The 144,179-nt window shown below is 41.0% G+C and overlaps 2 protein-coding genes and 1 pseudogene across 2 annotated transcripts; 2 read left to right on the plus strand and 1 right to left on the minus strand.

The window, feature by feature from the left end:
• The first annotated feature begins 24,314 nt into the window (after window positions 1-24,314).
• Window positions 24,315-65,117, plus strand: RPP30 (ribonuclease P/MRP subunit p30). Its single transcript, XM_067465727.1, has 11 exons — window positions 24,315-24,441; window positions 30,619-30,674; window positions 34,407-34,463; window positions 37,123-37,197; window positions 38,714-38,785; window positions 41,941-42,030; window positions 46,207-46,323; window positions 54,135-54,164; window positions 54,941-54,978; window positions 59,719-59,798; window positions 64,142-65,117. Exons 1-11 carry the CDS (start codon window positions 24,360-24,362, stop codon window positions 64,246-64,248), a joined length of 804 nt encoding a protein of 267 aa, XP_067321828.1. The 5' UTR covers window positions 24,315-24,359; the 3' UTR covers window positions 64,249-65,117.
• Window positions 65,118-67,598: 2,481 nt separating this feature from the next.
• Window positions 67,599-90,713, minus strand: ANKRD1 (ankyrin repeat domain 1). Its single transcript, XM_060768748.2, has 9 exons — window positions 90,421-90,713; window positions 85,299-85,478; window positions 80,249-80,386; window positions 80,053-80,160; window positions 77,462-77,560; window positions 77,077-77,175; window positions 76,713-76,811; window positions 73,276-73,374; window positions 67,599-68,425 (listed from the first exon to the last, which is right to left on the minus strand). The coding sequence occupies exons 1-9, from the start codon at window positions 90,445-90,447 to the stop codon at window positions 68,315-68,317; spliced, it is 960 nt and encodes a 319-aa protein (XP_060624731.2). The 5' UTR covers window positions 90,448-90,713; the 3' UTR covers window positions 67,599-68,314.
• A 15,911-nt stretch (window positions 90,714-106,624) lies between these two features.
• LOC132770160 (cytochrome b-c1 complex subunit 7 pseudogene) lies at window positions 106,625-108,262 on the plus strand (annotated as a pseudogene).
• Window positions 108,263-144,179: the final 35,917 nt, after the last annotated feature.

The raw sequence follows: 144,179 nt of genomic DNA on the forward strand, positions 1-144,179 counted from the left end.
ACTGGATTACATGGCAGTGCAGACTATTATAATCCAGTACAAATCAGACAATCTGGATTTTATATGACAGTGTAGATGGGGCCTATGATTTTGTTGTGGCTACACTGTATGGAATCCTGAGACTTGTAGTTTGGCAAAGGCCTAGACGTTTTTGAAAGAGAATTCTAAGTATCGCTCTCCAGAATGTAAATCCCAGGATTCCATTGGGCAGAACCATGGCAGATCAAGTGGAGTCATAGTCCTACAGCTGTACGGAGTGACAGAGCATTTGTTCTTTTAGAACACTCCATTTCTGAACACAATGAAAAGTACTGCTACTTAAAGCCTTTTTCAATTTGAGACTCAGGTACCTGGAAGAACTTCTTGTTCAACATCAAATTGTCAAAACACTAAAATGCTCTTCAGAGGAAACATCTGATGTGAGACAAGTTGTGACTTATATTGTAGCACCTCTTACGTGGATTTTTTTTCTTCCCAGGAAGTCTTGCCTGTTATCTGTTCTTGTGTCTTTTTGATGCCACATTTAAAAATAGAGAAGAATCATAAACATATTCTTGCTGCTTTTATTGTGCATTTTATTATTGCTTTTATGTTTTATTATATTTATTATTATTATTATTATTATTATTATTATTATTATTATCTATCCCATCCTTCTCACCTCTGAAGAGGGACTCAGAGTGGCTACCAACAATAAAACAAGTATAATATGCAATTAACCTATATTAAAAACAGTAATAGATACATTAAAACAGTTCACTGTTTTTAAATAATTTAACATATAGACCTTATAACGGCAAGTACAGCACTGTGATCATTGTGTGCTTTCATGTTTTTTTCAAGTTGTTTGTGTCTTATGGCAAACCTATCACTGAGTTTACTTGGCAAGATTTGTTAAGTCGAAAGCCTTCTACTTTTTTCTGAGGTTGAAAGAGTGCTACCTATCCAAGGGCACCCAATAAGTTTCCATGTCTGAGCAGGGATTCAACACCTGATCTCCAGAGCCATAGACCAATGTTCAAACTGCCACAACATGCTATCTCTAGCCTGAGAGAGAGAGAGAGAGAGAGAGAGAATTGACATCTGAGTGTGCGAATGTTAAGAGACAACATAAGAAGGTATGAAAGGCTGCATGTTAAGAGACAATATAAGAAGGTATGAAACGTCTGTATGGGGTATCATAGCTCTATCATTCTTCCATTTCCTTCCATGCAGGACCAATTCAGAATTAACTAAGAACTCAGATGATGCTGATTCTGTCACTAGCCCTGAGTTTTCTGGTGGTCAAGGACACCGATTTTGGAAAGGCATGGCTTTTTAGTGATCATAGCTTTTTGGAAAACCAGAAATCTCCATAACCTTTGAAGCATTATCCTTTTGGAAATTAATTGGCATTCACGCTATTTGGAATAATTATAACCCTTTTGTAAAGCATGATCTTCCCGAGAAGAGTTAAATAATCATTTGAGTGAATTTTCTCCATAGTGGTAAATATCCACTAGTATTCATGCAAAGCAAATTGGGTTTCTCAATTGTTAGACTGACATACCAGGTTATCCCTCTGAAATGTTGGGAACAAAGATATGCCTATATGTTTTATACCTATTCATGTGTTATTAATTGTTTATTCCATTTTCTGTATTTTGTTGTATTGCACTTATTGTATTATTTATATACACCAAGTCCCCTGAGGAGAGGGGGCAGGATATAAATAAACATTATTATTATTATTATTATTATTATTATTATTATTATTATTTAGTATTCGTTAAAAGTAACATAGCTGATTTTCTTACAAACTTCATGTTTTCAGCATACAAGTACAATAAACAATAAGTTCTCTAAAGCATTCTGTTTTAGTCTCCTCTTTGTGGCATAATGACTAACACTCTTTTCAGTCTAATACATGGAGCCCCCGGTGGCGCAGTGGTTTAAACCTTCAGCCGGCAGGACTGAAGACTGACAGGTCGCAGGTTCAAATCCGGGGAGAGGCGGATGAGCTCCCTCTATCAGCTCCAGCTCCTCATGCAGGGACATGAGAGAAGCCTCCCACAAGGATGATAGAAACATCAAATCATCTGGACATCCCCTGGGCAACGTCCTTGCAGACGGCCAATTCTCTCACACCAGAAGCGACTTGCAGTTTCTCAAATCACTCCTGACACGACAAACAAACAAGTCTAATACATTACTGAACATTGACTCAATACAGACTGACTACACAGTGCAGCATACTGACTCTATTTCTAAACCGTAATGTACTGCTTCTGATGCAAACTCAGACATCTAAAATGGAGTCTTAGACTGAATAGTCCCAGATCTGGACACATGGTCCGTAGTCCCTCCCACAACCTCAAACAATATAGAGTTAAGGGGAAAACTGCATATCAAAATATACATATGGTAAGCAATCTGAATTATATACATAACTAATAACTAGTCTAGGAGGCTTGTAGAAAGTTGCTATTTCAACAACTGAAGGATGTTGCTAGCCTTCCTAAGATCTCCATCAAAAGGGATGCCTTACTCAAGGAGGCTGTGGCATTACAGGGGCCAAGGATCTTGATCCCTTTAGTCCAGACTCACCAGAATCACACCGAGAATTACAGTAACAGAGAGGACAACGTGCTTCCTATAGCAGCAGGATGGTGCCTGTTCAGATTCACACCAAAATATCTCTGAGCTGCTTGCGAGGAAAAAGCATCCTCTGGATCAGGGATCCTAATATCAAGCTGGAAAAGGTTGGATAAATAGCTACATATCTTAAAATGCTAAGTCAAAATCTAGGAAAATAACATCTGTTTTGCTGAACTCTGCTGGACAGCTCCCCCTACATGTGTGTTTGTGTGTGCCTTCAAGTCGCCCGTCTACTTATTTTATACATACATTTTATACAGCTTCCTTTGCAAGGTATACTAGAGGTGGTTCTGCCAGACCATTCTTCTGAAGGATAGCCTAACAACAACAACAACAACAACAACAACAACAACAACAACAACAATTTTATTACCCACCTCGCCTTGTGGCTCAAGGTGGGGTATAAATACCTAGTATTTCCTGGCAGTCTCCCATCCAAGTGCTAACAAGGACAGACTCTTTAACTTCCATAATCAGATGGGATCTGGTGCCTTAAAAGCCTTGATAATAGTACTGCCTGAGGATATGACTGGGTTAGTCTATGATAACTTTAATCATTAGCAAGAATTGAGCAGTTTCTGTTATTTAGAGCCACTAAAATGTCACACAACAAAAAAACATGAACTATCCTGTATTCTATCCCTTCATAGGTTTGGTATTAAGAGTGTCCATATTCAAAGAGCCATGGTGGTGGCGGGTTGTTGTAGGTTTGTTGTAGAACATGGCCATATAGCCTGAAAAACCTACAACAACCCAGTGATTCCGGCCATGAAAACCTTCGACAATACATGGTGGTGGTGGTGGTAGAGGTGGTGGTGGTGGAGGTGGTGGTGGTGGTGGTGGAGGTGGTGGTGGTGGTGGTGGTGGAGGTGGTGGTGGTGGAGGTGGTGGTGGTGGTGGTGGTGGGAGGGCAAACAATAGCAAGATCCAATGTAGGTTCACTGTTCTCAGATCAGCAGTCTCATCAGCCATCCCAAATAGACTACTGCAACATGCTATAGTCTTTGAAGACTTTTCGGGAGCTTCATGTGGTCCAACGGGTGGCAGCCAGATTCCTGACTGGAGCAGCGTACAGGGAGCATACAACTTCCCTGTTATGTCCACTCCACTAGCGGCCAGTCTGCTACCAAGCACAATTCAAAGTGCTTGGTAGCAGACTAGCCTATAAAGCCCTAAACAGTTCTGGCCCAGTTATCTGTCTGAACACATCTCCCTCTATGAACCATCTCCGAGGTTAAGATCATCTGGGGAGGTCCTGCTCTTAGTTCCACCTCCTTTGCAGGTGCGGTTGGTGGAGACAAGGGACAGGGCCTTCTCAGTGGTGGCCCCTTGGCTACAAAATTCCTTCCCCAGCAAAATCAGGTTAGCCCCCTCCCTCCTAACCTTCAGAAAGAAACTAAAAACATGGTTCTGGGACCAAGCCTTTGGCCATTAGTACAGTGCAATAAGTGAAGACGGAATATGTGCTAAATGACTGGAACGGCTTTGATGATGTTTACAAATTGCGTGGTTTTAATTAATGGGTTGTAATGTTTATATTGCTTTTTAATTTATGTTTTAATGTATATGTTTATTTTACTATATCTGTTTGATATGGCATCAAATTGTTGCCTATTGTAAGGCCGCTCTGAATCCCCTTCGGGGTGAAAGGGCGTAAATAAATAAATAAATTTCCATCTTGCACTATTGTCAAAGTCTGTTACTCTTATCCTTGCAAGTAGCAACCAGGCGATAACTGACATTATTACAATACAATTTTGTTTATTACAATTGCAACGACATCTATATTCCGCTCCATGCACTTTAACAATCAGTTGCAGTTCTCTTCTATTATCAACGGTATACTACAACCTATTTTTTAAACACATAAACATAATTTTTCCTTTCACAACAAACAGCCTCTTCCCCGTGTTGCCGTTTCCATCTGTTCCCCTCAAACAGCAGTCCCTGCCTGACTCTCTTGTCCTCATACCACCTCATTCCAAAAAGCTCCTCCCCATCTCATTCTTTCAACCAGTCTCAGTCCATATGCAGATGTCCACTCTCCGCCAGTCATTCCACACCTGTCAGTCACTCTTCATAAATATCTCTGGCCTTACTTGCCATCTTACATCATTTGCACAGGGACATGAACTACATTGAAACTTACATAACATTATAGAAAGCTCTATCATTAAGCAGAAAAAGTTTGCCTCAGGTGGCCAAAGCTGGAAGGTGGCAGCAAAATCTTGGAGGAGAAAGTTGTGTGCCACATCCTCAGCCCAGAATCCCATAACCCTACTGTTGGAATTTTTTTTTGGTATCCCTTCACCACCGTTGAACAAAACTGTTGACGTCAATCCAGTTGGCTTTTGTCATAGGAGGAGTGAAATCATATCTCAGGTAGCCAGATGGAGGGGAAGGTGTGTGTCATGAGTCACCTGCAACCCATAAGACTCCATTTCATGGCCCACAAAGTCCTAAGAAGAACTCCTTTCCCACTTTCAGAACACTAAAATGCATTGAAACTTTCATAACATGGTATTTTGGCTTCCTCATCATCTGAGAACTTTGCATACCATAACACCCCCAGTAAACAAAAGCTGATATTTGGTCAACAATGAAACCAGAAGTGAATACTGGTGCAGCCCACAAGAAGAGTGGGAATGGAAATGGTCACTTTCCAGTTCATAGTTGTTGTCCTGCTCTTAACTCTAAGCAGAACTGAGTTCAGAATCCAAAACACTAAGAGTATCCTATAACAAAGAGCCTGACACATCAAGAAGCCATAAATCAGAACAAAGTCCAAGTAGATGAGTCGGTAAGCAATCCAAGGTCATAAATCTAAAACCTATAATAGCAGAGTCAAGCCATCAAGAGGTGGACTGAAAACATCTTCCAGTGAATAACAAATATCTACTTACTGCTTTTAATAACGGCCAATTCAGGCAATACCCCATACTATATTGTATTCAAAACATGTGTCTTGGACCAGAACTGCAGAGTTCTTCTGCTATGTCTGCAAGAGAAAATTTGGGTCAGTCACCCAGTCTTTGTCTCTCCCATGGCCTCAGTGGTCTTCCACCTCCTCCTACTGAAAATCTGGAGAAGACCTTAGTTGAACTTGAAGCTGGACTGGCGGAGGACCATCAGATACCTGCTTAGGTCAGTGTTTCTCAACCTTCCTAAAACTATGACCCCTTAATATAGTTCTTCATGTTGTGGTGACCCCCAACCATTAAATTATTTCTGTTGCTACTTCATAACAGTAATTTTGCTACAGTTATGAATTGTAATTTAAATATCTCATAGCCAGGATGTATTTTCATTCATTGGACAAAATTTGGCACAAACATCTGATACTCCCAAATTTGAATACTGGTGGGGTTGGGGGAGGTAATTTTGTCATTTGGGAGTTACAGTTGCTGGAATTTATAGTTAACCTACAATCAAAGAGCATTCTGAACTCCACCAATGATGGAATTGAACCAAACTTAGCACACAGAACTCCCATGACCAACAGAAAATACTGGAAGGGTTTGGTGGGCATTGACCTTGAGTTTTGGAAATGTAGTTCACATATATCCAGAGAGCACTGTGGACTCAATCAATGATTGATCTGGACCAAACCTGGCACAGATACTCAATATGCCCAAATGTGAACACTGGTGGAGTTTGAGGAAAATAGACCTTGATGTTTGGGAGTTGTCATTGCTGGGATTTATAGTTCACCTACAATCACAGCAGGAGGAGGTCTTTTGGTGGGAAGATTGACCATCTGTTTCCGGAAAGGAAAAGAAGGACAGGTGAAGAGATTTTCAGCCTTCTCTGCCAAAGGGATGCCTAAGAAATCTCGGAAGCTAAGCAGGCCAGCTCGAGTCAGCCTTTGGATGGGAGATCAGCAGGCAATCCTGGGAGCAGGAGGCTCGGTTTCAGTGGAAGGAACAACCAAAGCCTCCTCTGGACCCCAACGAATTCATGAGGTCCCCCATAAGTCAACTTAGGCACACACCCAAGACCATGGGATATAAACATATATCAACTGCTGCTCTGTCCAGAGTGAAAAGAGTGGGGGGCAGAAGACAGTTCCATTTTGTCTCCTGCCTATATAATTAGTTGGGAGCCCTCCCTCTTCCCGGGCACCAACTGCTGCTCTGGGCCAGAGTGAAGAGAGAGGGAGCTACAGTTGAAGACAGTTCGTTCTTGTCTTCTGTGCTTTACAAATAATATAATATAATATATTGTATATACATATAATATTTATAATGTTATAATGTAATACAATATAATCTATATACACAAAAATGTAATGTTTGTTTGTGGGATTAACAGAACTCAAAAACCACTGGACGAATTGACACCAAATTTGAACACAAGACACCTAACAACCCAATGCATGTCCTTCACTCAAAAAATGATTTTGTCATTTGGGAGTTGCAGATGCTGGGATTTATAGTTCACCTACAATCAAAGAGCATTCTGAACCCCACCAATGATGGAAGTGAACCAAACTTGGCACACAGTTCTCCCATGACCAACAGAAAATACTGGAAGGGTTTGGTGGGTATTGATGTTGAGTTTGGGAGTTGTAGTTCACCTACATCCAGGGAGCACTGTGGACTCAAACAATGATGGATCTGGACCAAACTCTACACAAATACTCAATATGCCCAAATGTGAACACTGGTGGAGTTTGGGGAAAGTAGAATCTTGACATTTGGTAGTTGTAGTTGCTGGGATTTATAGTTCACCTACAATCACAGAGCATTCCACCAACAATAGAATTGGGCCAAACCTCCTACACAGAACCCCCATGTGGGCCACAGCAGTGCATGGCAGAGGACGGTTAGTACTACTAATAATAATACAATATTATAATTATATATTTTATATTACATGTAATATTGCTAATAATATTAGAATGCAATGGTGTAGTACTATATCGTAATATATAATACTGATATTGTACTATGCTAACAATATAATATATTGTATGTATATATATCTTGTGAGCTGCTCTGAGTCGCTTTCGGGGTGAGAAGGGCGGCATATAAGTGTCGTAAATAAATAAATAAATAAATAAATACAACCATCAGAAATATACGTTTTCTGATGGTCTTTGGCGATTCCTCTGAACCTCCTCGTGACCCACCCAGGGATCCTGACCTCCAGGTTGAGAAACACTGGCTTAGGTGGATCTGCTTCATCCTCAGACTATTACCTCTCAAGGAATGGTAGCAGTAAGACAATTGTCCTACTCTGCTTTAGATCCTGCTTTCTGCCTTTGATATTGCAGCTGCCTATCACCCCAGGCTGCTGCCCATTTCTCCGGTTTTTTGACAGCTGCACTCAAGGCCTTTGTAAATTATAATATAGATGTGGGCACCACCACCCACTACACTAACTCTAGCAAGAGAAAGAGCAAATCATGCAGGGTAGATATCTGTGGAAAAAAGCTTTAGTGTTCCTGCTTGGTATATTTCATGTGTGATCTTATCCTTTCTTGCTAAAAGCTTGTGTGACTCACCATCTTTAAAATAAACAATCGGCGGTTGGGTAGGAGGGTATGAGACACCAATTAAGGTTCATTTTTGAGGCATGGAAAGTAGGAGTCCTCGGATGAAACATAATAGAGGCAGCAGATGACGTTGTTGCCTGATGCCCATTATCATTAACAAAGGAACGGAGGGGAATCCATCTTTTTCTGGACCACACAATATTGATTCTAGAGAGAGCAGCAATTTCTTACACAGCACGATAGGAGGGCAGTTTTGTTCTCAGAGTGCTGACTTCCTGATAATCTTAGCAATGTGTTCCTCCCAGGCTTTGTCAAAAGATGGGGAACTGAAAACACAACTCAATGTGTCTCCCCAAATAGCCCTAGTGCAAATATTGGAGAGTCATTTCTAGATTCCAAAGTCATAAAAGCTTCCTCTTTGGGAACTGAAAGGAAAAGGTTATGTGTTACTTAACACAAGCAGGAACAATCTTGTTCCAGCTTTGTTGTTCCTTTCTTGTATAAGGATGAAGTGAAAATAAGTCGTCATAACTTCAGCAGCCAAAATGGTAGATATACTTTGTCTTGCAATGGGAAGTGTACTGCAGCTAAAGGCTGTAGGTACTAGTAGTGAACAAGTTTGTTGTAACAAAGGGGCCATGTGGTTTTTGTAACTAGTCCCACTTACCAGTCTGGATCATTGCGCTAACTGAATCCCCTTTCTTTTATGACATTATACACTCTTGCTCTTTCTTTCTGGGTGTATTTGCACAATGCAGTTATATCATTGGATTGCTGTGAGTTTCCAGACTGTATGGCTATGTTCCAGAAGCAGTCCCTCTTGACATTTTGCCTACATCTATGGCAGGCATCCTCAAAGGTTGTGAGGTCTGTTGGAAACTAGGCAAGTGAGGTTTATGTTGGAGCATGCAAAGAATCTGTTAATGTGTATGTGTCAACTGTAAAATAAGACACACAAAGCTGATTGGTTGGGCAATGCCCTGGGAGCAGGCTGAGCTTGGGACTTTTGGGTACAGTTACATATATATTCAGGCTTGAGCTATGCAGATGCTCAGTGAGAAGCAGAGAGAGACAGAGTTTGGAGTGTGCTCTTGCTTCATGCACTCCTCTTCTGAGGAGAAGGAGGTAGAACAGGTGGCTGAAAATGTAGGATTTGGGGCCAAGTATTGAGGAGGAAGAAGAGGGTGAGGAAAACATACTGCTAGTTCCTACCTTTCAGGAACACCAAAGGGCAAAAGAAGAAAGGAGAAAGTCAGCTAGAATTGCTGCAAGGATGCTGAGCCATCCGACCTCACCCTAGAAACACCTGTGCTGGCAGCTGAGAGCTATAAATCAGCAGTAAAAGAAGTGGTCAATGCTGGCAGCAACTATTCTACTCAGTGCTTCTGTGCTCCGATTTCCTTGCTTGCAGCTCCAGCAAGTGCCAAAGACTCTGGTTCATGACTGATGTAAGACTTTTGCTTTACTTTTGGGATTTTCCGTCTGTTCCTTTGCTGCTGTTTGTTAGAGTAATATCATTTTTGCTGAAGTAAAGCTTTTTTAGTTGTTTTAACCAATGTTGTAAGGCTGTTTCTGGGGCAAAACAAAACAATGAGCTGCTGAAGGAGTTTATCCACATGGACAAAGAAATTTTAAATCTCTCATAAAAGGACATTATTTGAGTTGATGCAACTGATTACATTGTATATGTTGTTCTGAATTACAAATATCTAACTACTTGTTCTTTATTGTTCATCTGTGTGGCATATTTTCTTTCTCTGGCAAGGCAGTGTGTGGGCTGATCAAACATGAACTACACATGGGTTATTTTACATTACGCCACTGTTTATACATCTGTGGAATGTCCAGGGTGGGAGAAAGAACTCGTGTCTGTTTGAGACAAGTGTGAATGTTGCAATTGGCCACCTTGATTAGCATAGAATGGCCTTGCAGCTTCAAAGTCTGTCTGCTTCCTGCCTGGGGGAATCCTTTGTTGGGAAGTGCCAGACTTTGAAACTGCAAGGACATTCAATTCTAATCAAGATGGCCAATTGCAACAGTCCCACTTGCCTCAATCAGAAAAGAGTTCTTTCTCTCACCCTGGACATTCCACAGATATATAACTCTCACTTGCCTAGTTTCCAACAGACTTCACAACCTCTGAGGATGCCTGCCATAGATGTGGGCGAAATGTCTGGAGACAATGCTTCTGGAACATGGCCAGACAGCCCAGAAAACTCACAACAACCCAGTGATTCTGGCCATGAAAGCCTTCGACAACACAGTTATGTCAGTTTTGTACCCGTTTAATTGTCGTAGTTTTATCTTCCCAAATTTTTGGACTTCGCTGGCTTCTGGCTAACAACTTAATTGACTGCTAATGAAGCAATTGGCAACTGCACCTTTTTCAACACATTGTGTATCCACACCATTTTGGCTATTTACATTATAAAAACCACTTTTCATATCATTACGGAAATGAGGGCAAGGAACAGTTCAAGCCTAGCTTATTTGCATTTACATGTCCTTTTCCTTTCTGTTCTCTACAGGATAGGTTTTGTGATTTGTAAGCCTCTGGGGAACCAAGAAATGACACTCCACCACTTGTGCCAGGACTGTTTGGAAGCACAGAGAAAGGCTACATTCAGTTTTGTTTTGAGTTCCTCATCTGTTGATAGGGCATGGAATGTAGGCATTGCTAAGGTCAACAGGAAGGTTGTAATTTGATGAGGCACATCGAATTCTGTGTAGATAGGCACTAGAGTGTTCTAGCAGAGAATTCAAAGCTATCCACCAATCTATTTCATTTCACTGAACTGAGTCACAGCAGATAAAGTGGTACAAAACTGATATTACTCTGAAGCATAGGTAGACTCTTTAAAGCAGCGTTTCTCAACCTGGAGGTCATGAGAGGGGTGTCAGAGGGGTTGCCAAAGAACAACAAAAAAACACAGTATTTTCTGTTGGTCATGGAAGTTCTGTGTGCCAAGTTTGGTTCAATTCCATCATTGGTGGGGTTCAGAATGCTCTTTGATTGTAAGTTAACTATAAATCCCAACAACTACAACTCCTAAATGACAAAATCAACACCAGAATTCAAATTTGAGCATATCTGGTATTTGTGCCAAATTTTGTCCAGTTAATGAAAATACATTCTGCATATCAGATGTATACATTACGATTCATAGGTAAAGGTAAAGGTTTTTCCCTGACTTTAAGTCCAGTCGTGTCCAACTCTGGGGGTTGGTGCTCATCTCCATTTCTAAACTGAAGAGCCAGCATTGTCCGTAGACACCTCCAAGATCATATAGCCAGCAGGGCTGCATGGAGCGCCCTTACCTTCCTGCTGGAATGGTACCTATTGATCTACTCACATTTGCATGTTTTTGAACTGATAGGTTGGTAGAAGCTGGGGCTAACAATCTGAGCTCATGCTGCTCTCCGGATTCGAACCTGTGACTTTCGGTCAGCAAGTTCAACAACTCAGCACTTTAACCCACTGCATCACTGGGGGTTACAATTCATAGCAGTAGCAAAATTACAGTTATGAAGTAGCAACGAAAATAATTGTATGGTTGGGGGTCACCAAAACATAAGGAACTCTATTAAGGAGTCGCGGAATTAGGAAGGTTGAGAACCACTGTTCTAGGGAATCGAGAAATGACACTCCATCACTTGTGCCAGGACTGTTTGGAAGCACACAGGAAAGCTACATTCAGTTCTTCATCTATTGGTAGAGCATGGAACGTAGGCATTGCTAAGATCAACAGGAAGGTTGTAATTTGATGAGGCACATCAAATTCTGTGTAGATAGACACTAGAGCACCCTAGCAGAGAATTCAAAGCTATTCACCAACCTATTTTATTTCACAGCAGATAAAGTGGTTCAAAACTGATATTACACTGAAGCATAGATAGACTCTTTAAAGCCTGCCATCTTCGATAGAACACAAAGCCTAGTACTTATGGTAAGGTCATATCTTGGGCATTGACAGAAATGAAAAAGCAGGAGAGATGAGAGTAAAGTATGAGAAACAAAAATAAAAGGGCCAGAGGTTTAGCACAGCTAGAAAATAGTCAGCAACCATAAGATCTATCAACCGAAAGGTTGCAAGTTCGGACCCCCAGGTCGGCATGAGTAGCTGACCGTCAGCCCTGCTCACTTTTTACCTAAGCAGTTCAAAAACAGCTTTAGCTTTAATTAGATAAATTGGGTATCGCTAAAGCGGGGGAGGTGTTTTACAACGCCATAAAGAAAAAGAAGATCAGAAAATGCTGGAATGAGGAAGTCCTGATGGCTCTTTGTCATAGAGGATGGAGTGACAGCACCCCCATGTGGACTCAAGCCCAACTGTCCATGGCATCGACACAACACCTCCTTCTGTTCTGTCTGTGTACTGTCTATACAAACGGCATTGAATGTTTGCTGTGTACTTGTGATCCCCCCCGAGTCCCCTTTGGGGTGAGAAGGGCAGAATATAAATAAAGTGTTGTTGTTATTGTTATTATTATTATTATTATTATTATTATTATTAGTGCTGGTACAGCTGTACCAGAAGCCTAAATTTCCTTTCTATGCATGTGTTGGTTTTGGCCATGCATTTTGCAGGCTGCAGCCATAGGGCCAGCCACCTGCCTATCATCGTTAAGTTCTTTAGTTCCACCCCTTTCCCCAGAGTTCTGGGAGGGAAAAGAAAGTTTTTAGTGCAGTCTTACAGTTTAGAAGCTCAGTTACAGGACGTGAGAGCTTTTCCCACCTGTAGAGAAGCTCCGTTTCTTACAAAGCTCTGGGGGAAATAGTCCCAAAGCTTCTGGAGAAGACAGTTCTCAAAGCTCTGGCTGGGGAACTTACAGCCTCACAGCTCTACAAGCCTCTGGGGAAGACAGCCATAAAGCTTCTGAAGAAAACAGTTTTACAGATCCAAAGGTCTCCAGCTGGAAACTCTCTAAAGTTTTGGCTGGTAAGGTTTACTCTAATACCCAAAAAGCAAATTGGAACCGGGAGTAAGGCCCCACGCCAACCAGCCTAAAGACAGATTGCCCGGGAAGGGTCAGAGGGTTTTCCTTGTAAAGGAAAGAAATAGTTCATGAAGCAAGCTGCCTGTCCTTTGTGGGCAAGTTAAGAAGAATTTGTGTGTTTTGTTGAAGATCTAAGCAATAATAAAGAACTTTGTTAAACTTTCCAAGTTTCTTAAGACTTTGTTTAGGAAAATCCATAGGGCCTTTCAGCCGAGGCACCCCGGTGCCCTGCTGGGCACAAAGAGCACGTGCTATTTTAAAGGACAATTGCTATAGGCCCAGCGCGTGTCAGCATATTATTATTATTATTATTATTATTATTATTATTAGGAGTTGGAGGTACAAAATGAGGGTTTGGTTCCTGTCCGGTGTATCTAACGATGTGCGGTCTTTGCCATTCATCCAGACTGTTTAATCGATAACACTGACATATAAAAACAGTGATTCCTTCAAGATCAAAAGCCTATGCAGAAGAGAGAGAAGAAGAAAAAACAAGAACAAGCCATTTCCCCATGGCTATTACTAATGTCTCGGCTATAGTCCCCAAGGAAATCACGATAAGTTCTGTCATCACTATTTTCAGCTCCTGCTTTTAAGATATACAATATCTGCCAAACAATTAATACATAGTTGCCTGATTAGCAATTTCCACAGTGCTAGTGGTATGACTAAGACAGAATCAGAACACAAAACTGGCTGCTCAGCTACCTTGAAATTGGAAGCCGGGCCAGAACCTATTTATGGTCTCTTAATCAGCAGCACAGGGTACTCAGATATATAAAGAAAGTGTCAGAGACAATATGGTTTGGCCAAGGAAACAGGAAAAGGTACACACTGATGACAACACCGATGGTCCTGTTTACGAAGAGCAAATTTATTCTCTGAATGATTTCATTTTGCATTGGCTACCACCTCCACACAACAGTGGTGTATCAACAGGCTGGAGAAATCCTAAGGCTTGCGGAAGTACTCTCCAAAAGAAATATGGAAATTTCCAAGGGGAGCCCAGAACAGCTTGGAGAAAATGTTCAGCCTTATAGACTACTGAGTCTCTCTGTTGGGTAAAACCGAAATACGAGGACTGGAACTGATATGGAACACCCTGTGAAAGGGTGTGCTTGTTTGTCTGAAAGTGAGAGCACTGAAATAATGTATTTAACATGTATCAGCAGGAGTAGTAAATGGTAATAAACAACCTAGCATTCATAGACTTCCCTTTGTATGTTCAAAACTATTCACGTATATCATCTACAGCAGGGGATCTCAAAATGTGCTCCGCAAAGCCCTTGGAGCTCTGCGGGTGATTGTGAGGGGCTCCATGGCACCATGCTGCTTCCCGCCTCCTCCTCTTTTCTCCTCCTGAGAAATGCTGGGAAATTAAAGTTTTTAGCTTATTTATTTATCATGTCGAGAATACAGTTATAATGTATAGAAAAGCCACAAACAAAGCTAAAAACTTAGCATTATACTAAATTTCCTTTGACCATTTCGAGTGCCTCTGGTGTCGCTGTGAGAAGGTTCCTCCATTATGCACGTGGCAGGGCTCAGACTGCATCATAGTCTGTGGTTTCCTCTTCTCCACACTCGCATGTCATGGATTCCACTTTGTAGCCCCATTTCTTAAGGTTAGCTCTGCATCTTGTGGTGCCAGAGTGCAATCTGTTCAGTGCCTTCCAAGTCACCCAGTCTTCTTTGCGCCCAGGGGGGAGTTTCTCATCTGGTATCAGCTGCTGACTGAGGTTCCAGGTTTTAACCTGCCACTTCTGGACTCTCCCTTGCTGAGGTGTTCCTACGAGTATCTTTGTAGATCTTAGGAAGCTATTTCTTGATTTAAGGTGTTGGTTTGATGGCTGGATATTCAAACAGAGGATGGGCTGGGAGATGTCAATGCCTTGGTTCTTTCATTACAAGCTGCTACTTCCCAGCGGATGTAAGGTCGTGCAATAAAGTTTGGAGCTGCCAGAAGCAGAAGCAGCAGCAGCATTGTCCTCTCGGGGCACAGACCCTTTCCCCTCGTCTTCCTCACTGCACAAACTCTTTTTCTTGAAACCCAGCCGACCCCCACTTTCTTTGTTTCCAAACCCAATTTCCTTCCCACCAGTCAGGGGGTGCTTTGATTGTGTTTATCCTGCATGGCAGAAGGGGGTTAGACTGGATGGCCTCTAGGGTTTCTGCTATTATTACTATATGAAGTATATTGGGTTTGATGTGGATGTATGGGACTGGGTCCCCCTTTTATGATCTGGTCATCATTACATGGAGAGATTAGGAATGCCCCTACACTAGAAACCTTTAAAAAAGAATCTTAAAACCTGGCTCTTCCGCTGTGCCTTTGGTGAGTAGGTATACAACCTCACACTATTGCTTAGCCTCAACATTTTGTCATTGGAGTCTACGTCCCCCTCCCCTTGTGGGAAAGTTTGATTCCACAACTCCTGTTTTAATGAGCCCCCCTCCGCAAATAACCTGCTTCCCCTTTATCTGACCCGAGTTTTTAATCAGTTTTTAATTAGTTTTTTTGATCATTACATGTAGCCTGCCCATTGTCACTGTGATTGTGTTTACTGTAATTTTATATTGTTATGCATTCATATGTTTTATGTAATTATGATGTTGTTTATTGTTCGGTTTTATTTTGCTGTAATTTGTTGTTTGGGCTTGGCCTCATGTAAGCCGCCCCGAGGAGATGGTGGTGGGGAGATGGTGGTGGGGTATAAATAAAGTTTATTATTATTTTATTTTTGACCATAATAAAGTTTACTTAGTAAAAAAGGTAAAGGTAGTCCCCTGACATTAAGTCCAGTCATGTCTGACTCTGGGGTGTGGTGCTCATCTCTATTTCTAAGCCAAAGAGCCAGTGTTTGTCCGTAGACACCTCCAAGGTCATGTGGCCTGCATGACTGCATGGAGCTCCATTAGTAAAGTTTACTTATTTACTGCTATTATTATTTGAAACACAACAAGATGAGTCCACAGCAAACAAGATCACTCTGCTGGCTGTTGTATTGGATCACACGTCGGACACTTCCCAAGTGTCTAGGACTGTGTGATGTATTAGCGAATGATGCATGCAGATCCCAGTAAGGTGGCCTTCTGCAGCTGGCAGATGGTAATTTTGTCAGCACGGATTGTGTTTAAGTGCAGGCCAAGGTCTTTAGGCACTGCAACAAGTGTGCTGATCACCACTGGGACCACCTTGACTGGCTTGTGCCAGAGTCTTTGTAGTTTGGTCTTTAAACCCTCATATCGTGTCAGCTTTTCCAGTTGTTTCTCTTTAATCTTGCTGTCACCTGGGATTGTGACACCAACAATCCATACTTTGTTTTTTTAACACGATTGTGAGGTCAGGAGTATTGTGTTCCAGAACTCTGTCAGTCTGAATTCGGAAATCCCAGAGGAGTTTAGCGTGTTCATTTTCTGTACCTTTTTCCAGCTTGTGATCCCACCAGTTCTTTGTCGCAGGCAGATGGTATTTGTGGCACAGGTTCCAATTAATCATCTGAGCAAAGGTGTTGTGCCTCTGCTTGTAGTCTGTCTGTGCGATCTTCTTGCAGCAGCTGAGGATGTGATCTATTGTTTCATCTGCTTCCTTGCAGAGTCTACATTTGGGATCTGTCATTGACTTTTCAATTCTGGCTTTGAAGGCATTGGCTCTAATGGCTTGTTGTTGTTGTTACAAAGGCTGGATGGCCACCTGTTGGTGTGTTTTGATTGTGCTTTTCCTGCATGGCAGTAGGAGGTTGGACTGGATGGCCCCTGGGGTCCCATAAAGATGGATAGCAGAGAAAAGAACCCAGTGACCTGTGAATGAGTGTATAGTGTTGGAGAAAAAGGAACAATTTTGTATCATGTTTCTGAAGTGTCATGGGAGATGTTTTCTTTGATGAAAATCATTCTCAATCATGATCAAGGATGTGCTCCAAAGAAACAAGTTGTCTGCTCTTCCCAAAGGCAAAGACACCATCTGGATTGGTTTGGGGTTTGTTTGTTTTGTTAACATGTATTGCAGCAAGTCAGAGATGAAGAGAGATACTGCTGTTCCTTTCCCCTGGAGATACAGACAGTGTGGCTAGAGGTCATAAGAAATGATTAGCGGGATGCCTGTAAACTAGGGTCGGGTTTAGAAGAGAGAAAGGTGGCCCGGTGGCAGATAATTTCAGCGAAGAAGGCACAACATCATAGTTCTAGCTTTCACAAACGGACGCAGACATTGTTTTATTGTGACATCTGGTGACTGCCAGGGGATGAGAAACCAAAGCATGACATTGCCTTTGACTCTTGAGCCACATATAGCATCCCTGCACATCAGAACTGATTCCTCTAAAGCAGCAGTTCCCAAACTTTTTTGGTAAGGAAGACTTCAGAAGATATTTCCGCCCCATGGAACCCGCACCATTGTGAACCCAGAAAGTTCTTCCTTCTTTCATCTATTCCTATTGTCTGAGTGTTTTGTATGGTGTGGAAGGTTGGGAAATATAGAATAAACATTGTAAATGTAACTGCAAACCTTTATTTTGGTACAAGAAAATATTGGATATAACAACCAACTTTCATTTTGGTACAGCAAAATATTGGATTCACACCTAAAGAGGGTTTTTTTGTTGTTGTTGTTTCAGGAGCAACTTGAGAAAATGCAAGTTGCTACTGGTGTGAGAGAATTGGCCATCTGCAAGGACGTTCCCCAGGGACAGCAGTATATTTTGATGTTTTCTCGTCCTTGTGGGAGGTTTCTCTCATGTCTCCGCATGAGGAGCTGGAGCTGATAGAGGGAGCTCATCCGCCTCTCCCCGGATTGGAACCTGCAACCTGTTGGTCTTCAGCCCTGCTGGCACAGGGGTTTAACCCACTGCACCACCGGGGGCTCCTATTTTTCCCCCCATTTTATCTTCCTGCTTATCTTGATGAATTAAACTTGCTATAATATCTGATTGGACTTGCTCAAACAAGTCATTGTTCCAATTTATCATATTCCATTTTTTCATTGGAAAGATGAAAAAATGGAATATGATAAATTGGAACAATGACTTGTTTGAGCAAGTCCAATCAAATATTATAGCAAGTTTAATTCATGAAGATAAGCAGGAAGATAAAATGGGAAAAATAAAAAAAATCTATATCTATATCTATCTATCATCTATCTATCTTTCTATCTATCTATCTATCTATCTATGGAACTGATAAAAAGTGGTGAATCCAATGTAAATGTTGTACAGAGATTGAAAAAATTATGCTCATGTATGAAGTTCAAGTTATAATGGGGTGGTGGGAGTTATAATGGAGTTATAATGGAAATCGTGGTATGGGTATGGGGTGGCATTGCTGTGGCCCAGTCTGTGTATATGTGTGATGTGTGTGCATATATGTATGTGTGTTTTTGTGCATGCCTTGTAATATATATATTTATTTATTGGCTTTTTAAGTCTCTTTTGCTGTGTTTTTCAGTGTTTTTATGAGTGACGGTCACTCGTTGGCCTGATAGGGGTACTTTGTCCAAATTTGGTGCCAATTAGTCCAGTGGTTTTTGAGTTATGTTAATCCCACAAATGTACACTACATTTTTATTTATATAGACTAGCTGTATCCACCACGCGTTGCTGTGGCCAACCTTCGCTCCCACTTTCTCTCCTTCCTTCCCTTTCCTCTTTCCTTCCTTCTCTCCCCCTTCCCTTCCTTCCCCAGCCCTTTTCTTTCCCTTCCTCTTTCTTCCTGTTCTTCCATGCCATCTCTACCTATTCTTGGACTGCAACTCCCAACAGTCCTCCTGATCGATCGATCTACCTATCTATCTCTATCTAATCTATCTATTTGGAGGATTGCTGGGAGTTGCAGTCCAGGAATATGGAGGAGATTGGGATACTCTCAAAGAAATCCAAGGAGAAGAAAGCTTGCATCTGTGAAGCAGTACATTTGTATCGTCGTCCTCTCCTAAAGAGCTTGGTCTAGAGGATGCTGGGAGCTGTAGTCTGGAAGAGAGTGTGGATATACTATTGTGTGTTTTGTTTGCTGGGGGGAGTCATTTTTACGCATGTGCTGTAGCATCTTTTTGCTTTTTTGGCTTTTTAACTCCCTTCTGTTGTGCTTTTCAGTGTTTTTATGAGTGATAGTCACTTGTTGGCCTGATAGGGGTATTGTGTCCAAATTTGGTGTCAATTTCTCCAGTGGTTTTTGAGTTATGTTAATCCCACAAACTAACATTACATTTTTATTTATATAGATTAGATAAATGACTGGTTAATATAGAAAGGAGGAAGCGTGAGAAAGATGAAGAAGATGAGGAAATGTGATAGATAAATGACGTGTATGGAAGAAATGTACAAAATCTACTCATATAATAAATTATAATAAATAATAAAATCCATTAAAAATAAAGACCTGTTCTGGATACACATCGTGTGTCACAATGAGGACATAGGTTTACAGATAAAAGGTGAACCCAACAAGGGTTTGCTTAATGCACCTTCTTCTTGGCATGCTTCCCCCTTTCTCCATTTGCACCCCTTCAAAATCTACAACGCTGTTGGTAATAACTAACGTTCCGTTAGAATACTCGAGGACCTGGGCTTTCCAGTTTCCTATGTTTATTCCACATTTTTGGTTAGCTTTAATCCCATCTTTAAATCTCTTTTGCTGTCCACCTTCATTTTGTTTTCCATTTGTGAGCTGGGAATAAACTAATTGCTTTGAGAGATGGTGAATGCTTGAGTGCTTGGATGTTTATTTCACATTTATTAAGTGTAAGCATTTTTTGTGTGCAAGCATAAGTTTAAACACTGGATTTGCATTGATAGGTAGACACAAAGGGGAACAGAGCTTGGGTAGCCATTCCAGCTCCTGAAAGGTATATGTCTATCAGTCCTACCCAAAAGTCAATCAGTGGTGCAGATTCAAATTTCATGTTGCAAATTGTTTAGTATATATTATCTCTAATCCATTCAGGAAGTTTTGTCCACATTTTCCCATTGTGACTGTTTCTTTCATGAATTCCCAATTAAAATTTTTGAATGCTTTTTCTGCATCTAAGAACAGGAGGGCTCCTTATTTTTCACTACACTTATGAAAATATTCTATCAGATTGAGTATCATTCTCGTGTTCTCTCTCATTTGTCTTCTAGGTAAGAAACCTGCTTGGTCTTCATGTATCCATCCAGTTAGCACTTTTTTTAATCCAGCAGTTCTCAAAGTGTGCTCTGCAGAGCCCTTGGGGCTCTGTCTAGCATACTGAGGGACTTCGTGGTTCCCTTCTTCTTAGTTAAAATTGTTTTCCATTTTTAATATTGTATTATTTCTTTCCTTTTCCTTTTTTCTTGCACAATGAATAAGATATGTGCAGTGTCATTGGAATTTGTTAGATTCCCATTAATTAGATTCACGTGCTTTATTTAATTATTTAAATTTATGAAGTAGTTATTGTACTTGCCTTAGATGTTTTATTCTTGGGAGTATTCGTTCATTTTGTATTGTTTTATGGCATTGACTGTTTGCCATTTTTCCTAGAAACCGCCCTGAGGGAGATAGGGTGGGTTACAAATAGAGTTTATTATCATTATGATGATTATTACTGTTTTTTTTCAAGCAGTTCACACAAACACACTCCATCCATCTGCCCCTAGCCCAGTCTGCTGTCAAATTTTAAAATGCAATGTGTCAAAAAGTTTGCCCATGCCTGATATATGTACATAAAGGTAAACGTAAAGATTTCCCCTGACATTAAGTCTAGGCATGTCTGACTCCAGGGAGTGGTGCCCATCTCCATTTCTAAACTGAAGAGCCAGTGTTGTCCAGAAACACCTCCAAGGTCATGTGGACAACATGACTGCACGGAGCACCATTACCTTCCTGCGGAGCGCCATCACCTTCCCGCAGAAGTGGTACCTATTGATCTACTCATATTTGCATGTTTCCGAACTGCTAGGTTGGCAGAAGCTGGGCCTTACAGGGGGAGCTCACCCGCTCCCCAGATTCGAACTGCCAGCAAGTTCAGCAGTTCAGTGGTTTAACCTGGTGCACCACCAGGGGGAACATATTTATTTTTTATTTATTTACGACATTTATATGCCACCCTTCTCACCCCCAACGGGACTCAGAGTGGCTTACTATATATATATATATATATATATATATATATACCCACACATACACACACACACATATATACACATACATACAATATATTATATTATTAGCATAGTGCAATATCAGTATTATATATTACTATATTGTACTATACCATTATATTGTAATATTATTAGTGATAACACATGTAATATAAAATCTATAATTATATCATATTATTATTGTTATTATATATTATCCTATATATTATACTATATATACAGTATATATAGTATAATATGTTATTAGTAATATTACATGTAATATAAAATCTATAATTATAATATCATATTATTATTGCTATTTTATATTATACTCTATATTATACTATATATACATTTTATATAGTACAATATATAGGATAATATATAAACATTCTTGGGCTCCACGTAAAAGTTTTGCTTCCAAAAGAGTTCCATGGCTGAAAATGTTTGAGAACCCCTGCTTTAATCTATTTGCCTGTATTAAAGCAAATATTGTATAATTTGTGTTTAGCAATGAAAAGGGTCTGTAATTCTGTATTTGTAGGGGATCTTGATCTTCTATTGGAATCAGTATAATATTGGCTTCTTTGCAGAACCCCTACATTGCTTTTGCAGAACCCTAGGGTTCCAAGGAACACAGTTAGGGAACTGCGGCTCTAAAGCAAAATCATGTTGCCCTTGAGATATTGTTGAACTGCAATGCCAGCATTCCTTATGGTTGGCTCTACTGACCAGGGCTGCTGAGAAGCACAGTTAAAGTACATCTGCCAAACTTTTTATGATTCCCAGCCCTGCTGTAAACTGTCATCAAGAAAGTTAGCAGGGTAATGCCTCCAAGTACAAAATGGTGTTATATCCGTTCAAAGCATGGCACAAGGCTGGCCCTAAAGTTAGTGAAAGAGAAATGATCATCTCAGGATACCTAAGATGTCAAGCAGTTGAAGGGAGAATGAGAAAATTAAGCAAAAATTAGTTTTTCTGGGGAAAATAATAAAAAGTATTTTTTTAAAAAAATGAAAAAAATTGTTTTGAATCAGGGAGCACACGACTCCTCTGTTGCGCCAGCTCCACTGGCTGCTAGTCTGCTACCGGGCACAATTTAAAGTGCTGGCTTTAGCCTATAAAGCCCTAAATGGTTCCGGTTCGGCTTACCTATCCGAACGTATCTCTCCTTATGAACCTGCTAGGACTTTAAGATCATCCGGGGAGGCCCTGCTCTCGATCCCGCCTTCCTTGCAGATGCATTTGGAGGGGACGAGAGACAAGGCCTTCTCAGTGGTGGCTCCTCGGCAATGGAACGCCCTTCCCAGGGATATAAAATTGGCTACCTCCCTTCTAGCATTCCTCAAAATTGTTAAGCCCTGGCTCTTCAAGCAAGCTTTTTCTATTGGAGCATAATTAGATGAAAACGAATATATGGACAACGAATATATAGAGCATAATTAGACAAAACGAATATATGGACAACAATTTTAGTAAGGAGACGCCGAGGACTTTGTTTTTATAGACATTATTGTTTCTTTTATATTACATACTAAATGTTGAATTGTTTTTATAATTGTTTGAACTGTATTTTGATAATTGTTATGGCATCTAATCACTGCCGACTATGAACCGCCTTGAGTCGCCTCTGGCTGAGAAAGATGGTATACAAATGCGGTAAATAAATAAATAAATAAATAAATAAAAACAACACAATGCACATTTTCCTGTATTTATTTCCAAAACTTACATTATTTCTAAAAATGATGTAACTTTTAAAAATGTAATAATAATACTTTGTTTATATATTGCAATATCTCCCCAAAGGGACTCAGGATAGTTTACAACAAAAGTAACAAAGTGGCAAGCATTCAATGCCAAAATGTATGTATTATGTCCAAACATTAAAGTTTTTGTTTTGATGCTCCTTTTCTCAGTTCTTTCAGGGTCTTTCCACATAGCCATATCATCCAGAATATCAAGGTAGATAATCCACAATACCTGCTTTGAACTGGATTATCTGAGTCCACACTGCCATACAATCCAGTTCAATATGGATTTTATACAGCTGTGTGGAAGGGGCCTTATTTATTTATTTATTTACAACATTTATATGCCAGCTTCTCACCACAAAGGGGACTCAGAGCGGCTTACAAGATATATATAGGTAAAGGTTGTCCCCGGACATTAGGTCCAGTCGTGTCCGACTCTGGGGGTTGGTGCTCATCTCCATTTCTAAGCTGACGAGCAGGCATTGTCCGTAGACACCTCCAAGGTAATGCGGCCGGCATGACAGCATGGAGCGCTATTACCTTCCTGTTACCTTCTACTCAAATTTGCATGTTTTCGAACTGCTAGATTGGTAGAAGCAGGGGCTAACAGCGGGAGCTCATCCCACTCCCCGGCGTTGTCCGTAGACACCTCCAAGGTAATGCGGCCGGCATGACCGCATGGAGCGCCCTTACCTTCCCGTTACCTTCTACTCACATTTGCATGTTTTCGAACTGCTATGTTGGCAGAAGCTGGGGCTGACAGCGGGAGCTCATCCCACTCCCCAGATTCGAACCTGCGACCTTTCAGTTTACAAGCTCAGCGGTTTAACCCAATGCGCCACCGGGGGCTCCCACAAGATATGTATGCATACAATATATTACATTATTAGCATAGTACAATATCAGTATTATATATTTCTACATTGTACAATACCATTATATTGTAATATTATTAGTAATATTACATGTCATATAAAATATATAATTATAATATCATATTAGTAGTATATATAGTCCTTATATCCCAGGATCTGATCCCAGATTATCTCCTTTGAACTGGATTATATGAGTCCCCACTGCCATATAATCCGGGATAAACAGATAATCTGGGATCACATCCTGGGATATAGGGCCTGTCTGGAAGGGCCCAGAGTTTACAGAATGGTATTGTATAGTATTAGTTGTGCCTATGTTTAGTTGCTCTTAAGCAAGCACAAACTACATTCATTTGGCATCTACTAAGGATGCTGGTGAGCTTGAGAGTCTACTGCTGGGGGAGGGAACTACAATCCCCAGCATGCAACGGGGCGCGATGTGGGCGGGGCGTGGAAGGGCTGCCTTTCTGGCCTGGCTCTAGCCCACGTGGGCGGGTGCAACATGGCGGGCTTTGTGGATCTGAACATCCCTCACTTGCCGGAGAAGGAGGCGCTTCGGAAGTTGGTGGAAACCGCGGCGCACCGTGAGTGTGTGTCAGGGGCAGGGAATCAGGCAGCCTGGGAATGCGTGGGAATGCGTGGACACGTGTTTCCCTCAGAGATCCAGACCCAGGCTGCGATAAAGGGCTGGCTGGCACTGTTTCTCCTTTCCCTTTGCTCTCTTTGGACCCTCTTCTGCCTTAACTAATTTGTCCCTTGGCTCCGTAAGAAACACCTCCTGATGCACTTTGACTTGGGTGCATCTACACTGTAGAATGAATGCGTTACAACTGCACTTTGCACTAGATCAATACTATGAGATCGTGGGAGTTGTAGTTTGATCAGGTCTTTAGCCTTCTCTACCAAAGGGCCCTTCCAGACATGCCCTGTATCTCAGGATCTGATTCCAGGTTTTCTGTTTATCCCAGATTATCTGGCAGTGTGGACTCATATAATCCAGTTTAAAGCAGACAACTTGGGATCTCTAGGTTGCTGTAGGTTTTCCGGGCTATATGGCCATGTTCTAGAAGCATTCTCTCCTGACGTTTCGCCTGCATCTATGGCAGGCATCCTAAGAGGTTATGACCTCACAACCTCTGAGAATGCCTGCCATAGATGCAGGCGAAACGTCAGGAGAGAATGCTTCTAGAGCATGGCCATACAGCCCGAAAAATCTACAGCAACCCAGTGATTCCAGAAATGAAAAGCCTTCGACAATAACTTGGGATCTGATCCTGGGATATAGGGCCTGTCTGGAAGGGCGAAACTACAACTCCCATGATCACATTGTATAGAGCCAGGGTAATAAATTCTTCAGTGTAGATGTAGCCCTTTACTGAGTCATCATATTCATCCATGTAAGGGCCCTTCCACACAAACCTATATTCCAGAATGTCAAGGCAAAAAATCCCTCAATATCTGCTTTGAACTGGGTTATCTGAGTCCACACTGCCATATAACCCAGTTCGAAGCAGATAATGTGAGATTTTATACAGCTGTGTGTAAGTGGCCTTAGCTGCCATATAAAATCCAGATGATCCGCTTTAACTGAATTATACGACAATGTAGACTCATATAATCCAGTTCAAAGCAGATAATAATTTATTTCTTACCCGCCTCTCTGCAGCCAAATAATGTTGGTTATATCTGCTTTGATAATCTGGATTATATGGCAGTGTAGAAAGGTCCCCAGTTTCTGAATACAGATTGTCTGGTTTAAACGGGATTATATGATAGTATACATCCAGGGCCCTTCTACACTACAGAATATCAAGGCAGAAAATCCCACAATATCTGCTTTGAACTGGGTTATCTGAGTCCACACTGTCATATATCCCAGATCAGCGTCAAATTATGTTATGATCTTACAAATTAATCACCAAAACATCATGTTTTACAACAAATCAACAGAAAAAGCAGTTCAGTATATGGTAACGTTATGTAGTAATTACTGTATTTATGAATTGAGCACCAAAACATTGCAATGTAGTGAAACAGGTGGGAGGCAAACTGTGTTGGATAATACAAAACACTGGATGAGCGAAGGTTGGATAAGCGAGACTCTACTGTAATAATTAGATTTCTTATCCGCCTCTCCCTGCGGCTCAGTCATGTGGATTATCTGCTTTGATAATTTGGATTATATGGCAGTGTAGAAAGGCCCCCATTTTCGGAATCCAGATTATTTGAACTGGATTAGATCGAGGTCTCTTCTACACTGCCAGTTGATCCAGAATATCAAGGCAGAAAATACCATAATGTCTGTTCTGAACTGTGTTATCTGAGTCCACACTGCCATGTATTTCAGTTCAAAGCAGAAAATGTGGGATTTTATTGAGGTGTGTAGAAGGGGGCACAGAATATCAAAGCAGACAATCCACATTATCTGATATCTCTTTCCGCTTCTATCCCCATCTACACTGCCCTATCATGCAGTATGGTCAGTGTAAATGCATTTCAAGGCATTATATGAATCTACACTAACTATACAAGTAATGTACACAACATACTTTGAATGATCACAAATTGCAAAATGAGTGATTCCTTTTCTTGCTAACATACACCGAATTGAATCAGTTTGCACCAAAATTTAATTCCTTTGTGTTTGCTTGGTATACAAGGAGCACTTCATATAATCAATGGATTGTTATTTTTATGATGATTTTTTGAAATTACTCTTCTTGTGAAAATAAAATTCAGCTTATTGGCTGAAGACCTCTGAGGTTTGGATGTGATGTTGTCTTAACTACTTTATAATGACAATAATCTATATATATAAATTTGTTAGGGGCATCCAACGAGGAAACAAAACTCAAAAACCCCCCAACGAAACTTAACCAAAATTCCCATGCCCATAACACAACCCACAAGGTACAAACATATCTACTCAAAATGAAAAACAACACAACAGCACACTCACAAAACGGCAAAACAACAAAACTCAAAAAACCCCCAATGAAACTTAACCAAAATCCCCGTGCCCATAACACAACCCACAAGGTACAAACATATCTACTCAAAATGAAAAACAACACAACAACACACTCACAAAACGGCAAAACAACAAAACTCAAACATCCCCCAACGAAACTTAACTAAAATCCCCGTGCCCATAACACAACCCACAAGGTACAAACATATCTACTCAAAATGAAAAACAACACAACAACACACTCACAAAACAGCAAAACAACAAAACTCAAAAATCCCCCAACGAAACTTAACCAAAATCCCCGTGCCCATAACACAACCCACAAGGTACAAACATATCTACTCAAAATGAAAAACAACACAACAACACACTCACAAAACGGCAAAACAACAAAACTCAAAAATCCCCCAACGAAACTTAACTAAAATCCCCGTGCCCATAACACAACCCACAAGGTACAAACATATCTACTCAAAATGAAAAACAACACAGCAACACACTCACAAAACGGCAAAAGAACAAAACTCAAAAAAACCCCAACGAAACTTAACCAAAATTCCTGTGCCCATAACACAGCCCACAAGGTACAAACATATCTACTCAAAATGAAAAACAACACAACAACACACTCACAAAACGGCAAAACAACTGAGCATGCGCATTGGCGCCCAGCCGCAAGTTCCCTGGCGCGCGCACATGGCCTTCCGGCCAACGTTCCCTCTGCGGAAACCATGCCCACTCTAAGCCCCGCCACGCCGCTTCCCGCACACACACACCCCCTGCCGCACACACACACGCAACCCCACGCTCCATCACTCCCCCCGCCGCCGCATACACACACGCAACCCCACTCCCCCCTGCGCCACACACACACACGCAACCCCACGCTCCATCACTCCCCCCACCGCCGCACACACACGCAACCCCACTCCCCCCGCTGCCGCACACACACACGCAACCCCACTCCCCCCACCATCGCACACACACACGCAACCCCACACTCCATCACTCCCCCCGCTGCCGCACACACACACGCAACCCCACGCTCCATCACTCCCCTGCCCCAATCTTACCTCCTTTTACTTCACGCCACCTCCAAACCCCACCCCGCCCCTTCCCGCCCTGTCAAAATCTAGGAAAGACAGGAAGGAAGGAAGGAAAGAAGGAAGAAAGAGAAAGGGAGGTAAAGAAAAAGGGGGAAGGAAGGAAAGTTAGAGGAAAAAGAAAAGGAAAGAAAAGGAAAGATGGAAGGAAAGAAAAGAGAGACAGCAGAAGAGAAAGAAAAAGGGGGAAGGAAGGAAAGAGATAGAGAAAGAAGAGGAGAAGGAAAGATGGGAAGGAAGGAAGGAGGGAGGGAGGGAGGGAAAGAAGGAGAGAAAGAGGGAAGATTGGCCACAGCAACACGTGGCGGGTAAAGGTTGTTATTTCTATTATTATTATTATGCTATTGTTCCTATGAGACCCTTTTAGGGGGAATGGGAGAGGTGTCAGGTCCCGGAGGCAATGCATTGCATTATTGTTATTGTTATGATGGTGGTGAAATAAAAGGAAATAAAAAGTGAAAGAAGGAAGCAAACAGGGAGGGAAGAAAGGCAAAGGAAGAAAGGGGGAGAGAATGAAGGAAAGAGAGAAGGATGAAACCAAGTAGTGAAAGAAGGAAAGAAAGAAAGAGGTAGAGAAGGAAGAAAGGAGAGAAAGGGGGAGGAAAAGGGGGAAGGAATAGGTAGGTACCTCTCTTTCATAATAGTCCAGATATCTACCTCAACTTTGATAAGTTTTACTATAGGCCACAGCAACGCGTGGCAGGGCACAGCTAGTATTGACTAACTACAGTTGGCTCTCTGTAGCCACAAATTCTGCCTCTATTGCCTCTTCTACATCGCCTTATAAAATCCAGATTATCTGCTTTGAACTGGATTATATGGCAGTGTAAATTCATATAATCCAATTTAAAGCAGATCATGCGAATTATCTCATTTGATAATCTGGATTATATGTAGAAGGGGCCTGAGGAATAAATTTGTTATAGCAAAATGGCATAAGAAGTAGTGAAAAATAGAAGTGGCTGCAGTCCAAAGTTTTTTTATTTCTATGTTGTGTTCTCAAATATATTAAGAAACTGATCTCTCCCAACCCCTTGAACCAACTCCACTGATTTCTTTGACTAGATAATCTGCAGTATTTTAGGAAGGAACAAGTTGTTATTTTCTCATCTGAGAGAGTTTTTTTCAGGCTTCTCTTCCTTGGTTACCGACAAATCCTGACATGCAAAGTATGAACTCGTTTATCTTGAGCATGCCAGAATTTCTGTTTCCAGGGAAGTAATTGAACTTAAAATTGTGTTCTGTCTCCTCCAGTATCGCAAATTAAGTTGTTACTAGCTAGCTGTTTCCCCGCTGTATATTGTGTCTAGAAATTGCATGCTGTTCATTGCATGGCAAACAAATTATGTCTACTATACATCAATATAAGGATAATTCCTGACACAACTCCTACATCAGAATGAATCTGCTCCTGGCTTGCAATTGTGTTACTGTCAGCATGAAAGATTGCAGAAGGAATCTGTCATTGCAAAGTTCATGTCTAGAATGATGCAAAATTTGGAAATGTTAGTTTTTTGTACTACACCTCCCAGAATTCATCAGGCCCCTTCTACATTGCCATATAAAATCCATATTATCTGCTCAGATAATCTGGATTATATGGCAGTGTAGAAGAGGCCCGAGGCCCCATCTACACTGTCATATAAAATCCATATTATCTGTTTTGAACTAGATTATATGGCAATATTTGTTTATTTATTTATTTGCAGTATTTATATTCCGCCCTTCTCACCCCGCAAGAGACTCAGGGCGGATTACAATGTACATAAACATGGCAAACATTCAGTGCCACAGACACACAACATATATAGACAGACACAAAGGCAGTTTAACATTCCAACTTTTCATGAGGGTATTCTGGCCACCAGGGGAGCTGTCACTTCTCTGTTCATTTGTGACACTGATGAAGTACTCCCTCATTCTTTGCATGCTTGCTGGAGATTTTTATGTCATCGTAAATTAGTTAAATTTGGACTAGTTGCGGAAGCTGCAACTAGTACCACATGCGGCAGCCAGATTACTAACAGGAGCAGGGTACAGGGAGCATACTACTCCTTTGTTGCATCAGCTCCGCTGGCTGCCAATTAGCTTCCTAGCACAATTCAAAGTGCTGGTGTTGACCTACAAAATCCTAAACAGTTCCGGCCCAGTTTACTTGTCCGAATGGATTCTCCACTATGAACCACCAAGGCTGCTAAGATCTTCTGGAGGGGCCCTGCTCTTGGTCCCACCACATTCGGAATCGCGTCTGGTGGGGACGAGAGACAGGGCCTTCTCGGTGGTGGTCCCTCGGCTGGGGAACTCTCTCCCGATGGAGATTAGATCTGCCCCTTCCCTCCTGACCTTCAGAAAGCTAGTGAAATTCTGGCTCTGAGACATAGCGGTCGGAAGCTCACTCTGCCCCGGGCTGGCTTCGAACTCATGACATTTTGGTCAGTAGTGATCTTAATGCAGCTGACGCCCAGCCAGCTGCATCACAGTCCCGGTGCAATGTGGACTCATATAATCCAGTTCAAAGCAGATAATGTTGATTTGATAATTTGGATTATATGGCAGTGTAGAAGGGGCCTCAGCTAACCTGGTCATATGAATGGTAGATTCTGGGAACCATGGATTGTGGTGTTAATTATATCTTTTTTTTAAAAAAACTGTGCTAATAATTGAATTTTGTGTTCTTTTGTTTATAGTTGGGTACTCGACTGTAGCAATCAATTACGTTGTTGATTATGAAGAAAAGAAAAAGGTAAGATTTCTATTGATGCATCTCTGTGAGGCGGCTGTTCCCAATTGGATGCCTTGCAGACGTATTGGGTCACTTTTTCCATCATCACAGTCATCATTAACTTTTCATAGGTCTGTAGTGTATTATCATATCCTGAAAGCAATAGAAGTTAACACATGTGACACTACAATGCTCTGGCTGCTGTCCTATAACTACTGGTAATTATGGCTATACAAGCCTAATGGCAAAGATAATTTTTATGGAATATGGAACCGGCTTGCGGCAGTTTATAAAGGAAATGAGATGTAGTAGTAAAAGAAAGGATTATATTGCAAATCCTTTAAAGTAAAAAAAGAAACATTGCTGCAATATGTGGCAAAGCATAGAGTTCTGCTGAATTAAGTCTCCTTTGAAACTACAGGCATCATTCTACATATGCGTGGATCAGGGTAAAGGGTCCTTGTGAAAGTGAAAAACTGTTAATTAAGGAATTAACTAAAGTGTTGAACTGTTAGCTGCCCCACGGGAAGAAAGGCAGAGTATAAATAAAGTTAATAATAATAATACTCCATCATTGAAGGAAGCTGACCATAGAGTCACATTGGAGAATTTAGGATGGATCTATACTCTCTATATCCTAGGATCTTATTCCAGCTTATCTATTTTGAACTGAGTTATATGAGTCTACACTGCCAGATAGTCTGGGATCAGATCAGAAGATCTACAAGCCACTCTAAACACTTTCACAGAATAATACGAGAAGCTCAGCCTGTCATTGAACATCGAGAAAACCAAAGTGCTGTTCCAGCAGTCACCAGCCAACCCCTTTCCAGTGCCAGAGATGCTGTAACATTAGAAAATGTTGACCTTTCCGCTACCTTGGCAGCCACCTCTCCACCAAAGTTAACATTGACACTGAAATACAACACTGCGAGTGCAGCATTTTTCCGAATGAAGCAGAGAGTGTTTGAGGACCAGGACATCCGTAGGGATACCAAGGTGCTTGTTTATAAAGCTATTGTCCTCCCAACCCTGCTATACGCCTGCAAGATGTGGACTGTCTACAGATGTCACATGCAACTCCTGGAATGATTCCATCAGCGCTGTCTCCGGAAAATCCTGCAAATCTCTTGGGAAGACAGGCGGACAAACGTCAGTGTGCTGGAAGAAGCAAAGACTACCAGCATTGAAGCGATGGTCCTCTGCCATCAACTCCACTGGACCGGCCATGTTGTCCGGATGCCCGACCATCATCTCCCAAAGCAGTTTCTCTACTCCGAACTCAAGAACGGAAAATGGAATGTTGGTGGGCAGGAAAAGAGATTTAAAGACAGGCTCAAAGCCAACCTTAAAAACTGGCATAGACACTGAACTGGGAAGCCCTGGCCCTTGAGAGCTCCAGCTGGAGGTCAGCTTTGACCAGCAGTGCTGTAGAATTTGAAGAGGCACCAATGGAGGGCGAAAGAGAGAAATCTGCCAAGAGGAAGGTACATCAAGCCAACCCCGACCGAGCCTGCCTTCCACCTGAAAACCAATGCCCTCACTGCGGGAGAAGATGCAGATCAAGAATAGGGCTCCACAGTCATCTTCGGACCCACCAGAACACTGATCCTGGAAGACTATCCTACTTGGCCAATGAGGGATCGCCTAAGGCTAAGGCCTGGGATATAGGGCAGTGTGGAAGGGGCCTTAGAGAATCCCAGATAAAGCATTTTAAATTAAATTAAACACACAAAAGTCAAAATCACAAATATGGAAGGGTGACTGTGCATTGTCATTCTAGGGTGGTCATATCTCTGCAGGGAAGTCCTAACGGTTCCCATTTGCTCTAATATACATACAGAGCTTGAAAAATGAATTCCTTTGGAGTATAACTCATAGAGCTCTTCCACACAGCCATATATTCCAGAATACCAAGGCAGAAAATCACATAATATCTGCTTTGAACTGGGTTATCTGAACCACACTGCCAAATATTCCAGCTCAAAGCAGATAATGTGGGATTTTATTCAGCTCTGTGGAAGGAGCCTTAGAATCATCCAACTCCTGGACATACTGGACAGAGGATTATTTATTTATTTATTTACTGTATTTGTATACCCCTTTTCTCAGCCCATAGGCGACTCAAGGCGGTTAACAGGGAAAAATTCAATGCTTACATCATAAATACAATTTAAAACATAACATATAATAAAAACTAAACAAATCAATCTATATAAATAAAAATGTAATGTTTGTTTGTGGGATTAACATAACTCAAAAACCACTGGATGAATTGACACCAAATTTTGACATAATACACCTTTCAGGCCAACGAGTGACGATCACTCATAGAAAAACTGAAAAACACAGCAGAAGAGACTTTAAAAGCCAAAAAAATTAAAAATTACATTACAACACATGCACAAAACCACACATATATACACAAACACACATATATACACATTTGCACAAATATATACATACACATATATATACATACACAAAACACATATAGACTGGGCCACAGCAACGCGTGGCAGGGGATGGCTAGTAAAATATAAATTCATAGTGTCTTCTTGTTAAAACGTCCGGACTCATTATCTAGTCATTCCATTTTCCTATATCAGTTACTCTGCATTTGCAAACGCTTGTTCAAAAAGCCACATCTTGACTTTTTTCCAGAATGTTAAAAGGGAGGTGGCCGATCTAATATCTATAGGGAGGGCGTTCCACAGCCGAGGGGCCACCACCAAGAAGGCCCTGTCTCTCATTTCTGCCAAACGTACTTATGACAAAGGTGGTAATGAGAGCAGGGCTTCCTCAGACAATTATGGAACATGTAGTTCAAGTAAGTTATTCCTCTAAGATCATACAACTGCAGGGGTGGCCATTTTGATCATAAACCAGGCTTCAAAGTTGACTTACCAGCAATATCTCTCCTCCCAAGATCCTCCATCAGATATTATAACCTTACCATGCCAGAGTTGTGTTACTGATGTGATACACAATCATGCTAATGAATTGTGATGATACACAGTGGGGCACCGCAGAAGATGTCCCATTGCAAAATGAGGACAAGTTGCGCATCAGGACCATTGTACAGTGGCCATGCTATTGGCTTCTCTTTTGAAATGGTCCTGATAGTGTAGCTACATCGCTGCTCCCTTCATAGCATATGAATATTATGCAACAGTGCAATTGCACAAAATTTGAAAACTATCTTCAGTTCCTGGTTTGAAAGTGTTATTTCCTGTTTAATTGTGCGGTACTTTCTTTGAAAGTAGTTGTTATACTCCAGAAGCTTCATTTTTCTGTCTGCCACAAACGGTGTTGAATTGGTTGAGACTGAATGAGATATTCATTGGAAAACTATAGCAAAATGTGCTGATGGATGTCCTGCCAAAACAAAGCTTTTGCACTTTAATAAATGACATTTATAACCCAGGAACAAACATTGCATTTCATTGTTATAAATGGGTTTATAAAATGATGTAACTTCCCAATAGGATGCAAACCACAGTTTCTTCAGCAGACAGATATTTTTTTAAAAATGCAAGGAAGAATTGGTGTAGAGGAGTGATAATGCATCTGTCATCAACATGTATGTAATAGTATATGAGAGACTATGCAGACTTATCAGTTTGCGCTTCTCAGTGGGAAGAAGAAAGAGAATAAAGGAAGAACAGCAAAATCTGGTCATGTATTTGAGGAAAAAATAAACTTACTTTTTACATTTGTTAAAGGTCCTTAATTGGGTTTTCTTGATTTTAGGAAATTGTCAAGCCAATATCTCCTGCTGAATTGTTTCCGACTTTGCCTCGTGTGCAGGTATGTCTTAGGTGCATTTTGTAACTCATTTCATAATCTAAAATATTTGTATAGTTCTGTGAACATTGTTGTGGCTGTGATCCTACATTCACTTAGAATCATAGAATCATAAAGTTAGAAGAGACCTCGTGGGCCATCCAGTTCAACCCACTGCCAAGAAGTAGGTAAATCACATTCAAAACACCCCCGATAAATGGTTATCCAGTCTCTGTTCAAAAGCCCCCAAAGAAGGCGCCTCCACCACACTCTGAGGCAGAGAGTTCCACTGCTGAACAGCTCTCACAGTCATATCTCCTCTCAGCCTTCTCTTCTTCAGGCTAAACATGCCCAGGTCTTTAAGCCGCTCCTCATAGGGCTTGTTCTCCAGGCCCTTGATCATTTTAGTCACCCTTTTCTGGATGCATTCCATGTTGTCAATATCTCTCTTTAATTGTGGTGCCCAGAACTGGACACAATATTCCAGGTGTGGTCTGACCAAGGCAGAATAGAGGGGTAGCATGACTTCCCTGGATCTAAACACTAGACTCCTATTGTTGCAGGCCAAAATCCCACTGGCTTTTTTGCCGCTGCATCACATTGTTGGCTCAAGTTCAACTTCATGTCCATGAGGACTCCAAGATCCTTTTCACATGTACTGTTCTTGAGCTAGGCATCCCCCATTCTGTATCTTTGCATTTTGTTTTTTCTGCCTAAGTGGAGTATCCTGCATTTGTCCCTGTTGAACTTCATTTTGTTAGTTTTGGCCCATCTCTGTAATCTGTTAAGATTCTTTTACAATCTTACTTAAAATAAATGTTGTACTTTTAATTTCCAAGTCATGATCTACTTACACAGCAAATGTGAAGCAGGAGAGTGAACAAAACAGTAGGATGAGCACTTTTAAAAAAGACAATCAAACTTCAACAACCTAGAGTTAGTCTCAGTGACACCATTAACTCTAGTCCATTGTGCTCCCTGATAGTATGTACTATTTTTTATTCATGTGTTGGATGTTTTGGTTTTAAACCTTTCTTTTGTAACCAATTTTTCATCAATAAACAAGGATTGCTTTTCCTACAGTCCAGAGTGGTGGATTTAATCTTATGGTCTTGTTTCTTGTACTGGGATGCAACAATAATGCTTCATCTGACTATATTTCCCATACTTGGAACTTTTATCCCCTCATTAAGCTATCCCAAGCACTCAGAAATTGGTTTTGCTTTAATTGAGATTCCCTTATCGTTTTCTATCGGATTCTGTCAGACCGCCAAAGCCACAGTTCGGTCTGCCTGTTTTGACTAATCGCCTGCCCCCTATCTATTTGCTCATTAAGTTTTGCAGCTGGGCCAGGTGCCTAGTTGTTTTCAAGCCCCAAATCCTGAGAACTCTGGTAGCAATTCAGTGAGTACACCATCATCCCCACACCCTTCAGGGACATTCTCATGGGAAACTACACTTTGCACAGGTATCTCCTGGTCCTTTTCTACATCAGTATCATTGACCAAACCGTTGTCATCTTGAAATTCATTAGCATCAGTTCCCACATCCAAAGCACCCTGATCCTGAAACACAATCACAGGCTGAATTCCAACAGCCATATAATCCAGTTCAAAGCAAATAATCTGGATTTTCTATGGCAGTGTAGAAGAGACCTTAGAGACTCCAATATTGTGTGGTGGTCTACCATCCAAGGAGACTTAAGTCTGCTTAGCGTCTGACATAGGTGCCGTCTACACTGCCATATAATTCAGTTTCTGAATCCAGATTATCTGCTTTGAACTGGCGGTATAGCTCCAGCCATAGATACGTGTATACAGGCCGATGTGGTTATGCTGTAGACCGGACACAATACTTTCCAAGTCTTTGGTATTTGGGTAGTGCTAAGGTTAAATAGCCCTGTGATCATTCTGCTTGATATGGTCAAAATTGACTAATCAATAAAGAATAGTTGTTGTTGTAAATAGCCCTGTGCCTGTGAATTGTGGGCTGACGTTGTATATATTTAGTATTTAATGTACCATAGGGCCCCCCATTCACCAGGTCAAGATAGGTCAGATTTGGAAGTTTGTAGGCATGGAAGGTTAGAGGTTAAAAAAGTAACTTTGGGATTGTAACTTTTCTAGGCAAAATTTACTTCCCTTACAGTTTGACTATCATTTTGGCTGTAGTTTCCAAAATCCCCCAACTACCCCAGAATTTCAATCCAATCTCAATATCATTATGAGCAATTAGAACAAAAACAAGGGGAAGCAGTATTATTCAGCCGCCCCCTTTCCATTCCTTTAATTTTCAATTTAGGTGTCGGAGTAGCATCCAGAAGTGGGGCCTGCCTGCAGGCAATAAATACAGGGCTTCGCTCTAGCAGTGAGAACTAATAGACTTTCTAAACCAGGAAAGAAAGCCCTTGAATTGGTGGGGACTGTTGCATAAGGGCTATTACTTGACTGTGAACAGTATGGTTCTAAACCTTTTGTCTGGCTGAAAATAGACCTCAATTGCCAGTGCCGATTATGAATTAAAGAAAGGCCAAAGATACATTGTGCTTCTGTGGCGACAAGAGGATTAGTGTGGGCACCAATTGTGAACGCAGTATCCGCTCTCGGTTTTTATACTAATGATGAGTAGGCGGCCTGTTACCTAGGTTTCGGCTTCACTCCTTTTTTTCACACTTTCTTTTCAGGGGAAATCCAAGCCAATTAAGATTTTATCAAGGCTGACGCTTGTTGTTTCTGATCCATCACACTGCAACATTTTGGTAAGTTCAGGGCTTTAAATCATCATTATTGTCTCGATCACCTATTGTTTAGAAACAGCTAATAGTTATGGATTCTTTTTTAAAAATCTGAATACATTGCTAACGTGGAGAACTCTCTTTCACCAGATATTAGGAAGGGCTCCCAATTTAATTTTTTTCAATCTAATTAAATTGTTCATAGATAAAAATAACTAAGGAAGTTTTTTTGCTTCCTGATCACTATGTCAGGTTGAGTAATACTCAATTTATTTATTTATTCTCTATATTTATACCCCGCTCTTCTCACCCCTGAGGGGGGACTCAGGGCGGCCTCACAAACACCATACGGTGTCATCATAATAAAACAATCAACAATACATTAAAATATTTAAAATGTTAAAACAATTGATTAACACACGCCTATTAAAAAGCATTGTTGGCCTAATATCAGAAGAGAATGCTTCTGGAACATGGCCATACAGCCTGGAAAACTCAATGCAACTCAATAATCTGATTTTGTGTAGAGGAGGAGACACATGCTTGGGTCTTTCAATTGTGTTATAGACAGATGAGTCGCCTGAGGGCTGAGAAAAGTGGTATACAAATACAGTAAATAAAATAAATAAATAAATATTTTGAAGTCTTTTTACAGCACATGGCCTCCATATTTTTTTCTTGGGTGAGGTATCCAGTTTTAAATCCTCAGTTAAAACTACATTTTACCACTAATTATTGTGTTTTTAATGCTATAGATACTAAGGGACCTTGAAAAAGTTATTTGTCTGAACTACAGCTACAACCCATGGGGTACAGTTGGGTTGTTCTAGGAGTTTTATATCCCACACTGACATTTCCAAGTTCTAGATCAGTGGTTCTTGACCTGTGGGCCACGGACCACCAGTGGGCCGCGCGGATGAAAATCTAGTCCATGAGCTTCCTTCTTCTTTATTTTATTTTATTTCCGCTCCTTTTGCGCCGCCTGCCACTCCTTCCCTGTCACTGACCATGGCATATGTTCTGTATCAGAAACTAGAGCTGGTGTGGTCTATCCAATACAATTTTCTGAATCGACACCCCAAACCGAATCTAAAGTTGTCCAAAAATTGATTCGTAACCCTTTTGGTACTAATGTTGGGGAGTCATCCCTGTTTTTGTTTTTGTTTTAAGTTGGGAACCACTGTTCTAGATGTTACCTTGCTTTGTGTGTATTTAAAAAAAATCACAATTAAAATAAGGATTTAATTGTCTGTTTTCAACTTAGAATTATTTATTTAGAAGTTTTCTATACCGGCCTTCTCACCTCAGCGAGGGATTCAGGTCGGTTTACAGCATATATGAAAGTACAATATCTGAAATATTGCATTTTCCACAGCTTTAGTGCTGAATAAAATAGGTTGAAAATATTGTCCATAGGAACGTGTTAACCATTCATTTGCATGACATATTGTGCTTTGTGCCTTAAATCAGAAATATTATTTTAATTGGGATAATCTGGTAAATGTTTCCTGAATTGCCTTTTATTCATTCCTTCCCCTAGAGATCATCATCTACAAACATAAAGTTCTACGACATCTTCGCTGTATTTCCTAAGAATGGGAAACTCTTCCATGTGAGTAAGAAACATCTGAACTATTTAATAACATAGAAGGAAATCATGTTTGGCTTTTATCTAAGGCCCCTTCTACACTGTCATACAACCCAGATTATCAATGCAGATAGTCCACATCTGCTTGGAACTGGATTATATGAGCCTACACTGCCTTATAATTCAGTTCAAATTAGATAATCTAAATTGTATACGGCAGGGTAGAAGGGATCTGAGATGGTAAAATATCCAGGGAATGAAACTCAGATTTCTAAGAGTTAAACTCGTGAAGCACTGGTTTTAGGCCTTTCTACACTGCCATATAATCCAGATTATCGAATCAGATAATCTGTATCATCTGCTTGAACTGGATTATATGAGTCTACACTCCCATATAATCCAGTTCAAAGTAGATAATCTGGATTTTATATGGCAGTGTAGATGGGGCTTTAGATAGACACATTTCTTAGTTTCATTTCATCCAAAACTTCTTTCATTACAGATACATATATGAATTATAGCAGACTAAGGCCCCTTCTACACTACCAGATTATTTGCTTTGAATTTGATTATATGACAGTGTAGACTCATATAATCCAGTTCAAAGCAGATACTGTGGATTGTCTGCTTTAATAATCTTGATAATATGACAGTAGAGCCAGTCTAAATTTTACCTTGGGATGGTAACTATAGGGCAATTTGACTTTTGACCTTGCATTAGTCTAAGGCCCCTTGTACACTGCCATATGATCCAGATTATTAAAGCATATAATCCACATTATCTGCTTTGAATTGGATTATATGAGTCCAAACTGCCATATAACCCAGTTCAAAGCAGATAAACTAGATTTTATATAGCAGTGTAGAAGGGACCTAAAATTCCTGTATCCACCAGGTGGCATTGTTGTCTCGATTATGGGAAATAAATTGGGCTTAATTTCCCATTCATTTCCCCTGAAAAGGTGCTACTTTCCTCTTTGAGTGCCTACTATTTTGAAAACGTAGAAGGGCATGGTAATTTTACAAAAATAGATTTTTCTGACATTGTCATGCTAAATTTGTATTTATTATTATTACACTCTCGTGAATGTAATGGCAAGATTGGGCAGCTATGGAAGGCGTGCCGTGTATGTGACTGGTGTACTGTATAATCTTGTTGTGAGGTTCAGAGTCTGTATGCAAAGCACGGAGACAACAGAGTTCTGCATAAATAAATAACTTTCAATATTTTGAGAAAGAGAGCAGGATTTCCATTTTCTCTGAAACACAGCCTGACTTATTTGTTTGTTTGTTTGTTTGTTTGTTTCAAATACTTTTACCCCAGCCTTCTCAAACCCTGGAGGGAATCAGGGCGGCTCCCAATTGGCAACAATTTGATGCCACATAATAAAATACAAAACACCAATAATTACAATAGTAAAAAACATAAAAACATTAAAGCAATATACTTACAGTCTACCGAACTATTACCAGCCATATGCTATGATTGAGTACTCCATTAAACTTCTCCACAATCCATTTCCAAGCCATTGTCATCATTGTCAATTGTCATTTCCGCCTAATTACCCGAAGGCCTGGTCCCCGGGGAGTGAATTCCACAAGCAGGGGGGGGGGGGGGGGCTGGGGGCACCACCGAGAAGGCCTTGTCCCGGTAGGCTGTGAGGAATTGTGGGAGGAATTGTGGGAGTTCAAATCCAAAACACCCGGGGGACAAAGTTTACCCATTACTGCTTTAGATGCTAGGCTCATTGAGACTGTTATGCTTTGACACACATACACTTCCCCATACATACACATGTAGACTGGCATCTTGTATGTGACATACACAAATATAGGTTGTAGAGTGCTGCACAGGGAGGAACTATGTGCAGTGGGTGCATTTGTCTATTGGAGATTGTGGTGTGTTAAAATACACAGAGGCACGTCTAAACGTACACAGCGCCTATCCCTTTCACTGGTACACATATGTTGTGTCATGTTGGTATTCAGCATGGAAATTACAAGATGTAAATCTGCTGGCTAATATCAACACTGTGCTGAAATAATGGGCCATACTAACCACCATAGAAAATCACATTAATTGATAGTAGCAGTGAAGTTTTCAAGTTATGCAGTTTAGTATACACTAGATCTCTGTTTTTTTGTTTTTTTTTTTAACAGTAGATGTGTATGCGTGTCAAAGCATTGTGGGAGTTGAAGTCCAAAACACCTTTGTGCTTTGACACCCGTACACTTCCTCATACATACATTTATTCTACAGCTGGAAAGATTCTCAAACCATCTTTAGTTTCAGGGGGGAAAAGAAGCATCTTCTTCTCAAGATTATAGAGTGAAAAAGTGGGGAATAACAGGAAAGTAGGATGCGGGAGACAAAAAAAATGGAATGCTCTCCTCTGAACAGGATTTGTATTCTATCTATGCAATGCTAACAGGAAAGCATCCAATATTATTACTAGGCTTGCTTGATAAAAAAATTGGTACAAAATTCGTTTCAGATGTAGGGAGCGCTGGTGGTTCGATTCGGAATTGAATTCCGATTTTCACAGAAAAAAAATGTTCAAAACTTCTGAGACTTCCAAATCCTTCCTTAATGGTTTGAAAGTGTTATTTCCTGTTTCGTTGGGTGGTCTTTACTTTGAAAGTAGTTGTTTCAAAGTAAAGGGAGGAAATTCATCCTTCCCAAGCTTGAGACAAAAGCGGTGGGGCGGGAGGGGGGAGGAAATGCATCCACTCTGGTTTAAAATGGCTTCCCAGGCTTGAGACACAAGCTGGGGGTGAGGAAAGGAAATTCATCCACTCTGGTTTAAAACGGCTTCCCAGGCTTGAGACACAAGGGGGAGGGGGGAGGAAAGGGAGGAGATTCATCCATTCTGGTTTAAAACGGCTTCTTTGGCTTGAGCCAAGGCCAGGGACCAGAAGCAGGGAAAAGCTGAATCATTTCCGACTCATTTACTGCTTCATAACAGAAATGGGGGGGGGGGGGAAGCTTTGGAAGAGCAAAGGAACTTCCGGTTTCCTTGAAAACTTCGAAATCGCTTCAAAAAGCAAATCTTTCCAAATTTATTCTGAATTACGAAGATTCTGACCTAACCTAACCATGCCTATTATTTCCATATGAAAGAATTTTTTTGCAGGTCTACTGCTTTATAGAGAGATAATTCTGTTTTGTTTTAATGCAGGTGGCTTGTACAACTTTAGATGTGGACCTTGTGTGTATCAGTGTAACAGAAAAGCTTCCCTTCTATATCAAGAGGCCATCTGTCAGTGTGGTAAGATAGCCAGGAAATTTAGTGCACTCACCTGACATTCCTCATCAGGAATGCCAAGCTATGTTTATTTGTGTGTGAATGTGTTATTTTCCTTCTGTCTTCTTCTTGTCTAATGTTCTGCGTTTAATTAGATTAGAAAAATACATTGAATCTGAGGTCCCTTCTACCCTGCCATATAAAATCCAGATTATCTGCTTTGAACTGGATTATATGGCATTGTAGAAGGGACCTTTGTCAACATTTCTGATCCCAGAACTGTCTAAATGTGCTAGACTACAATCCCCATGTGTAATGCTAGATGGGGATTATTTATTTATTTACTGTATTTGTATACCGCCTTAGCCCGTAGGTGACTCAAGGCAGTTAACAGGGCAAAAATCAATGCTTACATTGTCATAAATACATAACATATAATAAAACTAAACAAATCAATAAAATATACATTCATAGTGTCTCCTTGTTAAAAATGTTGTCCAGACTCATCGTAATAATAAAAAAAATAATAGCATTTATTGTCAAACACATCTAGAAGGCCCAAATGGGGAGGACTCTTTTATGTTGTGCCCAATTTGAAAATCATCTAGTTCTTTTACGGAAATCAAGTGGTCCTTCTACACTGCACTGCAATGCAGTATTATGATTCCACTTTAATTTCCATGGCAACATCCTGTAAATTCTAGAATTATATACCTTCATGTGAAGATGACTGTGTTTGTTGCTACAGTAGAATCTCGCTTATCCAATCTTTGCTCATCTAACGTTCTGTATTATCCAACGCAGTCTGCCTCCTGGCGAGATCCACAGCTGTTTCAATACATTGCAATGTTTCAGTGCTAAATTTGCAAATACAGTAATTACTACATAATGTTACCGTGCATTGAACTGCTTTTTCTGTCGGTTTGTTGAAAAACATAATGTTTTGGTTCTAAATTTGTAAAACCATAATGTAATTTGACACTTAAAAGGCTTTTCCTTAATCCCTCCTTATTATCCAATATTTTTGCTTATCTAACGTTTATGTTTGATAAGCAAGATGCTACTGTATTTGCCAACTTATGGCAACTTATCCTTGGGATCTTGACATAAGGTTGATTCAGAGGAGGAAAAGACATCTGATCATATATGATACGAGTATGTAACCAAGCCCTTGATTGGTTGCTCCCAAGTCTTGCTCTGCTGTCTTCACCCCATTAACTAGCCAACTTAAACTGCTGTAACCATCTCTTCTTTTCTGATGATGTGCATTTGCCTACCCAATCTTTCCAGCAAATCTGAGGTCCCCTTCTGCACTTCTGTGTGTATACCACACACAAACACACCAATCAACATTTGAAATGGTCTGTGGGGTAGAAAAAGATGTTCACCCTGAACTAGATTGGCTTCTCCTCTCAGAGGATTGACAAGAACTATCATATATAACCCTGTCTGTACAAGTATGACCTGCACCACTAATGTTTGTGGCTCTTCCGTGGAAGTAGCTTGATTTGATGGGACTCTTATCTAGGGAGCGCCACCACCCCCCACCCCCCCTTTGGGCTCCTGTCATTCTCATCTTGCCCTTCTCTCCCAAGATCCTTCCATAAATCTAGTGTTTGTACCTCAAGGTGAGTGCTGTTCTGGATATATTTTGAACAATAAATAAAGCATGAGCTCTTAGTTCTTAAACAGAATCAGAAACAACAACAACAACAACTTTATTTATATCCCACTTTTCTGCCTCACAGGACCCAAAGTGACTTACAACATATTAAAATCATGTAAACAACAATTCAAATAAATTGATGATCAGTATAAGACATCATAAAATAAACAGTTTAAAACAACAATAATATACATTCACATTCTCGTGGCATTAACTAAAACCATAGGTTTTATTATACAGGTTGAGACCCCTTCTACACTACCATATACATTCAAGATTATCTGCTTTGAACTGGGTTATATGGCAATGTAGACTCATATAATCTGGATATAATATATATCCATATATATAATATGGATATATATATATATATATATATATATATAGGGCTGGGCTTTAGCACAGCAGGTTAACCACCAGCTGCAGTGAATCTTGCCAACTGAAAGGTCAACAGTTCGAAGCCTGGGTCAGGGTGGGCTTCTGGTCTTTAGTCCAGCTTCTGCCTACCTAGCAGTTTTGAAATCTGCAATGTTTGTTGATAGGTACTGCATAAGTGTGGAGGTATTTAAGGCACCTATAAAGAAATGCTGGAAAAATGCCAGTGAAGCAATCAAGGAGGAAGTTTATGATCAAAGCTCTTTGGCAGAGAAAGCAGAGTGACAGCAGCCCCTGTGCCTGGAACTGAACACAGCCTCCAAGATGCCAAAGATGGGAAAGTACAGTTGTCTGTCTTGTCAGTGTATAACAGCATTGAATGTTTGCAAAACATAAATATAAATAAATACATACATACATACATACATACATTATATGACAGTGTAGAAGGGGCCTTGGTGTCCTTTACCCAGATATGGCTGGCTGAGATAATGACATCTTTGCTTCCTGGTAGTTCAGTGTGAACAAACTTTTCTCCATGCATTAAAGTATTAAAATATTGTATAAAATGACCTTCGGGCTATGGTTTTGCAGTGTATATAAAACACTAGTCATCCCCTGCCGCGCGTTGCTGTGGCCCAGTCTGTGTATATGTGTTTTGTGTATGTGTGTGTATATATTTGTGTATATATGTGTGTTTGCGTGTGTGGGTATGGGTGTATATATGTGTGTGTATATATTTGTGTATTTGTGTGTTTATATGTGTACATTCATATTGTGTATGTGTGTGTGCATGTGTATATGTATATATGTATGTGTACATGTATATATGTGTATATGTATGTGTATATTTGTTTCCCTGTCTTGGTCCCTGTGAATCGTACATGTGATATTTCCTGCACCTGCGCAGAGCAATTCAGAACCTTCTAGAAAGATAAAATGATAGATTAATCTAAGCCCCGCCCACTCCCCTCCGACCCCATAAATAGCCAGTGGGCGGGCCCTAGCCTCTTAGTTCTCTTTATCCGCTTGAGCGAGCTTAGGGAACCTTTTCTCTCTTCGTGCAATCGGTTGTTCTACTGTGTTGGACTGCCTTTTCTTTGGACTATCTCTTGTGAGTTGTTGAGTTGTGGGCTAGAGATGTCGGCCACAATGTCGTTTAAGCCCCAACAATTTTCCTGATAATGATGGGCACTCATTATGTCTCGCTTGTCTGGGGGAGGGACATCTTACGCAGGCCTGCTCTGTTTTGGGAGTGGGGTTTAAGTCTATTCTGCTGGGGTTTTGTGTGTGTGTGTGTGTGTTTATGGACACTCGTTATTTTTTTTTTTGGCTTTTTAAGTCTCTTCCGCTGTGTTTTTCAGTGTTTTTCATCAGTGATGGTCACTCGTTGGCCTGATAAGTATATTGTGTCCAAATTTCATGTCAATTCATCCAGTGGTTTTTGAGTTATGTTAATCCCACAAACGAACATTACATTTTTATTTATATAGATACATGAATTGAGTGTTTAGTCTTGAGTCTTATTTCTGAAATACCTTATTATGTACGTATATGCAAATGCAAGTATTCCAGACTTTGTAAAAAAATTAAAATACAAAACGCTTCTGATCCCAGACTTTTCAGATAAGGACTACTCAATTAGGATGAGCATGAAATCGCTAAATTTTTCCACATTCTAAGCTCCCAAAACCCTTATTCAGATCTTATTAATTCCTCTCTTCCGAACTGTTCTTCACTGTCTCTCACTTCCATAAATAATCAACTCTTCCTTGAGAAGCTTCTAGGTTATATCCCCCATAAACCCCTCCTCTTCACAGCATGCCAAAAGGCTGTGATTGACTGGCCCAAAGCAGGTTTGCCCAGTTGTTCAATTCACATTTGGGCTGTGATTTTTTGTGCATTTGGAGTTTGGTATTGCTCTTAGAGTTTGGAAATCTTAAGAGCATGAATGGGAATACGCTGCCTTTTTGTGTTACAAACGTCAAGGCTGATGCGAGTACGAATACCTGTTTTTCTAGAACGGATGCGCAATCCCTTGGGCTGGCTCTGTTTTACGGGGGAAGTGGGAGAGGAAAACACATCAATAATAAACAATAGCTGTGTGACTTGACTGCCTTACTGCCTTGAATTTATGATGATTTTCCTTTCATGTGAAGGCAATTGATCGAGGCATCTACTTTGAACTCCTTTACGTGCCTGCCATCAAAGACTCAACGATGCGAAGGTACACCGTTTCAAATGCGCTCAGCCTGATGCAAATCTGCCGGGGAAAGGTGAGATTAAAATTGGAGGCGTTCGCCCTATAATGCCACCCCCCCCCCCCCCCAATAAAAATATCAGTTGTCTTTTTTGGGCTGTGGCATCCGCTTCTTAAGCCGTTTAGTCTGCTACAATCATGATAAGTTAGTTGATTGGCAAACAGTGTCTGTTTGAAATGAATAATCTATTTCTAATGAAGATGGGAATATTTTTCTGACCTACTTTCTCAGTTTATTTCTTTAAAAACCATATCAATCCTGAATTAGGTCGCATCATTAAAACTAGGATTTATATAGCAGTTTCTCCTCCTAAAGAGGTGCTCCTACTATCATATTGGATTACCCTAGTATAGTTGGTATTGCTTTTATGTTGTGATGTGTTGTTGGACTTCGCCTCATGTAAGCCGCCCCGAGTCCCTTAGGGAGATGGTGGCGGGGTATAAAGAAAGTTTATTATTAGCCTCTCAGGGCCCTTCCACACAGCTATATAACCCAGAATATCAAGGCAGAAGGAGCCCCCGGTGGCACAATGAGTTAAAGCACTGAGCTGCTGAACTTGTTGACCGAAAGGTCGCAGGTTCGAATCCAGGGAGCGGCATGAGCTCCCGCTGTCAGCCCCAGCTTCTGCCAACCTAGCAGTGTGAAAACATGCAAATGTGAGTAGATCTATTGGTGCCACTCTGGCGGGAAGGTAACAGTGCTCCATGCAGTCATGCCGGCCGCATGACCTTGGAGGTGTCTATGGACAACGCCGTCTCTTAGGCTTAGAAATGGAGATGAGCACCAACCCCCAGAGTGGGACACGACTGGAATTAATGTCAGGGGAAGACCTTTACCTTTATCTTATCAAGGCAGAAAATCCAGAATATCTGCTTTGCACTGGATTATCTGAGTCCACATTATTATATAATCCAATGTGGATTATATACAGCTGTGTGGAAGGGACCTCAGAGGAAACAAATGCAGGGGAATATCTCCTATTTGTTGTTCCCTTATACACAATGTGTTGTCGAAGGCTTTCATGGCCAGAATCACTGGCTTGCTGTGGGCTTTCCGGGCTGAATGGCCATGTTCCAGAAACATTCTCTTCTGACATTTCGCCCACATTTGTGACCGGCATCCTCAGAGGTTGAGGGATCTGTTGGAAATTGGGCAAGTGATGTTTACATATCTGTGGAATATCCAGGGCGGGAGAAAGAACTCTTGTCTGCTCGAGGCACATGTGAATGTTGCAATTGGCCACCTTGATTAGCATTTAATGGCTGTGCAGCTTCAAAGCCTGGCTGCTTCCTGCCTGGGGGAATCCTTTGTTGGGAGGTGTTAGCTGGCCCTGATTGTTTCACATCTGGAATTCCCCAGTTTTCTGAGTGTTTTCTTTATTCACTGTCCTGATTTTAGAGTTTTTTTTTAATACTGGTAGCCAGATGTTGTTCATTTTCATGGTTTCCTCCTTTCTGTTGAAATTGTCCACAATTTTAATGGCTTCTCTGTGTAGTCTGACATGGTAGGTGTTAGAGTGGTCCAGCATTTCTGTATTCTCAAAGAATATCCTGTGTCCAGGTTGGTTCATCAGGTGCTCTGCTATGGCTGACTTCTCTGGTTAAAATAGTCTGCAGTACTTTTCATGTTCCTTGCTTCGTGTTTGGGCAATGCTTTGTTTGGTAGTCGCTATATAGACTACGTATGCCTCAAGCAGACAAGAATTCTTTCTCCCACCCTAGACATTCCACAGATATATAAACTTCACTTGCTTTGTTTCCAAAAGATCCCTCAACCTCTGGGGATGCCTGCCATAGATGTGTGTGAAACTTGAGGAGAGAATGCTTCTGGAACATGGCCATACGGCCTGTAAAACTCACAGCAACATAGCTGGGGAACATCTGTCCCTCCAGATGTTTCTGGGCTGCAATTCTTAACCCAATTTATTTATGTTTATTTATTTTATTTGCATCCCACCTTTCTCCCAGCGAGGCAACTCTTGGTTAAGACAAAAAGTACTATTAGTACAAACATTAAAACAAATTAAAGAACAATATTTTATTTGAAAATACAATATTAAAACTATGTGGAGCATATTTATACCATAATAGAAAATATCAGCATAACACCCCCATTTAAAAACTCCCTCAGCAGCCAGAAGGTACATATTATTCAGCACATCCAGTTATGAGGTGTGATGTAAGATGCAATATAACCAAATCTGGAGGATCACATTGTCCCTTAGCTGTGTTATTAAAGTTATGTTCCAGCTCTGAGTTCTAGGTGGGAGTCATAACGACTGAAGAACAATGTGAGATTGCTGTAAATTAGGGATGCATAGGGCAACTGTGAGAAAATTAAGGCTCCTTCTACACTGCCATATAATCCAGATTATTAAAGTAGATAATCCATGTTATCTGCTTTGAACTGGATTATATGAGTCTACACTACATTATAATCCAGTTCAAAGCAGGTAATCTGGATTTTATATGGCAGTGTAGAAGGGGCCTAAGTAAGATCCTTTAGTATAAAGATAGATCACTTAATAACAAAATCAGGATTGTTCATACCATAACATTGTTGATTGTTATTTGTGTGTGTGTGTGTTTGGGAAAACTAGAGAATGTAGAAAGCTGGCAGGAAGATAATCAATTCATTTGAAAGGTAGTGCTGGAGAATTGTTCTGTGGTTACTATGAACTGCTGAGAAGACAAATGAACAGACTCTAGAGGAAATCACCTGAGCTTTTGCTAGGAGTTGAAGGTGATTAAATGAAGGCTGTTGTAGTTTTGTCATATCATTAGATGACATGAGTCATTGGAAAAGGTGGTAATGCTTGGTAACGTAGGCGGCAGCAAGACCACATTATAGATGGATATTGAACAAGAAAGGCACAGCCCAGACTTTCCAAGACCTGAGTGGGACTGATGATGAGATCTCTCAATCATAGGGCCGCTATAGGTTCAAGTTGACTTGAGCCCCTTCTTGTTGAAGATAGCAAGCTTAGCAAGCCTCCTATATGTAATATTTTGTCTGTTTATAATGTGTTGTTTATTTCCTAAAGTGTATGTCTTCTTTGGGTTGCAGTTTTCCTTAGCTCTATGTACTTGAGGCAGTGGGAGGGGCTGCAGACCATGTGACTGGTTCAGTGACTGTTTAGAATGCCAATCCCAAGTTTCGGCGATGACCAGGGGAGCATTCGCATAGTTAAAGCTTGTGCCCAGCTGCGGCCGTAACTTGGGAAGTCTGACTTGGCCACGGTAGTTCACACTCTGGTTACACCCCGTATATACTACTGCAACGCTCTCTACATGGGGTTACCTTTGAAGACTGTTCGGAAGCTTCAATTGGTCTAATGGATGGCAGGCAGATTGCTAACAGGAGTGGCACTTAGGGAGCATACAACTCCTCTGTTGCGCCAGCTCCACTGGCTGTCGGTCTGCTACCGGGCACAATTCAGAGTGATGGCTTTAGCCTATAAAGCCCTAAACAGTTCTGCCCCAGCACATCTCTCTTTATGAACCTTCCAGGATTTTAAGATCATCTGGAGAGGCCCTGCTCTCGGTTCCGCCTTCATCACAAGCACGGTTGGCGGGGACGAGAGACAGGGCCTTCTCAGTGGTGGCCCCTTGGCTATGGCATGCCCTCCCTAAGGACATCAGATTGTCCCCTCTCCCTTTTAACATTTCGGAAGAGAGTTAAACCTTGGCTCTTTGAGCAGGCATTTGCAAATACAGTGTAACAGACATAGGAAAATGGAATAGTTGGACGATGTGATTGGACAATGTTTTTAGCGAGGAGACCCTAATGATACATGTTTTTATTGATTTTATTGATTCTGCTATGGTTTTACTATTCGATTGTTTTATTGTATTGAAATTGTAGTTTATGGTCTTGGTACCAACCGTAAACCGTCCCGAGTCGCCTGTGGGCTGCGAGGGACGGTATATAAATATAGTAAATAAATAAAGAAATAGCCCACATCCCAGTCCTTTCCTTGAGAATGATACAACCACTTCACTAACCTAATTTCTCCTTGAATTGACGCTTTGAATATTTTGTAGGCGGGACTCTTTGTGTCCCTTTCTTCTTCCTTTTAAGCAACAGCTCAACACATAGCAATTCTCAGAAAGATACCAGTTTCACCATAATGCATCGCTACTGATGGGTACCAGACCACTCACATTAAGTGATGAAAGGAATGGTCTTGGAAGCTACCACATCCAGAAAGGGATGGTGAAGGGCAACTCCCGTGATGTTTCACAGTTCTGGACAATCTCAGTTGTGTGGAGGAAATTGATTTTTTCTTTTCCTTGTTCTCGGGGCCAGGAATGCTGCCAGCACTCTGCTTGCATCCAGCTTTCTAAGGCCCTTCCAGTACTGTTAAAGTGAATGGTGATTTTTGTCCTGCCAGTAGTCCTGTGCAGATGGGTCACCAGCTGTACTGGCTGAAAGATTCTGGGAATTGTACGTGAAAAAAGCAACTTTGAACACAGCTTGTTCCTGCTATTCTTGGAATGGCTTCCTTATTATTAAGAGCCTCCTCCCAACTTCCTTTTTGATATGTAGTATGAGAGTTGGAAGTACTCTCAGGAGTAGATGTTGGTGCCGACTTTTGATATGTAAATGGTGTCTCAAGCAGCTGTTTCCATCTTAAGCTTCATCAGAGCCGTGTGTATGTCTGGGATTCACAAGAACAGAGAAAGGGGAAGTTCAGTGAAAAATTCAATTTCTGAAGCATCTGAGCTTTGTTGTTGCAACACACTGTTTTCTGGCTTTTCTAAATGAAAGGGAAAGATCTCTAGGATGGGGGAGCTGGGCGCAAACCATTTCCATAATTTAGCATTGAGTTTTCAAGAACTTAGAAACATCATGGGGCTACAGATCCCAGTATCCCCCAGCCAGCATGGCCATTGGTGTATAGACCAAATTTATTTATTTATTTATTTACGGCATTTGTAGCCCACCTTTTTCAGCCTTGCGGCGACTCAAGGTAGCTCGCAGAAATAGCAATTTTAGTGCCATACATTCATAAAAATACGGTTAAAACATACAGTCCAAAAATCCTAGAATTTTATATATCCATGTATGTGGTACATTTATATGGTCGGAAAGTCATGCCTTTCCAAAATATATTCCACCATTATTCCATGCTTGCAGGGTTTCCTCCTCATTCCCACTGTATTCTTAAGAATGTGATAATTCAGAAAGCAAAAGTAACTGGCTTGAGGTCTCCTAGTGACTGAATGGAGATTTGAACCCTGTTCTTCGAGGACCAGTTCAATGAGAGGGGAATTTAATAACAAAAAAACAAAAACTTTATTTATATACCACCCTATCTCCTCTAGGGGACTCAGAGCAGTTTCTACATATGCAAAATAATACAAGAGACATACAATATGAACATAAAACATAGGCATAAACTATTAACACAACATATACATTAAAACTAATTTAAGAACCAGTTCTGCTCTCTTCTTTCATGCAAGGTAAACTACCCGAGGCCAAGATTTCGATAAAGGTCCTAGACAGTTGAGCGAGCTGAGCCGAGGCTAGTGTGGAGAAAAAGGGAAGCTTTGGCCATTGGTGCTGCTAGCTGGAACAGAGGAAAAAGGTGGTTCCAAACATTCTTGGGAGGAGAGCAATGTCCAGTCTCGATAAAATAGTAAGGAGTAGAGACATCAGACTGGCAACAAAGATCCGCCTAGTCAAAGCCATGGTATTCCCTGTAGTCACCTACGGATGTGAGAGCTGGACCTTAGGGAAGGCTGAGCGAAGGAAGATAGATGCTTTTGAGCTGTGGTGTTGGAGGAAAGTTCTGAGAGTGCCTTGGACTGCGAGAAGATCCAACCAGTCCATCCTCCAGGAAATAAAGCCCGGCTGCTTATTGGAGGGAAGGATACTAGAGACAAAGTTGAAGTACTTTGGCCACATCATGAGGAGACAGCAAAGCCTAGAGAAGACAATTATGCTAGGGAAAGTAGAAGGTAAAAGGAAGAGGGGCCGACCAAGGGCAAGATGGATGGATGGATGGCATCCTTGAAGTGACTGGACTGACCTTGAAGGAGCTGCGGGTGGTGACGGCCGACAGGGAGCTCTGGCGTGGGCTGGTCCATGAGGTCACGAAGAGTCGGAGACAACTGAACGAATGAACAACAACAAACATCTACAGTGTTCCCTCACTTATTGCGATGGTTCCATTCCAGGACCACCCGCGATAAGTGAAAATCCGCAAAGTAGGGATGCCATATTAATTTTAATATTTATACATAATTTTATATATTTTATATATTATTTTCTTACCTGTGCTTCCTTATTCGCCTCCCGGCCCATCTCAAGGGCACCTGCCTGTCTCCCTGGCCTCCACAGAGCCTCCGGAGCCACGCAGGCAGCGGCAGGCCTTCCCCACCATGCCTCAGGCCGCCAGACTTCCGGGGTCTGTGAAGGCCAGGGAGGCAGGCCTTCCCCACCACGTCTCATCTGCCGCACTTCTGGGGTCCCTGACCTCCAGTGGATGTAAATATTTAATAGTTTACATTTTTAATTGATATTTTTTAAAATCCACGAAACAGTGAATCCTCTAAAAGTGAACCATGAAGTAGTGAGGGAACATTGTATATGGCTCCAAGGTGGGAAGGTTGTTCTTTGCTTACCATGGATCTATTCCAGCATCCTGAATAGTGCTCCCCAAAGGGACTTGAGGCAGCTTACAGACAGCACACAGTGCCTAAAAACAAACTTAAAAATGAAGCACAATTTAAAATACAATAAAATAAAACACATACACATATACGAGGGGTATTTTTTAAGTAAGGTCCGTTTGAACATAAGTACACAACGAAAGTTTATTTCAAAAAAGTAAATTTATTTTCACATACTTCACTCTATTTTTCGACATAGTTGCCAAGTTTGTTCAAACACTTATCATACCTCTGAACCAATTTTAAAATACCCTCTTCATAAAAACTTGCCGCCTGCTCCAATAACCAAAAGTTCACTGTAATCAAAGAAGGGCGACCGGAGCAGTCCTCATCATGGATGTTGTCACGGCCATCTTTGAATTGTCGTACCCACTTACGCACTTTGCTTTCACTCATAACAGTATCACCGTACACTTCACAAATCTGTTGATGAATTTCTGCAGCAGGCAGGTTCCTTGCTGACAAAAACCGTATCACTGAGCGAACCTCACATGCGGCGAGTGAGATGATAGTCTTACACATTTTTAAAGCACAGAACAGAACCGTACAGGTTAGCTACAGAGCGGAAACTGAGCACAGTTGTTCCCGAGGCATGCCGGTACACGACACATGCGCTCGTTGCAGTATGTGCACGAACTACTAGTGTCTACAACAAAACGGACCTTACTTTAAAAATACCCCTCGTATAAACATCAACTCAAACTCAATAAAACTGAGGTCATCAACCAGTGGCGGTAAATATGGCCAAGCTGTAAACAGTAGTAATGGAATAAGTGCATATATATGGGGTTGGAATTAATTGCACTTAATGGCAGTGTAATTAAAATACAAGTATTTGCTTGATAGGTTCTCAGAGCTTCTTCCACCCCGAAGGGACTGCAAGGATTCCTTGCATTTGCTTGTGTGGCAGATGCATGTGATGTGCTGCCCAAGGTGAACCTCGCAGATAACTGTTCACTGCAGTGTGAGAAAGAGGATGTTTCTCTGATCAAAATCATTGCTTGCCTCTTCTGTGAGCCCAAACATGCTCACATGTTTGGGCTCACAGAAGTATACTTGCATCGGAAGTATATTAAGCAACATCACACAGTCTAACTTGATTTTTTGTGTTATCTGAAATCATTAACATTTTCTTTATTTTCCTAGAATATTGTTCTATCCAGTGCAGCAGAAAGGGTAAGTGGATATGTCTGTGTGCTTGACATTTATAAGCCATTTTCAATTCATCTTTTTTGTTAACAAGACAGCATTGTCACATCTGTCTTCCTGCATACTCTGTTCTGGTAGCATTGTACTTGGTCCTTGCCTGGCACGCACAGACCATCAGTATGCCCCCATCTCCATCCCTGAATCAAGCAGCTGCTCCATCCAATGAGAAAGTTATCTCCTTTCTGCGTACCAGAAAGCCGTTCCCAGTATTCACTCCTCTGTAACTCTCATTTCACCAAACCCATCAGACACCAGACTCAAGCATCCTGTAACTACAACCAAAGGTAGTGTTGTGTTATTTGTGTCAGGACTGTCTTGATACAAATACTGTAATGTGCAATAAGTGAGTTTTTTTAGCTTACTATTCTGGGAAGTGGATTACATCCCAAGGTGTAAAATTTGGAATAGAACATCATTGTTCCATCTTTTACCCACTTCAGCACTCAGGGCAGCTTACAACGGACTGAAGAAATAGTTGAAAGTAAAATAAATAAATAAATAAACATAATAAGTGATTAAATGTTAAAAACATGAATCATAAAAACGCAATGGGAATTTAGGTATGTCAGCACCTGTGTTAAGTTCCACTGACTAAATGGGTTCATCCTACTTGGTCCAAGAGTTGGACTTAGGCTCTAGTCTCCTACATTTTGATTAGACAATGACACAATCATATATGTGTGCAATAGCATGTTTATGGTCTAGCATCTGTGCGTGAATTGTGGTTTTGTTTTCTTTTGTAGTCTTTACATCTCCGAGGTCCATATGATGTGGCAAATTTGTATCCTTTACAAGTCTAAGAATGTTTGTTTGTTTGTTTACGATATTTATAGCCGCCTTTCTTAGCCATACGGCGACTCAAGGCGGGTTACAGATTGGCACAATTCAATGCCAGGCATTCACAAAAGTGTCATTAAAAACAATTAACATTACATTATAAAACATAAATAAAACCCATTAAAGCGTATAATAGTGTCATCTTGTTACAAACGTTATCCAGTAACATTGTCTGGCCATTCCATGTTCATCATTCATAGTTCTGTGTTATCTATTCTGCTTGGGAGGGGGCCAATCTAATGTCCCTAGGAAGGGTGTTCCATAGCCAAGAGGCCACCATTGAGAAGGCCCTGTATCTTGCCCCCGCCAAACGTATTTGGGACACAGGCAGGATCGAGAGCGGGGCCTCCCTGGACGATTCTAGCAGGTTCATAAGGGGAGATGCGTCCGAACAAGTAAGTTCAAAGCAGACAGTAATCCACATTGTCTGCTTTGAACTGGATAATATGAGGCCTCGTCTACATTGCCATATAATCCAGATTATCAAATCGGTTAATCTACATTATGTGCTTTGAAATGGATTATATAAGTCTACACTACCATATAATCTAGTTCAAAGAAGATAATCTGGATTTTATCTGGCAGTGTAGATGGGGCCTTAGTCTACCTTGCCATATAATCAAGTTCAAAGCATACAATCTGGATTTTATATGACAGTGTAGAAAGGGCCTTAGTTGGTTGGGTCATTCTGCAAGACATAGTTCAAAATAATTTTTCCAAACTTAGGCCATAATTGTACTATGAGCACAGAAAATAGCCAAAAAGGAAGGAGAGGTAATATTATCAGCAATCCGAAAAGGTAGAAAGCTGTGAAGGCAATGGGGAATGTTGCTGGATTGTCCCACCCTCCTTTGGGGAAAAACACTGAATTGGACAAGGGAGACACATAGACTGGAGAGAGATCATTCTTAGCATGACTAGCATTTTAGGGCCTGGAGTACTGTAGCCCATTCAGCAAAGGTAGGTAAGTAGTTTGGGTTTAAGATACACAGGTTACCAGGAAAATGTATGTATGATCCATATATAAAAACCATCTTCTAACACATAATGGCAATGTATGGAATACATAGCTACTTGGATCTCTTAGGGCTCTTCCACATAGTCCTATATCCCATAGTATCAAGGCAGAAAATCCCACATTATCTGAGTTGTGATATCCCAGTTCAAAGCAGATATTGTGGGATTTTCTGCTTTAATATTCTGGGATATAGGGCTATGTGGAAGGGCCCTTAATCTGATCCCACAAAATCCACCTTAAAACCAGGGAGCTGTCCTAAATAAAGAAGTTCTGGAGCACTGAATAATAATAATAATAATAATAATAATAATAATAATAATAATAATAGATCTTGTTTGCTGTGACATACTGTGCTTTTGTGTCAATAATAATAATATTAATAACTTTATTTATAACCCACCATGTCCCCAAGGGGACTCGGGGCGGTTTACATGAGGCCAAGCCCAACAATGCAGCAAATCAAATATACAACATAAAAATACAATAATAAAATATAATGAAAATAAAAATGCAAAAAATACAAAATAATACAAAAAACCCACATGAGCAATATAACATCACAATAATTGATTCGGTTGAATCACAGCAATTGAACTTAGTGGGCAGGGCCAATCACAAGGTTTAAAAATTTTAAAAACACAGAGTTAGAAAGCATGTAGTGTATCTGAAAGGAGGATCAGATAGGACAAAAAAACAATGGGGTTTAATTGCGCTAGGGAATAGAATAAAGTGCTTCTGAGGACATTTTATGATGATGTGTCTAGCCCCCTCCTTCCAGCAAGTGGCCCTTGCAGATTCCTTGCAAGAGGGAGCTAAGTGTATCATCCTTTAGCAACCCACGGCCCTTCCACACAGCCATATAACCCAGAATATCACGGCAGAAAATCCCACAACTGCTATATATTCCAGTTGAAAACAGATAATGTGGGATTTTATTCAGCTGTGTGGAAGGGGCCCCAATCTTCAACATTATGGAACTTCTTTGATTGGTATAGTTGCCTGGCTTTTAAGATACATTTTAGAGACATTTGTGTATCTTACAATGGCACCATATCCATAAAACTGAATTAAGAACCAATACAAGGCTGTACCTATAGCTTACACCATTGTAACTGCCTTAGACGTTGCCGACCAGTATTTTATTTATTTATTATTTACAGTATTTATATTCCGCCCTTCTCACCCAGCAGGGAACTCAGGGCAGATTACAATGTACAAATACATGGCAAACATTTAATGCCATCGACACACAACATATATAGACAGACACACAGAGGCTATTTAACATTCCAGCTTTTTCATGAGGGTATTCTGGCCACCAGGGGAGCTGTCGCTTCACCGTCCATTTGTGATACAGATGAAGTACTTCCTCATTCTTTGCATGCTTTCTGGAGATTTTTATGGCATTGTAAATTAGCCTCCCTGCATAAGCGGTAACTAAATTTCCTACTTGGCCGATGCACATATCTTTCGGGCTGCAAAGGTCAAGCTACACAAATTGGTTGGAAGCTCACTCCGATCCGGGCTGGCTTTGAACGCATGACCTTTTGGTCAGTACTAATCTTAATGTAGCTGACTCCCAGCCAGCTGTGCCACAGTCTAATAATTGGTAAGGGCTTCCAGTTAGCATATACCATTTCAATGAGCTTTGTACCTTTTCCTTTCTACCCCACGCCTACTGATGCTGCCATACTCCTTGATGAAAGCAGTACCAGTTGATTTGCTAAAACTGTGAAGTCTTACAGCTTAGTCTACCTTTCCCCCAATTTAGGGGTTAAAATAATAATTGTGTTTATTTGTGCTTTCCCAGTACTGTGCATATAATGTCTTAGCTGCTTTCAACACGGACTGAGCTTTGATGTTGTGTGGGTGGATAAAAGTGCCAAATGGATACAAAGATCTTAACCACCTGCTGAATGTCAGGAATGAATCCCTATCAGATGCCTGGTGTCAGAGAATAAGCTGATCGGGTCCATGAGTTGCGTGGAATTCAATGCTGTGCCCACAAAACCAAAACATATTAATTTAACTGACAGTTTTGTCAGGCAAACTCTTTTGATTTGTCTCCTGCCTCTTATCTAGTAGAACTGAGGCTAAAATACAGAGCCATGGCAGAGTTAAGAATCATATGTTCCTCTTATAATAATAATAATAATAATAATAATAATAATAATAATAATACTTTATTTGTACCCCGCTCCATCTCCCCGATGGGGACTCGGTGCAGCTTACATGAGGCCAAGCCCAAAACAACAATTACATGAAATAAAACAAAACCAAAAACACAAATAATAAACAATAATAACGCAATTATATAAAACAAAGACAACATAGCAATATAAAATTGCAATAAACACAATCACAATAACATGGGCGAGCTACATGTAATGGATAACAGAAAGCTGGGTAGAAACAGATTAATCTTGGACTTGCTTTGTTTTCAGGTTCACCCCTCTAACCCTGACCTTAACAGGCTCTCTTGTTGGCTGATAAGTATATATTTTTTCTGTTTAGTTGACACCAAAGGCCCTTCACATCACAGAATTTGAGTGCCACCATTCCACTTAAATTACCATGGTTCCATCTCGTAGTATTTTAGAATTGAAAGCTTAGGGATTGGCATTTCCAATTCTTAACCAAAACCAATGTCTCACCAAACTATAAGCTCCAGAATTCCATACAACAGAACCATGGCAGTTAAAGTAGAATAATAGCATTATTATTTTGAAATGTGAACGAATCCTAGTGTTAGGGATTCCTCATCTTCTGAAGAGGAGGAAGGGGAGCAGGGAAGTGCTCAGGAATTGGAGGGAGAAGAAGAATCAGACGATGAGGTTTTGCAAGTGCCCACATTTCTAGAGAGACAAAAAGAGACAGAGCACAGACAGTGTTTAGCTAGAATAGCTGCTAGAAATGCTGAGCTAATTGGAAGACACCCTAGCACCTCCTGGGTGCGGAATTCAAGGCTACAAATCAGAAGCAATGGAACTGGACAATGCTTGAAAATAATGAGACGCTAATGTTGTTTTTATTGCTTTTGTGGTGTTTTATATTGTTTAATGTTTTAATCTGTAATATGTTTTTATATGTACTGATTTGTTGGAAACCACTTTGAGAAATAATAAATAAATAAATAAATAAGCAGGAGCAGTCAGCTTTCGCTGGTAACGACGACTCTGATGCTGATTGAACCTGTTTTGTGTCCTCTGCTAAGGACTTAGTGATCATTGACCGTTGTCTGATGTAAGACTGCTGTTCCTTTTGGGACTTTGTAAGAGACTTTAATTTGTGTCTGCATTAAGACTTCCTTGCTTTCTTTTGCATTTTTCAACTGCATTTGCTTATCCTTTGTGTTTGCTCAAGTAAAGCATTTTTCTTTTATTTTCAACATTGTATTAAGGCTGTTTTTGAAAGGCTAATCAGGACACCTAGAAAAATACCACAAATACGTCCTTTCATGGGCAAGAGGAAAAGACAATTTTGAAAGAGCTCTTTCATTATTGTTCTAATCTACCCTTGAAGAATGGCCTTTGCTTGCAACTCATGGGGACAGGAATAAATCCACTTTCTGCCTGAGTTCTATCTCGTATCCCTCCTTGATACATAAGGGACATGCCTGAAACCTGTCTGTTCTTCCACTTGATGTTCCTTAATGAAAATTACCAGAGGTTTCCTGTTTGGACTGTCAGAAAGCAATGCTAAGGCAGCCGTTTCAACAAATTGCCGAGCCGTCATTCTTCATGGAGGTGAGTTGGGTCTAACTGGGACTTGCTTTTAGCCCTTCAGGTAGATATAGATCAACATGAGTTATAGCTGAATGTCAGTGATGTGGCCAAAAGGAGAACGAAGCATCTCCTTTGAGGCAAGTACCTCACCATCTTATCCTCCCTCTCCCAGTTTGCTATAAGAGGTCCATTGGCTACCTATATGTTTCCGGTCCCGATTCAAAGTGCAGGTTATCACCTATAAAGCCTTACACAGCTCGGGTCCAGCTTATTAGCATTTTGAACCAGGCTTTCCACGCGGTTAAATTGATGCAATGTCATCATTTGGAGTTGCTGTTGTAGGAGAGAGGAGGAAATGGAGGGGAAGTCATGGGTATCAGATGATACACATTTAAGGAATATATAAAGCATCATTTAAGGTAAAGTCTATCAAGATATAAGGTAAAGTCTATCAAGATATATCAAGATGCAGACTGCAGCCAGGAAATCAGGAGACACTTACTTCTTGGGAAGAGAGCAGTGACCAATCTCGATAAAATAGTAGTAGAGACATCACACATAGTTAAAGCAATGGTATTCCCCATAGTCACCTACGGGTGTGAGAGCTGGACCATAGGGAAGGCTGAGCGAAGGAAGATAGATGCTTTTGAACTGTGGTGTTGGATGAAAGTTCTGAGTGCCTTGGACTGCGAGAAGATCCAACCAGTCCATACTTCAGGAAATAAAGCCTGACTGCTCATTGGAGGGAAGGATAGTAGAGGCAAAGATGAAGTACTTTGGCCATATCATGAGAAGACAGGAAAGCTTAGAGAAGACGATGCTGGGGAAAATGGAAGGAAAAAGTAAAAGGGGTCTGACCAAAGGCAAGATGGATGGATGGCATCCTTGAAGTGACTGGATTGACCTTGAAGGAGCTGGGGGTGGTGATGTCCGACAGGAAGCTCTGGCGTGGGCTGGTCCATGAGGTCACGAAGAGTCGGAAATGACTGAATGAATGAACAACATATCAAGATAAGACTCGTTTAGCAATTGAATGGATGTATCACTAAAAAAATTAAAATCACCTATAAAACCCTATATGGATCAGGTCAAGCCTATTTGTATGCTCGTGTCTCTCCTTATGAACCTTATGAAGAGACCTCGTGGGTCATCCAGTCCAACCCCCTGCCAAGAAGCAGGAAAATAGCATTTAAAGCACCCCCGATAGATGGCCATCCAGCCTCTTGTTTAAAAGCCTCCAAAGAAGGAGCCTCCACCAGATTCCGGGGCAGAGAGTTCCACTGCTGAACAGCTCTCACAGTCAGAAAGTTCTTCCTAATGTTCAGGTGGAATCTCATTTCCTGTAGTTTGAAGCGATTGTTTCGCGTCCTAGTCTCCAGGACAGCAGAAAACAAGCTTGCTCCCTCCTCCCTACGACTTATTTATTTATTTATTTGTTTATTTACAGTATTTATATACCACCTTTCTCACCCCTGAGGGGACTCAAAGCGGTTTACACATAAATAATGGCAAAATTCAATGCCTTACATTGGGCACCGATACAATACCAATACAAACAATTACAATAGTAAAACCACAATTATACATAAATCATAATTAAAGCAATACATCAATAAGCATTAAAACAATAAAACGTCCCATCATTCATCTTTTAGCTACTAGATATAAAACTTTGCACAGTACAAACTATATAAAATCCTTTCATTTTATATTTTTCCTTTAAACTTCAGGTGTTTCACACATTACTTGGATCAGTATTTGGAAAATGGCTGAACTGCAGTAGTAGTTGTTAGAGGATAGAATAATTTTCTTCCTTCTGCTTTTGGTTTCTTTTCCTATTTGCCTTGTCACCAACCAGACAGGAAGAGAAAATAAGCTGGCAGCCCCCATGGCTAATCCTCAGGTTCTGAAAGAGTGTTCAAATGTTATTTGCGAGATAGTGAAATGCAACAGAAAGATCTATAGCCTTGATGCATTGCGTTGCCAGAAAGGAAAATGTAATGCAAGCTATCTGAAGCAGTGACATAGTTGGGTGTTTTTGTAAAGAGAAAACCTGGCTCAGAAAAGAGTTGAACCTAAAACAAACTCCAAAGAAAGCAATATACACCAAGATATCTAGCCAATGCTTTTTAAAATGTACTGTAACTGCATGATAGAAAAGTTTGCTACCCAATCCCCCCTCCACACACACACTCACACACTTTTGTTCCTTCCCTTAATAATTTCTTCTTTTTTTTAAGAAATACTGTCTTCTGTAATTCTGAGGGTGAATAAATTTAAACCACTTGAGATGACTTGTCTCACATTTCAAGTCCATATACTGTTTTGTTGTTTATTCTTCCTGACCTCATGGACCAGCCCATGCTATAGCTCCCTATCAGCCATGGCAACCCCCATCTTCTTCAAGGTCGAGTTAGTCACTTCAAGGATACCATTCATCTTGCCCTTGGTCGGCCCCTCTTCCTTTTTTCCTTCTATTTTCCACAGCATCATTCTCTTCTCCAAGATTTCTTATCTTCTCATCATGTGGCCAAAGTACTTCATCTTTGCCTCTAATATCCTTCCCTCCAATGAGCAGTCGGGCTTTATATCCTAGAGGATGGACTGGTTTGATGATCTTGCAGTCCAAGGCACTCTCAGAACTTTCCTCCAACACCACAGTTCAAAAACATCTATCTTCCTTTGCTCAGCCTTCCTTATGGTCCAGCTCTCACATCCGTAGGTTACTACGGGGAATACCATTGCTTCAACTATGTGGATCTTCGTTGCCAATGTGATGTCGGTACTCTTCACTATTTTATTGAGATAGGTCATTGCTCTCCTCCCAAGAAGGAAACCTCTTGAAATTTGGAGAAGGGGTATATTTGAGCACTCACTTTTTTTCCTCATGGGACAAAAAAAGGCCAGCTCTAGAATACACATTTGTGTACCTTTTAATATATAAAGCATCCGTTAAGTTTTATGTCCATACATATCTTTTTTAGTATATTTTTCTTATCATTTTATTCGGCGTTTGTGCTACTACTGTGGATTTTAATGTTTTATGACATTAAGTATAATAATAATAATAATAATAATAATAATAATAATAATAATAATTTACTGTATTTGTATACTGCCTTTCTCAGCCCAAAAGGTGACCCAAGGCGATTTACAGGGCAAAATTCAATGCGCTCAGTACCATAAATACAATGAAAACATTAACATATAATAAAAACCATAACAACATCAATAAAAGCATAAGTCATGAGTGTCTCCTTGTTAAAAACATTGTCCATTCCCATCGTCAAGTCATTCCATATTCCTATATCAGTTCCTCTGCATTTGCAAACACTTGCTCATAAAGCCATGTCTTGACTTTTTTTCCAAAATGTTAAAAGAGAGGGGGCTGATCTGACATCCCTAGGAAGGGCGTTCCATAGCCGAGGGGCCACCACTGAGGAGGCCCTGTCTCTCGTCCCCGCCAGACATACTTGTGACAAAGGCAGGACTGAGAGCAGGGCCTCCCCAGACATTCTTAAGGTCCTGGATGGTTCATAAGGGGAGAAGCGTTCGGACAGGTAAGTTGGGCCAGAACCGTAAATAATCACTGATGTATTGTATATGTAGTGACTAGATGAATGAAAGCCAATTCTTTGGATTGTCCAGTTCATAGCCTTGATTGTCACCATAGTTGCAGCATTTAATTGCCCTCTCTATGGAACCCCCGGTGGCGCAGTAGGCTAAACCCCTGTGCCAGCAGGACTGAAGACCGACGGGTCGCAGGTTCGAATTCGGGGAGAAGCGGATGAGCTCCCTCTATCAGCTCCAGCTCCTCAAGCGGGGACATGAGAGAAGCCTCCCACAAGGATGATAAGAACATCAGTTCATCCGGGCGTCCCCTGCAGATGGCCAATTCTCTCACACCAGAAGCGACTTGCAGTTTCTCAAGTCGCTCCTGACACGACAAAAAAAAATTACACTGTCTACATCCAATATTTCCTCTTTGATGAAGCTTATCAGGCTATGAATGAGATTAATCACTTTCTAGATATAGTTTGGAAGCACAGGTTTTAAAGGGGAGGTGTGTAAAGTACAGTTTTTAGGCCATATGTGTTCCCCCAGTACCCCTCCAAAAATTATTTGTCACAAAATTACAAAATCGTAAATCAGAGCCGCCCCTTTGCTAAGAGTCTGGTGGTGTAACTTGCTATTTAATCATAAAATTGGCCCTTTTAGGCTTGTTTCAGGTCTTTGGTGTGCATTTTTCTGTAGGAGAAGAGATGGGGGTCCAACCCTCCGAAATACAAGAGAGAGCAGAAGTGGCTACCAAGGCCTCAGAGGTGTCTTTCCCTGTTTCAGATATTATTTTTGTTTAATTTCAGAAACCAGAAAGACTGCCTCTGGGGTGGTGTATACCAAGAAGAAACCTCGGACTCCAGAAGAAGATGAGTCCTCTCCTGTCAGCAAAAAAGCCAAGACGACTTTGTGACAAGCACATTCTCCTCTGTAGTGTCCACCAACACAGTGGCCACATTTGAATGGCTCGATGGCAGAGCCATTACATTTGTGCTTTGAAGGGAGATAATGTTTCTTGTAACAGAGCTTCAGTTGGATTCAGTTTTGACTGTGGACACTGAATACATTACTTACTTTTTGAAGGAGATATTTCTTCTAAAACTCCTGCCAGAAATGGAAATACAAAGTTTAGGGAAATAAGAGATCATGTGTATAACCATATTCTTTTAGATCCAGTCGTCATCTCCAGTACTCAACATACTACTGGGAATGGAAATTTCTCAGTGACCTTGTCAACCCGGATTACCCTGTCATCATGGCATCTGTTTATCAGGCTACGTAGTCATGCTTAAAATGATTGCCAAAATATTCTGGGTTTGTTGCCTTCAGATTTTTGTTGTTCCAGGAAGCAGAGCAATGAGTATATTGATTGTCTTTGTGTGACAACATTGGTCCCACAGCAAATTGGAGTCCGATTTGCTGTTTAAATGGGTAGTGGTCTCTCAGTCTCGCTTCAGGAGAGAGAGGTAACCACTTGGACTTTCATGTTTGTATGATGCTCACTAAAAGTAGCACATATTAGTAAGTATAGCTGCTGTTTAAGGCAATGTCATAGCTGTGTTAGTTTGCAATATCCATACGGAAGGGGATCTTGTAACCCTTGAGATCTGTTAGTTTCAAGGTTGCTACAAGATCCCTTTGCTTGCTGTATAAAGGACAGTTATGCCAGCTACTGTGTAGGCTGTGAAAAGAAATGAAAGGACACTGAATATAGGTTGTTGTAAGTTTTTTGGGCTGTATGGTCATGTTCCAGAAGCATTCTCTCCTGACTTTTCGCCTGCATCTGTGGCAAGCATCCTCAGAGGTTGTGAGGTCTAACAGCCTCTGATGATGCTTGCCATAGATGCAGGTGAAATGTCAGGAGAGAATGCTTCTAGAACATGGCCATATAGCCCGAAAAACCTACAACAACTCAGTGATCCCAGCCATGAAAGACTTTGACAATACATTGACACTGAATATGTTTTGATGGAGAAGTGGGACAACGATAAAACTGCCAGTGGTGAACTTTTGATCCTTTTCGTATTGCACAGTAATTTCACTTTAATTTTAATGCTTTGCTCCAATGGAATCTTTGGATTTGTAATTTTGAGAGAGTTATTTAGAATATCTGCCACAGAGTTGTAATGCCCCACCATCCAGCAAACTCCATAAGACGAAACTATAGCCATCAAATTGAAATAACAACACTATAATTGTTTATCATGAAAGGTTCCCAGGTGATAAATAAGGTTCCATATTGTGCCCATAGTCCAATTCCCCTAATGCATATGCAGAACCAGCTCAAAAATAAATAATAATTGGAGTTTTTTTGTTTTTGTTTTTTTGCTCCCTAGAAAGACATTACTACTGGGTTGTTATACATTTTTCCGGGCTGTATGGCCATGTTCCAAAAGCATTCTTTCCTGACGTTTCGCCTGCATCTATGGTAGGCATCCTCAGATGCAGGCCAAATGTCAGGAAAGAATGCTTCTGGAACATGGCCATATAGCCTGGAAAACTCACAGCAACCCAGTGATTCTGGCCATGAAAGCCTTTGACATCACACATTACTACTACTGTGGAGGGGGAGTTTCTAGAGCTTACCCCATCCAGTGTTCAATTGAGGTTCTATGAAGGAACAGTGGTGACAAGGCTGTGCTTCAGATCACAAGCTACTACCAAAAAAATGATATAAAGTGTGTGGTCTAGAGAGGAGGCTTTCATCTTCTGGCAGATTTCCAAGGTAAATGGTAAACTGCAGAGATTAATGGACAGGGCAAGTGGTCTTTATAGGGTGGGAATGGGGAAACTTCTGCCCCCCATTTTAGTTTAAATTGCCTTCCTTCTTTGTACATTTTCAACATACCACAGGGTGTAAGAAAAGAATCAGAAAGTGATAGCCATGCTAGTCCCCAAGGCCTGCTTATTTGTGGTCATTTATAGGAAATTGTGTTTGTGGTCTGTTGCTCTGAAACCACCAGGCCATCAACCGGAATACTAACTAATGTATTGTGACTTGAGGTGGCTTTGGATTTCAGGTTACATCTTCAGAAATACTTCAGATCTGTTTTGTAGTTTATGTACATAGCTCGAACTAGTATGGCTTGCCTTTGCTTTCTAAAAAATAAATGCAACATTTTTAAAATACTCTCTGGGGTAGTATCTAAAGTAACTGCAGGATCCTTTGCATATCTCTGAAAGATGTTTACTTTGCAATAACTTTTTTTTGTATTGGCCAGAAGTTAAGCTACCATAGCAATGTGGTTGTCTTCACTCATTTCAAGCAATTGAGAAATGTGAACTTTAAATACCTCATAATGAATTATTTGCAGCTGAAAGATTCATAATCTTCTAGCACCAACTAAGAAAGAAGTTGGAAACACATTTCATAGAGTTGGAAGAGACCTTATGGGCCATCCAGTCCAACCCCCTGCCAAGAAGCAGGAAAATTGCCTTCAAAGCTCTCCCGACAAATGGCCATCCAGCCTTTGTTTAAAAGCCTCCAAAGAAGTAGCCTACACCACACTGTTTAAAAGTCTCCAAAGAAGGAGCCTCCATCACACACACATTTCTTTTGAGTTATACACTTTTGAGTTAAGCAACTCCATCTCAAGAGGTAGTGACATCTCTGGCCCATCCCCTGTTCGGATATCAGTCAGCATGCCAATGACTTAAATCAAGAAATAGCTTCCTAAGATCTACAGAGATACTCGAAGGAACACCTCAGCAAGCAAGAGTCCAAAAGTGGCAGGCTAAAACCTTGAACCTCAATCCATGGCTGATACCGAATGAGAGACTCCTTCCTGGGGACATAGAAGACTTGGTGACTTGGAAGGCGTTGAACAGACTGCACTCTGGCACCAAGAGATGCAGAGCCAACCTTAAGAAATGGGGCCACATAGTGAAGTCCACAACATGTGAGTGTGGAGAAGAGCAAACCACAGACCACCTACTACAATACAGCCTGAGCTCTGCCACATGCACAATGGAGAACCTTCTTACAGTGACACCAGAGGCACTCCAAGTGGCCAGCTACTGGTCAAAGGACAGTTAGTATAATGCCAAGTTTTTAACTTTGTGTTTTTAAATACATTATAACTGTACTCTCAATTAACTTCTGATACAATAAATAAATAAATCTCAAGAAGTATCTCCAAATAAATAACAAATTGCTTTGTGAAGATTGAATAGAGCTGGTATTCTAAACTTTAAATATAGTTTAATACAAAATGTACACAATAGGCCATACAAATATACATATTTTTTCTTCTTTTATCAAGTTTTGCAAATATCATTTTTGCTTTCTTTCTGGTGCATCGTTTTAGACTATTTTCCTCTGAATCTACAGAATTTCCCTTTTCTGGACTGTTCAAACATGTTACACCACATTCAGTTCAGAATTCAGCCACTACTAGTGAGATTCAGTAGCAGTCTTCCCTTTTTAACACCACTTTCCCTTCTCCTTTCCACCATTCTTCAACCTTTTAACAGCTTGCTCTTGACAGTGAGAATTAGGCAGAAACTGGATATAGGGTGACAAATTCCCTGTTGAAAAAAGAGCTTGACAGGAAGCTGCTAATATTTTCTGAAAGCTGTTGTCTTCTATTTCAAAAAAGGAGCTTTTAATGCTCCTCGCTCTTTCTCATTACCATTTCCGTAACTCAGGCTCTCTCTATAGACCAGCAGTACCAACATGACTTATTGAAAAGATCAGCAAAGAATAAAAGCCAAAGAAACACCATTCAAGAGAGCGGGAAATGTGGAATAGAAAATATAAATAGGAATAAATAAAACAACTTAAAACCATTGGAAGCCTAACAGTCAAGCTGTGCCTTTGAAATATTTCATCCTTGCCCCTGACCCACATGTCTCTGAACAAAGGCAGCAAAAGAAAACCTTTCTTTTTCCAGTGAAGATCGGGATTGTTTTGGTACTGCTCTTCACGCAGATAATGGCACGTTTTGTAAGACAACTGTCAGTCCGGTGACACTTGTTTCTCAGAACTTGTCAATGGGGTTGCTCTTGTAGGAGTTCTCCTTCAGGCTGTTGAATATTTCTTTGGTGCCATTTTGCCATTGCAGAACAAGATCCATTGGCGTCTTCCCTTCCTGTGCAAGAAAGTTAAAGAGAAATTACATTAATTTTCTTAAGTTGTAACTATCCTTTATTTTCCCAACCTGGCTGTGCTCTGGCAGGGATGGTGGTACAATTATGGTACTGTATCTGATCATGCCTATGGAAAAAGTCAAATTTGTTCAGTTGCTAGGTTTTTCTCACTTATAAAGTTCTTGCTAGCTTTAAGAGCAGTAATGACCACACAGCATTGTGTCCCATCCTTATCCCATTCCAAAGTGGGATGGGATAAGGAAACCAAAGTGCTGTTCCAGCAATCACCAGCCATCCCCTCCCCAATGCCAGAGATACAACTTAATGGTGTAACATTAGAAAATGTTGACCATTTCTGCTACCTTGGCAGCCACCTCTCCACCAAAGTCAATATCGACACCGAAATACAAAACCACCTGAGCTCTGCAAGTGCAGCATTTTCCTGAATGAAGCAGAGAGTGTTTGAGGACCGGGACATCCGTAGGGATACCAAGGTGCTTGTCTATAAAGCTATTGTCCTCCCAACCCTGCTCTATGCCTGCGAAACGTGGACTGTCTACAGACATCACATGCAACTCCTGGAACGATTCCATCAGCGCTGCCTCCGGAAAATCCTGCAAATGCAAATATCTTGGGAAGACAAGCAGACAAACGTCAGCGTGCTGGAGGAAGCAAAGACCACCAGCATTGAAGCAATGGTCTTCTGCCACCAACTCCACTGGACCGGCCACGTTGTCCGGATGCCTGACCACCGTCTCCCAAAGCAGTTGCTCTACTCTGAACTTAAGAATGGAAAACGGAATGTTGGTGGACAGGAAAAGAGATTTAAAGATGGGCTCAAAGCCAACCTTAAAAACTCTGGCATAGACACTGAGAACTGGGAAGGCCTGGCCCTTGACCGCTCCAGCTGGAGGTCAGCTGTGACCAGCAGTGCTGCAGAATTCGAGGAGGCACGAGTGAAGGGTGAAAGAGAAAAATGTGCCAGGAGAAAGGCGCGTCAAGCCAACCCCGACCTGGACCGCCTTCCACCTGGAAACCAATGTCTTTACTGTGGGAGAAGATGCGGATCAAGAATAGGGCTCCACAGCTACCTACAAACCCACAAAAATAGTCATCAAGGAAGACCATCTTACTCGTCCAACGAGGGATCGCCTAAGTAAGTAAGTATCCCATTCCCATCTTTCTTTTAAAAATGCCAGTTTCCATTCTTGGAAGTCTTCAGGTCCGGCAATTGTGTATTAAACGAATAATAATAATAATAAAACTTTATTTATATACCACTCCATCTCCCCGAAGGGACTCAGAGCGGTTCCCAGGTAACATCACAAAACATACAAAGTAAAAACAACATAACCATAAGATTAACAAAACAAAACATAAGCATAAAAATTGTCACCATAACACACATATATTAAAAGTAATCCCGCTTGTTCAAGGCATTTTAAAAATTTAAAAGGTCGGGCCAAGATTTGTACACAACAAAGACACAGGGCCACAAACCCTGTCCAGACAAAGTGGATAGTCACCATAGGTTTTACATTTTCATCGTCTCAATTTTCAGGGCTGATGTACTGTATCATTGAGATAGAAAGTGGCCTACAGACCGGAAATTGCCAGTCTGCGATCAAGCATATTTATTGTGTCCTCTTACCATCATTTATCACAAAAATTAGATCTGCTAGCACTATATAAAGGTTTGGAAAGTCAATGACAAGCAATATTTATGGAAATGGACTATGGACAAGCTTCTGAAAAAGTCTCTGGTCACAGAATTCGGCTTAGATTAGGCCACCAGGCTGTAATGTTTTAAGCAGTTTTAAATTGAATTGGTTTTTATGTTTTATTGTGTTTTATTATGTATATAGGGGCATCGAATCGTGCCGGCTATAAGCCACCCTGAGTCCCACCCCCCTGAGAAGGGCGGAGTATAAATATTTGAAATAATAAAATAATAATAATATTTACCCAACTACAAACCAGCACTAATTAGTGACTATAAACATGAATCCAATCAGTGGAATGCTAATCAAGGTGGCCAATTGCAGCATTCACACTTGCCTCAGACAAAGAGTTCTCCCACCCTGGACATTCCACAGATATATAAACCTCGTTTGCCTAGTTTCCAACAGACCTTACAATCCCTGAGGATGCCTGCCATAGATGTGGGCAAAATGTCAGGAGAAAATACTTCTGGAATATGGACATACAGCCCAAAAAACTCAGAGCAATCCAGAATTTATTTTCAGTGTGTCCCTTGTTATGTCAAAATTTTGATACAGTTTCACTTAAGTTGATAGACTATGAGCTAGCTGGCATTGCCCCCCCCCCACCCCCCCAATGTGCTAACTGGGAGATTATAAGGTTGAACATTGTGAAAACCATCTACTGCATGGCTACCAGCCTCCTCCCAGTACACTCAAGGAAAAGCTTCATGAGAACTACCACAAAGAACATCTTCCTTGGCAGTTGAACCAGGAAATCCCAATTGGGTGGCCCCCGGTGAGGGTCTTCCTCCAGGAGCAAACCAAGAATAGTCGATTTGGAAGTCCCTGAACAGATTCAGAAGTGGAGTGGGCAGATCAAAAGACAACCTGGCAAAATGGAACTACCTAAAAGAATCCTCCACTTGGTGCAATTGTGGAGCAGAACAAACAACTCCGCACCTGTATGCAGGGGTCCACAAACTTTTTAAACAGGGCCAGGTCACAGTCCCTCAAACTGTTGGAGGGCTGGATAATAATTTGAAAAAAATATGAATGAATTCCAATGCACACTGCATATATCCTATGTGTAGTGCAAAAAACACTTTAAAACAATACAGCAATTAAAATGAAGAACAATTTTAACAAAAATAAACTTATTAGTATTTCAGTGGGAAGTGTGGGCCTGCTTTTGGCTGATGAGATAGGATTGTTGCTGTTGTGTGCTTTCAAGTCGTTTCAGACTTAGGGCCAGGTAAACTACCTTGAAGGGCCGTATCCAGCCCCCGGGCCTTAGTTTGAGGACCCCTGTTTTAAAGCTATAGACAATGCAGTTGCTGTTGCCCGGTTTTGGTCAAAAATTCTTTAGCTGCTTGTGCTCCTTCTATTTCTACTAGTTTTATACTTACATGTGCAATGCTTTTGACACAAAATAAATAACCTAAGTTGTCACAAACACGTCCCACTGGTACAGCCTTGATGGGGATTTAGGATTGATTTCTATGAGTTGTCTGTACAGAATTCCATCTGATCTCATTTAAAAGATTTACTAAGCTTTGCAGCAATTCATTAGGTAATGTGCAAATATCCTAGACTTTCCAATAGTTAGGACAGGAGCCTTGTTAACTTGCAAGTGTGGTAGCTGAACAGTTGGCATGTGGATTTTAAAAGCTCTGTTTTGTGTACAAGTGCTTTTTTATGCGCCACATCTAATTTATAACTATGGGGCATCTACAGTTCAGAATTGATGTAGCTTGGCACCACTGACTGCCATGACTCAAAGCTATGGAATCCTGAGCTCTAGTTCGGTAGGTCAGAGAAGACAGTGTTTCAATAATATTGAGCTATGGCAGTTAAAGTTGTGTCAAACTGCATTAATTCTACAATGTAGATTTACCCTAACTCTGGTAGGAACTATATCCATAGAGAAAACACAGCTTGGAAACTGCTGAAAAGAAGGCAAAGGGGAAAACCACTACACACACACACACACATACATACATACATACATACATACACACACACACTAGCTGTCACCTGCCACACATTACTGTGGCCCAGTCTGTATATATGTGTTTTGTGTGTGTGTGTGTGTGTATGTGTGCTTGTATATATATGTGTGGTTTTGCAAATGCGTTGTAATGTTTGTTTTTTTTTGGCTTTTTAAGTCTCTTATTTTTCAATATTTTTATGAGTGATGGTCAGCCACTGTCCTCATAGGTGTATTGTGTCCAAATTTGGTGTCAATGTGTCCAGTGGTTTTTAAGTTATGTTAATCCCACAAATGACACTGCAGCGCATGCGTTTTTGCGCATGCGCTGTAGTGTCTTTTTGGGTTTTTTGGCTTTTTAAGTCCTTTCCACTGTGTTTTTCAGTGTTTTTATGAGTGATGATCACTTGTTGGCCTGATAGGTGTCTAGTGTCCAAATTTGATGTCAATTCATCCAGTGGTTTTTGAGTTACGTTAATCCCACAAATGAACATTACATTATATATATATATATATATATATATATATATATATATATATATATGCCGTCCCCGTCACACGTTGCTGTGGCCCAGTCTGTGTATATGTGCTTTGTGTGTGTATATATTTTTGTATATGTGTGTTTGCATATATATATATATATATATTATGCGCATGCGTTGTCATGTATTTTTTTAAGTCTCTTCTGCTGTGTTTTCCAGTGTTTTTATGAGTGTTGGTCACTCATTGGCCTGATAGGTGTATTGGGTCCAAATTTGGTGTCAATTCGTCCAGTGGTTGTTAAGTTATGTTAATCCCACAAACAAACATTACATTTTTATTTATATAGATTTTTCTTCCCAAAAATGGTACACAATGCCATTAAAATAAAATGCAAAGGAAAACAAATACAATGAAAACATAAGCATGTGAAAAACAAGTAAAATTGAACCATAATGCCTTTCCCTTAAAACCTAGCTTGACGGGGCCAGAAGCAATGAAGAGATTATTTGGAAAAGAATCTAAATTCTTTTAGTTGCATATTTAGTCATTTTTAACAAGGGCTATGAATAAGTGTAATGCAAGCTTTTACTATTATCTGTGCTTCTCTGTAATTGTTTCTGTGGTAGTATAGGGACTGTTTCAGCGAAAACCCCATTGAGTAGAGCAACAGACTACTTACAGTATTCTTTATGTTTAGGTTGGCTCCATACAGTATCAGAAGTCGAATCATTTTATAGCGATTCAGCCTCACTGCGTCATGCATGGGAGTATCGCCCTCCTAGAACAAGAAGAAAAGAACATGTTGGGCTCCTCTGACATAAAACTGAGAAGACTTAACAGATTGTGCCAATATCTTCCAGCCAAGCTCAATAATAAAAAAAGGATGAGTACCATCATGGTGATGAAGAGGAATATGAAGTACTATGGATGTTCTTTCTTGGAGATGACAATTTCCTTTCCAAAAGCTTGAGTTTTTCCTTAAAGTCCTGGGCACTTATTTGCCTTGTTTCAAGAGCCGAGATGATATGAAAAAATCTAAGGCAGCCTTCGAGTAGCTACTCTCCCTTGGCAAGTAGTCAAGATCACAAGCAGGGAACCTTTTATCAAAGGGGCAGGCGTTGATTTGCAATTTGTCTTTTTAACGGTGCTGGCAAGCTACAAATGTTTCCGTAATGGGTGATCGTAAAAAGAGTTTGTGGACTTATAACTTTTGTGGACACATTTATAAGGCAGCGTGAAAGACTGTAGTAATGCTGTGGCTTCCTGAGAGGGGGAGAAACTTAGCAAAGACGTCCCACCCAATTAGAAAGCAAGAGGGCAAATCCTTCTGGTTGTAAGAAATACAATGTGCTAACATTCCCAAACCAATTCTATTATGCTGGAGAAATGCCACTTTGGTCGCAGCATGCAATGTACTGACAGACACCTTTGCTTGTGTTGCCACTTTGAATATTATCACAGAACTCCTTCCTCCTTAGCATATACATTTTGAAGGCTCTGCACATAAATATGTCCCTGCTCTTTCTGGTTGTGGGTGTAACTTTTATTTTTCAAAGATGATTTTCCCAGCTAGTAAATCATCAGCAACTATAAGATCTATCAACCGAAAGGTTGCAAGTTCGAAGCCCCGTGTCAGCATTAGCGCCCAACCGTCAGCCCTGCTCACTGTTTACCTAAGCAGTTTGAAAACAGCTTTAGCTGTAATTAGAGAAATTAGGTACCACTAAAAGTGGGGGAGATATTTTATGCCATAAAAAAAAGATCAGAAAATGCTGAAATGAGGAAGTCCTGACGGCTCTTCATCATAGAGGATGGAGCGACAACATCCCCTGTGGACTCAAGCCCAACCGTCCATGGCATTGAAAACACACCTTCTGTTCTGTCTGTCTGTATACTGTCTATACAAACGGCATTGAATGTTTGCCGTGTATGTGTACTGTGATCCGTCCCCTTTGGGGTGAGAAGAGCAGAATATAAATAAAGTGTTGTTGTTGTTGTTACTTGAAATGGCTTGCAGCCAGCAGTGGCTCCTAGACTCGATATGTGGCTCTCTTGTCTGGTCCATGATCCATCTATCTCAGATGAACTTGAGAAAAACCCTTCAATATGATTAGGATAGGATAATCCGCTGTTTTAGATTATGTTGGACTGCATCTTCTGCCATACTGACTGGAGTGTGTGCAGGCTATTCTGTTACCATCCTATTTACTTATTTATTTGTTTACGACATTTCTACCCTGCCTTTCTCACCCCGGAGGGGACTCAAGGTGGCTTTGCATACAGGCAACAATTTGATGCCTTTAAACACACTGTACACTTAAATAAATATTAAAATAGAATTTAAAAGTGCATTATAAACAATTAAAACATTTTAAAACAATTCATTCTGAGTTAAACACGTAATCCACAAGCGTAATCCGGGTCATTCCAAAGGTCATTGCACATTGTTCCAAGTCCATCTGTTGCACTAGTTCCCTAAAGGCTTGGTCACAAAGCCACATTTTCACTCTCAAGAGGGAGAGGGTTGATCTAATATCCCTGGAAAGGGAGTTCCACAGCCAAGGGGCCACCATTGAAAAGGCCCTGTCTCCCATCTCCGCCAATCGCACCTGGGAGGGAGGTGGGACCAAGAGCAGGGCCTCCCTATATGATCTTAAATTCTGCAGTGGTTTATAGAGGAAGATACGTTTGGAGAGAAATGCTGGGCAGAACCATTTAGGGGTTCTTGAGGCTAATATGTTCCCCATTCTTCTAGATCAGGGCTCCTTAAACATTTTCCACTCATAGCCCTTTTCCATCCAAGAAATTTTTATATATAGGTATATAAAATGGTATAAAAGTTTAGCATTTACTTATAAACCAGCATTTGCAAGGCTTGTTTTTATTATTATTATTATTATTATTATTATTATTATTATTATTTAAAACACAACAAGATGAGTTCACAGCAAACAAGACCACTCTGCTGGCTGTTGTATTGGATCACATGTCGGACGCTTCCCAAGTGTCTAGGACTGTGTGATGCATTAGCAAATAATGAATACAGATCCCAGTAAGGTGGCCTTCTGCAGCTGGCAGATGGTAATTTTGTCAGTGCCAATTGTGTTTAAGTGCAGACCACTGCACCCAGTGTACCAATCGTCACTGGGACCATCTTTACTGGCTTATGCCAGAGTCTTGGCAGTTTGATCTTTAAATCCTCATATTGTGTTAGCTTTTCCAGTTGTTTCTCTTCAATCCTTCTATCGCCTGGGACTGCAACATCAACGATCCATACTTTGTATTGTCTAAGGTTTTCATGGCCGGAATCACTGGGTTGTTGTAGGTTTTTTCGGGCTGTATGTCCATGGTCTAGAGGCATTCTCTCCTGATGTTTCGCCTGCATCTATGGCAAGCATCCTCAGAGGTAGTGAGGTCTTTGTTTTTTAACACGATTGTGAGGTCAGGAGTATTGTGCTCCAAAACTCTGTCTGAATTTGGAAGTCCCAGAGGAGTTTTATGTGTTCATTCTCTGTAACTTTTTCCGGCTTGTGATCCCACCAGTTCTTTGTCGCAGGCAGATGGTATTTGTGGCACAAGTTCCAATGAATCATCTGAGCAACTGTGTTCTGCCTCTGCTTGTAGTCTGTCTGCGCGATCTTCTTGCAGCAGCTGAGGATGTGATCTATTGTTTCATCTGCTTCCTTGCAGAGTCTACATTTGGGATCTGTCACTGACTTCTCAATTCTGGCTTTGATGGCATTTGTTCTAATGGCTTGTTCTTGGGCTGCCAGAATCAGGCCTGCCATCTCCTTTTTCTAAGTTCCATTTGTGATCTACATCCATGTTTTTTCTTTGACAATTTGGCTCTCAATTTTCCCCAGGAACTGTCCATGGAGAGCCTTCTTTCGCCAGTTTTCTCTTCTGCTCTGGATTGTGTTTTTACAGTATTCCCTCTTTGTCTTTTGCACTTTAAGCAAAATTATTATTATTATTATTATTATTATTATTATTATTATTATTTGTAGACCACCCTATCTCCCCGACATATAAGGCAAACATTTGAGTCCTGGACACACAGTTTAAGATGCAGTGTTCTAGATGAATTACCCAGAAGAGGTTTATCAATATACTCACTCTGTCTTTGGCATTAAGGTCTGCTTCACAAGCAATGAGATGTTCCCCACATTCGTATTGTCCTGTCCTTACTGCCACATGCAAAGGTGTGCTGAGCAACTAGTGAAAAAAGAGATGTGTAATTAATAAATGCATGACAATATGTACTAATATGAGAAATAAATCTGGACTGAAAGCAAACAACCCGAAATCCAGTAGACCCCTTGAATCACTTGCTGAAGGCCTCAACACTGATGTGAACCTTGTTGATCCGATCGTTCTTCTCTTGTTTGGATTAGTGAGTGGATTTAAACCATAGCCTCCGATGTCTCCTTTAATCTATTCCCCCCACTCATCAAACCTTTTGGCAGTAATTGTAAAATACCTTATCTCTGGCATTCCTGTTGATTCCTTTGTTTAGCAAGTACTTCAGGACTTCCACATTGCCACCCCGGCATGTCCAATGAATAGCTGTTGATTCAAGCTACAGCCGAGGAAAAGGAATAAATTGAAATAGCAATCAAGTGATAAACAGTTCGTGTGGGTATGTGAGTGTGTGCACAATTATTTAGTGTGCTAAAATATTGATCAATCTTACTTTACTCTGACAAGAGCTCTTTAACATCTCTTGGAAAAACTCGGTGAGGTGATGATGCAATTTCCATTTGAAATGGCTCATTGGCAAACAAGTCCTTGCATGCTACTTCACCAAGATGATAGGAATGTATCTATGCAAGAACTGTGGGTTTGTGTGTACAATTTGTGCTTACCATATCTTGGAGTTCAAGTTGTGCTCCAGCTTCTACTAACTTTTCCACAACTGCCAGGTGTCCTTCTGAGCATGCTCTGTGCAAAGCTGTTCGTTTATACTGTCAATGGAAACAATGGTAACCATAGTTAATCATAAGCTTTTCCTCTTTACAAGTATAGATCTATCTTGTGTACAGTGTGCCAGCAAGGGGATTTTCAAACTTTTCCATTCTCACTGCAGCAAAAGACTCCAAATAATAGTATGTGTAAGTCCCAGAGATAGTGCAAAGACAAGATGGTTCTATTTTTCTTCCCAGTTGTGTGTACAAAAATTCGCTGCACTTATAGTTGTAGTTTTTATCCAAGGGTTGCAGACCAACTTGGTATAAATAGGTGAGACCTTTCATGAGATGTATTTCTGTGTTGAGAAGTTGGATATGAATGAAACATTAACCTATGTTTCACACAAAACCTGGGAAAGTTGTTTTAAGAGATTACATCCCCCAGACATCATGGCCTTAGAGCAGCCGTTCCCAACCTGTGGTCCATGGACCACCAGTGGTCCCCCAGAACTAAAATATGATTCATGGCCTCACCATTACTACACTGTTGCAACGAGAGTGACTGGCCTCACAAAACCCTCTTATAGGGCTGAGGCAATTGGGATATCAGGAGGGGAGAGGGTGACTATCCACGAAAGGTACGAGAACAAGCCTTCTGACTGCTGCTTCTCCTCCACCCTCCCTCTGAGCGGAACCGTTCCATGTGGTGCCTGGAAGTGAGGGAGCCTTGGTGTCTTTATTTTTAGGTCTGTTCCCGGGGTTATTTGGGGTGCTGATTCAGAAATTTTCATTGGATAGACCACATCAGCTGTAGATTATTAAATACGGTTTTCTGTGGGCGAGCAGATGGCAATTACTGGATGGCATATGCTCTGTATCAGAAACTAGAGCTGATGGGGTCTATCCAATGCAATTTTCTGAATCAGCACCTCAAATAACCAAACCAAATCGAGAGTTGACCAAAAACGGATTCGTAACTCTTTCGGTACTAATGTTGGAGAGTGGTCTCTAGTCAAAGTGGTCCCTGGTCAAAAAATGGTTGGGAACCACTGCCTTAGAGAGGATGGGAGAGTTTGGTCCTGCTGAATTCATCCCCTCCTACAGGAGTATATAGAAAATGTAATTGTGATTTTTTTTTTTGTATTATGCTAAATATGTGAGGAGAAGTCCTAGAGAGGAGGGAGCACGCTTGTTTTCTGCTGCCCTGGAGACTAGGATGCAGATCAATGGCTTCAAACTACAGGAAAGAAAATTCCACCTGAACCTTAGGAAGAACATCCTGACTGTGAGAGCTGTTCAGCAGTGGAACTCTCTGCCTCAGAGTGTGGTGGACGCTTTTAAACCAAGGCTGGGTAGCCATTTGTTGGGGGTGCTTTATTTATTTATTTACAGCACTTCTACCCCGCCCTTCTCAATCTGAAGGTGACTCAGGGCAGTGTACAGACTGGCAACAATTAAATGCCACAACACACATACACCAATTAAAAACAGTCAAAACACATAATAAAATCCATATAAAAATAAAAATGCTTCTTGACAGAATGGGGTCGGACTGAATGGCTCACAAGATCTCTTCCAACTCTAGGATTCTATGATTCTATTCTATTTTATGTTGTTGCAGACACATAATGAAAGCCTCCATAGATAAGCAAGAAACTATTAAAGGTAGAAGGTTGGGACATCAGGAAGAAGGACTCTATTTATTTATTTACAACATTTGTATCCTGCCCATATCAGCCCAAAGGCGACTTAGGGCGGTGTACAAGTCGGCAACAATTAGAAGCCATATATAAAAATCCATACATCAATAAAAAGCGAAAACATCACTCTAGTTTACATGTTCGTTTTCTAGAAGTAATGGCTGCACGATGGTTTATGGGAAAACATTCAGCCAAACGAGTCTACTTTATCTGGAAGAATTAGCCTTTAACCAACTATTCTTGATGAAATGTGCTTTGTATATTGCCAGAGAGTCATTTAAAGAAGCAATTTATGATCATTTTCATTATAGACATACAAATATGCATTGTACAGACGCCAACGTCAAGCAGATACTTTTTGAGACATATGTTAGCTTATATAAATGTATATACATAGCCCATGGTTATATACCAGGAATGTTATATATTTTTCGCTCCCACTTCCTTTTTCTCATTTTTTCTCCTTCTTGGTATTCTTAATTTAAAAGTTAATCAAAATGGAAAAAGCAATTAATGCTATTCCCTCTGAGAGGCTGGGATATTTTTGAGCTGGAAAGATACTAGTGAACTCATATCTTTGACTAGATAAAGTCAAAAGTCTAAGACCAGAGTTTTTGAAATTTACACATTCATATATGATTTTTTGAGGAAGCAGGCACAAATACATTATAAATTAACTTGTCTCTCTCCAGGGAAATTGGAATGTAAGTGGGTAATTCAAGATCTTTAAAGGATAGCTTTCAATTCCTGGCCAAATAGGTCCTCTAAAGAAAATCATAGGCTTATAGACATAACTAGATGTGCATTTCCAGCAGGTTTATTATAATGGAAATTGAATCAATACTCTACCTCATCACAAACATTTGGATCCCCTTTGTCTGCTAAATATTTTTCAATAACTGGCATCTTGTTCTCCAAGGCAGCCTTGAAAAACATGGGGACATCCACAGGTTCTGTCTGAAGAAGAGAAAGAATCAATGTCAGGATGGTACACTTTGGATGCAATCCCACTGAAACCAACATAAAATAACATGTATTAACTTACTATAACTTCTTGCTCAGGCTTCTTTACAACAGGAACTCTGACTCTCTTAATTTTTTTCCTTTTTTTCAACTGGATAATTTTTTGAAGATCTTCCAAGCTTTCAAGTTTTGGTCTCTCCTCTAGTTTCTTTTTCTTGAGCTGAAAAAAAGTAAATAAGTAGATAACTTTAGATAACACTACATGGAAATTAAGATAATACACCGGGATTGTGGCGCAGCTGGCTGAGTGTCAGCTGCATTAAGATCACTCTGACCAAAAGGTCATGAGTTCGAAGCCAGCCCGGGCTGGAGTGGGTGTCCAGCCATTGTGTAGCCCGTTGTCGACCTTTGCAACCCGAAAGACAGTTGCATCTGTCAAGTAGGAAAATAAGGCACCACCTTGTGTGGGAGGCTAAATTTAACTAATTTATGAGGCCATAAAGAAAGAAGACTCCGGGGAATGTGGAATGCGGAAGAACTTCATCGGTGTCGTTGATGGACGATGAAAAGCAGCAGCTCCCCTGGCGGCCAGAAAAAAAAAAAGTTAAATAGCCTTTGTCTGTTAAATGTTGTTTGTCAAACTGGCATTGAATGTTTGCCATATATGTGTTTACTGTAATCCGCCCTGAGTCCCCTGCGGGGTGAGAAGGGCGGAATATAAGAACTGTAAATAAATAAAATAAATAAATAAATACAAAGTATGGTAATATCAGTTTCAAGAGAGAGATTTCAGAAAATCTTTAGGATTCCTTTTTAAATCCTGCAAAATAGATTTTCTTGTATGCCCTGATGTTTTGGATTCTTACGACAGAAGTATATACAATTATGCATGATGTGGAAAAAGTGGATAGTGAGTCTTTTCCCATTTGTCTCATAATATTAGAACCCAGGATCATCAAATAAATCTCAGAAAGGAAAGATTCAATTCAGATGAAAAACTGTTGTTCTCACAGTGTAGACGTAGAGAAAATGTAGCATACAAGTCCTTTTGAGACAGTGACTTTGAAAAATAATTCTAATCTTGCACACACACCCCCAATTGGGAAGTTTAGTTCACAACTCTGTGTTTCTTTATGAGCCCCCTTCAAATAACTTGCTCCTATTCTTATCTCATTATAGTTTTTAAACATTTTATCCTGTACATGTGGCCCGCCCACTGTCACTGCGTTTGTGTTTATTGTAATGTTATTTTGTTACTATATTCATTTTTCTTTTTCTTTTTCTCATGTAATTTTGATGATGTTGCTTGTTGTTTATGTTTTGGTTTTATTTTTAATATGTTGTCCGGGCTTGGCCCCATGTAAGCCGCTCCCGAGTCCCCATCGGGGAGATAGTGGTGAGGTATAAATAAAGATGATGATGATGATGGCTTTCTAATTGGATGCCTTCAGAAGGGGATTAAGAAATGATAGCTGTCTTGTTGCATGACTTCAGAAGGGGTTGAACTAACAATAACTTCCTATTTGCATGGCTTCAGAAGGGAGATAATCAATGATATATTGATGAAGGATTTCATGGCTGGAATCACCGGGTTGTTGTAGTTTTTTTTGGCTATATGGCCATGTTCTAGAAGCATTCTCTCCTGAGGTTTCATCTGCATCTATGGCAAGCATCCCCAGAGGTTGAGAAGTCTGTTGGAAACTGGGAAAGTTGGGTTTATTGACCTCGCAACCTCTGAGGATGCCTGCCATAGATGAAGGTGAAACATCAGGAGAGAATGCTTCTAGAACATGGTCATATAGCCCGCAAAACCTACAACAACACAGTAATCAATGATGGTTTCTCAGTTAGATGGCTTTGGGAAGGGATTAACCAAGGATCAGATCCTCTGAAGATGCCAGCCACAGATGTACGCAAAACAACAAGAAAAAATACTACTAGAACATGGCCCTACAGCCCAGAAACCACACGATACCCCAGTGATTCTGGCAATGAAAGTTTTGACAATACATGGCTTAATAGTTGGATGCCTTCAGAAGGGGATATACTTAATTTTATCTTCCACAATTCTTTCAACATGGAACAGGTGGCACACAACATTTTGGGTTGTTGTAGGTTTTTTCGGGCTATATGGCCATGTTCACAACATTTTGGTTTAAGCTGGATACAGTGAAAACAGATTCATCTCTAGACAATCTTTGAAAGTGAACCAGCTAGTCTCTGCTGGTTACCTTAAGGAGAGCATGGCTTGCCAAGGCTGCATTCCAATCTCACTTCTAACCCAGAGCCAAGGTTGACTCTCATATATGTCCCAAGGTGCCTGGAGATTTGGCCACCCTACCAGTATCAGGCGGCATGCCTCTCACCACCAGCTACTAGGAAGCATGGGCAGGAAACCCAAGGCAGAACAGCCAATTGTGAAATATGATGGAAGCTGTGGTTCAGCAATATCTGCAGAACCAAATTTTATCTGTACCCTTAAGTGTGCACTCACAAGACTGATTCAATACATGTTACTACTTAAGGCAAATATACCCCAATGCCACAAAGGGCCTCATCTCACTTACCAAATTAAGCATCCTGGGACACTTGCCAGCCAGTTGAGGGACAGATGGGCATGCAGCCCATCACACAATGTCCCCAACTTCTGGCAGAGGCCCCACCCCCAAATAGCATGGAAGCAACCTAGGATATTTCCTGGTCAACATGGAAAGGCTCCCGTGTAGTGCTGGGAATGGGTCATCATCATCATCTATTATGGCATCCTCCAACCAAAGGGAACAGTCAGCAAGCTATTGCTGTCCCTTCCAAGTAACGTGAGCAAACTATCTCATTCTCTTTACTGCAGAACTTGGCCAGAATTAATATGTTATTCAGGAAGAGTCTGGGCATAATGTTGCTGTTTTGTCCCTTCGAGTCATTTCCAATTTATAAGACAACCAATAGCTTGCTGACTGTTCCCTTATAATATGCCTGTGAGACGTGGACTATCTACAGACGTCACATGCAACTCCTAGAACGATTCCATCAGCGTTGCCTCCAAAAAATCCTGCAAATCTCTTGGGAAGACAGGCGGATAAATGTCAGCATGCTGGAAGAAGCAAAGACCACCAGCATTGAAGCAATGGTTCTCCGCCATCAACTCCGCTGGACCGGATGCCCGATCACCGTCTCCCAAAGCAGTTGCTCTACTCCAAACTCAAGAACAGAAAATGGAATATTGGTGGGCAGGAAAAGAGATTTAAAGATGGGCTCAAAGCCAACCTTAAGAACTCTAGCATAGACACAGAACTGGGAAGCCCTGGCCCTTGAGTGCTCCAGCTAGAGGTTGGCTGTGACCAGCAGTGCTGCAGAATTTGAAGAGGCAAGAATAGAAGGCAAAAGAGAGAAACATGCCAAGAGGAAGGCGCGTCAAGCCAACCCCAACCGGGACCGCCTTCCACCTGGAAACGGATGCCCTCACTGCGGGAGAACATGCAGGTCATGAATAGGGCTCCACAGTCACCTATGTACACACCATCAGTACACCGATCTTCAAAAACAATCCTACTCGGACAACGAGGGATCACCTAAGTAAGTAATAAGACAACCCTATTGCTGGGGTTTCTTGGCAAGATCTGTTTAGACAGGATTTGCCTTGCTTTCTTCTAAGGGTGAAAGTGACTTGCCCAGGGTCACTCATGAGGTTTCCATGGCCAAGTGAAAGTTTCAACCCCCTTCTCAAGAGTCATAGTCCAGCATCATATTCCTGCCTGATGTGATAGTTCTACTATAGTTAAATGTTCCTTGGAATTTAGTCTAGTTAGAGCTGTTTCAGAATGTGTGTCAACTTGTACTTCAAGCAACAGGCGCCACATCTTTCAAAGAGCAGTGTAGCTGAGGTTTTTTCAAAGAACAAGGTGTTAATAAGTGCGACTATAAGTGACAGAATCTAGCTCCCAAATATAGAATATATTGCACTGAAAAATCTGTTTATTGAGGTGACTTTTGATTAAGTAGTTTCAAGGCGCACCTTTATTGCAAACTCAATTTAAAAGCATGTTGGGGGGTATGTAGCAAAAGGTTCTCATTCCAAACCCTTTAAAATCTGTCAGGTTTCAATCCTTCCTTGATTTCAGCACAGTACTGTAATTCTTCATTTGAATAATCCATCATCAGTGCGAAACTGTAAAATTCTAATTGGCAGGCTCATGATAAGCTGTTACTTCAAAGGCAAAACTCTGCTGATTTCAACTTACTAATGTCTTTCCTATTTTCACCTTCCTTGAAGGGGAGGGGGGGGGATGTGAATTGGGATTTTGCTGCCCTAGACATCGGTCTTGTTCTCAAAGAACAAAACAGTCAAATGGTTACAAAAATGGTAATGATAATTTTGTGATAATATAGAGATGTGGACAATACAGAGATGTGGAGCTGGGTATGTTTAGCATGAAGAAAAGAAACTAAGAAGGATCATGATAGCAATGTTTAAACATTTGAGAGGCGATCCCATTGAGGAAGGGGAAAGTTTGTTTTCTGCTGCTCCGAAGACTTAAGGCACAGAGCAATGGATTCAAATGGCAGGAAAGCAGACTAAATATTAGGAAGAACTTCCTGACCCTAAGAGCTACTCAACAGTGGATTATGCTGCCTTGGAGAATGGTTGGGTCACCTTTTCTAAAGACTATTCCTATAAGATCCAACCAGTCCATATTTCAGGAAATAAGGCCCGACTGCTCATTGGAGGGAAGGATATTAGAGGCAAAGATGAAGTACTTTGGCCACATAATGAGAAGACAGGAAAGCCTGGAGAAGACAATGATGCTGGGGAAAATGGAAGGAGAAAGGAAGAGGGACCGACCAAGGGCAAGATGGATGGATGGTATCCTTGAAGTGACTGGCTTGACCTTGAAGGAGCTGGGGGTAGTGACGGCTGACAGGGAGCTCTGGCATGGGCTGGTCCATGAGGTCACGAAGAGTCGGAAGTGACTGAGTGAATAAACAACAACCTATAACAATTTCATTGTTTGTGTCCTACCATCCTCCTGAGATTATCTTGTTTAGATGGCCAAAGGAATTCTGACCTTTAGAGCTACAGAGATACAAGGAGATGTTCAAGATATAATTACACAGAAAAATGTTTATATATTTACCTCGGCTTGTAGCTTTTTCTCCTCTGTGTAGGTCAAATTATGCCGTGGGAGCAGGTGAACATTCACCGTCTTCAGATCCTCATGTTTTTCTAACCTCACAGTAGCTTCGTATTCTCCATGTTTGAAGTCCTCCGGGAGAAAATCACCTGTCTCTCTGCCATCACTCTTTTTGCCAGTCACCTGTCAAAGGAAAAACATGGTGTCAGAGTGCAATATTTTGCTTTATGACCCATTAGAATGGGGCAACAATTATACAGAGTGTACCTTTTCATTGCTATCTCTTCCAGAGTTTTATCATTTTATGTCGTGCATTTTCCATTATGTTATTTTGTACTTTTTATTTTACTTGATTGGTTTATTTATTTTATTGTGATGTTATTTTGTTGTTTATATTTTATGTTGATGTAATGTATTGCTGGGCTTGGCCTCATGTAAGCCGCACCGAGTCCCCTTTGGGGAGATGGTGGCAGGGTATAAATAAAGATTATTATTATTATTATTATTATTATTATTATTATTATTAGTGCAGCCCTTGAAAAGCACAGGGAGAGGAATTACTTTGAAAACATGGGTTGAATCAGTGGCATCCAACATTTGGTCATCCAGCTCTTTGGGATTCCAACTCTCAGAAACCCTGTCTACCTTGCCCAGTGTTCAGGAATTCTGGGAGCTGAAGTCTAAAACAACTGGAGGTCCAAAGACTGGACACCACAGAGTTCAATGAATGCCTCAAGGCAACACAGCCGAGCTGATATAAGATGCCATGAAGCAGTGTTTGCCATGTTCCAAATTCTCAAGTGAAGAACCAGTTTGCAACCCAACAAGGTTGACCTTACAACCCAACGAGGTTATGTGAGAGGAAGTCACAGGAAGGAGGGAGCAAGCTTGTTTTCTGGTGCCCTGGGGACTAGGATGCAGAACAATGCCTTCAAACTACAAGAAAGGAGATTCCATCTGAACATTGGGAAGAACTTTGTAACTGAGAGCTGTTCAGCAGTGGTACTCTCTGCCCTGGAGTGTGGTGGAGGCTCCTTCTTTGGAGGCCTTTAAACAGAGGCTGGATGGCCATCTGTCGGAGGTGCTTTCAATGTGATTTTCCTGGTTCTTGGCAGGGAGGTGGACTGGATGGCCCACGAGGTATCTTCCAACTCTATGATCTAAGATTCTATGACCTTATCATTTTGTTCAGTATTAAACAGAATGAGGCAATTGCTTCACTAGTAACTTGTGGAAGGAAGGAAGATGTCTAGATGGTGGGGTATTAAAAATGGTGCAGATTCATGATCATGATAGATTAAGAAAGATATCTGGAATTATAGACAGATGAAAAGAAATTTGAACAGAGAACAAAGCCAACAAGAACTGAGCTGAGATGTCTGTCATTACCATAGTATGGACTTTATGGTGTGTGGGAAGGGAAAAAAATTGTGCAGAAGCTGTCAAGACACAGAGTGCCTGGAGGAAATGAGGCAAAGTGGGCAGTGATCTGAAAAGTTGTTACTTGAGAACAGAGTGTGCTTGTGAATGAAATATGGAAAAAATATGGATTTATACTGTGGCAAAATAATACAAATGGGAGCCTGCAAATGGAAAGCTCTCTGTAGCTTTGAAAGGAAAAAAGTGGGCAGACACAGGAAGGTTGGTACTAACAGTACCAACATAGTACTAACATCAGCTAAGAAAAGTTTCTTTTATGGACTGCACCTGCAAAAATCCTCTAGCTAGAAGCGCCAAGGTCCCCAAAAGTTGTAATCCAAAACAGTAACCATCTCCAAGCTCTGGACCTACCCTGTGGTGTTGTGAGCAGGTAATCCTAAGGGTCATACCAATGGTGAATGATGGCAGGGCAAAGTTCCACTTACTGATTTGAACTGATCAGACAGTCATTAGATAGATACAGCTTGCACCGAGTAACCATCTAACTAATAAATCAGCTTTGGGGAGAAAAACAGTAAAGCAATGGAGAATTTGGAGATGGAGACATATGTGAAACAGCAGGCTGAAGATAGATCCAGAAGCAGAGTCCATTGGTAGCTTCCATGTCAGTGATTAATCTACTCAGAACTATATTCCCCAGTATTGGTCCAGCAATTGATTCGCTCCTTTGGAGACTGAAACCTTGGATGAAGTCATCACTCCATTGATATGAAAGCCACCAATTGCCACTAAGCCACTGAGCAGAATACCTCAGACTAACTAGAAACAATTATATCTATAATTACAGATAGTTTACAGGTACCATAACATTAAAAAATCCATTTCTGTTCTACCATTGGGCATCTGCTATGTGTAGTCAGCCAGTCCAGTTAGTCCATATAATGAATCCTGTTAAAATTAGATGTAGCTCAGCCTCAATGAAGTCAATGACACAAATGAACTATCAGTAATACAGCTTTCATTGCTCCCTGGGGTTGTAGTCATGACTAACTTTATCTGGACTAGAGGTCAATGGCTGGGATTGGTTGCTTTGGGTCACCCAAGAGCTTAGGTAACCCTTAAGGGATTTTTTGTATTCACCCTGCCTCTCGTAGACTGGCAGACTCCTATGCCATCTGGTTTTGAAATTCTCCATGTGGCATGGGAATCTCTCACCATGCCTAAAAGTCCTTTGGGTGTTCAGAATGAATGGTATGGGTCCTTGTTTCTGGCTTGTTCACAACTACCTTATCACTGACAACGCTTAGAAAAACCACCTTCCTCAAATGCTCAGCTTGCATAGTTATTGGCCCATGTTGGTTGAAGGGTTTTGTAAGTTGTAATCCAAAATGGTAACATCTCCAAGTTTTGTTTAAAGCCTAAGATATATTTACATGGTAGTAATCAAGGAGGCTATTCAATACAAGCTCTTTTGGGATCAAAGCTTCTTAGCTTCGATCCTATCCATATCTGCTTGGAAGTCCCACTGATTACAGGGGACTGTATAGACCAGTGGTTCCCAACCTTTTTTTTATATACCAGGGACCACTTTGACCAGGGACCACTCTCCAACATTAGTACCAAAAGGGTTACGAATCAGTTTTTGGTCAACTCTCGATTCAGTTTAGTTATTTGGGGTGCTGATTCAGAAAATTGCATTGGATAGACCACATCAGCTCTAGTTTCTGATACAGAACATATGCCATCCAGTAGTCACCATCTGCTCGCTCACAAAAAATATATATTTAGTAAGCCTCAGCACTATAAGAGGGTTTTACAAGACCAATTGCTCTTGTTGGAACGGTGTCATAATGGTGAGGCCGTGGGCTGTATTTTAGTTCTTGTGGACCACTGGTGGTCCATGGACCACAGGTTGTGAATCACTTGTATAGATTGTCAGCTACAATTTCTTTTGGTTCAAATCTCTAAACAATCATCCTGGCTGGTGTCGAAGACTGTTTAATTAATGAACCCCTCTGGTAAGGCAATGGATTTGATAAAAATTTTGCAGAACAGCTCCTGGATATTTGGACAACAATTATAGGAAATACCCATGCCGGACCTTTCCAAAGACACAGCCTTTCGAGAAGGCTCCTATTCCATTTGTTTCCTTCACTGCTAACTCTTGCCATTAATAAGACAGTCAAAAGACCTGAGATAGAAGATGCCAATTAAGCCTATCCATTCACAGATGCTCACATACACGTTATCCTCTCCAAAATTGTTAGTTCTGAATCAATCTCACAAACTTGGCTTGGTGAAAACATAACCAGAAATGCATTGTCAGATTACTTTCCAGTCTATATAGAAGAGATTCGGGTGTTTCAGATGCATGACTCAATCCCCAAATAAGATTTATGTTTTGGAGGTCACAATGTGGTAAAGAAATATGAAACAGACTTTAAACAAGCAAACAAACTAAAAGAATTATCTTTCATCTGAGAAGCAACCCCTTTTCCTCCTTATGAAAGCACTTACGGGGAAAATTTCAGTGTCCTTGCACTTAGATCAGTGTTTCTCAACCTGGGGGTCAGGACCCCTGGGGGTTCGCGAGGATGGTGTCAGAGGGGTTGCAAAAGACCATCAGAAAACACAGTATTTTCTGTTGGTCATGGGGGTTCTGTGTGAGAAGTTTGGGGCAATTCTATCATTGATGGAGTTCAGAATGCTCTTTGATTGTAGGCGAACTATAAATCCCAGCAACTATAACTCCCAAATGTCAAGTCTATTTTCCCCAAACTCCACCAGTGTTCACATTTGGGCATATTGAGTATTTGTGCCAAGTTTGGTCCAGAGCCATCATTGTTTGAGTCCACAGTGCTCTCTGGAGTTAGGTGAACTACAGCTCCAAAACTCAATGCCCACCAAACCCTTCCAGTATTTTCTCCTGGTCATGGGAGTTCTGTGTGCCAAGTTTGGTTCAATTCCATTGTTGGTGGAGTTCAGAATGCTATTTGACTGTAGGTTAACTATAAATTTCAGCAACTACAACTCCCAAATGACAAAACCACCCCCTGCCCCAATCCTACCAGTATTTAAATTTCAGCATATTGTGTATTTGTGCCAAATTTGGTCCAGTGAATGAAAATACATTCATGGAAATGAACCAAACCTGGCACACAGAACTCTCGTGACCAACAGAAAATATCAGAAGGGTTTGGTTGACCTTGAGTTTTGGAGTTGTAGTTCACCTACATCCAGAGAGCACTCTAACAATGATGGATCTGGACCAAACTTGGCACAAATACTCAATATGCCCAAATGTGAACACTGCGTGGAGTTTGGGGGAAATAGACCTTGACATTTGGGAGTTGTAGTTACTGGGATGTATAGTTCCCCTACAATCAAAGAACATTCTGAACCCTACCAACAATAAAATTGGACCAAACTGCCCACACAGAACCCCCATGACCAACAGAAAATACTGTGTTTTCTGATGGTCTTTGGTGACCCCTCTGACACCCCCTCATGAACCCTGCAGGGGTCCCGACCCCCAGGTTGAGAAACACTGCTCTATTACAAAGATTCTCAGAGACAATTCATAAAACCACATCATTAGATCACATGTCACATAAAACTTGATCAGACTGCCCAGCCATGTTTCTCTTTCTGCTATAGTTAATTCATAACTTATATGGAACACTTGACAAAAGTGTGTGATACCAGCCTACAAAATGCAAACCATAAAGGAAGAATAACAACCTACCAGCTCTTCCACTTTCAGCATCATCATGGTTCCAGCTGGCTTATCAAGAAGTGTTAACACTGTTTGGTACTCCTTCCAAGGAAGATGCCTCCTCCCACTGCTATCCAAAGCTACTTTGCTAAAATGCGCCAATCTCGCTCAGCTTATATATCTCTGCAAAAACTTCTTCAGAGTGAGATAATCTTCCAACCTGGGAATCCAAGTACGCCCTCAGCCCCCCAGCCCTGAGATAGGTGCTCTTGCATTCCAGACATGTTAACTAGCCAGATCTAGTGTCAAAGATAGGAATGGCTAGGGGAGGGGGGGGGAGAAAAAGAAGAGGGCTACATCTTGCCATGTGTAACTGGGCTGCCTGTGTGAATCACTGTGAAATACTAGAGCTTCATTCCATTCGTGATGACTAAATAGCTCTGCAATGCTAGACATTTTGTCTGTCCAGTGCCCAGTGGGACAGCTGTCTGCAGATACCGCGCTGTATCGTAACTGACTTTCACATGAGCCAGAGACACCAGGAAAAGGACAAGTGACCCAATGCCGTGCTCAGCGTATCATCATCTTTGGCTAAGCAAACATGTGATCTATTCAGGTATGGGAAGTCATTCTTTTCGTGATATTCTATTCTCGGATTGTAAACAGTATGAGAGGGAAAGGGGTGGTCTTTTTCTCCCCCCTCCCCTTCCTCTACCCATCATCATGGCACTTGTCTATATTTGCTGGAAGGAATTATCCAAAGGGATTATGAAGCCAGAATGATGTCTCTGGGGCTAAAAAAACCTCAATGACACAGTAAGTTACCATCAGCATAAGAAATGGAACCCGCTGGCTTTGCATTTTCTCTGGAATCTGTCACTACTTATAAGCAGAATTCAGAGCTGGGGAAAAGGTAATATCTGGGACTATAAATTCCAGAGTCCTCCAGGCAGTATAGGGGGTCATTGAAGTTGTAGTCCTAAAAAAATATTTTTCTGAGTTAGAGCAAAAGGGAAATATGGACCCCAAAATTAATCTTGAAGTACAATTTCCACTCAGATTAGAAAATTATCCATAATCAGTCAAGGTTTTCTATCGTTTCCAAACAGAACACTAGGGTTCCACAAAAACATCACAGAAGTTCCGCATTTTTTTAAAAAAAAAACTTTTAAAAACTTTTTTAAAGACCATGCCAAAGAATGAAGGTTTTATTGAAATTCAGTGTACCTAGAATCATAGGGTTGGAAGAGACCTCATGGGCCATCCAGTCCAACCCCCTGCCAAGAAGAAAGAAAATTGCATTCAAAGCACTCCAACAGATAGCCATCCAGTCTCTGTTTAAAAGCTTCCAAAGAAGGAGCCTCTACCACACTCCGGGGCAGAGAGTTCCACTGCTGAACAGCTTTCACAGTCAGGAAGTTCTTCCTAATGTTCAGGTGGAATCTCCTTTCCTGTAGTTTGAAGTCATTGACAACGGCAGCATAAACATAGTTTATTTATTTATTATTTATTTAAAGCATTTATATTCCACCCTTCTCACCATGTTTCAATGCTCAAACATGGAAATGGATTGAAGCATCTACAATAGAAGATGTCACAATTTCCTGCCTAACAACAACAGCAGCAACAACAACAACTTTATTTTTGTACCCTGCCTCCATCTCCCCGAAAGGACTCGGCTTAAATAAAAGTCCAAACTATTTATTTATTTGTTTGTTTGTTTGTTTGTTTATTTACCACACTTTTATCCCGCCCTTTTCAGCCCGAAGGAGACTCAGGGCAGCATACAGACTGGCAACAATTAGATGCCGAACACACATAAAAGCATCGTTTAAAGCAGATTAAATCACATAATAAAATTCATATAAAAACAATTTAAAACTATAAAAATCAATGACTTCCGAGTTTAAATCCATTTCCATTTGCATAGTTAAGCCATTCCATATTCGTTCACAATACTGAGTTTATCTGGTTACAATGAGGTTCCAAAAACTTGCTCGAAGAGCCAGGTTTTTATTCTTTTCCTATAGGTCAGGAGGGAGGAGGCCAATCTAATATCCCCAGGAAGGGTTCCACAGCCGAGAGGCCACCACTGAGAAGGCCCTGCCCCTCGTCAGGCAGAATCAAGAGCAGGGCCTCCCCAGATGATCTTAAATTCCTGGAAGGTTCGTAAGGGGAGACACGTTCAGATACGTACGTTGGGCCAGAACTGTTTAGGGCTTTATAGGTTAAAGCCAGCACTTTGAATTGTGCCCGGTAGCAAATTGGGAGCCAGTGGAACTGGCGCAATAGCAGAGTTGTATGCTCCCTGAGAGCCGCTCCCGTTAGTAGCCTGGCTGCCACCTGCTAGACCATTTGAAGCTTTTGAACAGTTTTGAAAGGTAACCTCAGGTAGAGCATGTTGCAGTAGTCTATATGGGATGTATACACTACTGCACATTAAAATTCAAATAACAACATCACAACACAATATAAAACAACCAGATATATAACACAATGTAATAAAAGAAAAAACAATCGAGCAACAACCAGTGGCCAGAAATAGTAACAGTTTCCGGTCTCCGGAGGGCAGGCTGGTGCAAATCAAATTGTGAGGACAGGGCTAATTGATAAAGTGCAATTACCAGATTGATGGGGAGATATTGGAAATATATTGATACATATATTGTATGTACTTTAGAAGCACTGAAATGTAAGTAAAATCAAGTGCTCACTGTATTAGAAAGCCGAGCTGACAGGCCAGAAATAATGCTGAAGGAGATCTGTGTTGAAAGGGGGAAGAGAAGGGGGTCGTGTTATCGATACAGAGACTAGTACAGCATAGCACAGGCTATACCATCATATTTCTAAGTAAGCAATCTCTCTCCCTCCTGACAGGTCAAAGTAGGCCCCTTTGATGAATGTAAGCTGTAAACTGCTTTTAGAAAAAAAGTATAGATACATGCCCCTTGCACGTAGAAGATAGAATTTGATATTTCTATTATTCTCAAGGAGCCCTCGGTGGTGCAGTGGGTTAAAGCGCTGAGCTGCTGAGCTTGTTGACTGAAAGGTCACAGGTTCAATTCCAGGGAGCGGTGTGAGCTTCCGCTGTCAGCTCTAGCTTCTGCCAACCTAGCAGTTCGAAAACATGCAAATGTGAGTAGATCAATAGGTACCGCTCCAGTGGGGAAAGGTTGTGATCAGATAGGTACATTCTATCACATGTGGTGGACCTGTAAGGAGACATCAAAATATTGGTCATTGATTCATGAGGAGATACAAAAAAATATTAAGTTTAAAAAGAACCCGGAGTATTATCTATTAGGCTTTACTGACTTGGAACTACAACTTGGCGAAAATGAAGATAAACTATTTACATATATTACAACAGCACTAGAATTATTTTTGCAAAATCTTGGAAACAAGAACAAATCCCTGCTATTGATGAGTGGTTGGATAAGGTAAGAGAAATAAGAGATATGGATGAGCTAACTTTTTTATTAAAGATAAATACCGGGAAATCATTGAAAGGACAGATTGGGTCCTTTTCTATGACTATGAAAAAAACAGAAAAAGGAAAGATACAAAGAAGATGTAAATGTAACAACGAAGTAAAAAGTAAAAGTAAAAGATAAGAAGATCCTGAGGCTGGAATGGAAGTCATCTTTTTTGTTTTTCTCATCGGTTTTCTCTCTCTCTCTCCCTCTCTTTTTCTATCCTTTTCCTACTTTGCTTTCCTCTTTTGAATATTCCCCCTCTTTCCATGTATCTATATCTAAACTAACTAATAAAAATATTTTTAAAAAATAGGTACCAGCAGGAAGGTAACTGCGCGCCATGCAGTCATGCCGGCCACGTGACCTTGGAGGTGTCTATGGACAACACTGGCTCTTTGGCTTAGAAATGGAGATGAGCACCACACCCCCGAGTCAGCCATGACTGGACTTAATGTCAGGGGACAACCTTAACCTTTTTATGATGCTTAAGGTGATGTAGTGATGATGTTAACGTATATAGAAGCATGTTTCTTTGTTTGCCTGCATTTGAAGTTGTATAAAAGAAAAGTCTATGCCTTTATCTTCACTCTGGTTTGCTTTTGGATGAGAGTCCACACCAAAGTCCCAGCTGGAAATAAAGCCGTACTTTTCTGCCTACAAAAGGATCGCTCTTGGTGTGCTGTCGCACGCTGGGCCTGTGCATAAGACTGTAGACAGGACATACATTCTGTGTGCCCAACGGGACGCCGGGGCTGCCTCAGATTAAAGGCCCTTGGATTTCTTTAAAACAGAGTCTTTAGATTGCTTAAAGGTTCAACAAAGTTCTTTATTATTGAAAATAAACAGGTACTTTAAGGCTTTCTTAATAGTCTATTGGCTCTCTCTCAATCTTGTCCACAGGGAACAGGCACTATCTTCATAAACTGTACATTAACTAATGGGGAAATCCTTAACTTCTAATCTGGGCAGTCTGTCTTTGCCTCTGTTGGCGTGGAGCCCCTGCACCCGGTACCAACTGCTTCTGGCTTCCGCGAGTGACCCTTACCAAGCAGAGCTTTGTAGACTTCCAGAGGAAAAAGGAGTTTCGGTGATGGCTGGCTGAAGTCCCTCAGCAAAGGAGCTGTAAGGCTGTATGATCCTCGGCCAAGCTGTGGGCTGTATAACCCCGGCCAAGCTGTAGAAGACGAAGCTTTCTACAGGAATTCTTGGTTTTATGTCCTGTATGAAAGGCTTCTCTGTGTGGACTGGCCCAAAATGGCTCCTATTCCCTACAAAACCCAAAAAGGGACCAGGGAACTTAACTATAATTGACAGGTGGCTTGCCAAAAGAAGCCACCTATCCGCAGAGTCCCTGAAACTTAGGACTACAACAAACATTAAATGCAAAGCAAACAAAATTGGAGCTCCTGGTACAGCTGTACCTGCACACTTGGTATTATCTCTCCTATGTGCTGCTATAAGATGACAAAACTAGGGTTAAAGGCCGATATAGAGTGGAACATTATAACTTTGAGCAGTATCTACAGTATCATTTGCCCAAAGCATTTCCCTTGTTCATCTCTAATAACAGAGTGGCTTTATGATAAGGGCTGTGAAGTCGTACCTTCTGGATACAAATTCTGTTCTGCTTCCTGACTCTTACCTCTGCCCTTATCTTTTAAAACACAAAGGATGCACCCGTATGATTTCTCCATTGAGATACAAAACTAGCATATAATGCTAATGGTGGAGGAAACGCACGCGGAGTGCTTCTCAGTGGAGCATGGCTTAGATTCTCAGCTGCTGCAAATTGCCTGGGCCCTGTGCCTATTCCAATATGCTCCTCTGCTTCTTGGCAGCCTCCTGGAAAGAGACCGACAGTCATCCCACCAGTACAGTATAAAGAACCTTAAAGATGCAGACGGTGGAGTCTGAAGACGATGATTCAGCTTGGTGAGGTAAATGTCCACCAATCCAGGAACTGTATTTGTGCCCACAAACATGAAAAGAACCAAAGGGCGGGAGAGGCGTGAACATTGGAGCTTTGCCTTAAATGTAAGCATTTTGTTTCGGGTTACTGACTTTGAATAAGATGCTTTGTAAGCAGGTAGCTTTCCATACCTCAGAGGCAGGAGGATGACTTCCAGGTTATATATTTGTCCCAATGTCATTCGGTTGGAATCTAGACTATGTTTATTTCTTTGCCTTTGTGGTTAATTTACGATCAGAGATACTTAGCTCAATTTCACTGACTCCATGTGATATAGGGATTCAAACTGGGGAAGGCAATTCAAGGACATTTGATTTTCCACCCCTCCAACGTCATCTATATAAATAAAAATTTTATGTGCGTTTGTGAGATTAACATAACTCAAAAAAACACCAGATGAATTGACACCAAATTTGGACAAAATACACTTATCAGGCCAACAAAGTGACAAAAACTAAAAAAAAAACACTGAAAAACACAACGGAAGAGACTTTAAAAGCCCCAAAAAATTAAAAAATTACAACGCATGCGCAAAACCATATATATACACACATACACACAAAACACATATACACAGACTGGGCCAGAGCAACGCGTGGTAGGGGACAGCTAGTAGAATCATAGAATCATAGAGTTGGAAGAGACCTCGTGGGCCATCCAGTCCAGCCCCCTGCTAAGAAGCAGGAAAATCGCATTCAAAGCCCCCCTGACAGATGGCCATCCAGCCTCTGTTTAAAATCCTCCAAAGAAGGAGCCTCCACGACACTCCAAGGCAGAGAGTTCCACTGCTGAACAGCTCTCACAGTCAGGAAGTTCTTCCTAATGTTCAGATGGAATCTCCTTCCTTATTGTTTGAAGCCATTGTTCCGCCCCTAATCTCCAGGGCAGCAAAAAACAAGCTTGCTCCCTCCTCCCTATGAGTTTCTCTCACATATTTATACATGGCTATCATGTCTCCTCTTAGCCTTCTCTTCCGAAAACTAAACATGCCCAGCTCTTTTAGCCGCTCCTCATAGGGTTTGTTCTCTAGACCCTTGATCTCCCTTCAATTGTGGTGCCCAGAATTGGACACAGTATTCCAGGTGTGGTCTGACCAAGGCAGAATTTGTATCAGGAGATATGGTCTTGTAGATAATTTTGATTTCTAGATTGTGTAACATCAGTTGTAGCCACCAGGTCCAGCTTTGCCTCCTAGTCATGGTGAAATGTACAGTAGGTGTGTATCCAGTCTCTGTACATTATACGGCCAAGGAAGAGGGATCTGCTTTATCCTTAAGACAGAGGGGAAATTGTTAGATGTGCAACAATGCTTAGCAATGAAGAATGCCTCAGTGGTAATAGGGTTTTTTGGTCCTCTCTTCTTAATTACCTATCATAACTGCACTAGGGTGGCACAGTGGGTTAAACCTTGTCCTGGCAGGACTGAAGGCCGACAGGTCGGAGGTTTGAAACCGAGGAAAGCACGGATGAGCTCCCTCTATCAGCTCCAGCTCCCCATGCGGCAACATGAGAGAAGCCTCCCACAAGGATGGTAAAACATCAAAACATCCGGGCGTCCCCTGGGCAACATCCTTGCAGATGGCCAATTCTCTCATACCAGAACTTAACTTGCTGTTTCTTAAGTTGCTCCTGATGCAAAAAATAAATATATGATTGCATTGTGATGTAAACGGATACTTAATGATGTTTTTCACCTCTTCCCTCCTGTCCTCTCTCACTTCTTTCTTAGAATAAAGCTAGTTTAAATTGGGTAACTTTCCTATCTTTAAACGAGTTCCCATAAAAAAACTTTTAATTTGTTTCTCCAAACCATTGATTTCTCTGTTCTTTAATTAGGACCTCAAGCCATGCCATATAACCTCTATCACAAATCTGTTCCTTGTTTCCCTGTTGAGCAATTATAACTAGATATTGCTTAGTGGGCCATAACAACCAGAAGTTATCTTAATGTCTAAACATTTTGGTCAATATGTTGTGTGAGGAGGTATCTAATGTCTCTTTGTGCAACACCTAAAAATGTTTATGTTGGCATAAGTCTCCAAGTGAGTTCTGGTCTGTACTTCCCAGGCATTGAATGGACTAGATGCGTGGGTGGAAAGGGTAGAATTAGGATTTAAGGGAGAAAGGCTTAGTTAAATCCAGGCCCATATGATGTGTTATGACATCCAGCATAATGTAGTGGTTCTAAGTATTGGACCATGACTCTGGGAAATTCAAATCTATGTTCAGTAATGCAAACCCAAGGGATGACCTTGTGCAAATCATACTAACAGCCCTGTCAGAATCACCACCAGAATCATGGTGATCCTAGCAGCACTCACTCAGGAGGCTTGGGGACATATCATCCCACGTCTCGCACCATTCTGGCTTCCTTCCTCACTCATCACATGGGAGGAAGTGTCTGCTGGCTGGCTTGCTCCATTGAGGGCAATGCAACACGAGATGCCTCCCATGTTGCCACTGTCGGCTTTTTCTTTTGGTGGTGACTCCAGTTCTGCCACAGTTTTGCCCTGGAGCCACCCCGGAAATACTTTTCCCATGTGTAGTGGGAGCCAGCAAACTCTGTGGCAAAGCTTTAGCACAACTGGAGTTGCCGCCAAAATTTGCCGGGTATGATAAGGTTTTAAGTGTCAGCGGAAGGTAGTAGTAAACCCCTTCTGAAGAAATCTTGCTAAGAAAACTCTATGATACATTTACCCTATGATTACCATAAGCTGGAAACTGTTCAAAGACACAACAACAACAACAACAACAACAACAACAACATGCACTAGATCAGTGGTTCTCAAGCTTCCCAATGCAGCGACCCCTTAATACAGTACCTCAAAATTATTTTCGTTGCTACTTCATAACTGTAATTTTGCTACTGTTACAGATTGTAATGTAACAATAATATATCTGATATGCTGAATGTCTTTTCATTCACTGGACCAAATTTGGCAAAAATACACAATACGCCCAAATTTGAATACTGGTGGGGTTGAAGGGGATTGATTTTGTCATTTGGGAGTTGTACTTGCTGGGATTTATAGTTAACCTACAATCAAAGAGCATTCTGAACTCCACCAACGATGGAATTGAACCAAACTTGGCACACAGATCTCCCATGACCAACAGAAAATACTGGAAGGGTTTGGTAGGCACTGACCTTGAGTTTGGGTGTTGTAGTTTACCTACATCCAGAGAGAACTGAGAACTCAAACAATGACAGATTTGGACCAAACTTGGCACAGATACTCAATATGCCCAAATGTGAACACTGGTGGAGTTTGAGGAAAATAGACCTTGACATTTGGGAGTTGTAGTTTCTGGGATTTACAGTTCACTGACAATCAAAGAGCATTCTGAACCCCACCGACCATAGAATTGGGCCATACTTCCCACACAGAACCCTCATGACCAACAGAAAATACTGTGTTTTTGGATGGTCTTTGGCGACCCCTCTGACCCCCAGGTTGAGAAACAGTGCACTAGTTAGTTCTTTAACTTGTCTCTTGGCAATACAGATGACTCAGGGAGGCAATTTGTTTCTCAATGAATACAATTTTATTAAAATTACCGGCATGGTACATGAAAACATTCCCATGTATCCAAACCACTGAGGGAAAAGGTTTAGAACAAAAGGGAAAGGAAACCTCATAATCTGGCATGTGTCTGCTCAGAACAGACATAGCCTTCTTACATCAGAATCTCAAAACAGCAATGCATCATTTCTTGTTGCATCATTTACTATAGGCGTTTAAAAAACAGCTCTCCAGAGATTTCGGAAATTGCTCCTTTTTATCGTAACAGTAAATAACTTTCCATTTTGTCATCAAATGTTATGCTGCTGTGATTGCATTCCCTTTAATGGCTGCCTGACCCAGACATTTTGTAAGGTTTCCCAGTCCCTTATCTTCATGCCAGAAAAAATGTACCCTATTAAATCTCTGTATGAGTACAGGCCACTGCTGCAAACGCGGAAGCAAACAACTACACGTTTTTGTAAAGGAGAGAATGGAGGGAGTCAACCACAATGTCACAGCTAGCATTAAGCAGCAGTGCTCACTGTGGGCTGCTATTTGGGGATTTCTCTGAGGGCCAAGAGATTAATTATTTAATTTATTATTGCATTCTTACTGCCATTTTGTTGTGGCCCCATGTGCCAGACTAACTTGGCTGACCTTTGTTTCTGTTCTTTCTTCTCCACTTCAAAAAGCATAATGGTTTTGGTCAAGCAACATAATGTCTTGTAGGCAGGGGTATAATACTGCTTGTGCCGCTCAATAAAAAAGTGTTATCGATGAGAGGGGTGAAACTTGCGACCTTATCACATGAGCAAAATTGCCCGTCCTATGACAGTTTCACCTTACTTCAGGCATGGAGCCCACCAGATCCCATCACATGATGTAGATCTACTTCCAGCAAGGCTCCGTGCCTGAAGTGAAGTGAAACTGTTGTAACAGGCAGCAGCAAGAACATGGGAGGTTCCCCATGTTCCATAGAGAAGAATGGGGGGAAGCTGAGTGGTCAGGCCCGTAGCCAGGATTTCGTTTCGGGGGGGGGGGCTGAATTTTTTTCAGGGGGGGTTTCGGGGGGGGCTGAGTTTCGGGGGGGGGGGGCTGAGTCTGAGTGAAAGAGGGTCTAGCCTAGCAAACCTTTTCTATCATTACCCCAATACCCCCATGCATATGGGATATATTGAGTATGGTGATCAGATCATGATATGAATAAACATAACAGTTTAAATAATGCACCAGTAAGGCCTTTTCATGAACCACCATGAGAATTTGGGGGGGGGGGGCTGAAGCCCCTCAAGCCCCCCCCCCCCGGCTACATGCCTGTGAGTGGTGATACTTCCACCCATGGAATGAGGTACAAGATGATGTGGGTGATGCAAGTGGGGCATGGGTTCACCACACCCCACACCAGATTTGTCACAATCCCCCTGCTTCAGCCCCCCCCCCCCCCAAGTCTCATGGTGGTTCGTGAAAAGGCCTTACTAGTGCATTATTTAACTGTTATGTTTATTCATATCATGATCTGATCACCATACTCAATATATCCCATATGCATGGGGGTATTGGGGTAATGATACAAAAGGTTTGCTAGGGTAGACCCTCTTTCACTCAGACTCAGCCCCCCCCCCCCCCCCTCGAATCAAACTCAGCCCCGAATCAAAATCCTGGCTGCGGACCTGGTCCTGGCTTTTCCACTTCTTCCACTTTTGCCATGGCTCAATGGCCAACCATTGAGTTATAGCAAAAGGTTAGGTATGGACTTCCCTTTTCCACCATGGTCTTCATCCAAACTGGGGGTGCCCTCACAACTGTCTCAAGAAAAAGTACATTTTTCTGGGTTATCCAGTTACAAATCTTCCTTATTGAGTCTCCTCAGGGAGATAGGGCGAAATACAAATAATTATTATATGCCTGTGAAACATGGACTATGTGCAGACATAACATGTAACTCCTGGAATGATTCCATCTTGGGAAGACAGGCAGACAAATGTCAGCATGCTGGAAGAAGCAAAGACGACCAGCATTGAAGCAATGGTCCTCTGCCATCAACTCCACTGGACCAGCCACGTTGTCCGGATGCCCGATCACCGTCTCCCAAAGCAGTTGCTCTATTCCGAGCTCAAGAATGGAAAACGGAATATTGGAGGACAGGAAAAGAGATTTAAAGGTGGGCTCAAAGCTAACCTTAAAAACTGTGGCATAGACACCGAGAACTGGGAAGCCCTGGCCCTTGAGCACCCTATCTGGAGGTCAGCTGTGACCAGCAGTGCTGTAGAATTTGAAGAGGCACAAATGGAGGATGAAAGAGTAAAACATGCTAAGGGGAAGGCGCATCAAGCCAACCCCGACTGGGACCGCCTTCCACCTGGAAATTGCGAGAGAACATGCGGGTCAGCAATACAGCCCCACAGTCACCTACATACCAACCGCCAGGACACCACACTTGGAGGACAATCTTACTCAGACAATGAGGGATCGTCTAAGTAAGTAAGCGTTGTTGTTGTTATTGTTACTACTGCTGCTATTTCAGGTGCTTTCTGTTGTGTGCTCTGAACTCATTTCCAGCATATATCTACCCTAAGGCACGCCTATCACAGGTCGAAGAAGATTTGCAGCTACCTTCCTTTTAGTCTGAAAAAGTGTGAGTTGCTCAAGGCTACCTGAGGTGTTTACACAATCTAGCAAAAATTTGAAACCATAATGCAATTTTGCTTGTAAGTGAAAATATTCTGGGCGTTCACATTAAAGGGTAGCATTTTGTATTCTTATCCAGAAGAGTCCTGCTGTGAAGACAACACCAATATCAGTCAGCCTTAGCCATTGCACACTGGCTCTGAGCTGTCTGTAGACAATAAAACCTATGGCACATGTCATGTATTCTATGTTTTCCTTCCTCTGGCAGCACTGTTAACAATAACTGTCTCAAAGGAATCCTGCTGCTCAAATTATGCCTGAGTTGTCAGGACTTTTCAAAGCCAGGTAATCTTCCACAGCTTGTGACATTCTCAAAATGTTCAAATGCAAAGAACCTCAGTGAAAAATTGCAAAGAATAACTTTACCAGCAACAAATGGAGGGGGCGGAAAACTTGTGTGGCGCTATAATGCTTTCAGGTATGTAGATTGAAGCTATGGTCATAAATTGAGAATTACCGTTACTCCCTCTGCATGTGAAATAGAGATTAGACTCTCTGCCTTACCATAAACATGGAAGAGATTTTTAATCACCTCGACATGCTGCTTTAGAGCAGTAGTTCCCAACCTTTTTTGACCAGGGGCCACTCTCCAACATTAGTACCAAAAGGGTTACAAATCAGTTTTTAATCAAGTTTAGATTTGGTTTGGTTATTTGGGGTTCTGATTCAGAAAATTGCATTGGATAGACCACATTAGCTCTAGTTTCTGATACAGAACATATGCCATCCAGTAGTCACCATCTGCTCGCCCACAGAAAACATATTTAATAATCTAGAGCTGATATGGTAGTAGTAATCTTTCGTGGGTAGTCAGTCTCTCCCCTCCCAAAATCCCAATTGCCTCGGCACTATAAGAGGGTTTCATGAGACCAGTCGCCCTCGTTGCCACATGGTTTTGAGGCAACAGTGTAGTAATGGTGAGGCCACAGACCATATTTTCATTCTTGCAGACCAGTGGTGGTCCATAGACCACAGGCTGGGAACTACTGCTTTAGAGGTTACTAGCTGTGCCCTGCCACGCGTTGCTGTGGCCTGTAGTAAGAATTTTCGAAGTAGAGGTAGATATCTGGACTGTTATGAAAGAGAGGAACCAACCTATTCCTTCCCCCCTTTTTTCTTTCCCTTCCCCTTTTTCTCCTTTCTTCCTTCTCTACCTGTTTCTTTCATTCCTTCTTTCACTCTTTGGTTTCATCCTTCCTTCTCTCTTTCCTTCCTTCTCTCTTTCCTTCCTTCCCTCCCTCCCTCTTTCTCTACTTCTTCCTTTGTCTCATTTCTTCCTTCCCTGTTTCCTTGCTTCTTTCACTTTTTATTTCCTTTTCTCCTTCCTTCTTTACCTCTTTCCTGCCTTTCCTTTCATTTCTACTTATCTTCTTCCTTCCTTCCTTCCTTTCTTCAGTACCTTTCTTTCCTTCCTTCTCTCCTTCCTGCCTTCCCTCCTTCCTTCCTTCTAGTCTGTTCTCCTCCAATAACACGGTAGAGTCCCTTCTAACTCTATTCTATAAGTCTATCTATAGTAATATATAATAGTAACATATTATATAGTAATACATATAACAATAATATATATAATATTTATGTATTATATAGCAGTATATATAATAGTAATATAAAAAGTATTGTAATTATATATGTGTGTGTGTGTGTGTGTGTGTGTGTTTAAGCCACTCATTACGACATGAGCATTTATATATATATAGATTAGGATAGGATTGCCAAGTTAGAAGCAATCTAACTCTCAGGCTCTAACTCTCAGGACCTAAAACTAGAAACTGGAGGTGTTACCCAGTGAAATCACAGAAGGTGAGCCTTGGTGATATCACAAGGCACTTTAAGCACAGAATATACAATTGAAATATAAAAATACTAGGTTCATAATGTTGGAAATGAAACACCTATTATATGGATTTCAGAGATTTTCTTTCTGAAGCACAACAACTGTCTACATTTTGAAAACTCTTAGGACTTTATCACACTGTCCCTTCATGCCATGGTGCTCTATTTGAAATTTGCTCCAGCCATTCTCACAAGAGTAGTTAATAGTGGTCTCTGTCATACTCTTGATGCATTTGCACTTTAATGTTATCATTTGCATAGCTTTTCCTCTAGATTGATGGTATTATTTCTCATTCCTCTGCCCTGCTCCTCACTTTATTTATTTATTTATTTATTTATTTATTTACCATACTTATATACCGCCTTTCTCAGCCTGAAGGTGACTCAAGGCGGTTTACAGTCGGCAATCAATTCCCCCAACAACATAAAATATAATTACAAACATTAACATATAATATAGGCCATATAAAAACAGTAGAAACAATAAAAACAATAAAAACACAAGTCCTCAGCATCTCATTATTAAAATCATTTTCCAGTCGCATCGTCTAATCGTTCCGTGGATCTAAATTAGCCTGTTACACTGCATTTGCAGATGCTTGCTCAAAAAGCCAGGTTTTAACTCTTTTTTGAAATGTTAGGAGGGAGGGAGGGAGGGGGTGATCTGATATCCCTAGGGAGGGCATTCCATAGCCGAGGGCCACCACTGAGGAGGCCCTGTCTCTCGTTCCCGCCGATCGCATCTGCAAAGGAGGCAGAACCGAGAGCAGGGCCTCCCCAGACGATCTTAAGTTCCTAGTTGGTTCATAGGGAGATTGGTTCATCTGTCTATCTATCTATCATCTATCTATCTATCTATCTATCTATCTATCTATACACACACACACACACACATATATATAGGCAGCTATGATGTCATAAAGGTAGAGAGGAATGATACCATTACAGTGCTTTTGCATTATAGCATAATGGCAACAGTGGGCAGGGCTACCTAGCAAGTATAGTATTATTGCCTCATAACAAAATGGCAGCAGCATTTGTATGCCCTTAAAGTATGAAGTTTTTTCTACAAGGGGTCATCTGCAGCTTTTGACCCAGGAATTAGCAAAGAAGAGTATTCCAGATGCAAAGGGAGTGATCCAGATGAGCAGAACTATTGATCCTACTGTTTTGGGGGGTTTTTTTGTCGTGTCAGGAGCGACTTGAGAAACTGCAAGTCGCTTCTGGAGTGGGAGAATTGGCCGTCTGCAAGGACGTTGCCCAGGGGATGCCTGGATGATTTGATGTTTTTATCACCCTTATGGGAGGCTTCTCTCATGTCCCCGCATGAGGAGCTGGAGCTGATAGAAGGAGCTCATCTGCTTCTCCCCGGATTCGAACCTGCGACCTGTCGGTCTTAAGTCATGCCGGCACAGGGGTTTAACCACTGCGCCACCGGGGGTTCTATATTTGCTCCATTGCAGTTGTTAACAACTTACATCTTAGTATAAAGAATAGGCTACTCTTCCCTCTGAAAGTGATACCAACCGGGGCTGTTGTAGGTTGTTTCGGGTTATATGGCCATGGTCTAGAAGCATTCTCTCCTGACGTTTCGCCTGCATCTATGGCAAGCATCCTCAGAGGTACCTCACTACCTCTGAGAATGCTTGCCATAGATGCAGGCGAAATGTCAGGAGAGAATGCCTCTAGACCATGGCCATATAGCCCGAAAAAACCTACAACCCCCCAGTGATTCCAGCTGGTGCAGTGCTTACATCTTGCCCGCTGCTGTCTGTGCATATATTCCTTTCTGTTTTGCCCTTTAGAATTCAAAGGAATTGCAAATGGTTGGTATCACTGCATTGTTGAAGGCTTTCATGGCCGGAATCACTGGGGGGTTGTAGGTTATTTCGGGCTATATGGCCATGGTCTAGAGGCATTCTCTCCTGACGTTTCGCCTGCATCTATGGCAAGTATTCTCAGATGTAGTGAGGTACCTCTGAGGATGCTTGCCATAGATGCAGGAGAAACATCAGGAGAGAATGCCTCTAGACCATGGTCATATAGCCCAAAAAAACCTACAACAACCCCGGTTGGTATCACTTTCAGAGGGAAGAGTAGCCTATTCTTTATACTAAGATGTAAGTTGTTAACAACTGCAATGGAGCAAATATTTTCTCATGCTAGAGGAATGCTTTCAAATATAATCACAGCTCAATGGGTATTAAAATATTGCTCACTTGGGAACACATATAGTTAAGTAACTGATCTCTACGGCTCCAGCCAAGCAGCCTGGATGAATAAAAATAAAAATGTTTATGATTATGCTATTTCACTTCTAGATTAAAGTTTATTGAGTGTTGCAAATCATTTCGTTTATGCTTATGAATTTTAGTGGAAGCAGGTAAGGAAGATAATAGTTGTAGCTGTCACGAAACCCAAAGGAAGATTTCCTCTAAAGGTCAGGACCAGTTGTATCATTAGGCACAATGAAGGAACTATCTGAACTGGCAGTTGCTGGGAGAAGTAGCAAGTAGTCCTGTATGCAGTATTTGTTTCTTCCATTTCATTTGTTGTTTTGTTCCTTTTGTTTCATTTGGGAGCATGAAACGGTAACCCCCCTACAGTACAAAATAAGCCCAAAATTGAAAGAAAGCATGAACGGTTACAGTCTATTCATCTTATTTTTGGGCCACATGGTGCTCCTCATGCTCCTCACTGAGCATTGCTGCGTGTTAGTATTACCTCTGAGCTCTTCCTATTGGGTCAATAGGAAGATAAGAATGGCGTCTGCCTCACCTGCTGCCTGCCTACCTCACCTCGCCCGCTGCTCTGCAGACAAAGGGGAAAGCATCACAGAAATACTGGTATTTTAAGCCCTATCTTTAAACTCAGTTCTTTTCTGAAGACCGAGGGGAAACATCTCAAAATTAGTGTATTTCTAGGTGCAAAGATTACTGCAGATGCAGACTGTAGCCAGGAAATCAGGAGACGCTTACTTCTTGGGAGGAGAGCAATGTCCAATCTCGATAAAATAGTGAAGAGTAGAGACATCACTCTGGCAACAAAGATCTGCATAGTCAAAGCCATGGTATTCCCCGTAGTCACCTATGGATGTGAGAGCTGGATGAAAGGTAAGGCTGAGCGAAGGAAGATAGATGCTTTTGAACTGTGGTGCTGGAGGAAAGTTCTGAGAATGCCTTGGACTGCAAGAAGATCAAACCAGTCCATACTTAAGGAAATAAAGCCTGTCTGTTCATTGGAGGGAAGGATAGTAGAGGCAAAGATGAAGTACTTTGGCCACATCATGAGAAGAAAGGAAAGCTTAGAGAAGACAATGATGCTGGGGAAAATGGAAGGAAAAAGGAAGAGGGGCCAAGCAAGAGCAAGATGGATTGATGGGATCCTTGAAGTGACTGGATTGACCTTGAAGGAGCTGGGGGTGGTGATGGCCGACAGGGAGCTCTGGCGTGGGCTGGTCCATGAGGTCACGAAGAGTTGGAAACGACTGAACAAATGAACAACAATAACAAAAGCCCTGTCTTTAAATTCAGTTCTTTTCTTCAGATGGAGGGGGAAATACCACAAAAATAGTGGTATCTTAAGCAACTGATTCTTTTAATCCAGATCGTAATGAAAGATATAAGGACAAACCATGCCATGGCCAAAAATGATGGGAAGGGAATCTCTCCCCCCCCCCCCCCCCCCAATTGCCACCAGTTAAAGAAGTGAAATAGTGGGGCTGGAATGGACACTGGACTGTGTGTGTGGTGCGTGGAGCATCTTTGACATTTGGAAAGAAGGAATGGTGCCCTGCCCTGCCTCCCTCCTGCTGCTGCTCCTGGAGAAATTAGAGGATAAGGCCAGCGGGGGAAAAGAGATTTTGTTTAAGTTTGTTGAATACGGCTAGATTGTAATACCATTTCCGCACACTTTCAAGCAAATTACCACTGGCTGCAGCAGGTGCCCTCGCCGCCATCTTGACCTCCGAGAAGCGCAACTTGGACTTCTGCGAGATGATACAATGTATGAAGATGTGAAGGAAGCACTAAAGAGACTTCCTGAAGATAAGTACAATGAGAGAATATTTCATATCAAGAGGGCATTAGACTTGTCCATGAGGCAACAGATCCTTCCTAAAGAACAGTGGGTAAAATATGAAGAGGATCAACCATATCTGTGGCCATACCTGAAAGAAGTCATTCATGAAAGATTCGAAAGAGAAGAATGGGATAAGAAATAATTGCTGCTGTTATTGGTTCGTTCAAGTGTTTGTTTCAAAAAATTAAATTATATGCTTCAGGTAGGGACATCTGTTGAGCACTGAGTATTAGGAAGAAATCTGTGCAACTCTTTGCTCACTGGTATGTGTTCATCCAGCTCAAATAAACATTACCAAATCTTGAAAAAAAAGAAAGAAATTTTAAAATCTCTAGAAATTGGGGGATGACCCAAACGTTATAAAACTCAGTTTGCTAAGAATGGTAGATGTGCTTTCCATGAGTGGCAATTTTCACCTCTGTAGCCCTAAAACTGAAGGGAAGGGGAGCCTGAGAAGCCCACCCATGTTGGCCAATGGTCCAAAAAAATTCATTTTTTTTGGACAAGGAACAAAAAAGCTCATTTAGCAAGGCGTCCATTTTTAGAAGGTGTGCAAAAATGAAGTGGGAGAGGGGCTATGAATGAAACAAACCAAAACGAATAGCGATTCCATACAAATGCACAAGGCTAGTAGTGAGATCTTCCAGTTCTTCGACCGATATCCCCTGACCTTTTATCTCTCTTGGAGGACAACAACATTGTGAGTAACTCACAACCTATCCTGAACCACTAAAATGCCTGGGCGCCCTTAGGAATGATGAGGAACTCTGTAGTATTACCAAGGATGAAGTACACTTCATGGCCAGATCAGTCATCTCCATACATGTCACAGAAAGTGTTCTTTATGTCAGCAGAAAAATGCCTTAAGACAGCCCCGTCTCAAGTACACCATTATTAACATAACTCTAGTGGGATAAGAGATCAGTTACTATCAACATGGTTGGCCTGCATAGTTCCCTATGAGTGAAAAACATTTGTCGCTATGGCTTCAAAGTTAGAGCACCATTGATGCAGAAATTCAAAGAGAGGAATTGTTTGTAGCTAGAAGGCTGACAAATTGTGAGTTTAATTTTTGCTTTTGAAACATTTATTAGCACTTGTTTGCCATTTGGAGATTAAAGTTGGTTGGCAGTTGAAAATTATCCATTGTAGCCGTGGAGGTTTGGTTCTGGGATTCCTGTACAGATACAAACAGATGCATCAGCGTGTCCACATTCACATTGCCACCATTTAATAATGTGGGGTGTAATGGCCTGTGGTCAGTTGAATTTGTGGATCCACAGTCACAGGTCCAGAAGGTCCAATGTATATCCTTTATGTGGCTCTAAAACATAATTTAAAAAAACAGCATCTCATAAATGTTTACCATCAATAACCTATAACCACAAACCACTTGCTAGCTTCTATCAATCTGCAACACTTAAAATACCTCCTCCCTCCACTAATCCTCCTCAAGAGTCACCATCTGTCTCATCTACTCATTAATCCTTCACATCACACTCTAATTTCTATTTTTTTTAAAGTTCTTAGAACAGGGGTCCTCAAACTTTTTAAAAAGAGGGCCAGGTCATAGTCCCTCAAACTGTTGGAGGGCCGGATTATAATTTGGAGGGGGAAAAAACACGAATGAATTCCTATGCACACTGCACATATCTTACTTGTAGTGCAAAAAACACTTTAAAACAATACAATAATTAAAATGAAGAACAATTTTAACAAATATAAACTTATTAATATTTCAGTGGGAAGTATGGGACTACTTTTGGCCGATGAGAAAGAATTGTTGTTGTTGTTGTGTGCTTTCAAGTCGTTTCAGACTTAGGTTGACCCTGAGCGAGGGCTGGGTAAATGACCTTGGAGGGCCGTATCCGGCCCCCGGGCCATAGTTTGAAGACCCCTGTCTTGGAATAATAGAATCATAAAGTTGAAAGAGACCACATGGGCCATCCAATCCAAACTCCTGCCATGAAGGAAAGCACAAAGTACCTCTAACAGATGGCCATCTAGCCTTGGTTAAAAATCTCCAAAAAAAGGCGCTTCCCCTCACATCTTCATTTATCCATTATTATAGAGTTGGGATATAGTCTCCTGCCTTAAATGGCTACTATCTTTATAGTAGCCATTTAAGGCAGGAGACTATATCCCAACTCTAGGACATTTTACCGAATATACTCGAGTATAAGCCAACCCAAATATAAGCTGAGACATCTAATTTTACCACAATAAACTGGGAAAACAGATTGACTCGAGTATAAGTCAAGAGGTGGGAAATGCAGCAGCTACTGGTAAATTTCAAAATAAAAATAGATACCAATTCAAATACAGTAATTGAGGCATCAGAAGGTTAAATGTTTTTGAATATTTACATAAAACTATAATTTAAGATAAGACTGTCCAACTCTGATTAAACCACTATTCTAACCTTCTTCAATGTAAATGTGCTTACGTATCCTTCCACTAATAAGAAATAGAGAAAAATAAGAAATGTAACAATAATAGAGTAAAATAATGAAACTGTAATAACAGTAATAATAGTGTAAAATAATAAATGTAATAATAATAATAAAGTAAAATAATAAATGTAATAATAATGAATAGAGTAAAATAATAAATGTAACAACAACAACAACAACAACAACAACAGAGTAAAATAATAAATAGCCTTGACTCAAGTATAAGTCGAGGGGGACTTTTTCAGACTAAAAAAGGACTGAAAAACTAGGCTTATATAGTATATACAGTAATAAACAGTAATAAACAGTAATATACAGTAATAAACAGCATTCATTACTTTGTTGTCCCTGCAGTCTTATGGATTGCCCATGAGATTATTAAGTATCCAAGTATCCTCGCTGTAGGTATCTATGTGATTTTCTCAGTAACACTATGTTGTTGCAAGCCTTCCTGATTGTCATGGCATGGTTTTGAATGGACATGTAAGACCCATAAGCTTTGCATGTGATATGCTCCTCTTGCAAATTATCGTTTTAAAGGCTATTTGTTCACTGTGAGATAAAGCGTCTACACACACATGCATTCACAAGTACACAGAGAGATGCGAATTAGCATTTTGAACACTTGTATCCATGAGGACCATTGTGATAAACTCTGGAACTTTGGAATTTACCTACTGGTTCAATTACAAACCCCATTGTTCCTTCCTTTAATCTTACAACAATTCTGTGAAATAGTGCTGGGAGTTTGTGCATGTGTTTCTGGTCCACAGCTCATCCAGAGTCCATCTACACTATAGAATTAATATAATTTGACACCACTTTCTGTGATGGCCCAATGCTACGGAATCATGGGAGCTGTAGTTTTACAAAGCCTTTAACCTTTAACCTTCTTTGCCAAATAGTGCTGTTGTCTCCACAAACTAGAACTCCCAGGAGCATTGATCCCCAGTGGCGCAATGGGTTAAACCGCTGAGTTGCTGAACTTGCTGACTGAAAGGTTGCAGATTCAAATCCGAGGTGAGCTCCCACTATTAGCCCCAGTTTCTGTCAACCTAGCAGTTCAAAAACATGCAAATGTGACTAGATCGATACAGGCATGTAGCCGGGGTGGGGGCTTGAGGGGCTTCGGCTCCCCCCCCCCCCCCCCCACAAATCAAAATCCTGGCTACGGGCCTGGATTGATAGGTACCACTCCGGTGGGAAGGTAATGGCGCTCCATGCAGTCATGCCAGCCACATGACCTTGGAGGTGTCTACGGACAATGCCAGCTCTTCGGTTTAGAAATGTAGATGAACACCAACCCCCAGAGTTGGACACAAGTGGACTTAATGTCAGGGGAAAACTTTACCTTTACCTAATTAAAGTAATGTCATTTATTTATTTATTTATTATTTACTATAATTGTATACCGCCTTTCTCAACTTATCGGCGACTCAAGTCAGTTTACAACAAGTCAGTACACATAATATGTAAGATACAGATTAAGCTTGAAGACAATATAAAACCACGATAAAAAACAATAAAAACCAACATCATTATCATCAGCGTCTCCTAGTTAAAAACTTTGTCCAAATTCCATTGTCAAGTGATCCATTTCCTATGTCAGTTATTCTGCATTTGTAAAGTCTTGCTCATATAACCATACCTTAACTTGTCTCCAAAATGTTAAGAGTGAGGGAACCGATCTAATTTTCTTAGGGAGGGTGTTCCATAGCTGAGGGACCAACACAGAGAAAGCCCTGTCTTTCGTCCCCATCAAACGTACTTGTGATAAAGGCTGAATCAAGAGCAGGGCCTCCCCAGATGATCTTAAAGTCCTAGATGGTTTATATGGGGAGATGAATTCTTACAGGTAAATTGAGCCAGAACCATAATGTTAAACTGCATCACTTCTACAGTCTAGATCAGTGGTTCTCAAGCTTTCTAATGCCACGGCCCCTTAATACACTTCCTCATGTTGTGGTGACCCCCAACCATAAAATAAGTTTTGTTGCTACTTCATAACTGTAACTTTGCTACTGTTATGAATCGTCATGTAAATATCTGATATGCAAGATGTATTTTCATTCACTGGTCCAAATTTGGCACAAATACCCAATAAACCCAAATTTGAATACTGGTGGGATTGGGGGAGGGTACTGATTTTGTCCTGTGGGGGTTGTAGTTGCTGGGACTTATAATTCACCTACAATCAAAGATCATTCTGAACCCTACCAATGATTGAATTGGGCCAAACTTCCAACACAGAACCACCATAACCAACAGAAAATACCATTTTTTCTGATGGTCTTTGGCGACCCCTCTGACACCGCCTTGTGACCCCTCCAGGGGTCCCGACCCCGAGGTTGAGAAACAGTGGTCTAGATGCAGTGGATGTCAGCACTTCAGAGGAGACTTGGTTTTCTTAACTTTGGATCATACTGTGCCAACATCCCAGTAACCTTATTCTCACTGGTTCATTTTGTCCTAATTACGAATCCATGCCCCTGGCATACTCTTTCTGTCTCCTGAGGAACCTGGCCCATCTCATTTTTAATAACAGGAGCATTTCTCATTTGAATGTTTTCCTGATTTGCTTGTTCCTGAAAGCTGCAAATATCCTCCCTTCCCGTTTTCAAAGAGATGAATGTGTTCAGCCCAGACAAAATATTCAGGCCAGGCTTAGAACACTGTGCACCGTGCATTGTACAGGGTTAGTCAAAATGCATAGGCCAATAAGCCATTCAATTGAATGGCTTATTGGCCTATGCATTTTGACTAACCCTGTATTTCTCTCGGCTGTTTATTCGGTGCTATTTTTCTTCTTTCTATATTAGACACATGGACTACGCCAGCCAATCAGGGATTACAAAGCAAATGGAATCCCAGCAATGTGTTTCATAACAAATCAAACTGGCCTGAGTGATTACATCTTTAAGGGTAAGCAAAGCCAATTTGGAATGAGAGCAATTCTTCCCAAATCGGTGAATACTTTTGACAACAATCACAGAAACATGGCTTATACTCAGTCTCGCTCCTCTTAGATGCTGTAAAATTTGATTGTGAAATAATGAGCACTTCCGCCTCAGGCCTGACAAATAAATATATTTATTCCTCAGCTGTACATCACAACTGATATATGAATAGTCCTTCCATTTTTTCACAGATGCCAGCTGACATTTCTAGATAGCCATCTGGCAGAGGGCTGGGGGATCAGTATTTAAAGTTATCATCATGAATGAGATAAGTGTTGTACATTTTTGTAATTGTAGCAATGGGCTGGGTAATTGGACAGATTTTCTTTGATCTTCCTCTGCTTCAGTGAAAGCAGTTGTTACAAATATCTTTCATCCCTTCTGTTTTGGGAACATATTTTTATACATATCACTAGCTGTACCCAGCCATGCGTTGCTATGGCCATGTGTGGTTTAATGGTAATTGGAGAAAAGAGAAAGAGATGGGTTTGTGTTGCTGTGACCCCAGGGAAGGCTTTGATGGTGTCTTCTTTTATGGCCAAAGGGGGTTGGACTGAATGGCCTTCGGGGCTCCATTCCAACTGCATGGCCATCTGTCAGGACGGCTTTGATGGTGTCTTCCCTTACTGCAAAATGAGTTTGGACTGGATATCCGCAGGGGCCCCTTCCTATACCCCGAAGGGCTTCCCGTGCCTGTCCTTCCCTGCATGGTGTCAAAGGGCCTCTTCCCAGCAATCCCCCTCCCTCCCTGGACTCCCTCCCCGGCCCCCTCCCTCTCCTCTGATTCAGGGCCCTATTTATCTTGTTGGGCTCTGTGCAGCCCAAGAACTGCAACTGCAGCTTCAACCACCAACTCTGCCATTTTGACTGCTGGTGAGACTTCTGTCACAATGGGAGTGGGCTTGTGGCTTCAATGTCTCTATGTGACAGGCCTGTCGGCTCCAAAGCTCTCCCGACAGATGGCCGTCCAGTTGGGAGCCCCATAGGCTATGCAGCCCAACCTCCTTTGGCTGCAAAGGAAGACACCATTAAAGCCCTCCCAACTCATGGCCATCCAGTTGGCAGAGAGCCCCTGTGTGTGTGTGTGTGTGTGGCTGTGTACACACGCTTGGCTCCTGAAGCAGGTAAAGTCAGCTTCTTCATGGTGGGCAGCCACTCATGCAGCCAGGCTTGCCTTGCAATCCTCCGGTCTTGGGGGAGGGTTGCCTGGGGGCTACTTGGGCCTCAAGGAGGCACTACGGTAGCTCCAGCTGCTGCCAGGGCTTGCCTCGCCAAGCCTCCATGCCCTCCGGCAGCCAGGCATTACCCTTCCTTCCTTCCTTCCTTCCTTCCTTCCTTCCTTCCTTCCTTCCTTTAAAGAAAACAATGCTTTTCTTGGTGGCATCAATGGGAGCACGGTGTCCAGATTAAGGGTAGTAGTAGTTCCATTCTATTCTGCTTTGGCCAGCTCTGACCTGGGATACTGTGTCCATCAGTGGACATCACAGTTCAAGAAGAATATTGAAAAACCGGAGCATGTCCAAAGAAGGAAAACCAAAATGATCAAAGGTTTAGAATTGGACTTGTTTAACTTTAACTATCTCAAGGGTGTCATATAGATGGAGTAAGCTTGTTTTCTGCTGATTCAGAAACTAGAACCTCAACTTCAAATTACAATAATCATAAGAAGAAAATTTTCTTACTTTGACAGTGGCAAAGATTGTCTTGGAAGATGGTGGTCTCTCCTTCCTTGGGGTCTTTAAACATATACTGAACAAAGATTTTTATGAGATGCTTTAGTTGCGTTGTCTAGGAATCTCTAGGTCCTCCAACATGATTGTATGGCCATTGGCCACCATAACCTGAGCATAGAATCATGCTGGAGGATCTACAAATACCTGGAAAATCTCTGGAAATCTTTAGATCCTCCAGTGTGATTTTGGGCATAAGTTAGTCATAGAACAATGCCGGAAGATTCAGAGATTCCTTCAGAATGTACTGATGAAATCTATGAACAATAAAATTCACAGAAGTTACACCGGGAGCCCGCAGTGGGTTAAACCGCTGAGCTGCTAAACTTGTTGGCCAAAAGGTCACAGGTTCAAATCCGGGGAGCAGCATGAGCTTCTGCTGTTAGCCCCAGCTTCTGCCAACTTAGCAGTTTGAAAGCATGCAAATGTGAGTAGATCAATAGGTACCACTCCAATGGGAAGGTAACGGCGCTCCATGCAGTCATGCCGGCCACATGACCTTGGAGGTGTCTACGGACAACTCTGGTTCTTCGACTTAGAAATGGAGATGAGCACCAACCCCCACAGTAAGACACAACTGGACTTAATGTCAGGGGAAAACCTTTACCTACCAACACCCACTATAAACCATTTCTTTATCATTTGTGCTGTATCTCCACAACAGCTGTATCAATATAGATCAATGCGTAAGTGAACTGAGGCAAGACATATTTGCTAGCCATAAGGTTCTTTCTGGAAAGTGAAGTATTTTATTTGTCATGTCAGGAGCAACTTGAGAAACTGCAAGTCGCTTCTGGTGTGAGAGAACTGGCCGTCTGCAAGTACGTTGCCCAGGGGACGCCCAGATGTTTTGATGTTTTAACATCCTTATGGGAGGCTTCTCTCATGTCCCTGCATGGGAAGCTGGAGCTGATAGAGGGAGCTCATCCACGTTCTCCCGGGATTCGAACCTGCCACCTGTCGGTCTTCAGTCCTGCCGGTGCAGGGGTTTAACCCACTGCACCACCGGGTGCTCCTGGAAAGCGAAGTTACAGAACATGAACAGACATCAAGGCTCTTGTCATAGGCAAGATGTATTCATTTAGCCTGTATCAAAATACTTAATGAAAAATATTTCTAAAAAATATAGAGCCCCAAATGGGGTCTGTGTACAGGTTCATTGTGTGATGTCAGAAAAAACAGACAGGGCTTGATTAAGTAAACAAACAATAAAAGTGACCAAAGCAGCTGTCAACTCCCCCCTTCTCCCAATCTCTCTCATAACTTGCCCATATGTAGAGAATGCAAACACTCTATCCTTGAAACTATTCCCAGCTGCAGCTGCTGGGTATTCATAATACATATCTAATTGCTTAAACTTGTGTGCTGTTTACAGGGTCAGTTTTCATGTCACATGGGGACGATTGTGCATTCTGCAGACTGGCTGCGATGCACTGAGCACTCAGTGTTATCGTATGTGTCTCTGGCTTCCTTATTTTGAGAAACTGGAAATATACTCTCCCAAGGGCTGCATTTTCTTTTTTTGTGGCCTGGTGGTTGGGGTGCATTTCAAAAGACCACATTTTGAATCTGAAATTTCAAAGATTTAGATTTTGAGTTACAAGATTTGAATATGTTAGACTTTGTTGGAATTGTGACAAGTGTTGGATATCATAAAAGTATCATCTTTCAAATCTTGAATTCCATTGCATGCCATCTCTCTACTGTTGCCATATTCCAGATGTGGTGACATGTCTGCTGTCAAATATAGTGGATCCTCCTAGCCTCAAGACTCCAGATCTGTAGATTCAATCAAGTGTCAATTCAAGAATATGTTACATAATACACACAACACAGTAACATTGTTGAGCCGTCGCGCCTCGGGACTATAACTCTTAATGTAGGAGGCATGGACGTGGCATCTTTCCCCAGGGGATTGCTTCTTGCCCTCCTGTAGGAAACTGGAACTCTCAAAAACCAAGATGTTTGAAGCTGAGAAGCCTTTCCAAGTTTACTCTTTCCTAAATGGCTGTGAATGCCGGAGCAAACCACAATCCCAGTTCAGATGGCCTAAGTTTGAAGACTCGGGATCTTCCTCTGGTGCCAAAAGAACTGGTTTGAAGGTGCTTGAGACTTCCAACGTCGTTCAGGTTGGTCTGAACATGAAGCACAAGTCTCAAGGGTAAAAAACCTCAGAACTGGTGCTGAGAGGTAATTTAAATCAGGGTCTTTTAGAGTCAAGTCTCTTACTCACGTCCATCTGGTAGAAACTCTGATGGCAGAATGAAAAGAAAAGAAGCACTCCCCTCCTGCAGGAAGAGGTGGAGCCAAACGGTATTGATTGACAGCTATAAGTAACCAATCCATCCAACTATACATAAGCAGGGTAAAAAGGCAGGATTAAGCATGATACAACAGTTTAAATCTTGCAACTAACAGTTCTACACATAGGTGGTGCCACTCGCGCCGTCACAATTGTATATAGCAGGAGTCCTCAAACTATGGCCCAAGGGCCGGATACGGCCCTCCAATGTAATTTACTCGGCCCTTGCTCAGAGTCAACCAAAGTCTGAAACAACTTGAAAGCACACAACGACAACAATCCTATCTCATCAGCAAAAAGCAGGCCCACACTTCCCATTGAAGCACTCATAAGTTTATATTTGTTAAAATTGTTCCTCATTTTAATTATTGTTTGGTTTTTAAGTTTTTTTGTACTACAAATAAGATATGTGCAGTGTGCATAGGAATTCATTCATTTTTTTTTTCCAAATTATAATCTGGCCCTTCAGCAGTTTGAGGGACTGTGACCTGGCTCTCTGTTTTAAAAGTTTGAGGACCCCTGGTATATAGGGTGGAGCTTCAAGAGGCTGGACAGAGACTTGAGGCTGGAGAGAAATGTGATGCTGGTGATAGATCACAGATCTGAGAAATGACAGGAATCCTGTTGAAAATAGCAACCTTTTACAAGCCTCATATCCTAGCTATTTCTTACGTATATCATTGTGATTGCTTGCTATAATGCATGTATATATTGATATGCGGTTTTCCCTTTATGTTGTTTCAGGTTGTGGGAGGGACTGCAGACCCTATGACCAGATGTGGGACTGTTCTGACTGAGACTCCATTTTAGAAGCAGGTTTGCATCAGAAGCCAGCAGTGTTAGTTTATGAAGCCAGCAGTGTGAGTATGCACTAGTCAGTGTCAGTATGCTGCAGTGTGTAGTCAGTCTGTATTGAGTCAATGTTCAATAATGTATTAGACCAAAGAGTTAATTTGTATGCAACAAAGAAGAGACTGAAACAGAATGCTTTAGAGAACTTACTATTTAAACTCTCAAGCAATAAGAAATGTACCTGTATGCTAAATACATGAAGTTTGTTACCTTTAACGAAGACTATTTATTTTTATGGGAGAGTAGATATATTTTTGGGCAACTGAAATAACACTTCTGAGGATCTGCTATATATTTTGTGCGTTGGCATATCTTTGTTTCTAATAGTTCAGAGAGATAACCAGGTATAGCAGTCTAACAACTGAGAAGCCTAATTTGCCTTGCCTGAATACCAGTTGATATTTACTGCTAAGGAGAAAAGTCACTCAAATGAGTATTTAATTCTCAGGAAGATCATACTTTACAAAAGGTTATGATTATTCCAATTAATCTACAAAGGGTCATACTTCCAAAAGGCTATGGAAATTCCTGGTTTTCCAAAGGATTATTGTTCTGTCGCCGCTGGGCCTGTAATTGGTTGGCTTTAAAAATAGGATGTGTAACCTTTGCCCAGCGGGAAGCCAGGGGCCTAAGGAGAAGTTCTCAGAGGTTTCCACTACAAAGAATCTTCAGATGGCTTGAGAAGTACAACAAAGTCTTTTATTAATGAACAATCAAACAGTAACTTCTCTTCTCTTTAGCAAAGTAAAGCAAATAATTCCAAGCTTTTAGGGAACTGGTGAGTTCCTAAACTTGCCCACGAAGGACAGACAACTATCTTCAGTAACTTCTTTTTTAAAGGAAAAACCCTTTTTTAGCTTCTCCCAGGCTGACTGAAATCCAACCCTCACTGGTCTGGCCGAACTGCTTCTCGGACGCCGAGTGGACCTATCAGCAAGGCAGTGGATATTCTCCAGCTGGAGTTCTTTAGTCTTTAGGGCTCTTTCCTGGAAATTCCCAAAGCTGAGGGAATGCTTCCCTGGAGTTCCTTAGGAGTCTCTTAAAGCTGTTCTCCCCTGGATTGCTTTCCCTTCTGTTTCTGTTGGAATTTCTGTGACCCTGGAAATTCTTAAAGCTTGAAGCCTTTGTACAGGAAAGTTACACACATCCTATACAAAAGCTAAGCTGGCTGAGACAGACTAACAAAATGGCTCACTTCCCTTCCAAAGCCCAAAAAGGGGGCGGGACTAGGGAACCTAATGATAATTGACAGGTGACCTGCCCTGTAACTGCAAACTTTAACAGGAAGCCACCCTTCTGCAAAATCCCAAGCCTTGGGCTGCAAACAAACACTTGATACAAAGCAAATAAAGTGGGAGTTTCTGGTACAGCTGTACCTGCACAATTATGATCTCGAAAAGGTAAAAAAAAATCCAGTGGAATGCTTGGTGCAAATCCACACCTCTTTCCATTTCACAGAACCTCCTGTCTTTCTTCAGTCTCACAATCCTCTTGCCAGAATTGTACAGGAGATCTCCGGAGAGCCCACCAGCTGAATTGGGTTGAATAAGACCCAATTTTCTTTAAATCAGGGGTCCTCAAACTAAGGCCCGAGGGCCGGATGCAGCCCTCCAAGGTCATTTACCCGGCCCTCGCTCAGGGTCAACCTAAATCTGAAACGACTGGAAAGCACGACAACAACAACAATCCTATCTCATCAGCAAAAGCATGCCCACACTTCCCATTGAAATACTAATAAGTTTATATTTGTTAAAATTGTTCTTCATTTTAATTATTGTTTTTTAAGTGTTTTTTGCACTACAAAAAATATGTGCACTGTGCATAGGAATTCTTTCATGCTTTTTTCAATTATAATCCGGCCCTCCAACAGTTTGAGGGACTGTGACCTGGCCCTCTGTTTAAAAGGTTTGAGGACCCCTGCTCTAAACTGAATTGAGACCTGATCTGAATCATCACACTGACATTGGTAGGGTTGCTCATCCTTTTACGTAATATCCATTAATAATGAGTTGTATTGTAAGAGAGAAAAAGCAGGATATAAATAAATATCATCATCATCATCATCATCATCATCATCATCATCATCATCATCATCATCATCCAGGAATAGCACAACTTTACTCCAGCCTGGTAAACAAGGATTTCCCTTTCCATGAACTTCATTCCCAACTTCAGGAAAGATAGAATATATAACTCTAATTTCTAGACTTTTCAACATGACAGCAATATGTCAGTCTTTCAAGGCTATGCCAAATACAACTTGCAAGATTTGAAGACACCCCTAGGTTCTTTGGTGTTACTATTTCAAATAGCAGGTGGAGGTCCTCATAACAGTTGATCCACATAAGATTCATGAACACAGAAAACTGGTGCTTCAGAGAGATAGCTAATGTACAACTCTTTCTACTCAAGAATTCATATCCTTTGTGCAAAAGTGTCAAATGGGAAAAATTCAGAGCACCCGCACTTCGACCTGATACAGTCCAGAAACAAGTTTAGCATCTCACCTACTGTGTGCAAGAGTTTGATTTCCCAAACGATAGTTACACAGAACTGAACACTTTGATAGTTTTTGTTATGTCAAATGAAACACATCACAAGTAAATAGCACATACAATGTGTGACCTACTTTCTTATAAGTGCCATTGCTAAGTGTAGAAAAACATCAACACATGTAATTTGTGAAAAGAAGGCATGAAAAGAAATTTAAATACTGAGGTGCATTTTTTTGCTGCTGATTAATTACAAGTAGGATTGTTGTAGGTTTTTCGGGCTATATGGCCATAATCTTTACAAGAATGATCTAGAAGCATTCTCTCCTGATATTTCACCAGCATCTATGGCAGGCATCCTCAAAGGTTATGAGGTCTGTTGGAAACTAGGAAAATATATCTGTGGAATGTCCAGGGTGAGAGAAGGAACTCTTGTCTGTTGGAGCTAGGTGTGAATGCTTCAATTGGCCACCTTGATTAACATTTGATGGCCAGATAGTTTTTAGGTGTAGCTTGTTACTGCCTGGGGGATCCTTTGTTGAGAGGTGATTAGCTGTCCCTTATTGTTTCTTGTCTGGAGTTTCCCTGTGTTTGAGTGTTGTTCTTATTTACAGTTATAATTTTAGAGTTTTTTTTAATACTGGTAGCCAGATTTTGTTCATTTTCGTGGTTTCTTCCACGTGGTTAAAATTGTCCACATGCTTGTGGATTACAATGGCTTCTCTGTGTAGCCTGACATTTTTAGAGTGGTCCAACATTTCTGTGTTCTCAAATAATATGCTATGTCGAGTTGGTTCATCAGGTGCTCTGCTATGGCTTACTTCTCTGGTTGGAGTAGTCTGCAGTGCCTTTCATGTTTGTGTTTGGGCAATGCTGCGTTTGGTGATCCCTATGTAGACTTGTCCACAGCTGCAGAGCCTACTGTATATCTCTGAGGATGCTTGCCATAGATGCAGGTGAAATGTCAGGAGAGAATGCTTCTAGAACATGCCCATATAGCCCCAAAAACTTACAATAACCCAGTGAAAGCCTTCAACAATACAATTAATTGCAAGTTCTTTTTTCCATCACAGGGAATATATCATCGGTTAAAACATTATTTTCATCGAAGAGAGACAACCTATGGTATTTCAACAAATGATTACTCACACCAGTGTGAAAAATATGAAGATTTATCCTCTTTGAGTACCCTGCCAAAAGTATAAGAATGTAACAAAATCCCTGCTAAGACTCAAAATCAATAGAATTACATGAACAGGGGCACTTCCAGATAGCATTAAATCACGGGTTTTAAACAGGGGCAAAATAATCCCAGGACTTCAGAAGAGATCCACATACAGACATCTTGGTCTCCAGATTTCTGCCTCCGTTGTCCAGACTTGATGCTTCATTGTGGGAGAAAATGTGCCCTCTTTGTGTTTCATCAAGTTTCTGGCACACAAAGTTTTTGCCTTCTACTCAAGTGTCAACTTCTTTTTAGAAACCGACCAATCAGGAACAAACATCTAAATTCCGAGAACAAACCCAGATAAAAAATCCCATGATTTCCGATTGTAGGGACATACATATATGCGAAGATTTGCATATTCAGCTCAAAACCACGATATTTCCACACCTGGAAATCTCATGTTTTTTGCCTTTTGTTGTGATTGCTTCAGAATTTACAGGGAACAGCATCTGGCTACCCTCCTGTTTGCTGCGGAAGCTCCTGGGACAAAGATATTGTCTAGATGGGCCCTAGATTGTGTTAATACAACAACAACAACAACAACAATAATAACAACAACAACAACAATAATAATAATAATAAATTTTTTGGTCGTGTCGGGAGCATCTTGTTGTGAGAGAATTGGCCGTCTGCAAGGACATTGCCCAGGGGACGCCCAGATGATTTCTGATGTTTTATCATCCTTGTGGGAGGCTTCTCTCATGTCCCCGCATGAGGAGCTGGAGCTGATAGAGGGAGCTCATCCGCCTCTCCCCAGATTCGAACCTGCGACCTGTCAGTCTTCAGTCCTGCCGGCACAGGGCTTTAGCCCACTGCGCCACCAGGGGCTCCATAATAATAATAATAATAATAATAATAATAATAATAATAATAATAATAATCGCTGTTACATCACACAGTCCTAGACACTTAGAAAGTGTCCAACGTGTTATCCAATAAAACAGCCAGCAGAGTGTCTGCTGTGGACTCATCTTCTTGTGTTTCAAATGATAATAATAATAATAATAATAATAATAATAACTACTACTGCTACTACTACTTTATTTTTATACCCTGCCACTATCTCCTCTAGGGGACTTGGGGCGGTTTACAAGGAGACAAGCCCGAAAATACAGATTAAAACATACACATACATATCTCCTCTAAGGGACTTGGAGCGGTTTACAAGGAGACAAGCCCGAAAATACAGATTAAAACATACACAATAAAATAAAATAAATCAATATATATATTGTCTGGATTGAGGGAAGGATATTGATAGCTGTAACGTATCCAGAGAAGGGTGACAAAAACGGAGTAACTAGAGCTGTGCATGTTTAGCCTGGAGAGGAGAAAGTTGAGAGGTGACATGATAACTATGTTTAAATATTTGAAAGGAAGTCCTATTGAAGAGGGAACATATTGTTTCTGCTGCTCCAAATATTTTAGCAGACTTTTGCTCAAGACTAGCAACATGCACATGTGAAATGGGGCAAGCAGGTCAACTGGTCCTTGCATAAGAAAACAAAAACATTTTGAACCTTTTAAAGATCATTTAATGGCTTGAAATCCATCATGTTGTATTTGGTCAGAATTCATTAGAAGTCAGTAATGCTTGTTAAAGTGGAGGCAGTGCAGAAATAGGAAAGATGCATTACTGGTGGTTTGGTTCAGTCAAGAAAGCCACAGCCCTGAACTTGCAGGACTTGAACATTTATGCAAATGACAGGATAACTTGGAGGTCTATCATCTATAGTGTTATCACCAATCAAGTCTCGCTTAATGACAAGTAACAATAACATGTAGAATTCTCTGTTAGACGAGTCTAGTCCATTTTACTTAATCAAGTAATCTAATAGAAGTAGTATCTACCAAGTATATCTGAAAATTACAACTCCCAACAATCTCTATGACAGAAAACATGACGCCATGCTGCTACATCTATGTCATGCCAAAAGAAAAGTGAACCTTAGTCTGGATCCAAACTGTGTAATACAGGCAGTCATTGAGTTTCAAACATCCAACTTCCATCCAATTAGTAGTTAAGAATTGGGGGTGAGACAACAAGAAGAGAAATCTATCCCTAGAAAGGGAAATTCACTCCTGAAAGTTGTTATCATGGGAAAAAAGTGTCTCCGCTGAAGCTTTATCATAAATCTTTGTTTCCACAACAAGCCAAATTTTTCAAACTTCAATTATCAGAGAGACAAAAAGTGAAGTGAAATAATCCGAACAGGGGTACAGACAGCAAAGCAAACACCATGGGGTGTTAATCCTTCCCTATGCTATACAAATGTGTGTGTGTGTGTGAATAATAATAATAATAATAATAATAATAATAATAATAATAATAACTTTATTTGTACCCTGTCTCCATCTCCCCAAGGGAACTCAGGGCGGCAAACATGGGGCCAAGCCTAAACAATTACAATAAAGCAAAATAAAATACATACAAGACACACGACAACATCAAGTAAAAATGTTTATACAATAACATATTAAAACAATCAGATAGTAAAAATAACATAATAAAACAAAGTATAAAAAACAATACAAGAATTTAGATGAGGGCGAGCTATGTCAAGTGAGAAGAGTGAAAATTTTTGAAAACCCATGGGTAAGAGGAGGGCCTCTCCCGAAGATCGAAGGGATCACGCTGCTTCGTAGGGGAAAATGCCATCATGAAGGTAGGCTGGTCCCAAACAGTTTAGGGCTTTCTGGGAATAACCTGCACCTTGAATTGGGCCTGGAAAATGAACGGCATCCAATTGAGTTCCTTAAACAGGGAGGTTGACCGCTCCCTTTAATTCGCTCCAGTTAGTAGTCTGGCTGCCGATCGCTGGACCAATTGAAGTTTCCGGGCCATCTTCAAGGGCAGCCCCACATAGAGTACGTTGCAATAGTCCAATTTAGAGGGGGGTGTTGGGGGGGGGGGTTTGGTCGTGTCAGGAGCGACCTGAGAAACTGCAAGTCGCTTCTGGTGTGGGAGAATTGGCCGTCTGCAAGGATGTTGCCCAGGGGACACCCGGATGATCTGATGTTTTGTCATCCTTGTGGGAGGCTTCTCTCATGTCCCCGCATGAGGAGCTGGAGCTGATAGAGGGAGCTCATCCGCCTCTCCCCGGATTCGAACCTGCGACCTGTCGGTCTTCAGTCCTGCCAGCACAGGGGTTTAACCCACTGTGCCACCGGGGGCTCCATTTAGAGGTAACTAAGGCATGGACCACTGTGGCCAGATATAGATAGATAGATAGATAGATAGATAGATAGATAGAGATATTGGGGGGGGGGGGGTTTACACCAATAAATTGTACCTGTTTCAACATACAAATTCAACTTAAGAACAAACCTAGAGAATCTACCTTGTTCATAACTTAGGAACTGCCTATATTTGTTCATCTGTCCCATAACCTGTAATACCGATCATCAGCCAATATATGGTTCTTTCCCCGTCCTTCCCACCCCAGCTCTTGTATACCATGTGCTTTTGCCTCATATTGATGCTTCTTATGTACTTTTAATATCTAATCAATTCTAGATGTGGCACTTTAAATATTCCTGGCAGAGGTTTTCTTGATGTGAGTCTTTCTGACTTGCAAATCCCCTCCTGATGCTGACAGGTGCTCTCTTTAGAGGCTGTTAATAATAATCCTTTTCTCCCTGATGGCACCGAGGTCATAAGTGAATAATGCACAACAAATAATTTGACTCGTGCACACCTTTTGCTTTGACAAAGACAGCTGGCAGAGCTTGCATTTTTGCATAGATTTTAAAAAGGACCAATTTCCATAGCAACAGTGGGGATCTGTGAAACATTATGCTGGTCTCTGTGCAAAGCTCTTTCTTCACAAGAGAGAAAGAAAGAAATTAGAAGATTACAAGTTCCACTCTCTAAACACGTGGGTTTTCATGTTATGAAAGGCAGCGTCTGAGAAAAATTAAACTGATCTTATACAAATGCAAAGATGTGGCCAGAGCTGGAAAAAAAGTCCTTTGTCAATTGAATCCCTGGGCCCTTTTACATTCTTCTCTAGGCATACTTTTGGGCTAATTTGATTTCAACTTAGTATGAAAGAACATCCTTTATTTCTGAGTCAAACAATTAAGTAAAGTACACATGTGTTAAATACAGCTAGAGGAAAAGTAATTTGTAGAGATCATGTATGGGGATACAACTGTTTGGTTTGCTCCTGACACGAGAAATAAATACCGTATATGCTCGAGTATAAGCTGACCCAAATATAAGCCGAGGCACCTAATTTTATCACAAAAAACCTGGGTATTGGCAAGTTTATTCGATGCTTAGACCATAGGTCTTTCACATACAAGGCAAGGCAATTAAATAAATACATGAACACCAGATTATTAAGTACAATATAAAATACACAATAAAATCCTATAAATCATTACAATGCTACATATATCGATGGCAAGATGCACCTTTAAAATACTACATAATGTGTAGACTCATACCTGCGTAATTAAAAACCAAGTAAAAGCAAATAGATACAGCATTATTACAACTACATAAACAGCCACTATTAGTTGAAAGCGTCCCCAGCACAGTCAACTGCAATATCAGAGATTAGTTTTGCCCGGATTTTCTGTGCTGCCAGGGCAAAAAGAGACACCTTTTGAGTAACCACGGGGTTAGTGTCAGCCAAGAGATAGAAAATCTTTTCGGACACAGTGTTGGTCTGAAGGTGAAGAATAAATCCGAGGATTTTGGTTCTTGGATCAGAATACAAAGGGCAGAAAAGCAAATAGTGAGGCAGATCCTCAATTTCCGGGGCCCCGCAAACACATAAACGAAGAGCCAGAGGGGTGCCCGTATATCTGCCATCAATCACCTCTGTGGGCATACTTTGAAAACGAAGGGCAGTGAAGGCTTGTCTAAGTTTTGGAAATGTGAGCCTAGTCAGGTAGATAGCCCTATCATGGTCAAGTTTGTACAGTCTAAACCAGTGGGAGAATTTGGAGATATTAATGGCCTGCCTATCATGGTGGACACAATTATTAAAAAAATATTCCTGGAGCTTCTCCCTTGAGTTCAAGATAGAAGGCTTATCAGACAGAGTGGGGTGAAATTCCAGCAGCTTCTGATATCTAGTGTTCCAGACTTTGCATTTTGCTAGTTGTTCAAAACATCCCTTGGGAAGAACCCTAACTGAGGAGTCTTTTACATTTCTCCAATAATTAAATAGGGTAAAACGAACACATGATCTAATGGAGGGAAGACCAACCTCTGCCCAGACCAAGGCTGCCGAGGTGCCCGGTGGGAGTCTCAGTAGTTTCTTAAGTAATGTGTTCTGGAGAGCCTCCAGTTTTGCTCTCTGAGACTCATCCCATCCCCAGACAGCAGCACCATACAAAATCTGGGCTATAACTTTACTCTGAAATATTTTAAGGGCTGGGACAAAAAACCTGGGTATTGACTCGAGTATAAGCCAAGAGTGGGAAATGCAGCAGCTACTGGTAAAACAAAATAGAAACGTCAGGAGAAAAAAAATGCCTCCAAAACGTGGCCATATAGCCCGGAAAAACCTACAACAACACAAAATAGATACCAATAAAATTATATTAATTGAGGCATCAGCAGGTTAAATGTTTTTGAATATTTACACAAAACTGTAATTTAAGATAAAACTGTCCAACTCTGATTAAACTATTATTCTAACCTTCTTCAATGTAAATGTGCTTATGTATCCTTCCAATAATAATGGAGTAAAATAATAAATGTAATACAAAATAATAATAACAGAATAAAATAATGGAAATGTAATAATAGAGTAAAATAAAAGGAAATGTAATAATAAAATTAATAAATAGAGTAAAATAATAGTAACTTTATTACGGTCGATGACCAGATCATAATGTAATAAAATAATAGAGTAAAGTAATGTAAATGCAATAATACCAACAATAATACATAGAGTAAAATAATAAATGTAATAATAATAGAGTAACATAATAAATGTAATAATAACAATAATAAATAGAGAAAAATAATAAATGTAATTTTTTTGTTGTGTCAGGAGCAACTAGAGAAACTGCAAGTAGCTTCTGGTGTGAGAGAATTGGCCGTCTGCAAGGACATTGCCCAGGGGACGCCCAGATGATTTTTGTTTTATCATCCTTGTGGGAGGCTTCTCTCATGTTCTCGCATGAGGAGCTGAAGGTGGTACTGATAGAGGGAGCTCATCTGCCTCTCCCTGGATTCGAACCTGCGACCTGTCGGTCTTCAGTCCTGCCGGCACAGGGGTTTAACCCACTGCTCCACTGGGGGCTCCTATAAATGTAATAAAATAATAATAGAGTAAAATAATGTAAATGTAATAATAGAGTAAGATAATAAATGTAATAAAAATAATACTAATAACAGAGTAAAATAATAAATAGCCTTGATTCGAGTATAAGCCAAGGGGGGCTTTTTCAGCCTAAAAAGGCGGCTGACAAACTAGGCTTATACTCAAGTATATACAGTAAATGTACGGGGAGAAATCACTCAGAAGGGTCCCAAACAATTGCATGTTCAACCATTCCTATGGAATCCTGAGATTCATTGTTTAGTGAAGCGCTGAAATTCTCAAGAAGAAAATTGTAAATACATCACAGAACTGCAAATCGTGGAATTTCAATAAGATGCTCCAGAGAAGCACCTTATTGTTGGCAGCAACATCAGTGTTTAAAGCTATGACCTCAGATTGTTGGTAAACTCTGTTTTCCTGAACCTTGGACTATCTCTTAGACTCTGGCATTCGGATTTTTGGATTAACCTTTGACTCTAGACTCTGTGCCCGTCCAGATAGTACCTTTATCCGAGGAGCTCCCACTTCAAAATGGAGGGTGGCCAAATGACATCCCCTGAAAACGTGGGTGCAAATCACTATAAAGGCCAAAAAGCATGAGATTTTCAGGGGTGAAAATATCCTGGTTCTGGCCAGAAAATGCGGATATTTGAATCTCTGTATGTCACTTGAAAAGACGTTGCTACCAATAAATATGTGACTATGAGGTGCAGGCATGTAGCCGGGGGGGGGGGGGGGGGGGGGGCTCGGGGGGCTTCAGCCCCCCCCCCCCAAATTTTCATGGTGGTTTGCAAAAAGGCCTTATTGGTGCATTATTTAAACTGTTATGTTTATTCATATCATGATCTGATCACCATACTCAAAACCATGAAAATGAACAAAATCTGGCTACCAATATTGAAAAACTCAAAAATTACAACAGCAAAACAACAGAGGGGAAACAAAACAGGCACATAAAATCACTCTCAACAAAAAGATTCCCCCCAGGCACTTCCAAGCCATTGAATGCTAATCAAGGTGATCAGCTGAAACATTCACAGCTAGCCCCAACAGACAAAAGTCCTTAGTCTCACCCTGGTCATTCCACAGATATATACACCCATTTTTCCTACTTCCAACAGACCTCACTACCTCTGAGGATGCTTGCCATAGGTGCAGGCGAAACGTCAGGAGAAAAATTGCCTCCAGAACATGGCCATATAGCCCGGAAAAACCTACAACAACCCAGTGATTCCGGCCATGAAAGCCTTCGACAATACATTTGTTCATACTCTTAAGGAAATAATAATGTTGGCAAAGAAAAAATAATGTATGGAATTCAGATCCAAAAATGGACTGAAATTCCACCCTCATATATGTGTACACACATCCTTAAATATCCCCCAAACCCATATTTGGAACCTTGTCAAATATAAAATAGAATATGTCAAAATGAACGAATTAATGCCAAATCTTTAATATGTAGGATGGCATTGCCAACGGATACGTTGTGAACACAAATGAAAAGAAAAAATCTGCTTATAATAAAAATCCTTTTACTGGCAAAGTAAAGAGTGGTGTGATTTTCCATCTACCTTTTAAGACAGTAATGAAAGTGCCTCGGTTTGGCACCCTGAGCAAAAAGAAACGTCACCGACAGACTAAATGGCCTATTTGGCTTGGGGGAAAACAGAAACTGGGGGATTTGCCCGAGGATCAGCTGCAAAAAGTGGAGCGCAATCAAGATTTGGAGCAATGTGCTTTAAACCCAATAATTTTAAACTTTCTGATAATAGAGTACAAACTCGGGGAGTGAAACTTACACAAACCTTAAAAGAAAATGGAAAAATAGCCATAAGACATACCAGCAGTTACAGCAGTTTCATACCACTTTAATCATGCACGACTCCATCCAAGGGAATTCCTGGGTTTGAAAATAGAGAGATATGTAGAATTCTATGCTGTACTTCAGTAGTGAATCCTTAAGCACTGATGTAGACACTTCTACACCTCATTAAACTACACATCTCAAACTTCCATGAGTACTTAAAGAGATATCTAATTTATGTAATAGTGAGGGGCCTTGGTGTTGCAGTGGGTTAAACTGCTGAGTTGCTGAACTTGTTGACCAGAAGGTTGGTGGTTCAAATCCACAGGACAGGGTGAGCTCCCATTGGTAGCCCCAGCTTCTGCCAACCTAGCAGATCGAAAACATACAAGTGTGAGTAGATAAATAGGTACTGCTCAGCTGGAAGTTAATGGTGCTCTATGCAGTCATACTTAGTTAATTACTTACTTAGGTGATCCCTTGTTGTCTGAGAATGATGGCCTAACAAGTTCTTGGAAGACAACTGTGCATGAGTTTTTTTTAATGTGTAGAGGTCGGTGCACAGACGATCAACATACAGTCTTCACAGAGTGAAGATCCCAACCAGTGGCGTGATTAACACAACAGTGGTGGCTTCTCAATCTGTTGCAGCCTTCTTCCGCCTTCACATCCACTGTAACATGTACCATGTTATCTTCTGCTTGATCCGCCATTGAGGTCTTTGCATTGTGCTCTGTCTGGAACCTCTCCTGCACTTCTGTGCATGACTCCAGTGGTTATGCCCACAGGTTCATTGGCACATGCAAACACCTCACCACAAGATAACAATCCATCGAGAGGGGTGCAGTCATGCTGGCCACATGACCTAGGAGGTGTCTACGGACAGCGCCGGCTCTTCAGCTTAGAAATGGAGATGAGCACCACCCCCCAGAGTCAGGCACAACTAGACTTAATGTCAGGGGACACCTTTACCTTTATGGGGCAGACACTTCCATTTGCCTGATCAAGGACCACCTGTAACACAAGAGAACAATCCTAGGAGGAAGATAACAATCAAATGGGCTCAATTTATTTATGAAACCTAAGAGAAATAAAAGAAAAATAAAGTGACACCTTCCACCAAATGTTGTTCTGGTTACCAATGACATCTGGTTACCAATGACATAACGATTTATAATAGATGAATATATCTATTTTATAGCTACATTTATCTGTAAAAATAATAAAAGCGAATACATGGAATAAAAAAGTACAATGGAAAAAAACAGCATCTTCAGACTAACAAAAAATATGGATGGATGATCTAGGCTAGTGTACTTAAGCTCCCACCATCCCTAACAGCTGATCAGATGGCTGGGATTTATGGGAATTAAACTCCAAAACAACTGAAGGCCCAAAGGTTGGAACCACTGATCTAGGCCAAAAAGAGAAAGTAAAAGTAAAATGGACATGACTTTGCATGATGGGTCTGTTCTTGGACTATGCCACTTTAAATTTCAGGTGGGATACTACTATTTGAATGCTTACTTGCTACACAGACAAATTATATCTTTTCAGATACTGTTGGCCTAGTGGCAAACAACTAGGTACTTATTTTCATGTCTGGTGGCAGTGTAAAAAATTAAAAAAAATTTGGTCTGAAATACATAAGCAAGTACAAAGAATTTTACAAACCAAATTTGAACTTAAACCGGAGTACTACCTCCTCCACCTGCTGGACTTCAACATGGATAAAAATAAGGACAAGTTATTTTTCCACCTGACAGCTGCAGCAAGAATTTTGATTGCAAGTATGTGGAAAAAGAAAGAATTACCAACAATAGAAACCTGGCTGCTTAAAATAAGAGACCTGATGGAAAATGATTCTCTGGCAAATTTAGTATTTGACAAGAGCAAGAAAAATAAGATAGATTGGAACCCGATAAGGACATTTCTAAAAGAAAGGAGAAACATACTGTTACCAGAATAGGGAAGCGAAAGTGAAAAGGAAGATAAGAATATTACAACAGCAAGTTCGTGAACCTGCAATCTAGATTGGAAGTCAACTTTGTTTTTTAAATGAATTCACCTATCACTACTTATTCATCCCCCTCACTTCCCTCCCAATCACCCCCATCCCACCCTCCCTGCGTACCCTCCCCTCCTCCCGATAGCAGGTAATATTGGTTGTATAATGAAAATCTGTCAATAAAGATATTAAAAAAAAAAAAGATACTGTTGGCCTACAATCCCCATCATTTCTTACTGTTGGTGTTCAATATGGCTGATGGGCACAACATGAGGACCAGGACATCCGTGGGGATACCAAGGTGCGTGTTTATAAAGCTATTGTCCTCCCAACCCTGCTATACGCCTGCGAGACGTGGACTGTCTACAGACGTCATATGCAACTCCTGGAACGATTCCATGAGTGTTGCCTCTGGAAAATCCTGCAAATCTCTTGGGAAGATAAGTGGACAAATGTCAGCATGCTGGAAGAAGCAAAGAACACCAGCACTGAAGCGATGGCCCTCCACCATCAACTCCGCTGGACCGGCCACGTTGTCCGGATGCCCGACCACCATCTCCCAAAGCAGTTGCTCTACACCGAACTCAAGAATGAAAGACAGAATGTTGGAGGGCAGGAAACGAGATTTAAAGATGGGCTCAAAGCCAACCTTAAAACCTCTGGCATAGATACTGTGAACTGGGAAGCCCTGGCCCTTGAGTGCTCCAGCTGGAGGTCAGCTGTGACCAGCAGTGCTGTAGAATTTGAAGAAATGGAGGGCGAAAGAGAGAAATGTGCCAAGAGGAAGGCACGTCAAGCCAACCCCGACCGGGACTGCCTTCCACCAGGAAACCAATGCCATCACTGCAGGAGAAGATGCAGATCAAGAATAGGGCTCCACAGTCACCTACAGACCCACTGCCAGTACACTGATCTTGGAAGACTATCCTACTCGGACAATGAGGGATTGTCTAACAAATTAACTAACTAACTAAAAACAATTAATCAACACCTGGAGGTGCACAAGTAATCCAGCCCACAAACTGATTCACACTACAGAAGTATGGCACTATGTTTCCACTCTAACAACTATGGTTCTATCCAATGGAATCCTGAGATTTACAGTTCATGAAGGCACATTTAGTTGGGGGTCACTAGAGAGATCTAGTGACCCCCAACTACAAACTTCAGCATACAATACGATTGAGCCATCACAGTTAACATAGAATAATAATGTAGTGAGAAAGGCCCACTGGATTAGATACCTTGCTGAGACTCAAGGAACTGGTTTGCTTGGAGCCTCCATAGGTGGAAAGGGAAGAAAAAGCAAATGGGCACCTCTTACTTCTAAAGAGAAACGCACTTTCTCATGTCCAAAAGAAGCTGCTACTTTAACATTCATTTATGAAGGTGCACATCTTCTCTCAGCAAATGTAATGTCTAATGAAAAGCTTGGATTTTTTAAACAGGGAGTGTTATTTGACAAATGAGACTTCTGTGCAGAATCCATTAACACGCAAGGCATTAATTAATGTTCTATGGCCTTTGTATGAAAAACAGCTTGAGCCACCTCTACAGCACTTTTGGCTACAGACTAGTGAAAAACATGCCATCTGACAAGTTGCCAGAGCATACTTGCTGTTCCTTAATTGCATTAGAAATGGGGAGTTAGCAGTTTTCGTGCCAGATTGGCATTAGCTCCCACAATTATTATGATATGCCATTTTTAACAGTCCAGGTCTTGGGGGAGGGAAAATGGAATGAAAAAATAAGGTGGCGCTGGTCATTAAAACATCAGTGCAGCTTCATATGCAGAAAACTGTAGATTAATATATGCTGTGCATATAGAATCATAGAATCAAAGAGTTGGAAGAGACCTCATGCTCTGTATGAGCCACTTTTAACTGAGTTTTGCCATTCTCAATAATAATAATAATAATAATAATAATAATAATAATAATAATAATCAGGACCTCAAAATCAAACAGCAAAGCCTCTGGCATTAACCAATACAGGTGGTCCCAGTGGTCATTGGCACACTGGGTGCCATGCCAAAAGATCTCAGTCGGCATTTGGAAACAATACACATGGACAAAATCACGATCTGTCAACTGCAAAAGGCCACCTTACTTGGATCTGCGCACATCATTCGAAAATACATCACACAGTCCTAGACGCTTGGGAAGTGTTTGACTTGTGCTTTTGTGATCCGAAATCCAGTATAGAGATCTTATTTGCTGTGACATACTGTGTTTTTGTGTCAGTAAAATAATAATAATCTTTATTTGTACTCCTCCACCATCTCCCCAAAGGGGACTCGGGGCAGCTAACTCCCACGATGAACAGAAAATATATATCAGTGATTGGTTGGGGGGGGGGGGGGCGGATACTGTTTGCTTACTGTTGAAAATTACCTAGGGCTGCCTCTGATTGTATTGTATTGTTTAAGCAAATGGAAACACACTTGTATGAAAGCAATCACTTTGTTTTCACACTTTAACTCCAACAGCACAATGGTGCAACTTTGATAATACATGTTCCCATAGTCTTCAGCCAGAGGCAGCCCTAGATAATTTTCAATGGTAAGCAAACAGTATTTTGCCGCCCCTTCCCCCCCCCCCCCCCCCCCACCAATCACTGATATATATTTTCTGTTCGTCGTGGGAATTCTGTGTGCCATATTTGGTTCAATTCCATCATTGGTGGAGTTCAGAATGCTCTTTGATTTTAGGTTAACTATACATCCCAGTATCTACAACTCGCATATGTCAAGGTCTATTTTCCCTCAAGAGCGCCTCAAGAGCGCCCCTGGGCAAAATCAACTGTACTGCAAACGCTTACTTTGCGTAATGGTTGAGCCGCCCCTGTCTTCGGTACTGCTTCGCTTGACCCTGCTTATTTATCAGTGTCTGCTGTACATAATGGATGTGCACTGTTTAATTTAATTCTTTTTATGCTACAATTGTACAGTTGTTCAATAGAAGATGCTGTCATAATTGCATAATTACAGCATGCTGGAAACCCCCCTCAAGGAAGCACAATCCAGCAATTACAGCTCAACATTTTTTACCAAAATAAAATAAAAAACAAGGAATGGAATAAAGTAACATGATTTCAATTTACTTTGTGAAGGGGGAGGGGAGTAAGAGAACTAAAGCCCCCCCCACACACACACACACACACATCTTTGGCAGGAGTTACACTTAAAATGTACCTGTTCCAACTTACATACAAACCCAATTTTAATAACAAACCGACAGACCCTATCTTGTTCATAACTTGAGGACTGCTTGTACATCTCAAGATTTCTTAGAACAGAGTCTTGCTGTTTAAAGTAACATCAAACCTTTATTTTAAGTGTGACTAAAGTCCAAAGTGTTTGCAAATTAACTGTTACTGAACAATAATATAAAAATGTAAAATTAAGATACATGTCAGAGCATGATTTCTTGGATCTCGACTATGTCAAAATCTACAGGATTACTGAGAAAATGGTACCTGTTTTAGAAGTTAGGTTGTTATTTATTCGTTCAGTTGCTTCCGACTCTTTGGGACCTCATGGACCAGCCCATGCCAGAGCTCCCTGTCGGCCATCACCACCCTCAGCTCCTTCAAGGTCAAGCCGTTCACTTCAAGGATACCATCCATCCATCTTGCCCTTCCTTTTCCTTCCATTTTCCCCAGCATCATTGTCTTCTCTACATTTTCCTGTCTTCTCATGATGTGGCCAAAGTACTTCATCTTTGCCTCTTTGCCTCTAATATTCTTCCCTCCAGTGAGCAGTCAAGCTTTATTTCCTGAAGTATGAATTAGTTGGATCTTCTTGCGGTCCAAGGCACTCTCAGAACTTTCCTCCAACACCACAGTTCAAAAGCATCTATCTTCCTTCGCTCAGCCTTACCTATCATCCAGCTCTCACATCTGTAGGTGACTACAGGAATACCATTGCTTTGACTATGCAGATCTAGAGTGTGATGTCTCTACTCTTCACTATTTTATCAAGATTGGACATTGCTCTCCTCCCAAGAAGTAAGCGTCTCCTGATTTCCTGGCTACAGTCTGCATCTGCAGTAATCTTTGCACCTAGAAATACACTAATTTTGAGATGTTTCCCCTCGGTCTTCAGAAGAGAACTGAGTTTAAAGACAGGGCTTAAGATACCAGTATTTCTGTGATGCTTTCCCCTTTGTCTGCAGAGCAGCGGGCGAGGTGAGGTAGGCAGGCAGCAGGCGAGGCAGACGCCATTCTTATCTTCCTATTGACCCAATACGAAGAGCTCAGAGGTAATACTAACACGCAGCAATGCTCAGTGAGGAGCATGAGGAGCACCATGTGGCCCAAAAATAAGATGAATAGACTGTAACCATTCATGCTTTCTTTCTTTGTAACCTGACGTCTCCAGAGTCCATGATTTTACAGAGCTGTATCTGGTGTATCTAGCATTTGCTTCTGTCAAGTTGCGCCTTAGCTTGACATCTATGGGTACCACCACTGAAAAGCACTGCATTTGTGATGTTACCTGATGGTCTTACCTTGGTTGTGGAGCAATAGGGCTTCAACTGGCTATCAGATGTTAAATGCATTTAGAACAGTGGTTCTTAACTTGTGGGTGCCCAAATGTTTTGGACTTCAACTCCCAGGAATCATAACAATTAGTAAACTGGCTAGGATTTGTGGGAGTTGTAGACCAAAACACCTGGGGATCCACAGGACGAGAACCACTGATATAGAGGAAGGTGGTCTACTAAGAACGCTGGTCTTGAAATGTTGAAATTTCTGAAACGTGGGACTGGTCCGTGTGGCTGGTAACACTTACGTGGTTATGACCTAAACTGAAACACCATTCATGAGTGGATAAAACTATAGACTACAGATATGATTTGAGTAAGTTTAGATGACTAAGCTTTGACCAATTATAATACTTTCACAAAGTAATCAAAATGGAGCAATATTACGCCAGCACCTTTGGGTGGCTGACTGCTTCTGTATAATTAGGATGACAAATCAAATCTGGGTTTTACTCTGAATTTTAAAGAACCTATCCAAGATGCTTAGTGTTGTGGCCAACATAGTTTCAGGTCCTTTAAAGTTCAGACTAAAAACCTGAACAGGTTTGCCATCCCACTAACGTAGAAGCCACTAACTGATTGGACTGGGGTGTTTTATTATTTATTTCTTGTTACTTCACAAGTTAACCCTCTTTCAGATATAGCAGATATGACTGCCTGACTTACATGGCAAAATTCTAAAAAGGTAAGTGGTCAGAAGCTACTACCTGAATAGATTGCTTCTCTTAAAGAAAAGGCCCACATACAGGATGGTCAGTCTTGTGCAAAAATATACACTTAGTAGTCTCGTTCATAAATTGGTGGATTATTCTTCTTTGGAGGTATTTAAGCAGAGACTGGATGGGATGGCAAGGAAATGTACATATATATCTATTAGGGCTGGGCGGTTTCGTTTCGTTAATTTGTAATTCGTTAAAAATTCGTTATTTTTTTTGTTAACGAAGCGATAACGAACCATTCTGGAGCAACTTAAAAACGAAATGAATTTTTCAATTCGTTTCGTAAATGCTTCGTATTTCGTTATGTATTCGTTTCGTTATTGGTTTGAGGTCGTTTTGTTATTATTTCCGCATGTCTGGGGCAAGTTTTATAGTTGTTTTTTGTTTAATTAGTGAAAAAAAATTATAATATCACACCAACAGTCAACAACAGAGGGAGAGGGAAGCTTCAGAAGTTCCCCCTGTTCCATTTGGAGATTTTTTAGCGTATTGCGCAGTCGCGTCCGCCATCAACGAATCGATTCGTTATTGTTTCGTTATTGTTTTGTAATTTTTTTACCATTTACGAAATTTCGTAAATATCAAACTTTTTTTAAAAAAAAAATTCGGAATTCTTTTAAATATCGAAACGCAAAAAAACCCAAAAAACAAATCGATTTTAGAAACAATTTTTTCCGTTGTTACCCAGGCCTAATATCTATTGGTCCATTGGCTTCTATGTTGAAAAATCCATATTGTCTTTGGGTGGCAAGGTGTAGGTCCTTGGACATCCTGTAGAGGGCAGTGGTGCACATGCTCAGTACACTATAGCATCCAAATGACAAAACCATGTCAGCATCTCTTTAAATGAAGAAAGGCAAAATTATCTGTACAATTTGCAGAATTTCCAGCGGGCGAGACAGACTTCCTAGACCTCTCCATTTAAAAATTAATAACAGATTGCATGACATGTGGCTATCTGGCTTCAGCCAAAAACGCTCTTCCCAAACTGGGCACGGGAACTCATTTTGGCAAAGAGAGATTCAAAGAGTTGAAATAAGGTCATAGCTGTGTGCCGAGGAAATCCTAAACAAGATCAGTTCTGTGCCATAAGCATACGAGAGAAATATCAACATTAGATACATCCACTGATCTAAGTCTGATAGAAAGAAGAAAAGCCTGTATAGGAAATTGAGCTGGGAATAATAATAATAATAATAATAATAATAATAATAATAACAGCAGCCACCCTACTGGGATCTGCATGCATTATTTGCTGATACAACACATAGTCCAACGTGTGATCCAATACAACAACCAGCATAGTGATCTTGTTTGCTGTGTACTAACCTTGTTGTGCTTCAAATAATCATAATCATAATCATAATCATCATCCCAGGGGACAGCAGGATTGCAGAGAAACAACCGGAAAAGCTGACATGATATGAGGATTTAAAGATCGAACTGCAAAGTCTCTGACACAAGCCAGTCAAGGTGGTAGCAGTGGTGATCGGCACACTGGGTGCAGTGCCTAAAGACCCTGGCCTGCACTTAAACACAATCAGAGCTGACAAAATTATCATCTACCAGCTGTAAAAGGCCACCTTACTGGGATCTGCACACATTATTTGCCGATATATCACATAGTCCTAGACACTTGGGAAGTGTCCGACGTGTGATCCAATGCAACAACCAGCATAGTGATCTTGTTTGCTGTGGACTCATCTTGTTGTGTTTCAAATAATAATAATAATAATAATAATAATAATAATAATAATAATGGCAACGACAACAACAATAACAATAACAATTATAATAATATCTTTTTTGTATCCCACCACCATCTCCCCAAAGGGACTTGGGGTGGCTCACAGGAGCACTCCAAGTGCCACATACAGACAACAATACACAGATATAAATACAATGCCATAAGTACAATCAACAGTGCATAAAAATCCCACTGATAAAATTATAAAAGTATAAAATTCCTAAAATGCAGTAGAACTTGCAGGTAAGCCGGCTATCTGTTATAGCAATCAAAGTGTGGGGCACTACTATTGATTATTTATCATGTTGACCATGTATTACTAAGGATCAAAGGCCTGTCTGAAGAGCCATATTTTTAGACTCACCCAGAAGGCATGAATAGAGGGGGATAATCTAATTTCTTTAGGAAGGGTATTCCAGAGCCGCGGAGCCAGCACCGAGAAGGCCCTCTCTCTCATTCCCACCAACTGTACTTGAGACGGTGGTGGGACTGAGAGAAGGGCCTCCCCAGCAGATCTTAATGCTTGCACCCATTCATAGAAGGAGATGCGGTCTCAGAGATTACCTTGATCCGTGGATATACTGGCTGGGTAATCCTGGAATTGTACTCCCCAAAAGTGGATTTTCCATGTTTTAGGAAGTAGGGGATATTTTCATCAAGATGCTATTGTGTTCTATATCTTTTTGGGCCACATTGTAAAAATGAAAACCAATGAAATCCTGTCATCCTTTTTCCAACAGTGCCTTTAATAAAAGCGGTAATTTAATTTTTTTTAAAGAATTCATCAGTTCAGAGCAACCAACTTCCTGTAGTCCTTCAGACCATTCTAAGCATATGTCCAAATGAATTTTTAGGAGTGCTTACTCTGACCTGGGCTGGCTTTGAACTCATTACCTCTCAGTCAGTAGTGATTTAATGTAGCTCACTACTAACTAGCTGCTCCACAGCCCAGTCAACTTCAGAAACAGCAAAATACCTGGAATCCACTGTACAAGCTTGCATCCTGTGATGGCCTTTGTTAAATGTGTAGAAGCACTGATTTTATAGCATGTGATGAAGTCCCTAGACTGAGAAAAGGGGACTGACAAAGCTCTGAATATTCCTTGCCTAAGAAAGCCCTATGAAAATTCACGGGCCATTAAAAATAGGCAACTTTAATACACAGAGACACACATGAAAAAAATCAATAAAAACTGAACTTCATGACTCAAAATACTCAGTCAGTGGTTTCCTCATAATAAGTAGGCGTACATGGAAAAAAAACATTTTTATAAAGCACTGTACTAATTGCACTGTTTCTGGGGAAACCGCTTGGAAACCCCATTATTTTCTGCTTGTCTTCTATAATACTGAAATGCACTTATGCTTAGAAATAATCTTTTCCACCGTGTGTGTATATGTGAGAGGTGGATGGAGGGAGACACACTGATAGAGGCTGTTTTGGATCAACTGTTATATATGCCACAGATGCAGGTGAAATGTCAGGAGAGAATGCTTCTAGAACATAACCATACAACCTGAAAAACCTAAAACAACCCAATGATTCTGGCCATGAAAGTCTTTGGCAATAAACTGCTATATACTTTCCACCTTTCTCTCTCTCTCATCCTACTATCAATGTCTTTCAAACCATGAGTGGCAGCAGTACAGAAAAATCCCCGGGATTTACTGATTTAGGAGTTGCTCAATATGATACCAGAAAATGTTTAATTTATAGATTTGCTCATATGTATTCACCTTTCTCAGCCGAGCCTAGATGATTGAAGCTATTTCTAAGTCTGAGAAGCACATGTAGGGTACACATTGTTAACAGAAGTATTGCATTAGTTATCCCTTTTCCATTGGTTCTAGAAGTTAATTTTTAAAATCTTTACTTCATTTATCTCTCTCCTGTAAAGTAATTTTTCTTCATGTTCTTTCTCCCTATTTTTCTTCTCAGCAGCTCCCTAAACATCTCTCCCTTCCCTTGTCTCCCTATTCCTATTACCCTCTTTATCTTTCTTCTCCAACCCATAAATTCTCTCTTCCCTCAATTTCTCTCGTATTCCCTACCTTATTTGTTTCTCTCTGTATTTTCTTCTTTTTTTCCAGCTAGGCATTTTTTCTTCACCCCTCTTTTGTCCTCTATCACCTTCTCCTTTCTTCCACCCAAAACTCCATGATGATCTTGTCATTACTGTATTTCTTCACTCGGCACATCAACTTGCTTCCATCTTTCTCCTTCCCTAATCTCCTCCTCCTTCTCTTCTTCTTTTCCTTTTCTTTCCATCTAAATCAGGGGTTCTCAAGCAAAGTCATCTAACCGGCCCTCACTCAGGGTCACCCTAAGTCTGAAACGATTTGAAAGCACACAACAATAACAACAATCCTATCTCATCAGCCAAAAGCAGGTCCACATTTCCCATTGAAATACTAAGAAGTTTATATTTATTAAAATTGTTTTTTCATTTTAATTATTGTGTTGTTTTTAAGTGTTTTTCCACTACAGGTAAGATAAATGCATTTCAGATAAATGATCATGAAAAAACATGATCATAGGAATTCATTCATGTTTTTTTCAAATTATAATCCAGCCCTCCAACAGTTTGAGGGACTTTGACCTGGCCCTCTGTTTAAAAAGTTTGAGGACCCCTGATCTAAATTGACTTCATTTATCTTCTCCCTCCATTCCTCTCTCCTCCTGACATCCCTGTTGCCTCAGCACTATAAGAGGGGTTCGCAAGACCAGTCGCTCTTGTTGCTGCGTGGTTTCGAGGCAATGGTGCAGTAATTGTGAGGCCACAGATCATATTTTCATTCTTGTGGACCACTGGTTGGGACCCCACTTCTTCCCATGGGCTCTTCTGTTCTCTTCTGAAAAGTTAGAATCAATCGAAAGCAAAGTAGCAATCTCTTGATATAGCACAATTTCTACTGACTGCATTTAATTTTTAAAATACCATGCAAGGATAAGGTGGCTGGATTTTTGGAGACTGTTGGGACATCACTACTTTGTAGGACATGATCCATTGGGACGCCCATTCTCCCACATCACCAAATCGATTCAATGCAAGTGACTCTGACAGTTCTCATCCCACATGTTTTTCACCATCTTCTCTTGTTTCCAAGCAATTCCTGAGTTCAAAAGGTGATCTCCTGTCTCCCCACTTCCCCCTGTTTCTTTAAACCAGGGGTCCTCAAACTTTTTAAACAGAGGGCCAGATCACAAACTGTTGGAGGACCGGATTATAATTTGAAAAAAACATGAACGAATTCCTATGCACACTGCACATATCTTATTTGTAGTGCAAAAAACACTTTAAAACAATGCAATAATTAAAATGAAGAACAAGTTTAACAAATATAAACTTATTAGTATTTCAATGGGAAGTGTGGGCCTGCTTTTGGGTGATGAGATAGGGTTGTTGTTGTGTGCTTTCAATTCATTTCAGACTTAGGTTGACCCTGAGTGAGGGCCAGATAAATAACCTTGCAGGGCCGCATCCCGCCCCCGTACCTTAGTTTGAGGACCCCTGTTTTAAACTTTCAAAACAGTTCCCTAATGAACCATCATGAATGACAGGGGGGAGTTTCCTTGTGTCATGTGATGGGCTCCATTTTTGCTTTGTCAATTGAATGTATTAGAACCAGGTCTGTAGCAAGGGGGGGGGGTTAGGGGTTTAAACCCTCCCCTGAAACTTTTCAGGTTAAAAAAAATAAACCTGGCTTACTCATGAATTTTAACTGGTTAACCAAATCCCCATGCTAAGTCTATAAGACGCAAAAAATTAAGAGTCCCTACAGAACTGCAAGCACTCTCTCAAGCAAATATTGACAATTTATTCACACTGTCATTACTTGCAGCAATAGCTGATGGAGCAAAGCAACCAAGTTTGGGGGGAGGGGGTGTTGAATGCTCTCATTATGGAGGCCAGACTTGGTGGAGGTGGTTGACAGAGGCAGAGCTGCAGGCTATTGAAGGCTGCTCTGCCCCCTGCTGTGCTTCAGCGTGAGCTAAGAGGCAGGTTTCAACTCCCCCCCTCAAAAATTTCAACCCCCCCCCCGAAATTTTCAACCCTCCCCGAATTTTTTTTCTGGCTACGGCCTAATTAGAACTGTTTAGAAATGTGGACAAAGACTGCATGAGATAATGTCCTTGGTCTATAGACTGATTGGTAAGTGGTCCAATTCCATCCTTTCTAAAAATCAAAACACCAGTCCAGCTGAATTCCTCAAGGTCTATTACCAAGTAAGGTCTGGTTTGAAATCTCTCCCATCAATATTCACGGACTTTACAAATGTTGAACTTTGATCTAGACACCTTGTGGCAGAACATTGACCAAACCCCACATTGTTCTTGCAAGACTGTCTGCTGAATGATTTATCCCATTATAGTAAAGCTGAATAGTTTTGAATGCAAAATGCTGATTTTCCCAAAAATTATATTGGTGACCTTTTGTACTATGAACTGTTAAGCAAGCTTGCAACAGGCTGTGTCACTGAGCATTTGTTCTCTGTTTTTATTTTAAATTTTGCTGAGCAGAGCTAAATGCAATTATTTTATACTGCTGTCTTGGTTTAAAGGAGTGGGAGAATCAATCCAGATCTGGATCATTATAGCCAAGAGGGAAACAAAGCACTTGCTGAGGATTCCAAAATAACTGAATGAAAAACAAAACAATGCTTGCATTGTTTCTTAGATATACTGATGAACTGAGCAACACCATACTCTCCAACATTTCATTGATGAAAAACATATGTGGCATATGTGGGCAAGCAACATCAGAGTACAGTCAAGATAGCAAAAAATATTAACAAGAAAAGCAGATAAGCTAGAAGAGGCTGCTTTTGCCTAAGGCTACTGGGATTCCACATCCACAAGCACGCTATCATCTCTCTTCCATCTTGAGATTACCAAGTACAAACCATTACCTCTCCTAAAAGGTCAAGTAGCCCCCTGCGGCCTAGCCATGCCCTTGGGGTATTTTTCAGCAGACCCAGTCTGGATTCTTTCCTGCACTTTAGCAGGGTGTCTACAACATGGAGCCAATTTAGCCCTGGATCCTGAATACAATAGGATTTGCTACACCACTTTTTTTTTGCTCATCTTGGACTTTCCTGAGCCTTTT

Source organism: Anolis sagrei, chromosome 3 (assembly GCF_037176765.1).
Source record: "Anolis sagrei isolate rAnoSag1 chromosome 3, rAnoSag1.mat, whole genome shotgun sequence".
In the NCBI taxonomy this organism is placed as follows: domain Eukaryota; kingdom Metazoa; phylum Chordata; class Lepidosauria; order Squamata; family Dactyloidae; genus Anolis; species Anolis sagrei.

What these genes read in the sequence shown, in the direction of transcription:
- RPP30 (XM_067465727.1), top strand. Translation starts at nt 24,360, where the DNA reads ATGGCGGGCTTTGTGGATCTGAACATCCCTCACTTGCCGGAGAAGGAG. An exon ending in CGACTTTGCCTCGTGTGCAG is followed by an intron (nt 34,464 to 37,122) that starts GTATGTCTTAGG and finishes CTTTCTTTTCAG; the next exon opens with GGGAAATCCAAGCCAATTAA. An exon ending in AGAGGCCATCTGTCAGTGTG is followed by an intron (nt 42,031 to 46,206) that starts GTAAGATAGCCA and finishes TTTCATGTGAAG; the next exon opens with GCAATTGATCGAGGCATCTA.
- ANKRD1 (XM_060768748.2), bottom strand. Translation starts at nt 90,447, where the DNA reads ATGATGATGCTGAAAGTGGAAGAGCTG. An exon ending in ATCCAAATGTTTGTGATGAG is followed by an intron (nt 77,561 to 80,052) that starts GTAGAGTATTGA and finishes TTCCATTGACAG; the next exon opens with TATAAACGAACAGCTTTGCA. An exon ending in ACCTTAATGCCAAAGACAGA is followed by an intron (nt 73,375 to 76,712) that starts GTGAGTATATTG and finishes TTCTTGTTCTAG; the next exon opens with GAGGGCGATACTCCCATGCA.